Raw genomic sequence first — 144,179 nt, 5'->3', positions numbered from 1 at the left:
GGCCCTCCAAAATATTTTTAGTTTCTCATGTGGCCCCATCGAAAAAATAATTGCCCACCCCTGGTCTAGACAGAGGGACTGGGGTCCTGCATCCTGATAGGACAGTCAACGGAGAGTGAAACCTCCTCCTACAAGCTTTACCTAGGCACCGATCAGTCAGACTGTTATATACTACTGATGAGAAAAGGTACCTAGCAGTTTATATTCACGAAAATTATTGCATTTTCACGTTCTGTGTATTGTGGAAGACCAGATATAGTGAATCCAGGGTCCTGGGTTTAGTAACACTTTAAAGCCTTGTTTTTTTATTTTTTTATTTTATTATTATTATTTTATATATATATATATTTAAATAACAAACATGTCACACTTACCTGCTCTGTGCACTGGTTTTGCACAAAGTATCCCAGATCCTCCTCTTCTCGGGCCCCACGCCAGCACTCCTGGCTCCTCCTTCCTGCCGGTTGCCCCCACAGCAAGCGTCTTGCGCTAGGGGCGCACAAGCAGACACACTCTCGGCCAGTGGATCCCTGTGTCCATTCACACACAGAGCTGCAGCTCAACCTCGCCTCCTCCCCCTACTGATTGGCTCATTGACTGTGATTGGCAGCAGTGGGAGCCAGTAGCTCCCACTGCTGCAAAGAGCCAATCAGGAGTGTGAGTCCCTGGAGAGGCAAGGCTATTGTGGACATCCCTGGATTGAGAGGGGGCTCAGATAAGTATTAGGGAGAATGGGGGGGGGGGGGGCTGCTCCACACAAAAGGCTTCTTTCCATTATTGAATGCGCAAAGATAAAAAAAACTTGTGCCTTTACAATCACTTTAAACCCACAAGAGTTTTTTTTTTACCACTACCATTACTTTATCCACTTGCTTTCCAGCCTATTGTCAAAATACGTCCTGTTTTTAAAGATGGATATCTCAGTAACGGCAGCAGCTGCTGCCACAACTGAGGTATCCATCTTTAGTGCCGACGGTCCTGTACACGATAACGGCGGTCTCCGCGGCGAATTCGCCGCGAGATCGCCGTTATCGGTGGCGGGAGAGGGCCCCCCCCTCCCACCGCTGTCCCGCGCCCTCCGCCACTTACCGGAGCCGTCGGTAGCGGCGGAGGGGATCGCGACCATCCGGCAGCTGAGCGGGGACGAGACTGAAGGAAAAATCTCCTTCGCCCGTCCCCCATAGATCTGCTGGGCGGAAGTGACGTCAAAACGTCAGTCCCGCCCAGCCTCTTAAAGAGACATTTTTTTTTTTTGTCATTTGAAAAAATGACATTTCCAAATTTTTTTTTTTTTTTTTGCATTTAAGCCCAAATATGAGATCTGAGGTCTTTTTGACCCCAGATCTCATATTTAAGAGGACCTGTCATGCTTTTTTCTATTACAAGGGATGTTTACATTCCTTGTAATAGGAATAAAAGTGATAATTTTTTTATTTTTTTTATTTCAGTGTTAAAAATTGTAAAATAACTAAAAATAAATGCGAAAAGCAAAAAAAAATTTTTTTAAAGCGCCCCGTCCCGACGAGCTCGCGCGTAGAAGCGAACGTATACGCGAGTAGCGCCGACATATGAAAACGGTATTCAAACCACACAAGTGAGGTATCGCCGCGATCGTTAGAGCGAGAGCAATAATTTTAGCCTTAGGCCTACTCTGTAACTCAAAAAATGCAACCTGTAGAATTTTTTAAACGTCGCCTATCAAGATTTTTAAGGGTAAAAGTTTGACGCCATGCCACGAGCGGGCGCAATTTTTAAGCGTGACATGTTGGGTATGATTTTACTCGGCGTAACATTATCTTTCACAATATATAAAAAAATTGGGCCAAATTTATTGTTGTGTTATTTTTGAATTTAAAAAAGTGAATTTTTTCCAAAAAAAGTGCGCTTGTAAGACCGCTGCGCAAATACGGTGTGACAAAAAGTATTGCAATGACTGCCATTTTATTCTCTAGGGTGTTAGAAAAAAATATATATATAATGTTTGGGGGTTTTAAGTAATATTCTAGCAAAAAAAACTGTTTTAGTCTCGTAAACACTGAATCTGAAAAACAGGCTCAGTAACGAAGTGGTTATACTGGCTTTTAAAATTTACAAATTTACAAAATTTACAAATGCAACAATTTAGAAATTGGAGGAAACGTTTATCACTGGGAAACACTTTTTTCGAAAGATAAAAAGTGCATTTTATAACTACATAGATCAGACTAAAATGAGGGACAAATGAGGAGGAACGAGGGACAAATCAGGGACAGTCCTTCGAAACCAGGGACAGTTGGGAGCTATGGTGACTAGTAATGGCTCTTGTTTTCCCACAGGAGGAGTGAGCTGGGTGTATCCTTCTAATTAAAGAGGGACGTGTTCAGTATTGTGTTACATCACCTTTCTGATGCTTTGCTTTCTTATACACACTGCTGAAGGCAGCACATACATTCCCACACCCTAGCTGATCGGCTGCTTTTCACAACAATGTACATCACTATATTGATACTTCTGCTGAGCATTGTAATCTTTGCAAGACGAAGACGGAATCGTGTTTTTTTGGACCCTGAAGAACGAGCGGTTCTCATCACTGGCTGCGATTCAGGCTTCGGGAATCAACTCGCTCGCAGGTTACTTGATATGGGCTTCATGGTCTTTGCTACCTGCCTGTTCCCGGAAGGAGAAGGGGCTCTGTCTCTAATAAATCATTCCTCCTCTGGGAAGGTGAGGGTGGTCAGGCTGGATGTTACCAGTGACAAGGAGGTTGCTGAGGTGAAGCAGTACGTACAAGATAACCTTCCTGCTAAAGGTATTACTGTATTTGTTTGTTTTCATTTCAGTGCTTTGATCACCATTGCTGTCATCAAGAGCCACGGTCCTGAAGCGGAAAAATCCTCTTATTTTTAGGTGTAATAGTGAGAGTCCCTGTCACTATGAAAAGGGAGCAAAAATGGACACAGATTCTGCATGTCAGCAGACTGCAGAACTACACAGCATAGTTTTGAAATGGAGAAAACTGTTTTGGCAGCTTTCTCCGGGTTTTTCTAAGTTCGGATGGGGCTGTGTAGTTTGGAGATCCTGCAGAGACTTGGGTGGGATGGGATCTCCAACCCTGTGTCCAGGTCTTGTGAACAACCAATATAATGAGGGACTGGTGAGAGCAAGGTGGAGTGTGTGCAGCTGGCTGCTGGTTCAAAACACTGGCCCTGATTTAAGTAGAATTGCGCAATATTTGCGGGGGAGCAGGGCAACGATTTGCCCTGCGTTGCCCTGCGCCCCCGCAAATATTTTGCGCTGCCCTCGATTCACGGAGCAGTATCTCCGTGAATTGCGAGGGCGCGCCGGCAAATTTGCCCGGCGTAAGCGCGCGCAAGTTAAATGATCCCGCCAGGGGCGGGAATCATTTAAATTAGGCGCGCTCCCGCGCCGAGCGTACAGCGCATGCTCCGTCGGGAAACTTTCCCGACGTGCATTGCGGCAAATGACGTCGCAAGGACATCATTTGCTTCTAAGTGAACGTGAATGGCGTCCAGCGCCATTCACGTTTCACTTACGCAAACGCCGTGAAATTCAAATTTCACGGCGCCGGAAGGCCGGCTATACTTTAGCATTGGCTGTCCCTACTATTAGAAGGGGCAGGCTTGCGCTAAAAGTAGCCGTACGGAAACTCCGTACCTGGCTTGCGCGGGGCCTGCGCAAGCTTGTGAATCAGTGGTAGTATGCAATTTGCATACTACACGCTGATACACAATGGGAGCGGCCCCTGCAAGAATGCAGCCTAAAATCTGCGAGGCATAAGAGCCTTATGCCGCGCAGATTTTAGCCTGCAGTCGGTGTAACGAGGTTCCTGAATCAGGAGCACTCGTTACACCGGAGCAAGTAAGCACTTGTGCTGCGTAACCTATGGTTGCGCGGGCGCAAGTGCTTCTTGAATCTGGGCCACTGTTGGCCAGATTCAGGTAGGAGAGCCTAACGTTAGGCAGGCCTAGCGTATCTCATATACGCTACGCCGCCGTAAGTTAGAGAGGCAAGTGCTGTATTCACAAAGCACTTGCGTCCTAAGTTACGGCGGCGTAGCGTAAATGTGCCGGCGTAAGCGCGCCTAATTCAAATTGTGAAGAGGTGGGCGTGTTTTATGTAAATAAAGCATGACCCCACGTAAATGACGTTTTGAACGAACGGCGCATGCGCCGTCCGTGGACGTATCCCAGTGCGCATGCTCCAAATTACGCCGCAAAGACTCATTGGTTTCGACGTAAACGTAAATTGCGCCCAGCCCCATTCACGGACGACTTACGCAAACAACGTAAAAATTTGACGCGGTTCCGACGTCCATACTTAACATTGGCTGCGCCATCTTTTTGGTGGTTTATCTTTACGCCTGAAAACGCCTTACGTAAATGATGTATCTTTACTGCGACGGGCAAGCGTACGTTTGTGAATAGCCGTATCTCGCTGATTTACGCATTCTAGGCGTAAATCAGCGTACACACCCCTAGTGGCCAGCGCAAATAGACAGCTAAGATAAGGCGCCGGTGGTCGTATCTTAGCTACATTTAAGCGTATCTCAATTTGAGAATAGACTTAAATATACAACGGCGCAGATTCGGAGTTACGACGGCGTATCTACTGATACGCCCTCGTATCTCTTTTTGAAAAATTCTTTTTATTGATCGCCCTCGTATCTCTACGTGAATCTGGCCATGTGTGTGGAAAGCTGTCTGCCCTGGAAGACTACATCCCTGGTGTGGGGGGACTTCGTGCCTGACAGACTGGGAGGCTGGTAGACCTGAGGTGGCTAGCGAGTCTAAAGGGGGCTGAAGGAAGTCCGGAAGTCTGGGAGACAGTAGGCTGGAGAATCGTGTTGAGGCCAGGAGTGGGCCAGGTTTAGCAGGTACTGCAAGGCTAAGTAAGCCTAGGAGCCAGGAGGCTTGGCATTTTGGTTATATGAACATTACTGGAGAAGAACCCCTGCGTGGGAATCCTGTGTGTGAACTGTTATTTTGTTTCCTTTCAATAAAAATGGGCTGCCATGCCCTCAAACCTAACATCTAAATGCTGTGGACTCGCTGAAAAACGCATTTACCAATTGAGTTAAACCCCCCAATGTTTACATAGGATATATGATAGAATGAGGCGTGACTACCTTATGTTTTAGGAAAACATTACTGTGATACACACTAATTAACGGGAGGGTCTAATGTCCTACTCCATAGAAGCCATGATTACTATACACTACTTTAATGATGGCTATTTCATGTGCGACGGCCATTGGCGGCTGGTACTCAAAATTTTTGGGGGGCGTAAAAAAAAAAAAATCATCAAACGCAGCCACTGTGCCCATCAAGCACGGCCACTGTACCCATAAATTGCCGCCACTGTGCCATCAAACGCAGCTACTGTACCCATCAATTGCTGCCAGGGTGCCCATCAATTGCCACCAGCGTGCCCCATCAAGTGCTGCCAGTGTGCCCCATCAATTGCTGCCAGTGTGCCCCATCAATTGCTGCCAGTGTGCCCCATCAATTGCTGCCAGTGTGCCCCATCAATTGCTGCCAGTGTGCCCCATCAAGTGCTGCCAGTGTGCCCCATCAAGTGCTGCCAGTGTGCCCCATCAATTGCTGCCAGTATGCCCCATCAATTGGCGCAAGTGTGCCGCATCAATTTCCATTACTGTGCCCCATCAAATGCTGCCAGTGTGCATCCCCCGCTCGCCCGGCACTTACCTGTCTCAGGTCACAGCGCTGTCCTCCACGATGTCTTCTCCCGTCCTCTTCCCGTCCTCTGCTATGATTGGATGTCTGATAGGTGTCCAATCACAGTGCCTTTCGCTTCAGCCAATCAGGTGACAGGTAACCAGACCCGAGCACCAGATTGGCTAAGAGGCGGGTCTGTTTTAGGAAAGTGATTTATTTGCTTCCCTAACACTGAGTAAACAGTGAACGCACAGCATTCTGCCTACTGCTTACCAGTTTGGAAGTCTATTAGAGACTATGGCTCTAATCAGGACACCTATTAGAGCCCACGGCTCTAATCAGGCATTTTCAAAAACCACGTCGCTGTAATTCAGATGCCCGGCGCCCGATAAGGGGCTGGACACCTGAATAGAGGGCGGCAGCAGCGACAATAGATAGATTCATACATTGCATGAATCTATCTATGGTGATAGACAGGTGAAGAAGAGAGGGGGCGGCGCTCCTGCGCCCTTTATGGACGCACCACCACTGACGACGGCTGTATGCAGTTTGGAAAAAATGGGCACTAATGTTAGGCTATATTTTCACTGTACACCAGTGGTTCTGGATGTGCATCTGGTCAGTGAGGTGTAAAGCAATATTTTGCATGGATCCATTGTCATGAAATGAAGAGCAATACTCTTAGGCCTTGTACACACGACCGGACAGTCCGCTGAAAACGGTCTGCCGGACCGTTTTCATCGGACATGTCCGGTCGGAGATTTCTGTCTGATGGTTGTACACACCATCAGACAGAAATGACAGGCAATCCGCGCGGACAGACAGCGCGGTGACGTGTCCGCGCCGTCGCCGCTAAAATGACGCGGCGACGTGCGCGACGCAGGAAGGTCAATGCTTCCACGCATGCGTAAAAGTCATTCGACGCATGCAAGGGATGGCGGCCGCTCGGACATGTACGGTAGGTCTGTACAGACGACCGAACATGTCCGAGGGACAGGATTCCAGCGGGCTGTTTCTAAACAAGTTTGGAAATATTTGCCCGCTGGAAAAGGCCCGGCGGGCAAATGTATGCTGGAATCCTGTCGGCTGTACAGACGTTTGATGGTACAGACGACCGAACATGTCTGCTGAAACTGGTCCGCGGACCAGTTTCAGCAGACATGTTCGGTCGTCTGTACGGGGCCTTTACTAGGAGCTCTGTCAGAGGAGAGAAAAAGGGGGAAAATTCAGACTTTACGATACCAAGACTATTAGCCAGATTCAGAGAGGTTTACGCATTTTTGTAAATATTTTATTATATCTTTTTTATGTGATGACACTGAAGAAATTAAACTTTGCTACAATTTAAAGTAGTGAGTGTACAAAAGTTCCAAGTAAGGTTCCATACATCTAAGTGTGGCTAGCAGGGTCACTAAAGGAAACATTTTTTTTAGCTGAAATGACTGTTTACAGGGCATAGAGACATAATAGTTAACTGATTCCTTTTAAAAATGATTAAAAATTGATAAAAAACAATCATATAATGTGCCTGCAGTGTAGTTTCGTTTTTGCTGTTGTTTGCTGGTTCTCTGATGTACAGAGAGCCACTAGAGGGCAGTCAGCCAATAGAGAGCAGTGATACTTTGTCTAAAACTCCTCAGCACCAATCCAGTTTCGTTTTACACACAGTAATCACACCTCCTTGATTAGTGACCACCGTGAGAAATCTCCCAGTACTGTGGTTATCAGGAAACAGGCAACCAGGAAGTGTCCAAAACAGAGAGGATTTACAGCAACATCAAAGCAAAAACAAACAATGAGGACATGAAACCAAGACTGCAGCAAGGTAAAGGAAGCTATTTAGCTAAAAAAAATTATTCCTTTAGTGACCCTTTAAGTCCCAAATATATTTGTAAGTCCTTCACAGAAACCCAACTAGTGGCTGATAAACTAGGCAGAGAGCTCGCTAACAAGTTATTCAGAAGTTTACAGAACTCTTCAGGAATGTAATTGTCAATGGCGGTTGGTGCTCAAACTTTTTGGGGGGGCGCAAACAAAAAAAAATTGCAGCCCCACTGTGCCCATCAAATGCAGCCACTGTGCCATCAATTGTCACCACTGTGCCATGCCATCAAACGCAGCCACTGTGCCATCAATTGTCACCACTGTGCCATGCCATCAAACGCAGCCACTGTGCCATCAATTGTCACCACTGTGCCATGCCATCAAACGCAGCCACTGTGCCATCAATTATCACCACTGTGCCATGCCATCAAATGCAGTTGCTGTGCCATCAATTCGCCATGCCATCAAACGCAGTCACTGTGCCATGCCATCAAACACAGCCACTGTGCCATCAATTGTCACCACTGTGCCATGCAGTCGCTATGCCATCAATTCGCCATGCCATCAAACGCAGCCACTGTGCCATGCCATCAAACGCAGCCACTGTGCCATGCCATCAAACGCAGTCACTGTGCCATGCCATCAAACACAGCCACTGTGCCATCAATTGTCACCACTGTGCCATGCCATCAAACGCAGCCACTGTGCCCCTCAATTGTCACCACTGTGCCAATTGTCACCACTGTGCCCTTTAATTGTCGCCACTGTGCCCATTGTTGCCATTGTGCATGTCACTGTGTCCTTTAATTGTTGCCACTGTGCCCTTTGTCACCACTGTGCCCATTGTTGCCACTGTGCATGTCACTGTGCCCTTTAATTGATGCCACTGTGCCCTTTGTCGCCACTGTGCCCTTTGTCACCACTGTACCCATTGATGCCACTGTGCCCTTTGTCGCCTCTGTGCCCATTGTCGCCACTGTGCCCTGTAAAATGCACTTATCTTTCTGCTTCCACGTCCCTTGATGTCCTCTCCCACCCTCGATGACGCTTCAGCCAATCAGGTTACCGATAACCAGAATCGGTGAACCTGATTGGCTGAGACGGCCGTCAGTCTTATCCAAGGGGCGCAGCCCCCGTTCGTTCCGAGGATAAGACATCCGGGAGCCGAGGGGCTGGCTCTGATAGGCACTTCCGCACAGCCAACCATCTGCCATTATTCAGGTATCCGGCACCCTATGTCCGGCTATCTGAATAGACCAGCGGCAGCTGGCCACAATAACATACATTCATGCAATGCATGAATGTATGTTATTTGCGAGAGCCAGAGGGGGCAGCACTGCAGAGCGGCATTCTTAATGTCTTAAAGGGCCCGTTTTTTTTTTTATGACTACAGGAGGCGGGGGGAGGGGGGGCGGCGCCCGGGCGCCCCCTATGGACGGGCCGCCACTGGTAATTGTTGAAATATTAACACACTGTAATGGTCCATAAGACCCATTCAGCTCCTTGGCATGAGCGAGAGCTGTTTGTCTTTTTGCTGGCAAAAGTAAAAGGTGTGTTTTTCTTAGTCTGTTGTCCATAATAACCACTGGTTTCCCAGAATTTATAGAGCTTTTTTGCTGCAACATCTTTGGTGCATTTTGTACGGTAAACCAGGTGTGACTGCTGAGACAAGGTGGCATTCCACCATGACCCGTAGGGATTGGACGGGAGCTGGCGTCTTGGATTGTTGCGCTGTTTCAGGTGCCACTGGACCACATTCGTCTGGCAGACTGCGCTGCATTTCGTCCGTCTGCTCCAGGACAACCCTCAGCGTCTCTAACCCATACTCAAGAAACCAAACAATTGGAGCTTAAAGGGTTTGTAAAGGAAAATTTTTTATTTTTGAAAAATAACAAACATGTCATACTTACCTCCACTGTACAGCTTGTTTTGCACAGTGTGGTCCTGATCCACGTCTTCTGGGGTCCCTCGGCGGCTGTCTCTGGTCCTCCCCGCAAGAACTCTACATATTCATGCGAGAGAGCTCACATGGTGTGGAGTACTTGCGGGCGCGCTCCCGTGATACAGCCGATGGCCATAGCCGGCGACTGTATCACTCGGCCCCGCCCCCCGGTGCACCTTGCTGCTGTCTTAGTCTTTCGCTGGTACTGTCACTCATCCCATATCCCCCAAACCAAAGAGTATTAGAAGGCATAACAATAGAGAATACATAGAAGGGAGAGGAAAAGAGAGGGAGGAACAAAGAAAAAGGGAGAAAAAGGAAAAAGGGATGGGGGGAAAAAACAAGAAATCAGGATAGAGAGAGATAAAAGGAGAACAAAGAGAAAGAGTGCTACATCCGAAATGTACCATAAGGTTTTTAATACTGTACGAGTGGAAGGAACTCAGGGAGCTCTAAATGTCCGTGGGTTAGGGGCGCAAATTACTTGTCTTGCCTTGGGTGCTGACAACCTACACTACGAAAATAATTTTACTGTTGGGGGTCCCACAACTTGGCAAATTTTATCAAGGGGTCACGGCACTAGAAAGGTTGAGAGCCACTGAAATATAGGTACCAAAGCTCTGGAAAAGTGGAATGAATGAACCCATGAACCACGCTCCACAACTGCAACTGGTCAAACTCTGACAGGAAACCCAAATGAAATGGACCTTGATGCTGCTCATTTCTTTGCTGGGAATTCTGAGTAATCCAACAAAGAGGACACATTTTTCCCCTTTTGATGTACTATATGGCAGGCCCCCACCTATCATAAAAGGTATTAAAGGAGAAGTCCAGCCTGGGCTTTTTAGGCTGGGCTTCTCCTCTGTGTCACAGGAGTGACGTCGCTGCCATCAGTCGAGGCAGCGCATCATCACGACTTCCAAGTTGGGATCCGCCAGCTGCCTTGATTGACGGCAGCCTCAGCGAGGTAAGTATAACTAGCCAAAAGAAAAAAGACTATTGGCCATTCAAAAGTCTGCCGTGAGTCCGTTGGAATCCGACGGGAAGATAGAGAACAGGTTCTCTATCTAAGGTCCAACGGACTTCCGACCAAAAAAGTCTGATGGAGGCTACACATGGCCGGACTTTCTGAGAAAAAAAGCCGTCTGACTTTTTTTCTAGGAAAGTCCAACCGTGTGTAAGAGGCATAAGTATGCTTTCCTGACTCTCCTTGCTCATGGAGCCCTGTATAAGGAAGGAGGACTTATTTCATCTGGAGGGAAGAGCATTAAATATGGGACAGAAATACTGGAGCTTTTGCAGTATGGGCCCCCTCTGCAGTTGCAGTGATCCACTATAGGGGCCATCAAAAAGGAGACTCCCAAGTTTCTAGAGGAAATAGGAAAGCAGATCAAGCAGCCAGGGATACAGCATTGCCAAGGCCCCTACCACTGATAATGCCCCCCCCCCCTGTTCCCAGTGCCACTCTCTGAATGGGATCCGGTCTATACAAAGGCAGATAAAGACTGAAACTGGAAAGTGCAGGGAAGATCGGTGGTACCAACTGCAGGACGGGAGAATTGTCACCCCAGCTGCTGTAGCAACCGAAGGAGTGCAGCCATTAAAGGCCCTAGAGAGACATTTATACACCCCCCCCCCCCGCTACCTACAATGGCACAAGCTGCAGCCAGCAAAGATTTACACCAGATGGGGGGTGGTGAACTGTGAACTGTTACAGAAACTAGGGGAAAATATGCAGGACATAGGCAAATGGGTTCAGGAGAAAAATAAATAAAATCCCTATAAGTCTCAATAAGGTGGCCAAGGTGACCCCCTGGATACACCACTCCAGGGCAAAGCGAGCTGTTGACCACACAAATTCCTGGCAGAGTACAGTAGACCCTCAAAATACCTTAAAGCTACAACTGACCAGAGAAATCAGAGGGAAGAACTCCAACCCTGCCCCTGGCACATCCCTGGAACCTGTCAGGCCAATGCATGGCAGAAAAAAAGGATACATCTGAGATCTGCTAGCTCTGCACCAGTCACATCCGGAAGCTGACTGGATGCACAGCCGAAGCTTGAGGATATTCACAGATATGATGTTTACTAATATAGGGCGCCCCCTTACTTTCAGTATGGGCACTACGCTAAAGTTAGTGGGGAATGGGAGAGTTATTTTGCTCCCATTCACAATTTTCTAAATTTGGGCTGCTGTCATTCCGGAACTGTCCTGTAGGTCAGTCTGCGCTCCAGGGATGCAATCCCATCCCTGGGCGACGGTTGGCGCTAGAGGGGTTCTGGCAGAGCCGCTTTTCCCCAGCAGCCAATTAGAGGAGTTTTCCCTCGCAGGGCATGCTGGGGGAGAGTATATCTGTGGCGGACGCCATTTTGTGTGGTTCTTCGCGGGTTCCAGGTGCGGCACCCACCTTTAGGGTGTGCGCATCCAATGGACCCCGGCGATGGCCTTCCAGGCCGGGGTCACATGCTACGCGGAGCTCCATGTTCCTGATAGGGGACCCAGTGACTTACTGGGTTCCCAACTCTACTGAGGAGATCCCAGGCTGTGTGCCGTTCGATGGGGGGTTGGCTTGAGGAGAACCCGGAGGCAGGTTGTCCAACAGGGCTTGAACGAACCATCGGGGATCTGGTGACTGGGACATTGACAGGTACACTTCAACTGTCACCCGGTGACCCTAACTTAATCTACTGGGAGGATTTGCTCAATCCGTTCACCTCATTCAAGTACTAGGCCTGTGGCAGAAGCCCTAGAGCCAGGCCTGTGGCAGAGGCCTGTTCCTCCCAGCAATTTAAAGTGACACTTCGGCTGCCAGGCTTGTGGCAGAAGTCTGTCTGGAGGCACTTCACCCACTCTGGCTAGAGTGGCGACGAACTGTATCTACTACTATTGTGCTACTGAGAGCAGGATTCTCATATCCAGGCCTGATACTGCAAGGTTCTCTCTCGCTTCATCAACCTTCTTGCTCTACCTCATGTTGATGTTGGGCCTGGAAATAAAGCATTTGAAAACCTTTATTCATTGACTGGACATTCGCTCACTACTCTACTCATCAACTACACCCCTAGACTACACCCCTAGACAACCCCGGCTCCTGCGGGGGTAGCACTACACTAAAAATATTTTAATAAGATTACTGGTAGGTAGATTTCACACTGGCAAGGCCCATAAGGGGAGGGCAAATGATGTGACCCATGTATCAAAACCACTAGAGTAGGACCCATAACCTCCAGAATGTTACTTATTTAGAGTAAGATGGATACTTAAACAAAATGTTAGCTTTTTGTTCAAATGTTCTTGTAAAAGCAAGTATACACAGAAACCCAATTAGTGGTAATTGTTGAAATATGTACACGCTGTAATGGCCCATAAGACACACCCAGCTCCTTGGCATGAGCTGTGTGTCTTTTTGCTGACAAAAATAAAAGGTTTGTTTTTCTTAGTCTGTTTTTATAGTTACCACTGGTTTCCCAGAATTGATAGAGCTTTTTAGCTGCAACAACATGACAACGAGGAGGGAAAATGGTTAATTGGGACAAATGTGGACATTTTCACATCTAGGGGTATACTCACTTTTGTTGCCAGCGGTGGTTTAGACATTAATGGCTGTGTGTTGAGTTATTTTGAGGGGACAGCAAATTTACACTGTTATACAAGCTGTACACTCACTACTTTACATTGTAGCAAAGTGTAATTTCTTCAGTGTTGTCACATTAAAAAATATAATAAAATATTTACAAAAATGTGAGGGGTGTGCTCACTTTTTTGAGATACTGGGGCAGATTCATCAAGAGATACGACGGCGGATCTCCTGATCCGCCGTCGTATCTGTGAGAGCCGACGGTCGGATCTGTGAGATCCCACGGTCGGAGCTATGCGACTGATTCATAAGAATCAGTTCCGCATAGATCTCCCTTAGATCCGACTGGTGTAAGTGACTTACACCAGTCGAATCTTAGGCTGTAATCTCCCGCCGGCCGCTAGGTGTCGTCGCTTTTTTTTACACGTCGCATATGCAAATGAGGAGAACCGCCGATTCACGTCCGTACGCCCGCCCGTCGCTCTTTTTCAACGTCATTTGCGTTCGGCTTTTTCCGGCGGATAGCTACCCGAGTTTTAAGTTTTAAATTTGTTACGTCGTTTGCGTAAGTCCGTCAGGGAATACGGATGGCCATAAGTAACCTAGCCGCCGAAAACAATGACGTCCTAGCGACGTCATTTGGAGCATGCGCACTGGGCTTTTTCGCCGGCGGCGCATGCGCAGTTAAATCGGCGCGGGAACGTGCCTGATTTAAATTGTACACTCCCCCTAGCCGCGGAATTTGCATTCCGCCGGGGGGAGTTAGGATCCGACGGTGCAATTTGCGAGGTAAGTGCTTTATGAATCATGCACTAGCCTCGCTAAATTGCACCGGCGGATCGTAAAACACGTAGATCTAGCGGATCTAAAGATCCGCTGATCTACATGAATCTGGCCCCCTGTATATATGTATATGAACACTATAAATGAGTAAGTAACACATTTTATGCAAAACATACACTGCGCTGCACCCACGGGTTACCTATGCTTTGCCATAGATAACTATTGCATTGTTGGCTCTAACGAGCAGGGCCCTCTGATTCCTCCTGTATTTAATTGTATTGGAATTGGACTGTCTTTAACCTGGCTTTCTCCTGGCTATGTAGTACACACACAGCTCATTCCTGGGGATCCATTGCTCCAGGAACATGTACACTGCTGAGTGAAGATAACTCCACAGTAGGGTTGCCAACCGCCAGTAAATTTACTGACAGTTTGTAAAAATCTGTGATTTTTTTTTTTTACAACTCCCAGTTAACATCAGGGGCTGATAATTTCATGCTGTGTTGACTTTTTACGTTTATATAAAGCTAATTATTTGTTATAGGTATTTTCAGTGTTTCCATATCATGCTTATACTGTTCAAATATTCACTGTGTTAGTTTTCAATAGGGGTTCTGTAATTCCTCAGGTTGCCAGTGAAAAATGTGATCCGTCAGTAAATTTCTTATGTTTTGTCAGTAAAAATGCTGCGGAAGGTTGGCCACTCTGCTCCACAGTATCCATGATGACATCAGTGAAATCTTTACTCTAGTACGCACAGCTCTCTTTGCAGTATCCATGTCACCAGCTAGAGAGTGAGGCACGGAGCCAACTGCAAGTCAGCGTAGGGCCGGCATGACAGGGTTAACAGAACCCTGGTAGCTGGGGGGGAGGAGGAGCAGGAGCGGTGGGAGGGGAGATTATATATATCTCCCACCATCCAGTTTCCCGGGCAGACAGGCGTGGGGGAGCAAAGTTCCCACCCACCCTCCCTAGTTTTGAGGTAGAATAAATGGACTGATGGTACTTGATAATTTGGTATGTGTTTGGGTGCTGTTTTTGTGTTTGTTTCTTTACAGGTGAGGATTACATCGTCGTGGCAGTGGCGTGTGTTTTCGGACTTTGCAGGAGAAGATATTACCCCAAAGATGGACACCAGTACCCAGTGGTGGATGGTTTCTGAAGGGGTTTCTAGTTCCCAGTCTACTAATGTAGCTGGAAGGTTGGTGAATTGGGGGCACTGCGGTCAACGGTCGTCTTTGAGCCAGTTTCGGCTTGAGGCCTATGACCAGAGGTTAGGACACCGCAGTGCCAAATAAAGAGTTACAAGGTTACAAAGTTAAAGTGTGAACAAGTTTAGTGGTTACTGGGTCCTGCAAAGTCCAACACCATTTAGGAGAGGTAGTATCTCAGGAATTTTACGTGTTTGTTGTTATGTTATTGGTTATTTATTATTTAAAGAGTATTTAAAATAAAGGAGGCTGCTACGGACAGTTTTTACTCCAACATTAAGTGGTGGTCTCATTATTTATTAAGGGGTAGTGTGGGGGTATTAACTGGAAAGGGGTCTTAGCGGTCAGGGGATATTCTGGTATACCATAGTCATGGCATTTCAGCCCATATACCGTACCTAATTTTCCATTATCCATGCCATCAAAATGCCACATCTCTGTCACATGCAGTGCTCAATGCCTCTCGATCCTTCTCTGTTATAATCAAATTCATTCCATGTCTGCCTTTATTACATTTGCTTAATTACTTGAAATTATATAGATTTGTTTCTATTTTATGGAAATAAAATGATTTATTTTCTTTTAGGACTGTGGGGTATTGTTAATAATGCTGGCATAAGCAAGTGGGGACGTTTTGACTGGCACACAATTGAAGAGTATCGGCGAATTCTAGATATTAACCTACTTGGAAGCATTAGGATCACACTCGCTTTTTCACCGCTGATACAGAAAAGTAAAGGTGAGATATTGAGATATTGTTGTTTTCTTTGCTGGCAAGTATTCAGAGATATCTTTGGTTTATATTGCACATCTTCTCAGGGCTGTCTTTTCCATTGGGCACGCTGGGTAGTTGCCCGGGGGCCCCAATTGCCTGGGGGACCCCATTGGCTGCCCAGGGACCCCAGTAAAAAATGGTGGAGAGCGGCGGGTCAGAACTGTAGAACTGTATTGTGTCTACAGTCTCTGAGGAAGAGTCTGGAGAGGAGTCAAGAGTGGGAGCGCCACCAGGATGGGGGTCACGGGAGAAGTCAGGCATGAGGAAACTGTAAGATAAAACCAGAGCAGCCAAGATGGAGCCATCTGACTGAGCCTTGCATGGTGCACCTGAGAGGAGGTCAGTGATAGCGCCACCAAGCCAGTCTAAGGGGCGGGTGGTTGCTGATGTAAGGGGGGAGTGAATACAAAAATATTAGTGACCCCCCCCTTCACCTTAGTGTATTTACTCTACGGAAGGTGGTCTCTGGTCACCAGAGTGCCCCACACATCAGAGTTCCTGGTGTTCCCCTTTACATCAGAGTCTGCAGGATTCCCCCTTACAGTGCAAGGAGGAACCCAGTCTGAGGACCCTGATGTAAGTGGGAACTGATGTAAAGAGAAAGCAGTGGACTCTGATATAAGGTGGTCTCTGGTCACCAGAGCCCCCCTCCACATCAGAGTTCTCCCTTACATCATGATCTGCAGCTTTCCCCTTTACATAAGAGTTCCCTTTCACTGTAAGGGGGAATCCTGCAGACTCTGATGTAAGAGGAAACTCTGAGCAGGCTGGGTTATAGTAACCTAACCTTCATGTCAATGAGGAAATTTGTAAAACTGTAATTTTAGGTACTTTTTTGCAGTGCCGGTAAAAAAATGTGGTTCTGCCAGTAAATTTCATGATTTTTGTCAGTAAATTCTCGTGCGTGATTGTGTAGACAGGGCCCCAGTGCACTGTATTGCCCGGGGGCCTATAATGCTCTTAAGATGGCACTGCATCTTCTGGCCAGTAGCCAATGTGACAGGAGTCACTTTGGGAGGGGCTGCTGGAGGATTCCCCACCCCTCATAGCTTATCCACATAGCACTAGTTCCTCCTTACACCAGAGGCAGCAATGTTCCCCCATACATCAGAGTTCTCAGTGTTCCCCCTTAAATCAGGGTTTCCAGAGCATCCCTTATGTCAGTCCCCAGAGGTCTCCCTTACATCAGAATCTACAGAGCAAGGGAAATCTGCAAGTTCAGATGTAAAAGGGGGACTCTGTGGATTTAGATGTAAAAGGGGGACTCTTGTGATTAACTTCATATAATTAGAAATGTTGTTTAATCGCAAAGTACAGTGGGGATCGAAAGTTTGGGCCAACCAGGAAAAAATTTGTATTAATGTGCATAACGAATCCAAGGAAAGATGGAAAAATCTCCAAAAGGCATCAAATTACAGATTAGACATTCTTATAATATGTCAAAAAAGTTCGATTTTATTTCCATCATTTACACTTTCAAAATTACAGAAAACAAAAAAATGGCGTCTGCAAAAGTTTGGGCACCCTGTAGAATTTATAGCATGCACTGCCCCCTTTGCAAAGCTGAGACCTGCCAGTGTCATGGATTGTTCCCAATCATCGTCTGGGAAGACCAGGTGATGTCAACCTCAAAGGTTTTAAATGCCCAGACTCATCTGACCCTGCCCCAACAATCAGCACCATGGGTTCTTCTAAGCAGTTGTCTAGAAAACTGAAAATAGTTGACGCTCACAAAGCTGGAGAAGGCTATAAGAAGATAGCAAAGCGTTTTCAGATGTCAATATCCTCTGTTCGGAATGTAATTAAGAAATGGCAGTCATCAGGAACAGTGGAAGTTAAAGCAAGATCTGGAAGACCAAGAAAAATATCAGACAGAACAGCTCGCAGGATTGTGAGAAAAGCAATTCAAAGCCCACGTTTGACTGCACGATCCCTCCAGAAAGATCTGGCAGACACTGGAGTTGTGGTACACTATTCCACTATAAAGAGATACTTGTACAAATATGGTCTTCATGGAAGAGTCATCAGAAGAAAACCTCTTCTACGTCCTCACCACAAAAAGCAGCGTTTGAACTTTGCAAATGAACATATAGACAAGCCTGATGCATTTTGGAAACAAGTTCTGTGGACCGATGAGGTTAAAATAGAACTTTTTGGCCAGAATGAGCAAAGGTACGTTTGGAGAAGAAAGGGCACAGAATTTAATGAAAATAACCTCTGTCCAACTGTTAAGCATGGGGGTGAATCAATCATGCTTTGGGGTTGTATTGCAGCCAGTGGCACAGGGAACATTTCACGAGTAGAAGGAAAAATGGATTCAATAAAATTTCAGCAAATTTTGGATGGTAACTTAATGCCATCTGTGAAAAAGCTGAAGTTAAAGAGAGGATGGCTTCTACAAATGGATAATGGTCCTAAATACACCTCAAAATTCACAGGGGATTACATCAAGAGGCGTAAACTGAAGGTTTTGCCATGGCCTTCACAATCTCCTGACCTCAACATAATTGAAAATCTATGGATAGGCCTTAAAAGAGCAATGCGTGACAGACAGCCCAGATATCTCAAAGAACTGAAAGACTTTTGTAAGGAAGAATGAGCAAAGATACCTCAGACAAGAATTGAAAGACTCTTGGCTGGCTACAAAAAGCGTTTACAAGCTGTGATACTTGCCAAAGGGGGTAGTACAAGATATTAACTCTGCAGGGTGCCCAAACTTTTGCAGACGCCATTTTTTTGTTTTCTGTAATTTTGAAAGTGTAAATGATGTAAAGAAAATCTAACTTTTTTTGACATATTATAAGAATGTCTAATCTGTAATTTGATGCCTTTTGGAGATTTTTCCATCTTTCATTGGCTTCGTTATGCACATTAACTGGTTGCCGACCAGCCGCCGCAGTTCTACGGCGGCAGGTCGACTCTCCTGCGGAAGCGGCCAGCTGACTCCCACACGTGTGCCTGGCGGTCGCGATCACTGCCGGGCACCCGCAATTGCTCGTTACAGAGCGAGGAGCTGTGTGTGTAAACACACAGCTCCCGGTCCTGTCAGGGGAGAAATGCCTGACCGTCTGTTCATACAATGCATGAACAGCGATCAGTCATTTCCCCTAGTGAGTCCACCCCCCCTACAGTTAGAACATACCCAGGGAACATACTCAACCACTTCTTTGCCCCCTAGTGTTAACCCCTTCCCTGCCAGTGACATTTTTATAGTAATCAATGCATTTTTATAGCACTGATCGCTATAAAAATGCCAATGGTCCCAAAAATGTGTCAAAAGTGTCCGAAGTGTCCGCCATAATGTCGCAGTACTGAAAAAAAAATCGCTGATCGCCGCCATTACTAGTAAAAAAATAAAAAATAAAAATGCCATAAAACTATCCCCTATTTTGTAAACGCTATAACTTTCGAACAAACCAATCGATAAATGCTTATTGCGATTTTTTTATGAAACCTATGTAGAAGAATACGTATCGGTCTAAACTGAGGAAAAAAATAATTTTTTTATATATTTTTGGGGGATATTTATTATAGTAAAAAGTAAAAAATATTCATTTTTGTAAAAAAAAAAAAATCAAAATTGCCGCTCTATTTTTGTTTATAGCGCAAAAACTAAAAACCGCAGAGGTGATCAAATACCACCAAAAGAAAGCTCTATTTGTGGGGAAAAAAGGACGCCAATTTTGTTTGGGAGCCACGTCGCACGACCACGCAATTGTCAGTTAAAACGACGCAGTGCCGAATCGCAAAAAGTGCTCTGGTCTTTGACCAGCGATATGGTCCGGGGGTTAAAGCGGAGGTTCGCCGGTAAAATGGTGTTTTTACCCTTAGATGTATGCTCATTTAGTCTAGGGGAATCGGGTTGTTGTTTAAAAATCCGAGCATTACTTACTGTTGTAGAGAGCGATCTTCTCCGCCACTTCCGGGTATGGGCTGCGGGACTGGGCGTTCCTTCTTGATTGACAGTCTTCCGACAGGCTTCCGAAAGGCTTTCAACGGTAGCATCCATCGCGTCACGATTTTCCGAAAGTAGCCGAACGTCGGTGCGCAGGCGCAGTATAGAGCCGCACCGACGTTCGGCTTCTTTCGGCTACTCGTGACGCGATGGATGCGACCGTCGGAAGCCTTTCGGAAGACTGTCAATCAAGAAGGAACGCCCACTCCCGAAGACCCATACCCGGAAGTGGCGGAGAAGATCGCCCTCTACAACGGTAAGTAATGCTCGGATTTTTAAACAACAACCCGATTCCCCTAGACAAAATGAGCATACATCTAATGCCCCGTACACACCATCACTTTATGTGATGAAAAAAAACGACATTTTCTGTGAAGTAAAAAATGACGTTTTTGAAACTTCAATTTTCAAAGACGAAGTTGCCTACACACCATCGTTTTTCTCACAATGTTCTAGCAAAGCGAGGTTACGTTCTCACCACTTTTTCCATTGAAGCTTGCTTCATAAGTAGCTTCTGGGCATGCGCGGGTGAAAAAACGTTGTTTTAAACGACGTTTTTTACTACACACGGTCAATTTCTGTGAAGTAAAAGTTGACGTTTTGAAAAACGACACATAAAATTGAAGCATGCTTCAATTTTTTTTGGTCGTTTTTTAGAAGACATAAAACGACGTTTTCCCCCACACACGGTCAATTAAAGTGACGTTTTTAAAAACTTCATTTTTTTTCATCACATAAAGTGATGGTGTGTACGGGGCATAAGGGTAAAAGAGCAAAAACGGCCTTTATGGGTGAACTCCCGCTTTAAGTGGTTAATACACATTTTTACCTGGGGTGACACATAGGAGGGGCCATGGGAGCGGGACCAGGAGCTTCCAGTGCTCTCCAAGGTAAGCTGGGTTCCACAAGCCCCCATGTTCAAAGTGATTGTAAAGTCTCAGTTTTCCTGTCAAGTGCCGTCAAGTGCCCCCACAGAGTCACAGCTCCCTGTGTCCATTCAGACACGGAGCCTCGACCCGACCTGGCCTGGCCCCACCCCCTCTCTCTCCTGATTTGCTGACTGACTTTGATTGACAGCAGCGTGAGCCAATGGCACCACTTCTGTGTCTCAGCCAATCAGGAGGCGCATTTCAAATGGCCAAAGCACTCGTGGACAATGCTGGAGAGCGATGGTCTCAGTTAAGCATTAGGGGGTGCTGCTGCACACAGAAGGTTTTTATCTTAATGCATAGAATGCATTAAGATATAAAACCTTCTGGCTTTACAACCCCTTTAAGGTTAGCTGCCTGTTTAAAGTGATTGTAAAGTCGTTATTTTTTTACTAAAAAAAACAAAAGCATGTTCTACTTACATGCCCTCTGCAGTGGTTTTGCACAGAGCAGCCCAGATCCTCCTCTTCTTGTGTCCCCCGCTGACTCTCCTGGCCCCTCCCTCATGCAGAGTGCCCCCATAGCAAGCAGCTTGCAATAGTGGCACCCGAGCTGAGCTTCTGCTCTGTGTGTCCATTCAGACATGGAACCAGGGACTGCCCCCACCTCCTTTCTCTCCTCATTGGCTGACTGACTTTAAATGACAGCAGCGGGAGCCAATGGCGCCATGCTGGTGTCTCAGCCAATGAGCAGGGGAGTCCCAGGTAGCCAGGACACTCCTGCAACATCACTGGATCTAGATGTTGCTCAGGTAAATAATAGGGGGGGGGGGGCTGAGTGGGACTGCTGCACACAGAAGTTTTTTTTTTTATCTTAAGGCATAGAATGCCTTAAGATAAAAAACCTTCTGCCTATAAAATCACTTTAAGTGAGCAGCCTGTTTTTTCCAGTGAGGCCCCATACACACGGTCGGACAAAACTGATGAGAATGGACCGAGGTTCATTTTCATCGGTCCAAACCAACCGTGTGTATAATCCATCGGTCTGTTGTCCTTCGGTCCAAAATTTTAAAACATGCTTCAAAATCAAACCGATGGCCCGCTGCCCGATCAGTCCAAACCGATGGTTAGTACAGAAAGCATCGGTTCAAAACCCACGCATGCTCAGAATCAAGTCGACGCATGCTTGAAAGCATTGAACTTCGTTTTATTCAGCACGTCGTGTGTTTAACGTCACCGCGTTCTGACCCGATCGGTTTTTGGAACGATGGTGTGTACGCACATCAGACCATCAGGCCACTTCAGCGGTGAACCGATGGAAATGGCCCGTCGGACCATTCTCATCGGTTTGGAACAACCGTGTGTACGCGGCCTGAGTGTGCAATACAGCCATACTAGAGCATGGAAGATTTTTTACTTGGATATTCATTTGATTAACTTTTATTGGATTATCCAATTATTTATCATAACTCGCTGAACTGATAAACTTGATATTCAGCGGATATACACATAATGCGATCACTGGGCCGGATTTAGATACATTGGCGTATCTGTCCGGCCCGCGTAACGTATCTCCGATACGTTACGCCGCTCTAACTTTGGGCGCAAGTTCTTTGTTCACAAAGAACTTGCGCCCTTAGTTAGAGCGGCGTAGCGTTTGTGTTGCGGCGTAAGGCCGCGTAATTCAAATGGGGATGTAGGGGGCGTGTTTTATTTAAATTTCCCTTGACCCCGTGTTCTTTACGTTTTACTTGAACGGCGCATGCGCCGTCCGTAAAATCTCCCAGTGTGCATTGCGCTAAATGACGTCTTAAGGACGTCATTGCTTTCGTCGTGAACGTAAATTACGTCCATCCGTATTCGCGAACGATTTACGCAAACGACATAAAAATTTCAAAACTCGGCGCGGGAACGATGGCCATACTTAACATTGGCTGTGCCTCATAGACCCAGGGGTAACTATACGCCGGAAAAAGCCGAACGCAAACGACGTAAAAAAAAACGCCGGGTGGTCGTTCGTTTATGAATCGGCGTAACTCCTCATTTGCATATTCGTCGCGTAATAATACGGAAGCGCCACCTAGCGGCCGGCCTGGAATTGCAGCCTAAGATCCGACGGTGTAAGTCACTTGTCGGATCTTAGGCCTCGTACACACCACCGGATCTATCCGCTGGGATTTATCCGCAGATCAGTTCCAGCGGATAGATCCTGTGGTGTGTACGGCCCAGCGGATATTTATCCGCGGATATTTTTCGGGCCGATGGATTTCCAGCGGATATAAATTTCTTAGCATGCTAAGAAATCTATCTGCTGGAATCCTGTCCAGCGGATTGATCCGGTGGTCTGTACAGACTCACCGGATCAATCCGTCCGCTCCTCTCCCTCGCATGCGTCGTAATGATTCGACGCATGCGCGGAAGTCTTTATCTTCCAGCGTCGCGCACGTCGCCACGTCATCATCGCGGCGACGGCGCGACACATCACCGCGGATGGATTCGGCGCGGATTTCGATCTGATGGTTAGTACAACCATCAGATCCGCCAGAGGATTTATCCGCGGGAACGGTCCGGAGGACCTCTTGTGTGTACGGGGCCTTAGGGATATCTATGCGTAACCTGATTCTATGAATCAGGCGCATAGATACAACCGCCGGAACTCAGAGATACGACGGCGTATCAGGAGATACGCCGTCGTATCTCTATCTGAATCCGGCCCACTGATTTTGATTTATATTATTGAACTTTGGAAATGATTACCGTATTTATCGGCGTATACCGCGCACTTTTTTGCCCTGAAAATCAGGGCAAAATCGTGGGTGCGCGGTATACGCCGATACCCGCGCCGAGTTTTGAATACTGCGCCGACATATATCGAGCGCAGTACACTCGGGTATAGTCGGGCAGCCTCGGCTCCTTCCGCACTCACGTCCAGGACGTCAGCGCGGGTAGCCGAGCATTGCCGACAATACACGAGTGTACTGCGCTCTGTATATGTCAGCGCAGTATTCAAACTCGGCGCGGGAAACGAGCGGGGAGGACGCGAGGACGCCGGACCCGGCCGAAGAGGACACCCGACCCGCCGAAGAGGACACCCAACCCGCCGAAGACGGACGCCGGACCCGCTGAAGAGGACACCCGAAGCCGCAGAAGGACGCCGGACCCGACGAGGCCGCCGATGGACGCCGCGCAAGACACCAAAACTGTAAGTACAAAAAAAACAAAAAAACTTTTTTTTCACAGGATTGGGGGCCACTTTAGGGGTGCGCGGTATACGCGGGAGCGCGTTATACCGCAATAAATACGGTACATTTTTATCTCATTCATAATTTATGTTAATTAGACCAGTGGTCCCCAACCTTTTTGGCACCGGGGACCGGCTGCGTGGACAAAATTTTGCCAAGGCCCGGTTGGGGGGAGGTTGGGGATGGCATGCGGGGGGTAAGCGATTTTTTGCGGGCAATTTGTCAGCGCATTATTTCTATTACATTGTAGTAATAAATGAAATAGTTAAACCCACCATAATGCAGAATCAGTGGCAGCCTACCCCCCACATTACATTCCCAACCTCCACCTTAATATCCTCAGCCCCCCTCATATGACAGTTCTTGGTCACCCCAATTTAACTTCTTCAGGCCCCCCACATTACAGTCCTCAGTCCCCACACTCCAGTCTTGGTCCCCCCCCCTCCACACTCCAGTGCTCAGCTCCTCTTTAATGTCCTCAGCCCCTCCCCCCCACATCACAGCAATCCTGAGGCTCGGATTCCCCCCCCCCCCCCCCCCCACATTCAGATATTAGCGCTTTACTTCACCCCCTCACCAGTGCTGGGACTAGGTCATCCAGCGCCCAGGGCGAAGATGGCAAAGTGCGCTCCTCCGGTTCGAACTTGAGCCCCTTTCACACGGGCTTTCCGATCAGGTCTGTCTGTCAGTTTTTCAGGCGGACCTGATCGGAACCTCCATTCACTCCTATGAAGCGGCACAATTTTGTGCATGATCCTGATTGCGCGTGAACCTAGCCTTATAGCGGTTTCACACTGGTGCGCTGTGGTTTGACCACGGTGCGATTTGTATGTGTGATTTACTTGCAGTTTTAGGTGTGCTCCTGTTGAATTCTAGTGGACTGTGTGTTTTCTGATTGCACATCAAGGATGCAGCATGCAAGTCTGAGATTTGCTTTCATGAAAACGGTCTAATAGAATTGAATGGGAGTGCACCTAAAACTGTGGGTAAACTGCATATACAATCGCACTGTGGCCAGACCACAGCACACCAGTGTGAATTTACTATTGGCCCCCGTTCACATTGACTGTGGCTTTGAAATTGTGCAACCTAACCTGAAAATGGCACAATTTTAGAGCCGCATCTCAGTGTGACTTTGGGTTGCAACTTTGAAGACATCTGTGTGGCTTCATTCAGATGTCTATTGAAGTTGCACCCTAAATCGCATGTACTACTTTTTCAAATTGATGCAGCGACTCAAAGTTGGCGTTGCATTGATTTGAACACTGCCTTGCTGGCAATAGGATGTGACTTGTCAAACTGCATGACAAATTGCTTCAATGTGAGGGGGGGGGGGGGCGCTAAAAGATTAGAAAAGAGAGAATTGGTGAGGAGGTTGGGGTGGTAAAAGTATGTGCTAATGTCTTCATTAGTGACAGAATGCAGAGAATGTGCTAGGCTGCATGGTGAGTACAGGACAATGAGAGCTAAGAGCAAACTGGGATGGAAAGGGTGTAAGATCTCTGTCTGGAATGCTGAGCTGAGACTGCAGCATGATGAAGATTTATGGAGGGACAGCAGATAAAGGACCACGGAGAAGGGGAAAAAATTAACTAAGCAGGGGAGTGAGGAGGATAGGTGCCAAGTGACTTACTGTGTGATGGTGCAGATAAGGCAGAGAGAAGTGTAGACGGGGAGGAGCGGAGATGAGCTGCTGACCACAGTGAAAGTAACAGGGAAGAAGGTGAAGTGACCCGGTGATCTGACATGCTGGTTCCAGCTATCGTGGAAGTTCCAGCGCATGCGCGAACTGATGCGCTGAGATGGTTCCAGCCATCGGGAAAGTTCCTTCAAGCACTGCGCAGGTGCAAACTTGCTGACGGAAATCCCCGAACGGCGGCCGGCATCCAGGGCGACGTGGATAGTGAGGTAAGTGGCCAGTCGGCCTCACGTCCTCGCTGCGCTCGGACGGCTCGCTTCGCTCGCTCGGCCTCCTGGCTCTTTTTTTAACATCCTCCAATCCACGGGGATGTTAAAGATTGAGCCTGGATGCCGGGCGAGGTTCGGGGATTTCCGTCGGGAAGTTTGCGCCTGCGCAGTCAGTGGAGGAACTTCCCCCATAGGGGAACATTCAGGACAAGTCACCGGCAAGGAGAGCAAGTTGAGGGCGGAAGTGCAGCTTGCTTGAGGAGAGCGGTAGCAGCAGTAAACAGAGAATAGTGGAGTTGGCTGATTGGCTGCTAGGATGGACGACAGTCCTAGCAGCCAATCGCCTGTGTGATAATCTCGGGCAGCTCCACCTTCCACCCAGAATTGTTCCGCCTCCTGCTGTCGGCTCTGTGAGGATTACAGAGCGACGGCAAGAGGAAGAAAAGTGTCATGCCGCCTGCTAGCACCCGCGGCCCGGCAGCAGAAGGGCTGCGGCCCGGTAGTGGGCCGCGGACCGGGGGTTGATGACCACTGAATTAGAGTGCTACAATTTTTATGACTTTGTAAGGTTTAAGGGACTTTGTAAGGTTTAAGGTTTCAGTGTTCGCTAGCGGCTCTTTTCAGTGTGTCGACTTTCTGTTGTTTTTTACTAATAATAAAACAGCATTTAAAATGTGTATAAAACCCCTGGGCTTAGTGTGAAGTAAACAAATCCAAGCAATATTAAATGAAATGTTCATCTCAGACAAAGCAGCACTCTAAACAGTGTTTTAATACACCAAGACTCAAATTAACCTAAATATACAAAACAAAGCCGCGCCAAAAACTCTTAATTGATAAATCACATTCAAGATATGATGTTAAGTCAAGTCCATAAAGTGCAATAGTCAGCATATAGCTCCAAATACTAATAAAGTTCATGCAGGTAGAGAATCCTCGAAGCATACACCACCCAAAGTGACAGGTATTGCAACAATGAAGTGATCCCTTCACCAAGATATAAGGCCGCTTACCAGAGGGCAAGCTTGATGTGCAGTCGGCTATAGCCCAGCCGCGGCCTTTATGAACTCACAGGAGTGCAGGGGGAGACAGGTTCCCAAGGAAAAACTTCAGGCATGATTTCAAGCTCATCCGGATATGAGGATGGAAAGAAGATGCACCATAGCGTAATTCCGTATAAAAGTTTGCATGTATTAACCACTTCCATACAGGGCACTTACGTACCTTCCCGCCCAAGCCAATTTTCAGCTTTCAGCACTGTCGCACTTTGAATGGCAATTGCGCGGTCATGCTACACTGTACCCAAACAAAATTGGCGTCCTTTTTTACCCACAAATAGAGCTTTCTTTTGGTGGTATTTGATCACCTCTGGGGGTTTTTTTTGCGCAACAACTAAAAAAAGACCGAAAATTTTGAAAAAAATTACGTTTTTATTTTTTTCTGTAATTTTTTTGTAAATAAGTAGGTTTTCTCTTTCAATTACGGGCACTGATATGGTGGCACTGATGGGCACAGATGAGATGGCACTGATGGACATCGACGAGGTAGTACTGACGGGCACAGATGAGGTGGCACTGATTGGCGGCGCTGGTATGCGGCACTGATGGGCACACATAGGCGGCACTCATGGGCACACATAGGCGGCACTGATGGGCACTGATGGGCACTCATGGGCGGCACTGGGCACTCATAGGCGGCACAGATGGGCACTCATGGGCGGCACAGATGGGCACTCATGGGCGGCACAGATGGGCACTGTGGGGTGGCACTGATGGGCACTGTGGGGTGGCACTGATGGACACTGTGGGGTGGCACTGATGGACACTGTGGGGCGGCACTGATGGACACTGTGGGGCGGCACTGATTTACTTGTTGCCAGTCAGTGCCCATTTGTGGGCACTGATTGGCATCTTTTTTTTTTTCATCTTTTTTTTTCCCCAAAATTTATTTATTTTTTCAGACTTTTTTTTTTTTTTTTTTTTTTACTTTTTTTGCCCCATTTTTTTTTTTTTTTTGCCCTTCCCTGGTGGGCATCCCTGGTGGTCCATGTGGCGATCCGAGGGGGGGCTGCGCTGATAAACAATCAGCGCCAACCCCCCCTGTCAGTATAGCCGCCGATCGGCTCTCCTCTACTCGCGTCTGTCAGACGCGAGTGAGGAAGAGCCATCAACGGCTCTTCCTGTTTACATCGTGATCAGCCGTGGTTGGACACGGCTGATCACGTGGTAAAGAGCCTCCGTGAGAGACTCTTTACCGAGATCGGTGTTGCGGGGTGTCAGACTGACACCCCGCAACAACGATCGCCGCGATGCGCGCCCCCGGGGGCGCGCATCGGCTCAGAATCCTGAGGACGTCATATGACGTCCAGTCAGGATTCTACAACCACTTTGCCGACGTCAATCTGTCATTGGCGGGAGGCAAGTGGTTAAAAAGCGTAAGCGTACTTACAAACAACGATAAAAAACAGCATGTAAAACGAAAGTGCCGGCCGGCAACTGTTGGAGCCCTTCCTCCTTAGCGTGGTGACGTCACTGCACTCAAATTAACCTATAAACCTAATTAGGTGTGCTATTTCCTTTAAATGAATATACCTGTAATAAAATATGATTCAAATGTACAAATCAATGTCAATAGATAAATAAAAAAGTATAAAATAATCTATACATACATTTTCTAAAGCAATAAAGTGCAAAACTGTGAAACATGTCATACAAACACTAAGGCCTAGATTCACGTAGGGCGGCATAACGTTGTGCGGGCGTAGCGTATCTTATTTACGCTACGCCGCCGCAACTAAGAGAGGCAAGTGCTGTATTCACAAAGCACTTGCGTCCTAAGTTACGGCGGCGTAGCGTAAATCGGCCGGCGTAAGCGCGCGTATTTCAAAGTAGGCAGGTCGTAGGCGTGTTGTATTTAAATTAAGCTTGACCCCATGTAGATGCATGGCCGAACGAACATCGCATGCGCGCGCATGCTCAGTATCACGTCGTATTTACGCCCAAAGATACGCCGGCTCAATGCCTGTGACGTGAACGTAACCTACGCACAGCCCCATTCACGTACGACTTACGTAAACGACGTAAAAAGATACGCTTGTTCCGACGTCCATACCTTGCATGGGCTGCCCAACCTAGAGACCAGCTTTATCTTTACGCCGGCGTATGTCTTACGTAAACGGCGAAACTAATTGCGACGGGCGTACGTACGTTCGTGAATCGGCATATCTTGCTCATTTACATATTCGACATGCAAATCAACGGAAGCGCCACCGTAGGAGACTTGCGCCGCTCGTATCTTGGCAGAATTTATGCACAACTGATTCTATGAATCAGGCGCATAGATACGACGGCGGCCATTCGGACTTACGACGGCGTATCTGGAGATACGCCTTCGTAAGTCTTTGAGAATCTGGGCCTAAAAGCGGATCCCTGGAGGATCTGTTTTTGGACATACGCTCCGTTGATCCCCGCTGAGCCAGCGAATGACTAGTCTGTCTCTGCACACGGTGCAGAGACAGACCAGTCAGATCTCCACTCTCCTCTATGGGGGGATCAGATGAAAACAAACCATCAGTGTCCTATGTATAGAGGGCTGAGAGTTTCAAAGAGAATCGGCCATTATTAGCTCCTCACTGACACTTCAAATGCATGTATCTCGTTACAGAGCGAGAACCGGGAGCTGTGTGTGTAAACACACAGCTCCCGGTCCTGTCGGGGGGGGGGGGGGAGAGATTACCTATCGTCTGTTCATACAATGTATGAACAGCGATTTGTCATTTCCCCATGTTAGTCCACCCCCCCTTCAGTTAGAACACACCCAGGGAACATAATTAACCCCTTCCTCGCCCCCTAGTGTTAACCCCTTCACTGCCAGTGGCATTTTTATAGTAATCAATGCATTTTTATAGCACTGATCGCTAAAAAAATGCCAATGGTTCCAAAAAATGTGTCAAAAGTGTCCGAAGTGTCCGACCATAATGTCGCAGTACCGAAAAAAAATTGCTGATCGCCGCCATTACTAGTAAAAAAAAAATATTAAGAAAAATGCCATAAAACTATCCCCTATTTTGTAAACGCTATAACTTTTGCGCAAACCAATCAATAAACGCTTATTGCGATTTATTTTTTTACGAAAAATATGTAGACGAATACGTATCGGCCTAAACTGAGTAAAAAAATATTTTTTTGTATATATTTTTGGGGGATATTTATTATAGCAAAAAGTAAAAAATATAATTTTTTTTCAAAATTGACGCTCTATTTTTGTTTATAGAGCAAAAACGAAAAACCGCAGAGGTGATCAAATACCACCAAAAGAAAGCTCTATTTGTGGGGAAAAAAGGACGCCAATTTTGTTTGGGAGCCATGTCGCACGAATCGCAAAAACTGGGCAGGTCCTTTACCTGAATAATGGTCCGGGTCTTAAAGTGGAGGTTCACCCAAAAACTTAATTTTTAACATTAGATTGAGGCTCATTTTGTCAAGGGGAATCGGGTGTTTTTTTTTTTTTAATCGAAGCAGTACTTACCGTTTTAGAGAGCGATCTTCTCCGCCGCTTCCTGGTATGGGCTGCGGGACTGGGCGTTCCTATTTGATTGACAGGCTTCCGACGGTCGCATACATCGCGTCACGATTTTCTGAAAGTAGCCGAACGTCGGTGCGCAGGTGCCGTATAGAGCCGCACCGACGTTCGGCTGCTTTCGGGCTACTCGTGACGCGCTGTATGCGACCGTCGGAAGCCTGGCAATCAAATAGGAACGCCCAGTCCCGAAGACTATACCCGGAAGCGGCGGAGAAGATCTATCTCTAAAACGGTAAGTACTGCTTCGATTTAAAAAAAAACACCCGATTCCCCTTGACAAAATGAGCATCAATCTAATGTTAAAAATTGTTTTTCGGGTGAACTCCCGCTTTAAGTGGTTAAAGCTGTTTTATTATTAGCAAACTTTTTATGAACATGTCTCTCTGTTACCAAATAGGTAAAGGATTTTGCAGGCTCAAAATCTGGGTGTGACAGGAGTCACTTTGGACATGGGGGCCTGTGAAACCCAGCTTAAAGCGACGCAGTGCCGAATCGCAAAAAGTGGCCTGGTCTTTGACCAGCAATATTGTCTGGGGCTTAAGTGGTTAAATGCAACTTTTTGGAAAAAATTTACTTTCATGAATTAAAAAAAAATGAAAAGGTAAAGTTAGCACAATTTTTTTGTATAATGTGAAAGATGATGTTACGCCGAGTAAATAGATACCAAATATGTCATGCTTTATAATTGCACGCACTTGTGGAATGGCGACAAACCACGATACCTAAAAATTTCCATAGGCGATGCTTTAAACTTTTTTACGGTTACCAGGTTAAAGTTACAGAGGAGGTCTAGTGCTAGAATTATTGCTCTCGCTCTGACGATCGCGCTGATACCTCAAATGTATGATTTGAACAGCGTTTTCATACACGGGCGCAACTTCCGTATGTGTTTTCTTTGTTGCGCAAGCTCGCGGGGAGGGGGGCGCTTTAAAACATTTTTTTTCTTATTTATTTTATTTCATTTTATAATATTAAATTGTGTTTTGCTTTTTTACATTTTGATCACTTTTATTGCTGTCACAAGGAATGTAAACATCCCTTGTGACAGTAATAGGTGGTGACAGGTACTCTTTATGGAGGGATCGGGGGTATAAAAGACGGCGATTCTGAATACTGTGTACTTTTTTAAATCCGGCGCCATTGGCAGCCGAGTAACCCGGAAGTGAGGTCATGACGCCGCTTCCGTGTTTACATTGTGGAGACTAAATCGAAGCCGTTTACGGCTTCGTTTTAGTCTGCGCCTAGACACTGAAGGCGCCGGATCGCGGATCGGGTCTCCCGGTGGGTCGGGAGGCCCGGTTAGAGCGTCCCCTCCCGCTCCTCCGGCATAACAACCGAGCGGCTTTTTACCGCATCGGTTATTACGCCTGTATAGCCAATCGCCGGCTCTAAACAACGGTACTGGGATGATGCCTGTAGCTGCGGGCATCATCCCGGTATAACCCCCCGAAAGCCGAGGATGCATATATGCGTACGCTCGGCGGTAAAGGGTTAAAGCACTAAGCACTAAACTGTCTCATCAACATTAACATGTTAGTGGTAGTTAATTTGACAGCTCTGACCAATCAGAATCCATCTGGTCCATCCTGGAAGCACTGACGGAAAACATCATTTGAAATCCCTGGACCTCTGGAGTGGCTGCAGAGGTGCTGACACCCTCTCTCCCAGGTAAGTACATCCAGGACCTGGGAGAGAGGGTGTTCGGTGTTAGTTTATCTTTACATTTTTTTTCTGTAGGCGAACTAACCCTTTAACTATTTTTAATCCTTATGTTGCTAGTAGCAGATATGAAGGTATATTACAGAATATTCTCTTGTTTTAATCTTTTTTTTCTTAATTTCTCCAGTTACTTCCTGGTTTCTGGCCTAGGCCAAAATGATGTCATACATCTCAGGAGTCTTCATGGGCATGTTTTGTTCTTTCATCTGAAGGAGGGCAAGAGTGTTTTTCTCAGCCAAGCAGGAGGGCATCCATGCCTGAGCTAAGGGCAGAGGGATTCCGGGAAGTAAATGCTACATGAATCATCTGCCCTCAAAATGGCCTTGGCTATAAATGCTAGGGGTGATTTTTCTCCGTAAAATAAAGTATGGAGACATACAGTACATGGATAGGTGATTTTGCTCTGAATATTAAAATTAATTAAATAGGGGTTTCAGTTTGTAGTGCTCAGGGGTTGTTGTTTTTTGCAGCAGTGAACAAGTGTCTTTTTTAATATTTGCTTTTGCATTTGTTAGTGGTTTCTTCAAAATGAAAACTCTGTAAGTGTACAATTTCAAAAAAAGTAAAAACTACTGACAGCCAAGAAGAAAAATAAGACTAACGTATTCCTTTGTATTACTTTTCTGTATTTACAGGACGTATGGTGTTTATGTCGAGTATAAGTAGTTATTTGAGTGCGATGAATGGCATATACGCCATGTCAAAAGCTGGTATGGAGAAATTTGGTGATTCTCTGCGACTAGATATGATGCAGAATGGAGTGAAGGTAAGATCATTTTTTTTTTCATTTAGACCTGCCAACAAGCTTCAGGGCAGTGGTGTACTATGTCTGCAATCTCTGATCATCTCCTGTACTATGTCTGCAGTCTCTGACCATCTCCTGTACTATGTCTGCAGTCATTGATCATCTCCTGTAGTATGTCCACAGTCTCTGACCATCTCCTGTACTATGTCTGAAGTCTCTGACCAACTCCTGTACTATGTCTGCAGTCTCTGACCATCTCCTGTACTATGTCTGCAGTCTCTGACCATCTCCTGTACTATGTCCGCAGTCTCTGACCATCTCCTGTACTATGTCTGCAGTCTCTGACCATCTCCTGTACTATGTTCGCAGTCTCTGACCATCTCCTGTACTATGTCTGCAGTCTCTGATCATCTCCTGTACTATGTCTGCAGTCATTGATCATCTCATGTACTATGTCTGCAGTCTCTGATCATCTCCTGTACTATGTCTGCAGTCTCTGACCATCTCCTGTACTATGTCTGCAGTCATTGATCATCTCCTGTAGTATGTCCACAGTCTCTGACCATCTCCTGTACTATGTCTGCAGTGTCTGACCATCTCCTGTACTATGTCTGAAGTCTCTGACCAACTCCTGTACTATGTCTGCAGTCTCTGACCATCTCCTGTACTATGTCTGCAGTCTCTGATCATCTCCTGTACTATGTCTGCAGTCTCTGACCATCTCCTGTACTATGTCTGCAGTCTCTGACCATCTCCTGTACTATGTCCGCAGTCTCTGACCATCTCCTGTACTATGTCTGCAGTCTCTGATCATTTCCTGTACTATGTCTGCAGTCATTGATCATCTCATGTACTATGTCTGCAGTCTCTGATCATCTCCTGTACTATGTCTGCAGTCTCTGATCATCTGCTGTACTATGTCTGCAGTCATTGATCATCTCATGTACTATGTCTACAGTCTCTGATCATCTCATGTACTATGTCTGCAGTCTCTGATCATCTCCTGTACTATGTCTGCAGTCTCTGATCATCTGCTGTACTATGTCTGCAGTCATTGATCATCTCATGTACTATGTCTACAGTCTCTGATCATCTCCTGTACTATGTCTGCAGTCATTGATCATCTTCTGTGGTATGTCTGCAGTCTCTGACCATCTTCTGTGGTATGTCTGCAGTCTCTGACCATCTCCTGTTGTATGTCTGCAGTCTCTGACCATCTCCTGTGGTATGTCTGCAGTCACTGACCATCTACTGCACTATGTCTGCAGTCTCTGACCATCTCCTGGACTATGTCTGCAGTCTCTGACCATCTCCTGTGGTATGTCTGCAGTCATTGATCATCTCCTGTACTATGTCTGCAGTCTCTGACCATCTCCTGTGGTATGTCTGCAGTCACTGACCATCTACTGTACTATGTCTGCAGTCTCTGACCAGGATTCAGCACCCTGATCTCTCCAGCTTAGCTTTGGTAGAACTTTTAGGACCGACAGGCGACACTGTTCAGCCTCTCAGTGTGCGGTGCATCCTTCGATGAAGTTTCCAGGCCTTCTCCTAAGGTACCAGCCTCTTGCATGGTCCCCTCCAGGATAGGTCCTCCCCTGGCTTCCTTCATCAAGTGGCTTCCTCCCACAGGACAGGATCACCTTTTGCAAGGCAGGCCCCAGCCAGACTACTGGGCCTACAAACGAAGCCAACTTTGTCCCTAGGACACGCACCTCAGGCCAGGCAGGCCACGAGTCGCGTGGGATGACAGACCCCGACCTAATGGCGTCTGTCTCTTAGGTACCCCTCCCCGGCATGCACAGCGAGCAACCACTCCCACTGATTCGCTGCCGAGGGGAATACCCAATGCACCTTGACCTTGCTGCTGCCACCCTTGGCCTGGGGTGGTAATTACACCCCCAGGTGAACAATGGTGGATACTCCCAGCATAGTCACGGCTGGAACAGAGGCTAAATTGCCCTTAATCATTCTTGTCTGAGCCAAATAACAGCTCAGACCCCACTAAATTTAAAGCAGCGCCTGTTCAACAGGAGCAGGGCGCTACAAATACTTTCTGTCATATAATCACCATTATATGTTGCACGCAAAGGTTGGCCAGAGGGATGTTATCAGTAAAGACGTGTTGTATGGTAGACACAGAGAACATGAAAAGTATGCATGATATGAAAAACAACGTGCCCTCAGCTTTCTGCTTTGCTGAATATTCTTCCTTGTAAGAAAAAGTGCCAGATGCACATATGAACAAAAAAACATCAATAAAAGATCTGGAAGAAAACACCATTAGCCATGACATGTAGGAACCTACATAGATAGGACTCACCTGTTTTGCAGAGTCCGTACCTGCAGTGATGACGCGGGCCTGACAAACCACCTAGCGGGCCAGATGTGGCCCGTGGGCCTTAATACGGAGACCCCCGTGACTCTGTCCAATACACAGCAATGGGATTCAAACCAGGCGGCGGCGGGAGCGGCGGTGAGAGGACGATCATCCATATGTTCAGAGTGGGGAGGGGCCGCCAAAAGAGAGAAGCAGATTGGCTGCCCCTCTCCTCTGCACTGAACACTAGAGTAACAGAGGACACAACACTCGTGGTGGCGGCAGCCATTTTCGTTTTTTTTTTCCCTAAAAAAAATCCTGAATTTCTCGGAACAAAACGGGACAAAAAATAAATTCCGGGAAAACAAGCAGGACAACCACAATCCGGGACAAGGGTTCCAATTTCGGGATTGTCCCGGCAATTTCGTGACTGTTGGCAACTATGCTTCACCCGACTGAGGAAATTCTGTAGAAGGTTTCTTACCTAGACCCTCCTCTGGTTTCTTAACTGACTCATCTGGTTCTCCTCTATTCATGGTAACTTTACCTGCCTGAGCAGGGGCCTCAGACTGAATATAAAGTACCAGCTTATCCTTTCTCTTTCCTTGCCTGTAGAAGCTCACCTGCTGTAGGAGGCTTTATGCAGCATTGGAATGCAGCTTGTGTTATTCGCAAAAACTTAGCTATTGTAATTTCACCCAGGGCTCGCAGCAATTCTTTGTGGCTATAAATAGCGGTCAGGAGAATTTCTGTCTACACCTTTAAAGCAGTCTTGACAGACACATTGTTTGTTTTGTGAAGGCAGCTTCACCCAGGGGTCACAGGAATCCTTTGCAGCTATGAATATTGGGCAGAAGAGCTGTCTGTCTACCTCTTCAAGGCAGTCTTGACATACGGTTTTATTCTGTAAAGGCAACTTCACACACAGCTCAAAGGAATTTTTTGTCACAGACGATCGTTTTTTTCTATCAGTCAAAAATCCACGCATGCTCAGAATCAAGTCGACGCATGCTCGGAAGCATTGAACTTAATTTTTCTCTGCACGTCGTTGTGTTTTACGTCACCGTGTGGTTTTCATCAAACGAACCTATCGTGTGTACAGGGCATTAGTGTATCAATTCAGTTACATTTAAACGGGAGGTTCACCCTAAAAACGACTTTCTAGTATTACAATGGCCCCCCACATTACAATACAATTATGCCTATTATGTTTTTTTTTATGCTGTACATACCTTGGTACAGCTAATTCACCCGTGGCTTCCGGGTTGCGAGTCCCGCGGGAGTGGGCGTTCCTAACTTGCTGGTGATTGATGTGATGACCAAAAACGAGCTCCCCCCCGTCGCGTAAGCTGCGTCACGATTGCCGAAAGGAGCCGAACGGCGGTGCGCAGGCGCAGTATAGCATGCCTGTCTTGATTTTTTTAGCGCGGTACTCACAGTGCAATCGTACATTGAAGATTCCGACTCCCCGCGGGGAATGGGCGTTCCTATCCAGACGGAGGATGATTGACGGCCGGCTCTGGCACGTCACGCTCCCCGAAGACAGCCGGAGTAGGTCTCGGCTCTTCACGGCGCCTGCGCACAGACTATGCGCAGGCGCCGTGAAGAGCCAAGCCTATTTCGGCTATTTCCGGAGAAGCGTGACGTGCCAGAGCCGGCCGTCAATCATCCTCCGCCTGGATAGGAACACCCATTCCCCGCGGGGAGTCGGTATCTTCAATGTACGATTGCACTGTGAGTACCGCGCTAAAAAAATCAAGACAGGCATACTGTAGCTCGCGCTACTATGCCTAATTTTATGCTAGAAGAAACATTTTATTTTTTTTTGTTTTTGTTTATAGGGTGAACCCCCGCTTTAAATGGAACCCTATACGCTTGCTACGCATTTTCGCCGCTGCCGATACTTTCTGGTATACACATTTCTATTGTGGTGCAGGATCTGGGCCTTCTCTCCCTCCATCCCTCTTTCTTTCTTTCTCTCTTTCTTTCTTTCTTTCTTTCTTTCTTTCTTTCTTTCTTTCTTTCTTTCTTTCTTTCTTTCTTTCTTTCTTTCTTTCTTTCTTTCTTTCTTTCTTTCTTTCTTTCTTTCTCCCTCCATCCCTCATTCATCTCAGATTCTAACCACACCCCTCCGAGCCACGCCCATGCCAGCCACGCCCACGATTTCCAGTTAACCACGCCCATTTTTCACCACCGTAGAGGGCCCCTTAGCAGAATTTTGCTTAGGGCCCCAGGGAGGTCAGGATCGGCACTGTTAACCATATTGCTACACTTAGAGACGCCTCTCTTCTCTTTATACTCTGTAGCTCCTGCTAGACTTTTCTTCTAATCACCTTGTGGAGGCTTCCATTTGTGGATGGACATTTTATGGTTACACAACTTATCACATTGCTATAATCTTTTTATATGGACTATAAACGGAAGGACCTATAAATAAATGCTTGTGGAACGAATCATTTGAGTTTCTATTATTTCCTATGGGTAAATTTGCTTTAATATACAAGTGCTTTGGATTACAAGCATGCTTCCGGAACAAATTATGCTCGCAATCCTAGGTTTTACTGTATGTGGATGTTTATTATGCAATGATCTCATAGTGTAGGTCCGTGTTCATCAAATCCCCCCCATAGGGGAGATCTATCAGGGCGGTCCCTGCACAGTGTGCAGGGACCGCCCTGTCATCCGGCGGCTCAGCGGGGATAAACAGAGCGATCCCTGCTGAGCAAGCGGAGGTTCACGGGGTGGATCATCACGGATCGGTCCCGTGTGAAAGAGACCTTAAGCAATACAGCCTGGTCAAGAACCCAGTCCTGCTTGTTACATTATCAGGCTTGGTTCACACCTATGCATGTGGCTGCGGGTGCGGGAATCACATCTGTTCCTGCACCCGCAATCACCCGCAGCCTAATCATGCTGCTCTTTGGAGACGCACAGGGCTGCCATTCATTTTCACACTCACACATTCACACATCTCAGCACATTTGCAGGTGTGGTAAACGCAGGGAAATTGCATGTAGAGATTATACTATTTCCCTGCGGCCGTGTTTCTGAAAACTTTTTTCTGAAACTTTTTTTTTTTTTTTGCAGAAATGCAGGCACAGCAGCCCATTAATTTGAATGAGCTGCAGTGCCCATGCAAACACAGCCCACAGAGAATGCTGAAGTGTGAAATTAGGGTAATAAAGGATCAGAATCGCACTGGGCTGGCTGTATGTGATTGTACATTTAGTGATTCTTTAAGGAATATACTGTACAATTGAATAAAACGGTAGCCTGAAAATGATGGATAACTATCATGCTGACCTGCTGGATTTACTACTTTCAGTTACTGACCTGGAAAAAGTATAAAGATAAGTGCCCGGATCAACAAAGCACTTGCGCCGACGTATCTCCAGATACGCTGCGTAAGTGCAAATATACGCCGCCGTATCTATGCGCCTGACCCACAAACTAAGATACGCCTAAAAACAGGCTTTATCCCACCAACGTAACTTGTCTACGCTGGCGTAGCGTGGGCGCATATTTACGCTGGACGCATGTGGCGCTCCCATTGATTTTCTATTCAAATATGCAAATGAGGGAGATATGCGATTCACGAACGTACGTGCGCCCGGGGCAGGCTACGCGCGGTGCACCTAAGTTGTACGTCCGGCCTAAAGTTATTCTCCATAAAGGAGGTGGAACTCAGCACCAGACGTGCACAGGTCAGCTGGAGAGCAGCTGCAGCATCACCGTAACGGACGAGCTGAGCAACCACACTTGCAGGACAACACATCTGTATGCCAACATGCCAGGGGCAGCCATGGTCATAGCACTACTGCGTCCACAGGCACGGAGGAGGGCACGGGAGAGGATATACCGAACGCGCATGAACGTCTTTGGCATGGGGGAATCGGAGGTGTATTGCAATTAGCCACAGCCCTGCATGATGAAATCACCAGCCAGACAGAACGCTCACATGCAGTGGAGCCACTGGTGAAGGTACTGGCAACATTCTATTTCCTCGCCAGTGGATCTTTCCAACGTACAAGTGGAGTCGTGTCTGGGATGTCACAATCCACCATGAGCAGATGCGTGCACCAGGTTGTCCCCGCAATCCTCACACGCATGTCCCACCACATCATCAAACCCACCCATGAGCATCTGCGGCAGAAGCCAATGCAGGATTTCTACAGAATTGCTGGATTCCCACGCACCGTTGGGGCCATTGATTGCACACATGTGGCACTACGGCCCCCCCGTGCCACAGAGCACATATACCGTAATCGTAAGCAGTGGCATTCCATCAACGTACAGGTGATAGCCAATGCCCAATGCCTCATATGGCACGTCCATGCCAAACACCTCGGGGCCAGCCACGACAGCTACATATACCGTCAAAGCAACATCCCAACATAATTCAAACAAGGACATGTACAGGGACAGCTGGCTGGTTGGTGAGTGACATGGGTGTCAGGCATGACTGTCCGACCCCATGATGCATATACATCACGAGGGGCACATGCACGACTAACATCCTCCTGTCTTTTCCCTTCCAGGTGACTCTGCATATGCACTTGGGCCCCATCTCCTGACTCCATACCGGAATCCCCAAACCAGAGGCCAGAGAACATACAATGCTGCACACATACGCACCCGTGTAGTGGTGGAGCGCACATTTGGCATCCTGAAATCCCGTTTCCGATGCCTGGATAAGTCCGGGGGGACCCTGTTGTATTCCCCAAACTTTGTGTGCCAGATTATCGGTGCATGTTGCGTGCTGCACAACTACGCCATGAGAAAGGGCCTGGAGATTGACATATGTGATGACCTGACCCCCGAACCAGACAGTCCCCACCTGCCCGAGGCTACCCCGTCTGCTGAAGGAACAGCAATCATGAGTTGCCACGTGGAACGTATCTTTGCACGTTAAACACACACATTCATCATGGCACGCGGACAATGCACGCATTCACACCACTGTGGTCCCTAGCTCACACACACCACATCCACCTCACATTGGTTTAGCCCAAGTCCACTGTGCAGGACTTGGGAGCAGCAACGCCACGCCAAGGCCCCAATGATGTTGCTGTCCATTCATACCACATTCACATGGTCGTGGGGATAACCTCTCCCTGACGATCCAAGGTGACACGCCTTGCTGGCAGGAATGTCACACACACATTCACACACCAGTCACACTGTAGCAGCACCGGGCAAACCCTTCCCCTGCAAACAGGTGTCCAGGAAAAAAATCAAAATAAAATAGGGATCATGCCCTTACAGGAGGACGGCACATACCTCTGTGCACGTTGTCATGGCAAAATTGGCTGTATGCAGAGCACACCGCCATTTTGTCCTGTGCTAAGCGCACACATTTCATCTTAGTGAAATAAGCCATCTTTAAACTAAATAAGTTCACTCACCATGCATTCTCTGCCCATTCATTCAAGTCAAGAGACCATCACACCATGCTTGTTTTCATCTCGACATCCTCACCAGACTGCCTTGCCGACACCCTCACAGGCAGTTTTATTAAAGACCCAGCAGGAAGTGATGTCACAACATGTGACCTCCTCCATAGGAAGTGAGCTCACAGGGTGTGTGCTCCACCCAGCAGATGCCCATATACGGATTCGACAACACAGCATGTGATAATACATGATAACCCTTCTAACAGGGATAATTAGATACATATAATACATGAATGCAATATAATACAACGACACCACAATACAATACAATTACAACACGATACGATACAGTAATAATACTATAACCAATGAACACAGTTCCTGATGAGGGGAGCCTATATAACAGCTGTATGCTCATGCCACCACATTTATGTTGATCAGACACAGAGATGACAAAAACACACATCTGCTAAACCGATAGTGTGCCTGCAGAGTAGACGCCTCGTACAGGCAAATATCTGTGCATGACACAGGGGCCCTTTCACCGGCCGATACCCCCATTCCACAAACACCCTTCTCCAAATCAGGAAGTGTATCTCAACCAGTCTCAGACTGCCCCAGTCAGCTCTGTAGAGCGGGTTGTGGAAGTACTAAGACTGGGTGCCATTATGACAATACATATTAAATACATCTTCAAATTTACACAACAACATCCAAACAAAAAATATAAAGGGATCATGCCCTTACCGGAGGACGGCACATACTTCTGTGCACGTCCAACAAAAAATAAAGCTCATACATAAAAAAACAGAGAACAGTCATTTGCCCTCTCGTGAGCCAGGCCTGGTGCCATGGGTACGGCTCCTTAATTGTCTGGGGGGAGCCTCGGGTGGGGGGGGATGGGGCATCAGGAGGTGCATCCCCTGGGCTGTCGCTCCTGGCAGATGTTGCCTGCATGCCCTCCAACTCTACGGCAATCCGTGTTAGCACACTGTTGGCCTCAGCCTGCATCCGCAGCTGCCTGGCGTTGGCCTGGCGCTGGAGGCGCCTGTTCTGCCGACCCTCCGCCTCGATGGCAGCAGTGATGGCCTGTACAGCCACTCCCAGGCTTTCACCTCCGCCACAAGGCCTGCTGCTGTGGCCTGCAGCTCCCCAATTGCCATGGTATGACGCTCCAGGCTGGTCTGCACATCCGAGCCATGGTCCCCAGATGGTGATGGACCCCCTGCCACCATGTGGTGACGCATGGCCTCCAGGGTCTCGGATTGGTCACCCATGCATGTGACCATGGCAGCGCAGTTTGCGCTCACCTCCTGCAGGCAGTTCGAGATCGAGCTGGTATGCTCAGCCTGCTGGATGAGGCACTGCTGCATAGCGGCTGTGGTGCCCTGCACAGCCACTGTGCATTCAGCCTGGGTCTTTGCTGAGGAGGCCAGGCTGTCAGCCACACGGTGCAGGTCACAGGCTAGCTCACCCATGTGGCGTGTCTGCCTTGCCTGCTCCCTCTCCAGCCCTTCTTGGAGGGATACAGCTACACCCCTTGTCATCCTCAAAGCCTTCCTGGGGGATAGAGAGGCTTGTGTCCGTCCGGATGGGGTAGCCCTGGAGGGGGTTCCCCTGGATGGAGTAGCCCTCAAAGGAAGTTCCCCTGGATGGGGTAGCCCAGGAGGGGGTTCCCCTGGATGGGGTAGCCCGGGAGGGGGTTCCCCTGGATGGGGTAGCCCTGGAGGGGGTTCCCCTGATGGGCCGGGAGGTCTCTGAGTGTCCGGGAAAAATTGAAGCCTCCTCAAGCTAGAGGCATTACTCAAAATCAACATCCACCGGCTCCTCCACAACTACCTCTAGAGCAGAGGTGTGGGCACTCCCCTCCACCGATGGATCATGGCTTCCCAGGGGGTCAGGCTGAGGCTGAAGATGTTCCGGGTAGGGTTGTCCCGATACCACTTTTTTAGGACCGAGTACAAGTACCGATACTTTTTTTCAAGTAGTCGCCGATACCGAATACCGATACTTTTTTTAAATGTGTCCCCAAATGCAGCCATGTCCCCCCCATATGCAGCCATGTCCCCCACATATGCAGCCATGTCCCTCTAGCCATGTCCCTCACATATGCAGCCATGTCCCTCTAGCCATGTCCCTCACATATGCAGCAATGTCCCTCACATATGCAGCCATGTTCCTCTAGCCATGTCCCTCACATATGCAGCCATGTCCCTCACATATGCAGCAATGTCCCTCTAGCCATGTCACTCACATATGCAGCAATGTCCCTCTAGCCATGTCCCTTGATGTGGCGGTGCGATGCAGCGGCAGCGGCGGGGGGGAAAGGGGGGGAAAGTATTCTATTTAGGTATCGGGGGTATTTGCGCGAGTACGAGTACTCCCGCAAATACTCGGTATCGGTACCGATACCGATACTGGTATCGGTATCTGGACAACCCTAGTTCCGGGGATGGCGTGGGTCGGACACCGGCAGCAGATGGCCCAGCTCCCTCCAGCACATCTGTGTATGACACAAAAAATTCACATGTTGGTGGACCCACACACTTGTCACATGTTCCCTTGCACCCCCTCACATGCTACACACCGAATGGGGGATAAAACACACTTACCTCTCCTCAAGTCCTGGTCACTGGAGTCAAAGCCCTCCAGGCCCTCCACTGCTCCTGCTCCAGACAGCTGGCGATCACCTCCTCCTCAGCTGTCAACTTCAGAGAAGAAGCTGGTCCGTCTCCCGTGCCCCTGAGGTGCCTCCTCACCTTGGCCAGCTTCTCCCTGATCCGGCGTCTCATATCTTTTTTTTTTTTTTTATGTCTTTGGAGGTCTGTGTCTCATGCCCAAGAGCATTGATCTCCAGGGTGATTTTCTGGTAGATCTCATTATTCCTTGCCTTGCTGGTCCTGGCACTCTGTGCGCCATGGAGGTACACATCATACTGGGCTATTGCTGAGGTCAGGATAGTCCTCTCTTCAGATGAGAAATTTTTCTTCCTCCTCTCTCTGTCAGTCTCAGCATCAGACATGGCTCCACAAAAGTACTCTGCTCCAGGGGGAAGACAAGAAAGCTGGTGTACTTTTGCGCTGGACGGGCATATTTATGCGCTCGGCGTAAGACGGTGGGCCGGCGTATCTAAGGAAGTTGCGCCACCGTAGTTGTGAGCATGCGCATAGGGGTGCTGACCATACGTCCGCGTCACGGCGCATGTGCCGTTCATGATATGCCGGGCGTAAAACACTGCACCACGCTCGGACCATCATTTGCATGGGGTCACACCCACTTTCACCTACGCCGGCTTACACCTACGAAATATACGCCACGCTGGTGCAATTTTGGGAGCATTGGCTTGCTGAATTCCATGCTTGCCTGTCTGCGCTGCGTAGGCGTAGCGTAAAGGAGATACGCTACGGCGGCATTAAATATGCACAGCTGTATGTGAATCTGGGCCAAGGACTTCTAATGTCTGACTTTCTGATCTGCATGCTTAATCCAGGTAAAGTATTAAACTAGAGGCAGCCAGGAAACTGAGACAGTAATACTTTACAGATAACAATTCATATCCACACCTGCTCTTAGAGGAACGTATACAGTACTCTACTGGCCTCATGCATTCTTACATTAAAAGTTTTTTTCTTATTCTTTCTTCCATGACCACTTTATATTTAAAAAAAATGCAAACTCCATGCAGATAGGGCTTGTGGTTTAAAGTTCCAGTGCTGCAAAGCTAATCATTTGTTTCTTTTCTCTAATTTTAGGTGTGTCTGATAGAACCCGGTAATTATTCGAAAGCTACAAATATCCAGCCCCAAAAATCTGCTGATGACATCTGGAATTCACTTCCTGCAGATGCAAAGGAAGGCATTAGCAAGGAATATGTGGAGAAAACCAACAATTTAGTAAATTTATCTCTGTCTAAAGGTAGCAGTAAGGGCCATGAGGTGATAGATGCAATTGTAGATGCTCTCACCTCGGATACACCAAAGCCTCGATATTTAGTGGCCTCTATTGCAGAGAAAATATCGGTTTATCTTTACCTTTGGCTTCCAACCTCTCTGTTTGATAAAATCTTATCCCGAGCTTCTTCTTGATGAAATAAAAAAAGGCAACATTTCATGGCCAATATACTTTTTAACCACTTAACCCCCGGACCATATTGCCGGTCAAAGACCAGAGCACTTTTTGCGATTCGGCACTGCGTCGCTTTAACTGACAATTGCGCGATCTTGCGACGAGGCTCCCAAACAAAATTGGTGTCCCTTTTCCCCCACAAATAGAGCTTTCTTTTGGTGGTATTTGATCACCTCTGCGGTTTTTAGTTTTATGAATATTTTTTACTTTTTGCTATAATAAATATCCCCCAAAAATATATAAAAAACATTTTTTTTCCTCAGTTTAGGCCGATACGTATTCTTCTACATATTTTTTGTAAAAAAAAATCGCAATAAGCGTTTATTGATTGGTTTGCGCAAAAGTTATAGCGTTTATAAAATAGGGGGTATTTTTATGGCATTTTTATTAATATTTTTTTTTACTAGTATCAGCGTTTTTTGTTTTTTTTTTTGGTACTGCGACATTATGGCGGACACTTTTGACACATTTTTGGGACCATTGGCATTTTTATAGCGATCAGTGCTATAAAAATGCATTGGGATTACTATAAAAATGCCACTGGCAGTGAAGGGGTTAACACTAGGGGGCGGGGAAGGGGTTAAGTATGTTCCCTGGGTGTGTTCTAACTGTAGGGGGGCCTCACTAGGGGAAATGACCGATCTTCTGTTCATACATTGATCAGCATTTCTCTCCCTGACAGGACCGGCAGCTATGTGTTTACACACACAGCTCCCGGTCCCCGATCTGTAACGAGCGATCGCATGTGCCCGGCTACGATCGTGCCAGCCAGGCACACGCACGGGAGTCGGGGGCGAGCGGGGGGCGCATGGTGGCCTAGTGGCCTGCGCGAGAGCCGATGTATAGCTACGGGCTCTCGCGCAGGGGAGCTAACCTGCCGCTGTAAAATGACGGCCGCAGGTCGGCAAGTAGTTAAAGAGTTCTGTTATAATGTACAAAATACAAAAACATACTTGGGGGGCACACCATAGGAAATGCTTTACATCTAAGATGATGCTGTCATAATGTAGGTGTCATTATTTGTAAACTATACTTCATATTCCCATTGCACACTTTCCTGGATCCGCTCTCAGGTTTGGGTGCTCGTAGCAACAACAGCTGGATACTGGTACACGTTACAGTAGAAATATTTGCCAGCACACCATGGAACTACGTAAATAGCGTCCAAACGGATGTTTTATTGCATGATCACAACACAAAGAAAGTGCAACGTTTCGGAGCCAAGTAGGGCCCCTTCGTCAGGCATGTGATGGCATTACATTATTTGTAAACTCCCTCAAATGTTCTAAGCAAGATTTGTAAATAAATGTTACAGCAAAAATATACTTCTTCTTAAACATATGTATATTGTATAAGTGTATTCTGCTTCTGGGTGATCAAAACTGTTCTTTAGTCATGAAAATGTTATATCACACACCCTTGACTACTGATGTTCATACCCAACTTCAAACCTCACCCCCCTCAAATTTTTGATTTTTTTGGGTTATAGTCAGGTGCAGTGGCGGCTGGTGTTCAATTTAAAAAAAAAAAATGAAAAAAAAAAAACATCAATTGCAGCGACTTTGCCCATCAAACGCAGCTATTGTGCCATTAAACACAGCCTCTGTACCCATAAATTGTCACCACTGTGTCATCAAACACAGCTACTGTACCCAATAAATTGCCGCCACTGTACCATCAAATGCAGCCATGGTACCCATCAATTGCTGACACTGTGCCCATTAAATGCAACCAGTGTGCCCATCAATTGCCGCTACTGTGCCCCATTAAATGCAACCAGTGTGCCCATCAATTGCCGCTACTGTGCCCCATCAGATGCTGCCAGTGTGCCGATCAATTGCCGCAACTCTGCCCCATCAGATACTGCCACTGTACCCATAAATCGCTGCCACTGTGCCATCAAACGCAGCCACTGTACACATCAATTGCTGACACTGTGCTCATCAATTGCCGCCAGTGTGCCCCATCAAATGCTGCCAGTGTGCCCATCAATTGCTGTTACTGTGCCCTATCAGATGCTGCCAGTGTGCCTATCAATTGCCGATACTGTGCCCCATCAGATGCTGCCAGTGTGCCCATCAATTGCCGCTACTGTGCCCCATCAGATGCTGCACGGCACTTACCTGTCTCACAGCGGAGGTCTCCTGCCCGTCCTCCATGTAATCTTCTGTCCTCTCTCAGGCATCCAATCACAGCGCCTGACGTTTCAGCCAATCAGGTGACTGGTAACAGACCCGGCAACCTGATTGGCTGAGAGGTGGTTCAGTGTTAGCAAAGCGAAATTACTTTCCTTTGCTAACAAACAGCTGAGTGAACAGCGAACATCCAGCATGGCACCCTCTGTTCACATTTGTGGGCGCTTATTAGAGCCTATTGCTCTAATCAGGTGCTTCCAAATAAAAAAAAACACTGCTGTAATTCAGGTGCCTGGCGCCCAAAAAAAGGGGCTGGACACCTGAATAGGGGTTGTCAGCGGTGACCATAGATAGATTCATGCAATGCTTGAATCTATCTATGGTGATAGAGCGGTGCAGGAGCGAGGGGACGGCGCTCCTGCACCCTTTATGGATGCACCGCCACTGGTCAGGTGCCTACATGTAGGATTGTTAGAGAGCATGAGCTGCCCAGGCTAGGGAAAAGGACCCTTAGAGTGTGGGTCAATCCTACATTTAATTTCAAAGAGAGTTAAAGTGATTGTGAAATCTCGTTCTTCTATTTTTATGAACAAACATCTGTGCAGATGGTTTTGCACAGAGCAGCTCAGATACGCCTCTTCTCGGGTTCCTCTTTGCTGCTCCTGGCCCCTCCCTCCTATTAAGTACCCCCATAGCCAGAAGCTTCCTATGGGGGCACTGGAGTCGAGTCAGAATTACGTATGTACATTCAGACGCGGAGCCCTGACCCAGCCCCACCCCCTCTCTCTCCTGATTGGCTCACGGACTTTGATTGACAGCCAGGGATGGACTGGCCATTGGGACTACAGGGAGTTTCCCGGTGGGCCGGTAGCTCAGTGGGCCGGCTTCAGTGGCAGTGGACCGCCGCAACCCTCCGCTCCTCTGTCTCTCCCTTCCCGCAGCGCTTACCTCCTCTCCCTCCCCGCAGCGCTCACCTGGGGGGAACAAAGAAGCAGGGGGAGGACCAGAGGAGCAGGGGGGACGACAGAGGAGCATGGGGGAGGGGACAGCTGACTCAACAGCTATGGCCTGGAAGTTTCTCACTTCTGCCTAATCTTGTCCCATAAGGGAGGGCATCAAACTGATTCTTTGCCCCGGGTGAAATAATGTCTAGCTTCCCCTCTGGTACTGCCTATAAGAGTACCAGTACCAGCCGTTCTACTCTAATAAAGTAGTGGCTAGTGAAGGGGGAGAGGGGGCTTGGGTGGTCGGGGGGTGTGGGAGTTGTCCGGCCGCCATGGGAGAGACCTGTCAAAGTGGGCCAGTCTGGATGAAGTCCAGGGCCAAATTTGTGTCCCAGTCCAGCCCTGTTGACAGCCGTGGTAGCCAATGGCTCCGCTGCTGTGTCTCTGCCAATCAGGAGTGTCCTGTACGGCTTAGGCACTCATGGACATTGCTGGAGAGAGATGGGGCTCAGGTAAGTAATTAGGTGGTGCTGGGGAGGCTGCTACACACAGAACGTTTATTATCTTAATGCATAGAAGGCAACTCCTTAAAATGTTGTGGTGATTGTGGGGCCATTAATGAGACCTGAGAGGTAATGTTGTTTTCTGGAAAAAACTAAAGTTTTCTTTTTCTGGTATGTTTCAATGTTTACGGAGATGTGCAATGGATTTAATATCAACCAAAGAAAAAAGATCAAAAATATATCTGGATCCATTAACACACCACCAATTGAATGCATGGGGGGTCATTATAGGCAGGGATAAAAGAGGTAGTACCAAGAAACCCTGATAATGGTATGTGGGGGGAGATAAGGTTACCAAAATATTTTATTTGCTTAAGAATGTGACGCAAAGAGGCATCAGTGAATTTGGGTCTTGAGGAGGGGGGGGTTCTAAATCCAGCTGTATATGGGAAGAGGGGAGCAAGCTTCCTCCACTAAATTAGTCCAAATAGGGCAGTCATCAACAACATGGAGAAAGGCTGAGGCCTTGTACATACAAGCGAACATGTCCGATGAAAACGGTCGTTTTCATCGGACATGTCCGCTCGGATATTTTGGTCTGATGGTTGTACACACCATCAAACCAAAATCCCCGCGGAGAGACAGCGCGGTGACGTGGCGGTGACGTTGATGCCGCCACGTCCGCAAACCCGGAAGTTCAATGCTTCCACGCATGCGTCGAATCACTTCGACGCCATGCGCGGGTTCTCGGGCCAATGGATATGTCTGATGAATCGTACTGACCATCGGACATGTCCGATGGACAGGCTTCCAGCGGACATGTTTCTTAGGATGCTAAGAAACATTTGTCCGCTGGAAACCTGTCCGGTCGGCCGGAAAATTGTCCGGTCGGCCCTACACACGACCGAACATGTCTGCTGAAACTGGTCCGCGGACCAGTTTCAGCAGACATGTTCGGTCGTGTGTACGAGGCCTTAGAGAGATATTTGGGCTGCTAAGTAGTATTTTTTAAGAGATAGGACTGCTAGGCTGCCTGTGAGTCGCCTACGATATAATGTTAAAGCAGGGAGTTTATGTTCCTGTGAAGTGAGTAGAAAGGTCAAAGATTTAAATAGAGGAGGGTAATTAACTTTATACAATGAGTCAAAGGACGGAGTCTAATACCTAAATAAGGTAAAGGTTCAAGCCAGGTAAAATTCTTAGGCCCCGTACACACGATAGAATCCATCCGCAGATAAATCCCAGCAAATGGGTTTCTGCGGATAGATCCTATGGTGTGTACACGCCAGCGGATCTGTTTCCGCGGAGAAATCTCCTCTGGGATGGATTCCAGCAGATCGGATATTTGTTGTGCTGCACAACATATCCATCTGCTGGAATCCATTCCAACGGATGGATCCGCTCGTCTGTACAGACTTACCGGATCCATTCGTCCAAAGGGATTCCCCGCACGCGTCGTAATGATTTGACGCATGCGTGGAATTCCTTATATGACAGCGTCGCGCCCGTCGCCGCGTCATAATCGCGGCGACGGCGCGACACGTCATCGGCAGAGGATTTCCGCGCGGATTTCAATGCGATGGTGTGTACACTCCATCCCATCGAAATCAGCGGAAATCTTTGAGAGGATTTATCCGTGGAAACGGTCCGCTGGACCGTATCTGCGGATAAATCCTCTCGTGTGTATGGGGCCTTAGGCGTAGCCTGCATATTTCAACACAGCCGAAGGCTGGGCATAAATGGCAAAGATCCAGGAAAGGAACTGCTCATTAAAACCCAATTTACGGAAGGCCATAAGTAGTATAAAATAAGTATAGTCCCAGGAGACAGTGTTGAATGGTTTACGAATATCAAGAAATAACAACATAGTAAGATTAAAGGAGTTGTAAAGGAAAAACATTTTTTGCCTAAAATTAATGTCTGCAAGGTAGACAGACAGAATAGTGTAATGATTCTCTTAAAAAACCTATTAAATTCCTTCATCTATATCACCTCCGGCGTTCTAGTTTCTGTTCTCTCATTCACTTCCTGGTTTGCGGCGCTTGTTCATGTACGAACTACATTTCCCAGTATGCATTGCGGCACGCCCAGTAATTCACACCTCCTTGAAGTCTCTAACACGTAGAGAGCGTCCTGCCACACAGATGTAGTTCCCAGGAGGGGGTGAGCACGTCACTGACCACCGCAGTAAAGCCTCCCTTCACTGTGGTGAGTAACAATCAGACAAGCAGGAAGTGAACAGAACAGAGAAGAAATAGAGCAACTTCTGAGCAAAAACGAACAATAAGGAAGTGAAAAGAGGAATGTCTGCAGGTAAAGGATGCTTATTATGAAAAAAATAAAAATTCCTTTACAACCCCTTTAATGTGCAATTTCGCTAAATGGAATAATTGTATTGTTCTACGAACATGGTCTCCTGCACATCTATGAGGAACGAAAAAAACTCGATCTCCATGAATGAGTTCAGAACAGAATTTAGTCTAGTTGCTAGAATTTTAGACAAACGCTTTGCGTCAATGTTTAGGAGAGAGGTAGGTTTGGTAATTGGACAAAAATTGCAAATCTGTATCCGACTTTGGAATAATTACTATATTACTATATTTTCTCGTAAGGGGTCAGGTGAGAAACAATAAATTAATCAACAGAAAAATATATGTGAGCAGGTAATATAAAAGGAAGGGTGGAATGAAGGAGAGGGGAAGGAATTGAATGAAGTCAGGGGACAAGAGGGGTTGGGAGAGATATAATAATAAAAATATACAGTATATCAATTAAATGTTTAGGGATAAAAAAATATAATGTATTCCCTTCTTCCTCATTCGTTGTCCAATGAACCGATCAGTAATAGGCTATTTGATGTTAACCACTTACCCCCGGACCATATTGCTGCCCAAAGACCAGAGTACTTTTTGCGATTCGGGACTCTGTCGCTTTAACTGACAATTGCGCGGTCGTGCGACGTGGCTCCCAAACAAAATTGGCGTCCTTTTTTTCCCACAAATAGAGCTTTCTTTTGGTGGTATTTGATCACCTCTGTGGTTTTTAGTTTTTGCGCTATAAACAAAAATAGAGCGACAATTTTGAAAAAAATGAATATTTTTTACATTTTGCTATAATAAATATCCCCCAAAAATATATAAAAAAACATTTTTTTTCCTCAGTTTAGGCCGATACGTTTTCTTCTACATATTTTTCGTAAAAAAAAATCGCAATAAGCGTTTATTGATTGGTTTGCGCAAAAGTTATAGCGTTTACAAAATTTTGGGTAGTTTTATGTCATTTTTATTATATTTTTTTTACTAGTAATGGCGGCGATCAGCGATTTTTTTTTCCGGTACTGCGACATTATGGCGGACACTTTTGACACATTTTTGGGACCATTGGCATTTTTATAGCGATCAGTGCTATAAAAATGCATTGGATTACTATAAAAATGCCACTGGCAGTGAAGGGGTTAACACTAGGGGGCGGGGAAGGGGTTAAGTATGCCTGGGTGTGTTCTTACTGTGGGGGGGGGTGGCCTCACTAGGGGAAACACTGATCCTCGGTTCATACAGTGTATGAACCGAAGATCAGCATTTCCCCCGCTGACAGGACCGGGAGCTGTGTGTTTACACACACAGCTCCCGGTCCCCGCTCTGTACCGAGCGATCGCGTGTGCCCGGCGGCGATCGCGCCCGCCAGGCACACGCACGCGAGCGGGGGGCGCGCGCGCGCGCCCCTAGTGGCGGCTGGGAGAGAGGACGTCATATTACGTGCTCTCGCCCAGCAGAGCCACCTTGTGGACGTATTTCGACGGTGCGCGGTCGGCAAGTGGTTAAGCACTGCCATTCAAGAAGGAAAATGATTGGGGGTGATAGAAGAAGGCATCACAGTCAATAAGGGTGGGATGTGTCGAAGGACCAATAGAAGTGAAAAACTAAAATAAAGCTAAAATTGCTTGCACAATCAGTATTCAGTTAATCATGTAAAGAATAGACTTTTTTCCCCCTCTTTTTTTCCTTCCCTTCTAAAAACCCACCCCCCCCTTTTTTTCTTTCCCCTTCTCCTTACATTCAATCACTATCCTCTTCTCTTTGTTTCTCCTTCCTTCCTTCTCCCCCTTTCTCTTTCTTCTCATCCCTTCCTCTCCCCTTTACCCCTCCCTTTCCCCCTTCACCTTCCTTCCTCATATTCCCTCTCTCCCCCTTCTCCCTCCTTCCCTCTCCTGCTTTCCTTCCCTTCCCCCTTTTTCCTGGGTATAATAGCATTGAATGCCCGGGGTCCTAAATGTGAGTATCAATCATTGCAGCGTTGTATTTCAGTGAAAAAGATGATGAGAAACGGGACCAAATATAATGAAAATCTCAAATATTCTAGTGCAGCACCATAAACTATTTTTTTTCAAAATTGACACTTTATTTTTGTTTATAGCGCAACAAATAAAAACCACAGAGGTGATCAAATACCACCAAAAGGAAACTCTATTTGTGGGGAAAAAAGGACGTCAATTTTGTTTCGGAGCCACGTCGCACGACCGCGCAATTGCCAGTTAAAGCGACGCAGAGCCGAATCGCAAAAAGTGGCCTGGTCTTTGGCCAGCCAACTGGTCCGGGGCTGAAGTGGTTAAGGGGCGCAGATAGAACATATACTAATGCAGTAAATGAAAACCAATAATTAAATAAAGTGCATATTAAATCATGTCATCAATTCAAACGAATGTGTGTGTCAGAGTCCAAAAACAAGCCAAATTCTATTAAAATATAGCAATGTGTTAAATTGGGTCTTCTTATGTAAACTCCAACACCGTGCCTTTTAATGTGCAATGTGCTTCAAATCTTGAAAAAAGGCACAGTGTTGGAGTTTACATAAGAAAACGCGATTTAATACAATTTGTCTTGTTTTTGGACACACACATTCTATGAATTGATGACATGATACGCTACGCCGCCGTATCTTATGCCGTATCTTACTTGGCTCTAAGTCGAATCCAGGAAGATTTTGTGCCGTAAGTTACGGCGGCGTAGTGTATCTCTCGGCGCGTATTTCAAATTGGGCGGGTAGGGGGCGTGATTCCTTTAAATGAAGCGCGTCCCCCGCGCCGATTGAACTGCGCATGCTCCGTTTTAAAATTTCCCGCCGTGCTTGGCGCGAAATGACGTCGCACCGACGTCATTTTTTGAACTTCGACGTGAGTTACGTCCTTTCCTATTCACGGACGACTTACGCAAAAAAAAATTAAAATTCGACGCGGGAACGACGGCCATACTTTAACATGGCAAGTCTATCTATACTCCACATAATAGCAGCTTTAACTATACGCCAGGAAAAGCCGACTAGCGACGACCGCGCGTACCTTCGTGGATCGACGGGAAAAAGCTAATTAGCATACCCGACATGGAAAACGATGCAAACTCCACCCAGCGGGCGCTGAAGTATTGCACCTACGATCCGAAGGCGTACGAAGCCGTACGCCTGTTGGATCGAAGCCAGAAGCCGTCGTATCTTGGTTTGAGGATTCAAACTAAAGATACGACGCGGCAAATTTGAAAGTACGCCGGCGTATCAGTAGATACGCCGGCGTACTTGCTCTGAGAATCTGGCCCTATGCGCATGCCGGGATTTGATGCACAGGTGCTAAAACGCCAAAGCTGGCTGCACAAAATACAACTCCCCCATTCAACCTCCTTCAGACCCACCTTCAGCCCATGCAGTGCATGTGCTTGCCTGACTGCATACAAATTAAGTATCAAGGTTTGACCTCATATTATGTGGCCTTGGCAAATCTAAAGGGAAGTCGTATGTGGCCAACACAAGCATGCACAAGGCCTAATAAAAATTTGCTAAACCATTATCCGATTACAAACAAATGTTAGAGCTGTAGCACCCTCTAGTGTATTGGAATAGAATGTACAGTGCCTTGAAAAAGTATTCATGACCCTTGAAATGTTCCACATTTTGTGATGTTACAACCAAAAATGTAAATATATTTTATTGGGAAGTGGAAGGAAAATTATAAATGGTTTTCAACATTTTTTGCAAATAAATATCTGAAAAGTGTGGCGTGCATTTGTATTCAGCCCCCTTTACTCTGATACCCCAAACTAAAATCTAGTGGAACCAATTGCCTTCAGAAGTCACCTATTTAGTAAATAGAGTGTGTAATGTAATCTCAGTATAAATACAGCTGTTCTGTGAAGCCTTCGGAGGTTTGTGAACAAACGGCATCATGAAGGCCAAGGAACACACTAGGCAGGTCAGGGATAAAGTTGTAGAGAAGTTTAAAGCAGGTTATATAAAAATCCCAAGCTTTGAACATCTCACAGAGCACGGTTCAATCCATCATCCAAAAATGGATGTTGTATGGCACAACTTCAAACCTACCAAGACATGGCCGTCCACCTAAACTGACAGGCCAGGCAAGGAGATCATTAATCAGAGAAGCAGCCAAGAAGCCCATGGGAACTCTGGAGGAGCTGCAGAGATTCACAGCTCAGGTAGGAGAATCTGTTCACAGGACAACTATTATGCCGCGTACACACGATCGGATTTTCCGTCGGGATAAACTTCGACTGATTTTTCCGACGGAATTCCATTCAAGCTGTCTTGCATACACACTGTCGCACCAAATTCCGACCGTCAAGAACGCGGTGACGTACAACACTACGATGAGCCGAGAAAAATGAAGTTCAATGCTTCCGAGCATGCATCGACTTGATTCTGACCATGTGTGATTTTTTCTCCGTCTGAGTTCCATACAGACGAACGGAATTTCCGATAGAAATTTCTCTTTCTAAGTCCGTCGGAATTTCCGAAGGAAAAACTCAGATGGGTCATACACACTATCGGAATATCCGATGAAAAAATTCTGTCTGACTTTTTCCACCGGATCATGTGTACGCAGCATTAGTCTTGCACTCGATAAATCTGGCCATTATGGAAGAGTGGCAAGAAGAAAGCCACTGTTGAAAGAAAGCCATAAGAAGTCCTGTTTGCAGTTTGCGCGAAGCCTTGTGAGGGACTCAGCAAACATGTATAAGAAGATGCTCTGGTCAGATGAGACCAAAATTTTACTTTTTGGCCTAAAAACAAAACGCTATGTGTGGCAGAAAACTAACACTGCACATCACCCTGAACACACCATCCCCACAGTGAAACATGGTGGTGGCATCATCATGTTGTGGGGATGCTTTTATTCAGAAGGGACAGGGAAGCTGATCAGAGTGGATGGGAAGATGGATTGAGCCAAATACAGTGCAATCTTAGAGGAAAACCTGTTATGCCCAGTAAATACAATCGGAAATTCTGACAGCAAAAGTTCCATGTTAGCATTTGAACGGAAATTCCGACCGCGTGTATGCTCCATTTGACTTTTGCTGTCTGAATTTCTGCCAAAAAAAGATTGAGAGCTGGTTCTCAAATTTTCAGACGGAAAAATTCCTATTGGAAAATCCGATCGTCTGTAGCAATTCCGACGTGCAAAATTCCGACGCATGCTCGGAAAACAATTCGACGCATGCTCGGAAGCATTGAACTTAATTTTCTCGGCTCGTTTTAGTGACCGTGTGTAAGCAAGCCAAGCTTGAGCGGAATTCCATCTGAAAAAACATCAAAGATTTTTCCGACGGAAAATTTGATCGCGTGTATGCGGCATTAGAGTCTGCAAAAGACTTGAGATTGGGGAGGAGGTTCACCTTCCAGCAGGACAACAACCCTAAACATACAGCCAGAGCTACAATGGAATGGTTTAGATCAAAGCATATTTATGTGTTAGAATGGCCCAGTCAAAGTCCAGACCTAAATCCAATTGAGAATTTGTGGCAAGACTTGAAAATTGCTGTTCACAGACGCTCTCCGTCCAATCTGACAGAGCTTGAGCTATTTTGCAAAGAATAATGAGCAAAAATGTCACTCTCTAGATGTGCAAAGCTGGTAGAGACACCCCCAAAAAGACTTGCAGCTGTAATTGCAGTGAAATGTGGTTCTACAAAGTATTGACTCAGGGAGGCTGAATACAAATGTAAACAATTTGGAAAGCTTCTGTTAAAAAAATAAAATAAAATTGGAAAAACCATTTATAGTTTTCCTTCCATTTCACAATTATGTGTCACTTCCTGTTGGTCTATCACATAAAAGTCCAAGCTATGATCATATCACAGTCAACAGATCAAACAGATAAAATTCTTGTGAGTTTCAAGCAGCGATTGTGCAATTGCATCATAAATGACATCATCAGGGGTACCTGATAATCTCCTGTGTCAGTCAGCGGTGGCTGCAGGGAAGAGGAGAGAGCACTTGACAATGGCCGGTAAAGCCTGGAGCGGTGGCATCACCCATAGGTTCTAATGTCCCATCTGTTGTTGGCGCTCTCTCCTGTCCCCTGCATACACCACTGGCTCACACAGGGGATAACGTGACCTGACTGGAGCAGCCTGAAAGTAGGTGTATACATCTTTTATATATAGGTAAGACAGCCCACCCCATGCCCGAGCACAGCCAAGACCGCCCACCCCATGCCCGAGCACAGCCAAGACCGCCCACCCCATGCCCAAACCCAGCCAAGACCTCCCACACCTGAACCCAGCCAAGACCGCCCACCCCACGCCCGAAGCCAGCCAAGACCGCCCACCCCACTCTCGAGCACAGCTGAGACCGCCCACCCCGCGGCTGAACCCAGGTGAGCCAAGACCGTCCATGCCAGTAACTTTTTGCCACTATATGGGGGCACCAGTCCCTCCTTCCCCCAGCCAAGTACACCCAATAACTGGCGTCAGTCACTGCCCAGTCCGCCCCATAAGCCAACGACCACCTTGGACTGTATTTGTGCAGGAGCCAGGACTCAGGAGGGGATGGAGGTTTTTTTTTTTTTCAAACGGGGGGCCCGGCTTTCAATGAAACTGCCTGTCACATAAACCGGGCCACTGAGCCATCGGTCCACTGGGAAACTCCCGGTAGTACCGATGGCCAGTACATGCCTGGTGATATCTGTACACAAATGTCTTGCCTTTCATTTAAATTTTAAACTGAATGGGTTGTTTTACAAGGTAAGGTTTTTACATATACAATACTTTAAGAAAACATACTTGAATTTTTATTTTATTTCACCAGTTAAGTAAATGCAACACACAGTACTGAACACCAGGTGGCACTGCAACATGACAATTTATCTTTTATGTCTTTTATGATTATTATGATTTATTACCCATAAAAGGCATACATGCACATGACTGCTGTGTCTAATTTTACCTCCTATAAGACGCTCTATTTCTTATCGAAATAAAGTTGAATTTCAGATGGATGTCATAAAGAATTTAGTCGTGAATGCTCAGATGATGCAGAACAAAAACACAAAACTCCCCAAAAAAAATATTGGGTGTTGCAGAGCACTGTTAACTGAAATTGCATTGCATTCGATTTCAAGAATATTTTTTTTCTATGTGAGTGTGCTGTTTATTTTTGCAGCTTTAGCTTCCAGGTTCAGACAGACCATGTAAATGTATAGGGATGCAGCAGATGTGTGGAGACAGCCTTTTGCCCTAATTTACCAGTATGTGGATGAGCGGCCCCAAATATACTCTGTGTGTATTTGGGGCCGCTCACCAGCACGCCTGTCAAATCGTTTCTAAGTCCGGGTTCACACTGGTCCGACAAACGCTCCGACATTGGGAGCTCATGTCGCATGACGTGTGAAAATCAATGTTTCCCTATGGGAGCAGTCTTAACTGGTCCGACACATGTCGGACCGACTTTGAAAATGCTCCCTGTACAACTTTGGTCTGACTTTGATCCTACTTCAGCCCATTGAATGTAATTGAAGTTGGATCAAAGTCGGAACGCCGTCTTGCATGCTCCGACTTTGGCATGCGACTTGTGCTCTGCTGATCTTGAGGGGGAACAGATGGGACTATGACGTCATAAGAGGCAGGGTCACCGGGTGACATCACCTGGTGACCACGCCTCATGCCTATATAAGAGGGAGGAGGGAAGAAGACGACGGGGAAGACCGGACCACCGCTAGTAAAAGAGCTGGAAGAAGATATCGGAGGAGCCCGGCAGAAGGCAGAAAGCACCGGAGAGCGCAGAGAAAGCACCGGAGAGTGGGAGAAGAGGCTGGAGAGTCGGAAGAGACCCCCGAAGTTGGAAGAAGACCCCCCCGCAGCTGCCTAATAAATGACTTTAAAAACCTGTGTAGTGTGTTTTTTTTTCTTGACACTTTTCCTCCAAGTGAATGGGTAGGGGTACGATGTACCCCATACTCATTCACATAGGGTGGGGGACAATGGAAAAGAGTACCGCTCCAAGCCCTGCAACCTATGCTGTGCTCCCGCCCTGTAGTACTGACAGGTGCAGACTCCGTAGAAAAAATAAATGTTCCTGGACTGACGCACTCTGATAGGCGGTTTATTGAAACAAAATGAACAAAGGAAAAATCCAAAGCTGTATAACATCCAAAAATTCATGCAACACTGCAATCAATGGTAGAAAGTGGCGATCGCTATGACTAAGCATCTATCCATGATGTGAAACATGATAGCTTTTTTGTCCCCTATCGCCACTTTCTACCATTGATTGCAGTGTTGCATGAATTTTTGGATGTTATACAGCTTTGGATTTTATCCTTTGTTCATTTTGTTTCAATAAATTGCCTATCAGAGTGCGGCAGTCCAGGAACATTTATTTTTTCCACATAGGGTGGGGGGCCAGGATCTGGGGGCCCCTTTATTAAAGGGGGCTCACAGATTCCAATAAGCCCCCCGCCCGCAGACCCCGACAACCAACGGCCATGGTTGTCTGGAAGAGGCCCTTGTCCTCATCAACGTGGGGACAGGGTGCTTTGGGGTAGGGGGGCCCAAGGGCCTGGGGGCCTGGTATGCTCTTGGAGGGGGAACCCATGCCAGTTTTTTATTTAAAATTTGGCATGGAGTTCCCCCTCAAGATTCATACCAAACACAGTGCCTGGCATTGGCAGGGATCCAAGTCGAAACTCCCTGATCATTTAAAGTTGGACATATGTCGGTTTCAAGTCGCAGGGAAAAGTCGGATCCAAAGTAGGAAGAGTTTTGTGTCGCACAAGTGTGAACCCAGCCTCATTTCCACACATATGAATCCGTGTGACGGGCGTGTTTACAGGTGAGGCACAGGTGTTCCATGAATTCCTGTGCAGGCAGTTTCATTTATGTCAATTTATGTCAATGGGGGCCATGCACCCACACAGATGTCACATTGGGAGCAGCATCTATGCCCATACAGCCGCTACCACATCCCAATTGACAGCAATGGGACTGCCTGCACTGGCATGCATGGAACACCTGTTCATCCCCAATCAGGAAAGGGATATATAAAAACATATCCAAGGAATTGAGAATGCCAATCAACAGTGTTCAAACTCTAATCAAGAAGTGGAAAATGAGGGGTTCTGTTGAAACCAAACCACAGTCAGGTAGACCAACTAAAATTTCAGCCACAACTGCCAGAAAATTGTTCGGGATGCAAAGAAAAAATGTCAATATTTTGTGTGGCCACCATTATTTTCCAGCACTGCCTTAAAACGGAGTTCCTACTAAAAAATATAATATTAAAAGTCAGGAGCTACAAATACTGCAGCTGCTGACTTTTTTTTTTTTTTTAACAACAAGGTTGGTCTTTATTGATGCATAAATGGTACATGACACAGTACAAGTAGCAAAAACAGAGTAAATGATACACAATGTACATGAGACAGGAGAGGACCCACAGGGTGTGCCATGGAGTATACATCTATCCTAGATCCAAACCAAAAATTGCGGACAAGGAAATTAAGGTAAAGGTGGGAGAAGGGGGGGGGGGGCAGCAGTCAGCAACTACACAGAGGAAGACAACTATAGGCTCAGGGTCAAGTGGGTCAATCCAAGGGTCCCACACACGCTCATACTTCAGTGGACACCCTCTGTTCATGTATGTCAATTTGTACATAGGCAATACAGCATTAACCGAGTCCATCCGGGCCCCTACTGTAGGCGGTGCCCTGGAATTCCATTTGAACAAAATCACTTTTTTGGCATAAAAGAGCAACAATGATAATAGAAGCTTAGTATATCGTGGCCTCTGGTCATCATCCTGTATCCCCAGTAAGGCCAAAGCAGCAGAAACTGGGACATCTAAATGTAGACGGACATTAATAAAGTCGAAAATGGCAGCCCAATAGTCCGAGAGTTTGGGGCAGGCCCAAAACGGATATTGATGTGAGTGCCCTTACCCGGCATAAACCCAGTCTGATCTACTTGAACAAGGTCCTCAACCACTCTACCAAGTCTAATAGCCAAAATTTTTGCGAGGATCTTGGCAAGGAAATAGGCCTATATGAGGCACATTCCTCAGGGTTCTTACCAGGCTTGGGCACCAACACCACTACTGCCTCAGACATAGATTCCGGCAGGGAGTCTAGGTTATATAAATGCTGTAACATTAAGGTAAGCCTGGGAGCAAGAAGCTCCTGCTAGACCGAGTAGAACTCGACTGGTATCCCATCTGGCCCAGGGGTCTTCCCGGACTGCATGGAGGCTAAGGCTCGGACCCTGCACCTCTTCTAGGGAGATATCTGCATCCAACATCTTACATTTCTCTTAGGCTGCTTTCACATTGAGGCGTGCACCTGCGGTGACGGTATAGCCGCGCTATTTGTAGCGCGGCTATACTGTTGTATTTACCGCGATATTCGGGCGCTAGCGGTGAGGTTTTAACCCCTGCTAGCGTCCGAAAAAGGGTTAATACCGCCCGCGTTTCGGGCGGTATTACCGCGCTTTCCCATTGATTTCAATGGGAAGGCGCGGTATATAAGTGTCTCCAGATACGCCGCCGTAATTTCAAATCTGCGCCGGCGTATCGTTACGCCGATTCTCAAAGGCAGATACGCTAAAAAAATAGGCTTCCTCCGCCGATGTAACTTGAATGCGGCGGCGTAGAATTGTGTGCAATATTACGTTGGCCGCTAGGGGCGCTTCCGTTGTTTTCGGCGTAGAATATGCAAATTACCTAGATACGCCGATTCACAAACGTACTTACGGCCGGCGCAATTTATTTACGCCGTTTACGTTAGGCTTTTTCGGCGTAAGGTTGTTCCTGCTATTAGGATGCGCAGCCAATGTTAAGTATGGACGTCGTTCCTGCTTCGAAATGTGAATTTTTTATGTCGTTTGCGTAAGTCGTTCGCGAATAGGACTGGACGTAATTTACGTTCACGTCGAAACCAATACGTTGTTGCGGCGTACTCGGGAGCAATGCACACTGGGATATGTACACGGACGGTGCATGCGCCGTTCGTAAAACACGTCAATCACGTCAGGTCATCATACATTAGCATAAAACACGCCCCCCTTCCACATTTGAATTACGCGGGCTTACGCAGGCCCCATTTACGCTACGCCGCCGCAACTTACGGAGCAAGTGCTTTGTGAATACTGCACTTGCTCCTGTAAGTTACGGCTGCGCGGCCGTAAGAAGAAGCACAGGTACATGAATCTAGCCCAAGATTTGTTAGACCCAAAAGTGCTATTTTTTTACCACTACTATTCCTTTAGATTGGCTTTTGGAATTTACAAATGCAGCAATTTAGAAATCAGGTGAACGGTTTAGGGCTGGAAAACACTTTTTGATAGCTAAAAGGTGAATATTATATACAACTCCATAGATCAGACCAAAATGAGGGACACATAAGAAGGAATGAGGGACAGAGGGACATTGCTCCAAATCAGGGACAGTCCCTCGAAATCAGGGACAGTTGGGAGCTATAGCCAAGGGGTTGTAATTCCTGCCGCGGCTGTAAAGAAAAGCATTGTGGCGGCATTCCTCAACTACTCCCCTTTTTGCTACGGGGGTGGCCACCGCCTGGGGTGTAACATATGCCACAGCCTGTGGCATATGTTACACCCCAGGCGGTGGCTGCCCTTGTAGCAAAAAGGGGAGTAGTTGAGGAATGGTATAAACGCGGTTCAAACACGGGTTTTACCATCCCATCCCCAAATGCAAGTGTAAACAAGCCCTGAGATTTGGACTCAGAGGAGGCTGAGAACAATAGAAGGCACATTTATGAGTTAGGAATACATAGGTAGATTCAGGTACAATGGATTAACTTTAGGGCGGCGTAGCCTAGCCTGTTTAGGCTACACCGCCGTAAATTAGCTAGGCTAGTAATGATTCTCAATATACTTACCTGCTAATTTACGGTGGCGTAGCCTAAAACGAGCGGGCGTAAGGGCGCCTAATTCAAATGGGTTGGGGGGGGGGGGCGGCGTGTTTCATGTTAATGAGGCTTGACCTCGCGTTTTTGAAGTTTTTTGTCACTGCGCATGCGCCGGGCGACTACATTTCCCAGTGTGCATTGCGGCTAAGTACGCCGTACGAGCCTATTGATTTCGACGTGGACGTAAACGACATAAATCCCGATTCGCGGACGACTTACGCAAACGACGTAAAAATTTAGAATTTCGCAGCGGGAACGGCGGCCATACTTAACAATAGTTAGTCCACTAGAGCATAGCTCTAAATTTAGGCGGCCTATCCCTTACGGAAACGACGTAACTCGACGGTGTAGGCCCGGCGTACGCTCGTAAATCGTCGGGAATCGGCGTATTCCCTCATTTACATAATCTAGGCTGGCCGCAATGTAAGCGCCACCTAGCGGTAAGCCAGAACAATGCAATCTAAGATAGGACGGCGCAAGCCGTCCTATCTTAGATATGTTTAAGTGTATCTCTGTTAGAGAATACACTTAAACATAGGTCGGCTTAGATTCAGAGTTAGGTCGGTTTATCTGTAGATAAGCCGGCCTAACTCTTTCTGAATCTACCTAACAGACTTCAATAGAATGTATTATTTTCACACCAGAGAGTCACTAAACTGGTTACCAGGAGTCCATAGTCCCCTCATAAATACTATATAGGTCTGTGGTAGCTATGGAGATAGACGACAACACTGCACAGCATACAATATATATGGGGATAAGTGCAGAGTTCTTCCACTTCATAATCATTAAAGTACCGGCGTTGCTAAAACAGATTAGTGATGTCTATTGTTCTAATGGATTACAGGTTTTGAACTAAACAAGAAGGCACTGCGCCTGCGCCGGACACAGCCAGACACGCCTGCGCACACTGAGCTTTGTGCTGAAGTCAGTCCGCCGTCTGGTCTCCATGGAGACGGAACACCGCGTCCTTCTACAGTGCGCTCCCGGGAAATGAGGAGGACGGTTCGCGGGAGAGCGGACAGGTAACTCCGGCATTGTGTCTTCTATAGATGACTGGGGGGACCATCTGATGTGTGTGTGTGGGGGCTGGGATCTGTCCTATGTGTCACGTGGGTTCCCTGCATCCCCAGTATTGTGTTCATATTTCCCTATCATTGTATATATTGTTAATGATTTATAAAGTATGTAGTCACAGCCTTGCACCTTATATATCTATGGAAACCCAAGGCAAGGCGACATTGTCAGTAGTTCTTATTTGTGACACTTTTAGGGCGTCTCACCCTAGAACGCAAGCGTTTGTGCACATTTTTGCATGTTCTGGTTGTGGCATCCCGATCATTTTAATAGGTTGGCAAACGCACGGTAACACGCCAAAAGTAACTACTCTTACCAACCGCGCAGTACCATGCGATTTGGTGGCTGCAAACACACTGGGGTAGATTCAGGTAGCAATTACGCCTGCGTATCCATAGATACGCAGCGTCAGGCTCCATACGCAGCGTCAGGCTCCATTCACACCTAGGCGACAAAACGCCCGACGCTCGATACGCTGGAGGGGCGAATTTCCATTGCTGTCTATGAGATGGTTCACATCTCACGCCAAAACGCTGTACGCCTGCCGCCTGAAAACAAGTCCTGGACCCTTTTTTTCAGGCGGCATTGGCGTTCGGCCATAGACAGCAATGTTAATTCTTTGTAAAAAAAAAGTAAACGAAATCGCGGCAAAATACGCCGCGGACGCGGCGTTACAATGTGAATGCAGCCTAATGCTAAGTAGCGCCTGCGTATCGAGTTTCTGTATTCAGAAAGCTCGATACGCCGACTGCAGCCTAAGATATGACTGGCATAAGGCTCTTATGCCGTCGTATCGTAGGCTGCATTCTTACGATGGCCGATAGGTGGCGTTCCCATAGTGGTCAGCGTAGAGTATGCAAATTGCATACTCACGCCGATTCACAACCGTACGCGCGCCCGGCGTTCGCATTTTACGTTGTTTGCGTTCGTCGGTTTCTGCGTAAGGCTGCTCATGCTATTAGCAGGAGCAGCCAATGCTAAGTATACCCGTCGTTCCCGCGTCGCGATGTTTGAAAATTACGTCATTTGCGTAAATGAATCGTGAATGGCGCTGGACGCCATTTCCGTTCACGTTAAAGTAAATGACGTCCTTGCGACGTCATTTGCCGCAATGCACGTCGGGAAAGTTTCCCGACGGAGCATGCGCACTACGTTCGGCGCGGGAACGCGCCTAATTTAAATGATCCACGCCCCCTACGGGATCATTTAAATTACGCACGCTTACGCCGGCCAGTTTTACGGAGCGCCCCCGCAAATTACGGAGCTACTGCTTCGTGAATGAAGCGTAGCGCACGTAATTTACGGAGGCGTAGCGTAAAAACGGTGAGTTTGGGGGGTGAGTACCAATGAATGTCCCCCGCACACACCTCGTAAAGGGCAGAGCGTTCCTGTACGGTGCGAGAAATACGCTTTCCTGCGCTGCGTTCTAGTGTGAGCCTGTCCATATTGTACGGCGTTGTTGTGACGGAATCATACAGAACTGCTGTCATTTCAGGGATCAGGAATTGGAGGTAAATTGTTCCTCTTCCTTGTTGGGTGGTACGGGCAGGGCCCGGGACAAGGGGGGGCTGGAGGGGCGGCTGCCCTGGGCACGGTGTTATCATGTGAGGTGGGGGGCACTGTGAAGAGTTTAAGGGGGAGGGGATTTGTGTTAGGAGTTTGGAGGGGCAGCAGGAGAAAATAAATGTTCTTGGAGGGATAATTTTTAGGGGGGTGGTTCTAGGAGTGGTGATTCAGGGGGATTTGTGTTGCGAGTTAGATGGGAGAAGAGGATTTGCGCTAGGAAGGGGGATTTGGGGGGTTTGTGCTAGAAGAGGTGCTATGGCGGGGGATTTGGGGAGCATGTGCTAGAAGAGGTGCTATGGTAAAGGGGGAGGGGATTTGTACCAGGGGGTGAATTATTTTTCGTTTGGGGGTTATGTGCTAGGGGGGGGGGGATTTGTGCTAGAATGGGATTTGTGCTAGAAGAGGTGATATGGCAGGAGAGGGGATTTGGGGGTTGTGGTAGAAGAGGTGATATAGTAGAGGAGGGAGTGGATTTGTGCTAGGAGGGGGGATTTTGTGGGCTTGTGCTAGAAGAAATGCTAAGGGGTCTTGATTTGTGCTAGCAGGGGATTTTTTTTTTTTGGGGGGGGGGGGTTGTGCTAAGAGGGGGGGTTTCTGTGCTAAAAGGGGGATTTGGGGGGGTTGTGCTAGAAGAGGTGATATGGTAGAAGGGGTGGGGGATTTGTGCTAGGACAGGGGATCTGGGGGGGGGGGGGGTGTGCTAGAAGAGGTGCTATGTTAGAGGGGGGGGGTTTGTGCTAGGAAGGGGGTTTTGGGGTGTTTTTGCTAGAAGAGGTGATATGGCAGAGAGGGGGAAAGGATTTGTGCTAGGAAAGGGGATTGGGGGGGGGGTTGTGCTAGAAGAGGTGCTAAGGTAGAGGGGGGGGATTTGTGCTAGGACAGGGGATCTGGGGGGGGGGGGTGTGCTAGAAGAGGTGATATGGTAGAAGGGGTGGGGGATTTGTGCTAGGACAGGGGATCTGAGGGGAGGGGTTGTGCTAGAAGAGGTGCTATGTTAGAGGGGGGGATTTGTGCTAGGAAGGGGGTTTTGGGGGGGGGGGGGTTGTGCTAGAAGAGGTGCTATGGTAGAGGGGGGATGGAATTTGTGCTAGGAGGAGAAATCATTTTTGTTGGGGGGTGTGTGTGCTAGTAGGGATGATTGAGGGGGGGGGGTTATTTGTGCTAGAAGGGGGATTTGGAGTGGGGGAGAGAATGTGTACTCAGAGGCGAAATTTGAGGGGTGGAGGATTTGTGTGTAAGAGGGGTATTTTTTTTTTGGGGGGGGGGGGTGGTATCTGTGCTGGGATAGATGGGGCAAAGATTTGTACTGGGAGGGGAGATTTCAATTTCAGAGTGGGGGGGCTGATTTGCACTGGGAGGAGGGGGAATTTATGCTTAGGGGGTAATCATGCAGCTTGGCGACCAATTGTTTTTTAGGGGAGGGTTTTGCTGACACATAATGCTCATACATATTGGGGAGGTCATAGTTTGGCTCCTGATGACCTTGTCCCAGCACTGGCTAAGGAGCTCGTTCACATTGTGTGCGCTGAGCTGTGTTTCTTTCCTGCATTGGATAATTGCAGGTCCCCCTACGCTTCATTCACACGCCCATTCTTTTTTTTTTTTTTCTCTCATTCACACGCCCATATATTTTTTCTGATGTTATTACAGATCTAAGAGAAAAGTTCCTGCATAACAGTCAGTAAAATACTTGCATATAGATGCTTTAAAATGCGTAAAGACGTGTTTTCGGTACATAATGATAATTTATTTTTCCTCTTTGTTGCATCCACCTAGGTAAGTATGAAAAAATCCCATACTCCTCTTTTAAGGACATAATGTGCTAGTAGTATGCATTGCATACTAGCACATTATGATAGACTTACCTTTAAAAACAAAGCCCTCCAGCGGCGTGCTGTCACCACTGACAGGGCTTTCATGTTCACCCGGTCTTCCTTCCAGGTTTACGTGTTTCGGCCGAGACGTGATGATCAGTTCAAAGCACAGTGTGTATATGTAGGTTCAGGAGATATTAATTTTACCTATTTATTTATTCATTTTAGTATTTATATAAGCTGACCTGCAGCTAAGAGTAAGATAACTGAGTTTGACAAAGATGAGGTCATTTGAATCATGAAATAAAATGACAATGTCGGCTAAGAGATCGTGTATTGTAGCCGTTTGCCTGAAGTTCACCTTTACATGCAGCTTTTTCATCTTTGATTGAAGCATACATTTAGGCCCAGATTCGCGTAGGGAGCGCGTATTTGTGAGCGGGCGTAACGTATCCTATTTACGTTACGCCTCCGCAACTTTGACAGGCAAGTGCAGTATTCACAAAGCAAAGTTGCGGCGGCGTAGGGTAAATAGGCCGGCGTAAGCCCGCCTAATTCAAATGTGGAACATGTGGGCGTGTTTTATGTAAATTTATTGTGACCCTTACGCTTTTAATGAATGGCGCATGCGCCATCCGTGAAAGTATTCCAGTGCGCATGCTCCAAATTAACCCGCAAAAAGCCAATGCTTTCGACGTGAACGTAAATTACGCCCAGCCCTATTCACGAACGACTTAGGCCTCGTACACACGACCGAACATGTCTGCTGAAACTGTTCCGTGGACCAGTTTCAGCAGACATGTTCGGTCGTGTTTACGGCCGACCGGACAAATGTCCGGCGGATCGGACAGGTTTCCAGCAGACAGGTTTCCAGCGGACAAATGCTAAGAAACATGTCCGCTGGAAGCCTGTCCGTCGGACTTTTTTAGGTCGTCTGTATGACTTACCGGACATGTCCGCTGGGCCGCCATCCCTCGCATGCGTCGAAGTGATTCGACGCATGCGTGGAAGCATTGACCTTCCAGGGTCGCGCACGTCGCCGCGTCATCGTCGCGGCCACGTCGTGACACGTCACTGCGTTTGTTTTCCGCTGGGATTTTGGTCTGATGGTGTGTACAGCCATCAGACCAAAATCCGGCAGCGGACATGTCCGATGAAAACGGTCCGCGGACCGTTTTCATCGGACAGATCCGCTGGTGTGTACAAGGCCTTACGCAAACAACGTAATAGACGGAAAAATCGACGCTGGCCCAACATCCATACTTAACATTGGCTGCACCTCATATAGCAGGGGTAACCTTACGCTGGAAAAAGCCTTACGTAAACGGCGTATCTGTACTGCGACGGATGGGCGTACGTTCGTGAATAGGCGTATCTAGCTGATTTACATATTTCTAGGCGTAAATCAGCGTACACGCCCCTAGCGGACAGCGTAAATATGCAGTTAAGATACGACGGCATAGGCGACTTAAGCTGGTCGTATCTTAGCCAAATTATGGCGTATCTGATTCTTTGAATCAGGCGCCAAGATGCGACGCCTCAGACTCAGAGATACGACGGCGTATCTGGAGATACGCCGTCGTATCTCCTACGTGAATCTGGGCCTTAGTGTCCTTATTTTGTTAATGGTACTTGTGTAAGTGCCGGCTTCTGAGACATACATTTAAATTGATTGCTTAATGCTATTTTCTGTTATTGCAGCTAGAAAAGACCCGGAACGCCTGTATTAAATGGAGCCAGAGACAACTGTAGCTGATGGAAGACTGGAAACATTACAGATCTACAAAGTACTCCAGTGTGTTCGAGATCAAGACAAAGAGCAGATCCAAAAACTTACCCAACTCGGAGTCCCGAACCTCATAAATCTCACTGAGCCCCGCAATGGAGAAGGGGCGCTACACCTGGCCGCTGTGGCTAATAATGTGGACATGTGCAGTTTTCTGCTTAACATCGGAGCTTACCCTGATATACAAGACTTAAAGGGGCGCACCCCTGCCATGAAAGCAACAGAGTTAGGACATGACCTGGTACTGCAAGTTCTTGCTGAAGCCCGGGCTGACATGACAATTGTTAATAAAGAAGGAAAAGGTAATTATGACCTTCTACAGACTGACCATTATGTGGATTTATTAGCCAGCCCTTTGTTTCATATTAGAGCACCTAACGCTATGATGGAGAAAGGCAGAGTAGGTGTCTTCATGTTGTTTACTCGTTACTATAGGAATGCCGCAAAGATAGATGGAGGAAGTCTTAGGTTTAAGACGCATTGCTGTCATTCAGCTGCTAAAAACATTATGTTTTTTTTTTTTCAAATATGAATTTTATTAACCACTTAACCCCCGGACCATATTGCTGGTCAAAGACCAGAGCACTTTTTGAGATTTGGCACTGCGTTGCTTTAACTGTCAATTGCGCGGTCGTGCGACGTGGCTCCCAAACAAAATTGGCGTCCTTTTTTCCCGACAAATAGAGCTTTCTTTTGGTGGTATTTGATCACCTCTGCGGTTTTTATTTTTTGCGCTATAAACAAAAACAGAGTGACAATTTTGTAAAAAATTAATATTTTTTACTTTTTGCTATAATAAATATTCCCCAAAAATATATAAAAAAAAACATTTTATTCCTGAGTTTAGGCCGATACGTATTCTTCTACATATTTTTCGTAAAAAAAAAATCGCAATAAGCGTTTGATTGGTTTGCGCAAAAGTTATAGCGTTTACAAATAGGGGGTATTTTTTTGGCATATTTATTAATATTTTTTTTTTCTAGTAATTTTTTCGGTACTGCGACATTATGGCGGACACTTCGGACACTTTTGACACATTTTTGGGACCATTGGCATTTTTATAGCGATCAGTGCTATAAAAATGCATTGGATTACTATAAAAATGCCACTGGCAGTGAAGGGGTTAACACTAGGGGGCGGGGAAGGGGTTAAGTATGTTCCCTGGGTGTGTTCTAACTGTAGGGGGGGTGGCCTCACTAGGGGAAATGACTGATCTTCTGTTCATACATTGTATGAACAGAAGATCAGCATTGCTCTCCCTGACAGGACCGGGAGCTGTGTGTTTACACACACAGCTCCCGGTCCTCGCTCTGTAACGAGCGATCGCGTGTGCCCGGCGGCGATCGCTCCCGCCGGGCATGGGAGTCGGGGGTGAGCGTGGGGCGCGCGCGCCCCTAGTGGCCTGCGCGAGAGCCAACGTATAGCTACAGGCTCTCGCGCAGGGGAGCCGACCTGCCGCCGTATAACTGGCGGCTGGTCGGCAAGCAGTTAAACACCAAAAAAGGGCGGGGCCCCCACAGTACAAAAAAAAGAGCGTGAATATTGTCAAAGGTATAAAGCCAATGTACAGTGCTTAAGATAGCAACAAATAACATATAGTTCAGTTCACATGGTAGATTAGCACGATACATCGAGCATTCGCCTCCTAAGAGGTTTGGGTCAACAAATATCAACTTACATGGAAATGCCAGGAGGTAGAGGGCACCCCCCCCCCCCCTTGCTTTTTCACCTTTTCTTAAAAATAAAATTACAATTGGGGAACAGGAATAGAGGGGAGGGACATCAGATAAAGGGGAGAGACAGAAAAAAGAAAGGGAAAGACATGGTGGAAGTTGAAGGGAGTGATCACAAATCGAGCATGAAGAAGAAGAAGAACATTATGTTTAACCACCTCAATACCGGGCACTTGCAGCCCCTTCCTGCCCAGGCCATTTTTCAGCTTTTAGCACTGTCACACTTTGAATGGCAATTGCACGGTCATGCTACACTGTAACCATGTGATTTATTTATTTTATCATTTTCTTCACACAAATAGAGCTTTGTTTTGGTTGGTATTTAATCACTCCTATGCCCCCCCCCCCCCCAAAAAAAAACACAAACATTTAAAAAAAAAAAATAGTTTTTCTAAGTTTCTGTCAGTAAATTTTGCAAATAAGTAATTTTTCTTCTTTGCTGATGGGTGCTGGTGCTGATGAGGGCGGCACTGATAGGCTGCACTGATGAGGTGGCACTTATGGGCACTGATGAGGAGACATGAATATGCCGCACGTATGGGCACTGATAGGTGGCACTGATGGGCACAGATAGGCAGCACTGGTGGGCACAGATAGGCGGCATTGATGGGCAGCAGTGATGAGCATTAATGGGCAGCACTAAAAGCCAGCACTGACTGGCATCACTTGAGGGCACTGATTGCTGGCACTTTTTGGCACTGGTTGCTGGTACTTTTGGGCACAGATTGGTGGCAATTATGGGCACTGGTTGGCACTGATTGCTGGCAGTGGTGGGCAATCACTGCAGGCACTTAATTGTAATCAAAGGTCAGAGGGATGGTCAGATTGCGCATGCAGGACCCTAAAGGCCTTAATGTTGTTGTAAACCCTTACATATAATTATTAAAGTTACTGGCGTCACATTATAAACAGAAAAAAAACAAATCCTCCTACATAAGTTGTACCTGTCTATCTGCAATCTTCTCTTCTCTGCATCCACTCAAAGTCCAGAATTTTTTAAAGCTTGTTTGACCTTTATGAAACAAGGGGGGGGGGCTTAAGTTACACTCTTCAGAACTCAGTGAGGAGAGCTCTAAGAGCTGATTGGAAGGAAAGGACACACCCCCCACAGTGCACAGAAACAGAGCTGAGATTGTCAATCCGCTGGAGGTCCCTCCTCTGTCCCCATTTTTCTCTTGGTGTCAGGAAAATATGTCAGAAATGATTCATACTGATAGCAGAGGTAGCGTGAATGGGCCAGCGTAAGCGCGCCTAATTCAAATGAGGATGAGGGGGGCGTGTTTTATGTAAATGACTACTAGTGACCCGACGTGATTGACGTTTTTTACAAACGGCGCATGCGCCGTCCGTGGACATATCCCAGTGTGCATTGCTCCAAAGTACGCCGTTTCGACGTGAACGTAAATTACGTCCAGCCCGATTCGTGTACGACTTACGCAAACAACGTAAAAAGATAGGCCTGTTTCGACGTCCATACCTTGCATGGGCTGCACCACCTAGGGAACAGCTTTATCTTTATGCCGGCGTATCTGTAACGTAAACGGCTTAACTAATTGCGACGGGCGCACGTACGTTCGTGAATCGGCGTATCTAGTCATTTGCATATTCTACGCCGAACTCAACGGAAGCGCCACCTAGCGGCCAGCGTAAATATGCACCCTAAGATACGACGGCGTAGGAGACTTACGCCGCTCGTATCTTAGGCCCACGTACACACGAGAGGATCCATCCGCTGGAATTGATCCGCGGACCGGCTCCAGCGGATAGATCCCCTGGTCTGTACAATCCAGCGGATCTGTTTCCGCTGATTTTTATCCCCTGGGATGGATTTGCAGCGGATAAAAATTTGAAGACATGCTTTCAAATCTATCCGCTTGAATCCATCCCAACGGATTGATCCGCTGGTCTGTACAGACTCACCGGATCAATCCATCCGAATGAATCCCCCGCATGCGTCGTAATGATTCGACGCATGCGTGGAATTCCTTTATATGACAGCGTCGCGCACGTCGCCGCGTCATGATCGCGGCGACGGCGCGACACGTCATCTCGATGGGATTTCGGCGCGGATTTCGATCCGATGGTGAGTACACTCCATCGGATCAAAATCCTCGCAAATCCTCGAGAGGATTTATCCGCGGAAACGGTCCGGTGGACCGTATCCGCGGATAAATCCTCTCGTGTGTACTAGGCCTAAGCCTAATTTAAGAGTATCTGGTTTCCAGAATGCGCTTAAACTTACAACAGCGTAGATTCAGAGTTACGACGGCGTATACTGATACGCCGGCGTAAACGTACCTGAATCTGGCTATTAGCCTAATTTAAGCATATCTGGTTTCCAGAATACGCTTAAATTTACGACGGCGTAGAATTAATAGTTACGACGGCGTATCTACTGATACGCCGGCGTAAACGTACCTGAATCTGGCTAGGAATGTAACTTGGGGTCTGGTCTCAATGCTACAAATATTAATAGGAAATGGGTCTGCATATCATTTATTTTATAGATCGGTAGCATTTCTATAGCATTTACAGTTTGGTAATTCCATCTTTGTTTTATAACCTGAATTATACATTAAAAATAATCATGTTTATTTTTATTTTTCTCTAGGAGTTTTGTTCTACTGCATTTCCCCCACGAAGAGACACTTCCGCTGTCTTCAGATACTCCTGGATTGTGGCGCCGATGTTAATAACACTTCTACCAATGGAATTCCAGTGCTCCTAGTCGCTTGTGAACAGGCTCGTGAATGTAAAGAAATGTGTCTGAAACTGCTGGAAAGAGGGGCTAATCCCAATGCTTGCAATCCAGTAAGATGTTTGAATTACACTATTTATACAATGAGCCCTACTTCAGTTTGTATTTAGTATATTAGAGCGAATCTACATGATTCAAACTCAGAATCTGATGTAGTAGCGCACCCCCTATTGAGCTGCAGTTAAACTGGTACCCCCCACCCTGCACAGCCAGGCACACCAAATTTTCACAGGCACTCCAGAGAAAGAACAGTCAATTAGCCAGATTCAGGAAACTTACGACGGGCGTATCAGTAGATACGCCGTCGTAACTCCAAATCCGCGCCGTCGTAACATTAAGCGTATGCTCAAACTGAAATACGCTTAAATGTTGCTAAGATACGACCGGCGTAAGTCTCCTATGCCGTCGTATCTTAACTGCATATTTACGCTGGCCGCTAGGGGCGTGTACGCTTATTTACGCCTAGAATATGTAAATCAGCGAGATACGCCTATTCACGAACGTACGATTGCCCGTCGCAGTAAAGTTACGCCGTTTACGTAAGGCGTTTTCAGGCGTAAAGTTAGTCCAACAAATAGCTGGCCTAGCCAATGTTAAGTATGGACGTCGTTCCCGCGTCAAATTTAGAAATTTTTACGTTGTTTGCGTAAGTCGTCCGTGAATGGGGCTGGACGTAATTTACGTTCACGTCGAAACCAATAAGTCCTTGCAGCGTAATTTGGAGCATGCGCACTGGAAAAAACGTCTACGGACGGCGCATGAGCCGTTCGTTTAAAACGTCAATCACGTCGGGTCACTAGTCATTAACATAAAACACACACCCCTGTTCATCATTTGAATTAGGCGCGCTTACGCCGGCCCATTTACGCTACGCCGCCGTAACTTAGGAGGCAAGTGCTTTGTGAATACAGCACTTGCCTCTCTGACTTACGGCGGCGTAGCGTATATGCGATACGCTACGCCGCCTCAAAGTTAAGCCAGTCTTTCTGAATCTGGCTATATGACTTTGTTTTTGTTATTTATTGAGAGAAAATAACTTGGATAGGAATGGGAGGTTATGTGATGCCCACTTGACTTTAGCAAAACTTTAGGGACATTTTTCCGGTATACAGTCTCTATATACAGCTTCCTCCAGCACACATTTGCTTGCAGAACCCAACTGGATCACTGTGTGAAGATCTGACAGTCACTCGGTCAGATTAAAGGCATTGGCCCATTACAGGCAGAAACCCGCGGCCCCTTGGTTGTGCATAAAAAATATTAGTGTCCAGCTTGTAGTCAGTTTTCCTTCTGTGGCTACTGATACCAACACCACCTCTTCGGGCCCTGCCAACCCACCTGGCTGCAGCCTAACCCTTTACTAGCCTTCCAGGCTAACTTCTCCACCACAGTCCTCCATACTGACACTCACCAGCCCAACCGGCTGACTCTCCGGCTGCATTCACACCTGAGCGTTTTGTCGCCTGAAGCATGACGCTCCAAAACGCCAGAGGGGAAAAAATACATTATTCCCTATGGAGATGGTTCACATCTCCACTCCAAAACGCGAATTGGGCGGATTTGAGCGTTTTAGAACATTTATATTACCATAGAAAGTAATGGAAACACTCGATTCAAGCGTCTAGCGCGACAACGAGCGTTTCTACGGGCGTTTTGTCACTTTAATCTGTTCTGTGAAATAGAACATTTCACCCAGGCAGAAGATAAAAAAATCTACAAACATAGCAACAAGTGATGAAAGAGATGATCATTTTTCCTATTGGCTAAAATAAAAAACGTCGAAGTTCAAAAACGTCGGACAACGCTGTATGCAAAAGCACGAATACGTGTGAATACGCGCGACAAAACGTCGGAAAAAACGACCAAAAACGCTACGCTCAGGTGTGAATGCAGCCTCAGGAGATCTCCCAGTAGTGCTGACTTGCTCACTGCTGTTCTCTCTCTTGCTTCCGTGCCTCCAGGAAAATAGTTTTGAGGCACGTCTGTGATTAGTTTTTTTGTTCCCTCACAATTGAATAAACATTTTCCAAGAGTGGTGATTCCATAATTTTGCCAGGGGTTGTATTGTCCTTGTTCAGAAAATAAATCCAACCTCGCTATCAGCGTCCATTACATGGTTGTCCATCATTTGAGAATGATCTGTTTTCTGCATGAGCCATAATCGGTGGATAGGGTAGGATAGTCCACGGAGGTGGACCAAAATACGTCTGGAAAAAATTCACACGATATGCTCCTAGTAGAGTTCAGCAGGACCAACGAATGTCGTTGTCCCCAGGGTGAGGAAACAGACGAGGAGGACGTGCTTTCTCGGTGGAGGGGGGTAAGGTTTGGAATGATTTACCGTTGGTCCTAAAAAAACACCACCAATTTGCTAAGCTCCAGGAGGAGTATAAAGACCTTGCTCTTCCAAAAGTGTTATGGGGGCCTATAGGCCACTGCATCCTGGCCAGTTAAGGATCTAGACTTATGCCGCGTACACACGACAATTTTTTTTTAATGTCATTAAAAATTATTGTGTGTGGGCTCCAGAGCATTTCTCTTTCGTTCATAGACGGACACAGCCTTCATTGACCTTAGGGTTATATCCGCTTTCACTAGGAGAGTTTTTGGTAGGAAGAAGCATAACCCTAAGGTCAATGAAGGCTGTGCCCGTCTATGAACTCAGAGAAATGGATTTTACGGTGAGTACAAAAATCCTTTTTTCTCTTTCGTTCATAGACGGACACAGCCTTCATTGACCTTAGGGTTATGCTTCTTCCTACCAAAAACTCTCCTAGTGAAAGCGGATATAACCCTAAGGTCAATGAAGGCTGTGTTCGTCTATGAACTCAGAGAAATGGATTTTACGGTGAGTACAAAAATCCTTTTTTTTTCATGACGTTAAAAATGGGCATTAAAAATTTAGAACATGCTCAAAATTTTCGTGTTGTTTTTCACGTTGTCGTTTTTTAATGTCGTAAAAAATGGTCGTATGTAGGTTTTAACGACGTGAAAAAAACATGCATGCTCAGACCAAGTTATGAGACGGGAGCACTCGTTCTGGTAAAACTAGCGTTCGTAGTGGAGATAGCACATTCATCACGCGTAACAGACTAAAAAGCACGAATCGTCTCTCACCAAACTTTTACTAACACAAAATCAGCAAAAGCAGCCCTAGTGCTTGTTCATGTCTTGTAGTGCCAATGTCTGGAGTGCATGTTCCACATACCTATGCACCACTCAGCTGTGTGGTTATTTTAACTACAATTAAATTAATTACATTTTTTAAAGCAGAACTCAAGGATAACAAAATGAATAGACCTGTTAAGGCAAAAATAAATAAGCAACATTTGCTGCGATACCTTAAAGTGTTTGCAAAGTCACACTATGACTTTACTAGTATCCCCTCTGGATAATGCTGGCATTAACTATAGTGTGTGTGTGTGTGTGTGGTTTTTTTTTTCAAATGAAAAGGTTAAATACTTTTCCCCACACTGCCGCTGTGCGGTCACATGATCCCCCTCCGAACTTCTTCCTCGATCTACACATAGCAGCGGGAGGGGCTGAGATTCCCCTGTGATATCAGCTGATCAGCAGAGGGAAGTCACATGACCGCACAGCGGCAGTGTGGGAAAAGGTATTTAGCCTTTTAATAAAAAAAAACACACACACTATAGTTAATAACTGCACAATCCAGAGGAGATACAAGTATTTTTGCTGCATATTACAGCTGAATAGCGGTGGAAGGGGTGGAGGGGAGAGGACAGACTCACTGTTGAGAACAGGATGACAGAGGCATGTAACCTGACCACCGTATTATGGCTCAGCAACCATTATTATCATGGTCAGCACAGACAGGAAGACACAGGAACAGGCAGGATCAACCAGGTGTATTACAATATAGAAAGGGACAAATTACATGGCAAAAGCACTGTGCTATAGATCTTGCCTTTAAATTAACAGGATCCTTTTTTTTTTTTTTTTTTTTTTTTTTTTTAGGATTGCAACCACTATAAATCTAGAGCTGTTTCCATCAGTAATTCCTTTCCACCACTAGATGTACTTAATCTTTGAGGGTGAATAACTGCTAGCATTAATGTTTACTCAGGGCATAGTCTGCCACTGACACTCCCCTGAGGGTTCTCTGGGCTGGGCTCAAAATAATACTGCACTAAACGGCACTCACATGTCAAAACTTGCATGCTGTTCAGTGCAAGAGTAAGGATTGCTTACTGTCACTGCAACATGAGAAGAGAAAGGACCTGGGACATCACCAGACTAGCCAGAAGACACTTGCATGAGTAAAAAGTGTGTGTGTGTATATATGTAAAAATATATATTTATTATTAATATATATATATATATATATATATATATATATATATATATATATATATATATATATATATATATATATATATATATATATATATATAATGTATTTTAGCAGGGGGATAGGGGGGTTGTAAAATTTTGTATAACATAAATAAAAAATGACCTTCTATTATATCTCTAGAACACAGGTCGAACAGCTCTAATGGAAGCAGCAAGGGAAGGAGCTCTGGAGGTTGTTCGCAGTATTCTGGAGAAAGGAGGAGAAGTAAATGCTTATGACAATCAGCGGTATCATGCTGTACATTTTGCTGCCAAAGGTGGCTTCATAGGGGTAGGTTTGTTTATTTATTTATTTATTGCATTTACTCCACAAGGTTAAATTATCGCACTAACTGAACAAGTGTGCGTTTCAGTGCACCGCAGATGAATATTTTGGGAGTAGCAGAGATTCCTCATCCAGTATTTGTTCAGAGAAGACAACACTATTGAGCTTTGGCCACACTCACATTTATGAATTTGGCAACAACGGGCCAGATCCACAAAGAGCCGCCGTAACTTAAATATTCTGATTTAAGTTACACTGCCGCAAAATTTCTACCTAAGTGCCCGATCCACAAAGCACTTACCTAGAAATTTTCGGCTGTGTAACTTAAATCCGTCCGGCGCAAAGCGTTCCTATTTTCATGGGGCGAGTCCCATTTAAATTTGGCGCGCTCCCGCGCCGGACGTACTGCGCATGCTCACGACGTCATTTTCCCGACGTGCATAGCGCGGTTTTACGTTACGCCGAGTTTTGTGAATCGCGCCGGGTAAAAAAAGTTCCGTCGGGGGAAAAAAAAAGATACGGCGGAAAAAAAATAAATAATAAAAAAAAAAAATAACAGCGTCGCGGGTAAGAAGGGTCTACTTTTACAAGGTGTAAACAGTTTACACTTTGTAAAAGCAGCCCTAATTTTACACATGCTACTTGATACTTACGGAGAAAAAACGAAGCGTAAAAGCTTTGTGGATCTCCGTAAGTGCTAATTTGCATACCCGAAGCGGCATTTCGACGCAAAATGCCCCCAGCTGCGGATGCGGTACTGCATCCTAAGATCCGGCAGTGTAAGTCTCTTACACATGTCGGATCTTCTGCCTATCTTTTGGAAACTGATTCTGTGGATCAGTTCCAAAGATAGAAACAGGGATCCCTTTTGAGGATCTGGCCCAACATTCTTAAAATGGAACTTCTCCCAAAAGGGAAAGTTCCACTTCTTTGCATCCTCCCTCCCTCCTCTTTACTTATTGGAAGTTTTTGGGGGTTGGGAGGAGCAGGTACTTGGTTTTGACAGGTACCTGCTCCCACTTCACATATCACCCCCCACCCCCTTCCTACCCCAGCAGCCTTCTGGGACACATCACAGGTCCCAGAAGACTGGGGGACCAATCACAGCATGGCCCGCTCATGCGCAGTGAGAACCAGCGGTGCGACCGCAAGGCTTCACTGCCAGTTTCCCTTACTTAAGATACCGGCGCCTGGACCTGAAGCCGATTGACGAATCAGCTTGAGTGAGGGCAACGCCGGATCCATGACCAGGTACCGTATATACTCGAGTATAAGCCGAGTTTTTCAGCCCTTTTTTTAGGGCGTCAGTGCTGAAAGCTGAAAATTGGTCTGGGCAGGAAGGGGGTTTAAGTGCCCAGTAATGAAGGGGTGCCCAGAACGCACGTCAAAAAACGCAGCAAGCACCGCAAAAAGCATTGCAAAAATGCTCAAAAGCAACATGCATAGGTGTGAATCGAGCCTTAAAGGAGTTGTAAAGGTAAAAGTTTTTTTACCTTAATGCATCCTATGCATTAAGGTAAAAAAACATCTGACAGCACCGCCCCCCCCCCGAGCCCCCGTTTTACTTACCTCACCGTTCGAAAGTCCCGGGCGCGTGCTTGTCATCCTGCTCGGTTCCCAGCCTGGCCGTTGATTGGCTAGGCTGGGCGGATTGATAGCAGCGCAGCCATTGGCTGGCGCTCCTGTCAATCACAGCGGATGACGCGGCGCGCCGGGGGGCGGGGCCGAGTGATACAGTCGGCGGCTATGGCCGCTGCTGTATCACGGGAGCGCGCTCGCAAAAGCTTTCCACCATGCGAGGGAGCTCGCATGAACGTGGAAAGCTTTTGCGAGGAGGAGCCGAGACAGCCGCCGAGGGACCCCAGAAGACACGGATCCGGGTCACTCTGTGCAAAACGATCTGCACAGTGGAGGTAAGTAGAACATGTATGTTATTTAAAAAAAAAAAAATTGTACCTTTAGTGTTCCTTTAAAGAGGAAGTAAACCCTGATAGGTTTTGCTGACAATGACTGACAATGCTGCTGTCCAAAGGTGTCTCTGTTGGTCCTTCTTCCAGAGTGGAGGCCCTCTAATACAGGAGATGTGTTACTGGCCAAATCAGCAGGTGAAAACAGAGGGGGAAAAAGCCTACAAATATTTTTTGGGTTTAATACTGCTTTAATGAATATAATTTTTACTGTTTTCATATGAGAATGGCTGAACTAGTTCATCCCAAACTTATAAACCCAACTTCAGCCCAAATATATTTTATTTGAATATTAGGGGAGGTGGAGAATCGCTGTCAAGTCTTTACTGTATCTGTGTTCCTATTAAGGAAATTTTAGGAAATTATAAGAAATCTTTCCAGGATGGACACAGACTGGGCACAATTGATCATTTAACCACTTCAGGCCCGGGCCAATTCTGACACTTCGTTTTTAAATTTTCTATTTCTTGCTAGAAAATTACATAGAACCCCCAAACACTATATATGTTTTTTTAGCAGAGACCCTAGAGAATACAATGGCGGTCATTGCAACTTTTTATCTCACACGGTATTTGCGCAGCAATTTTTCAAATGCGTTAAAAAAAAAAAAAAAAAACTGTTTCTTGCTCTTAAAAAAAAAAACAGTAAAGTTAGCCCAATTTTTTTGCATAATGTGAAAGATGAAGTTACGCTGGGTGTGACGGTATCGGTATGATATCCCCGTCAAAGATTCCCTTCTTCCATAAGAACATCACCCCAATATTCCACTAGGAGGAATATTCCTGAGATCGCCCATTAAGCCACACATTAGTCCAGGCTTACTGCTAGAACAAGACAGACATTAATGTTATATCACACAGCTTATATGTCATTTCCAAAACTGTTACAATGACAAATCTCCGCCCCCCTCACACTGGGGCTTCCATACAGATGATTAGGCAGACACGACGGAGCCGATGCTGAAAACACATTTTCTTTAGACAATGACATCAAGGACGCTGATTACTAGTTGTACTAAATACATTAACTAGACAGCTCGACCCCGCATATAGAGAGATAATTACCACAATGGAGCAATCAGAATAATTAACACAAGCCACTTAAACACAGATCTCCTTCACACAACACAATAGATCAATTAACCTTTAGAAATAGTGAGGGGACATTAGCACGTCAATAACCTGTTAGCCAGGACAGAATCTCACAGGGCAAGCAGGGAGAATTAGACTGAGACATATAGGCAAATGCATCACAATGGCCCCCCTTTTTCTCCCTGCTACGGCAAACCCGGTTGGACCTTCCCTGGTCCAGTAGGGTTGACGGGTTTAGAGCTTTTAGTCCGAGGTTAACTCCGTTTGGCGTGACTGACCTCCCTTGGCAACTGCTTTAGACTCAGGTATGCCACCGGGTCGTCAGATCACACGCCGGTCAGTCCCCAAGTCTTTGTGCGATCTGCAAAGTCACCAGAAGTCAGTGTGAAGACGGCGAATGGGTCTGTGCGCCGCCGTCTAGGTGTCCCGCTATGGGAGGGGCAGGTTATGGCTCTGAAGTGACAATAACAGGAGATTCATAAAAGAAAAAGTTATATTTGTTGAAATGCTGTAGCACCGGTGCTCAGAGTCCGGGGGGGGGGGGAAATCAGGGCCCCATAGGGTCAGCCACCCTCTGCTCCCTCCGCAGCCGCCAGTTCTCCTCTTTGAGCTTCTCCAGCTCCATCTCCAGTTCATGGAGCCTGGGGGGGTCAGCCTGCTGTGACCTCAGGTGGTTGTTCTCCTCCTCCATGCGGCTTATGCACTCCTCCAGCTCTATGTACTCACGGATCAGCTCCTGCTTGCTCATGTCCTGCAGGCTCTCCACGTGGTCCTTCATCATCAGGAACTGGGTGGTGGTGTAAGGGGCCACTGGTGGGCCCTTGGCGAACATCTCGGCCCGCATCTGGGACGCCCGCTGCGACTCCCTCTCCTCCAGTCGCTTCTTCTCCTCCCAGGTCAGCTTGTTATACGGCTTCCAGGACCTCTTCTTCTTGGGGGGTAGCCGGCGGTGCCTCTTTCTGCCCAGCTCCCTCCAGGGCCCCTCCGGCTCAGGGCTGTCACCCATGACCAGCTGACAATGGTGTTCCCTGTTGTCCATAATACCAGATTGTACCATGAGGGCTTCGTAAATGGTGTCCGATGGTTCTTCCGGACCCAGCTCCTGGAGATCCCAAGCCGAGTCTACACAATGGGCTGCTGCTGGTGGGCGGTACCCAGGTTGAGACCAATTTGACCTGGTGTTGTCATTCATGGGGCAATTCTGTTTGAAGTGACCCAGCTGTTTGCACCGGAAGCAGCGTTGGTCGTTGTCCTCCTGGCGTGGATAGCGAGGGCTAGATGTCATCGGTCTGTTAGGAGGTTGGTATCTAGCGGCTGGTGGGTGTGAGGGCACCGTTGGTCGTGGAGGTTGTACCCGTGGTGTGACCTGGTTTGTCTTGCGAGTATCCGCATATTCATCTGCCAACTTCGCGGCCTCTGGTAGAGTCATGGGCCTGCGATCTCTCACCCAATCTTTGACATCCGTCTGGATGTGATTGTAAAATTGCTCCAGGAGCATTAGTTGCAAAATGTCCTCTGCGGTGGTGGCCTGGCTGCTGTTAACCCAGTTAGAGGCCGACAGGGACAACTGGCATGCCCATTCCGCGTAAGAGTCTTTCGTGGTTTTGCGTGAGTCCCTGAACTTCTGTCGGTGGGACTCTGGGGTTACTGCATAACGAGCCAGGAGCACTTCTTTAACCCTGGCGTAGCTATGGATATCCTGATCTGGCACGGTCCGGAAAGCATCAGAAGCTTTGCCTGACAGTTTGCCTGACAATATTGCAACCCACTCTCCTCTAGCTATTCGGTGCAGGTTACATTGTCGCTCAAAGTCTGCCAGGTAGTTATCAATCTCACAGTCCTTTTCATCAAAAGCTTTAAAAGCGCTAAACGGAATCTTCCTTGCGTCTGCTGTGCTGTACTCACTGTTCGGAGAAGGTGCGGCTGCTTGTTGGACTGCTGCCAGTTTTAACTGTAGTTCTGCGTTTACTAACCGGTCCATCACTTACAGCACCACATCCGGCGTTGGGTTCGGGCCGAACCACGCTAGCTTCTCTCTCATTAGCTTGTTGGCTGGCGATTCCTCCTCCTGAATCACTGGTGTCTCCATCTCTTGTACTGACGGCGTTGCTGCAATCCCGTCCTCCTGGTCTAGCTCCATTAATTCTGCTATGATGACCCGCTTGGTTTTGTTGCTAGCAATCCTTCCACGAACTTCCAGTAGTTCTTCCAGTGTCCGCTTGGAATCCGGGTGTAAAGGAGAGTAGAAGGGAAAATCCCTCTGCTGCCAACCAATTGTGACGGTATCGGTATGATATCCCCGTCAAAGATTCCCTTCTTCCATAAGAACATCACCCCAATATTCCACTAGGAGGAATATTCCTGAGATCGCCCATTAAGCCACACATTAGTCCAGGCTTACTGCTAGAACAAGACAGACTTTAATGTTATATCACACAGCTTATATGTCATTTCCAAAACTGTTACAATGACAAATCTCCGCCCCCCTCACACTGGGGCTTCCATACAGATGATTAGGCAGACACGACGGAGCCGATGCTGAAAACACATTTTCTTTAGACAATGACATCAAGGACGCTGATTACTAGTTGTACTAAATACATTAACTAGACAGCTCGACCCCGCATATAGAGAGATAATTACCACAATGGAGCAATCAGAATAATTGACACAAGCCACTTAAACACAGATCTCCTTCACACAACACAATAGATCAATTAACCTTTAGAAATAGTGAGGGGACATTAGCACGTCAATAACCTGTTAGCCAGGACAGAATCTCACAGGGCAAGCAGGGAGAATTAGACTGAGACATATAGGCAAATGCATCACACCGGGTAAATGGATACCTAACATGTCACACTTCAAAATTGCACACACTCGTGGAATGACGCCAAACTTCGGTACCTAAAAATCCCCATAGGCAACGCTTTAATTTTTTTTACTGGTTACATGTTTTGAGTTACAGAGGAGGTCTAGGGATAGAATTATTGCTCTCGCTCTAACGTTCACGGCAACACCTCACATGTGTGGTTTGAACACCGTTTTCATATGTGGGAAGGTCTTATGTATGGGTTCACTTCTGTGTGCAAGCATACGGGGACAGGGGCACTTAAAAAAATATATATATTATTGTTAATTTTACTTTTTATTTTTTTTATTTTGACACTTTTAAAAATAAATACATTTTTGATCACTTTTATTCCTATTACAAGGAATGTAAACATCCCTTGTAATAGGAATATGGCATGACAGGACCTCTTCACAGTGAGATATGAGGTCAATAAGACCTCACATCTCACCTCTAGGCTGGGAAGCCTAAAAAAAAAAAAGATCACCGCTTCACAGCCGAAGCGGCGCCGGTTGAATGCAGAGGCCGGACGTGACGTCATAACATTGGGCCCGGCCTCCGACGATCATAAAGACTTTGGTGACCATCTGGTCTACCGGAAATCTCTATGTTCAACATCCGGGGCCGGCGGATCCTGTCACTGACTCACCGATCGGTAGAAGCAGCGGAGGGCGGCGGGAGGGGGGGCATCCCTTTTCGCTGCCCGTAGGAACAATCAAGCGGCGAAACAGCCTCTATGATTGTTCCAATGGTGTAGGGAATCGCAGGCTGAAAATGACGATATCTGAATGATGCCTGTAGCTGCAGGCATCATTCAGATATAGCCCCACAAAGCCCAGAATCAAAAACTGTCTCTGGACAGCCGCACTCTGAACAAATTGTAGCCTTTATTGAAAGAAGGACAGCACTACAAGTCACAGCAAAGTAAAATAAAACCCAACCACTGACGCGTTTCACACTGAAACTAGTGCTTAGCCAGCTATGACTAAGCACTAGTTTCAGTGTGAAACGCGTCAGCAGTCGGGTTTTATTTTATTTTGCTGTGACTTGTAGTGCTGTCCTTCTTTCAATAAAGGCTACAATTTGTTCAGAGTGCGGCTGTCCAGAGACAATTTTTGTTCCTGCTTTGCTAAGTGCATTGCCTGCACCTGAGTTGTCTGCAGCAGTGGATGTTCGTCTGGGTTCCCACCTGGAGCGGCTATTCCCTTTCCCCACAAAGCCCAGGACGTCATATGACGTCCTCTGGGCCTCAAGTGGTAAAGGACCTGTGTGAATGTATGAGAACCGGATAGGTGAAACAATACTGTTTACAACATTGGATTTTTTAAAGACCTGCATTAAATGATTACATTTAATTGGAAAAAGTGCCAGAAATAGGAATTATGGTTAAAGTGTGAGTTTGTAATCATCTGCCTTGTGTTGTAGATCTTGATGGTGCTGTCCGCCTACAAGGGGGATATGGGGATTATTGCCATGGATGGCAACACAGCCCTTCACCATGCTGCTGGCGGGGGGTTTGCTGATTGCTGCAAATTTCTTGGACAAAGAGGTGGGTGATGATGTTTTAATTGTACAATATTAATTAATTCAACTATTCTGTGTTTATAGATCTCGGTATGAGTTCACAAGGGATCAATATTTTTCTAAGGCTGCTTTCACACTGAGGCGCTTTGCAATAGCGCCTGCAATGTGCCCTGAAAGAGCCGCTCCTTTCTATCCAGTGTGAAAGCCTGAGGGCTTTAACACTGGAGCATTGGGCTAGCGGGACGCTAAAAAAAGTCCTGCCAGCCGCATCTTTGAGGCGTGGTAGGAGCGGTTAAAAATACAGCTCCTATAGTGCCCCTGCCCATTGAAATCAATGGGGTAGCGCCTCCAAACCACCCGCAGAACGTTTTTGCGGGCGGGTTTAACCGTTTTTCGGCAGTTAGCGGGGGTTAAAATCTCCCCGCTAGCTCCCAGATATCGCGGCAAACACGACGGTAAAACGCTGCTAAATATAGCGACGCTTTACCCCCAGCGCATCAAGCGCTTCAGTGTGAAAGTACCCTTATGTAGATTAATATCAGACGCAAGGGTCATTTGTCCAGCGAATATACATGTATATTTGTTCTGTGCAAATTGAGCAAAAAGGGATATCCTGAGGCTATTCATTGTAATTATATATTTGCTAATTCCCCCTATAATCTCTAGAATTGTTTCTTTGTATCTGTTGTTACAAAAACATATGTATCTTTTATTAACTCAGCTTTTTATAATGGTCATGGTACTTTATGGTATTTTACTAATGCCGATAATAAAACAATATTCATTCAGAAATTTAAAGAACATTTGTTTTTTTCCCAATTTACACACAACTAGAATTCAATTGTTTTATAAATAGCCCCCTAATGTGGCACTTATGTATATCAACAGTCACCGGCCTTTTTGGTGCCAGGGACCGGTGTTCTGTCAATTTCTCCAACCCATCAGAAACTCCAACCACGTCACTTCTGGTTTATTTAAAACCCTAGTAATTTGAGATTTTTAATTGGACACAACACCGAAAACCGAATAGAGTCAGGTACAGGAAGATTGGGCTGTTTTGACAGCACAGCTGCTAACAAGGACAAAGTCGATGCCGCCTCGGAGGCAGCCATTTTGTTGTCTAGCATCGGAACAGAGTTAAACCTTGTACACACAATCGGAATTTCCGACAACAGAAGTTGCCCAAACGGTGGCGCTAAAGAGCAGAAAAACCAAGTAGTTTCTGTTTGTTAGCTGAAAAAGTTTTGCCGTCTGTATGCAGAACAAGTTCACGGCCAACACCCTTTGCACAAAATTCCACGGATTTGTCCGATAGAAATCTGATCATGTATACGAGGCTTAAGAATCTCCACTCGTGCTATCCTGCACTGGACTCTATTCGGTTGTCGTTGTTGTGTCCAACCACCAATTCGTCAAAAACGCCAATTACTGCTGGTTTAAAGAAACCGGAAGTTAAGTGGTTGGAGTTTCTGACGGGTTGGACAATTTGACAGAACACCGGTTTTGTGGCAACCAATTTTTCCATGAACGGGGGGGGGGGTTGGGTGCGAAGTCAGGGAGGGGGGCTGAGTGATATGTTTGCCACTCACTGATAGGGTTTCAACAAGAATCTCCTTAAAGTCAAACCTCTCTGCTAATGATGTGTATTTACAGATCATTAGCAGAGATCTTTGACTGCACAGAGACTGCTATGAAAACCTTATCAGTGAGTGGATTGCTGCCTAGAGCTCCACCTCAGATCACCAGGCTCCTGCATCCATTCATCTCTCCTCACCTTGCACCTGGTAGAAGTCCTGTATGTGTTTGTTGTGCCCTGGGGCATCTGAAAGAGGGGAGTCACTGATTGACAGGGGAGGAGCTTCACTTTCTGGCCCCGCCTTGCTCGCCTGCCACCGACCCCCTGCCACCCAGCCCTGCCCCCAACAGGTCATGAACTGGCACCGGTCCACAACCCAGGGCTTGATGACTCCTGATGTATATATTATATAATTATTATAACATTTGCTCATACAGAAAGTTTGGAGTATCCTATATTGGCTGACTTACTAAAGTTATTAATTGTGGGTAATACCGTACAATAGTCTACTAATATCCACTCACACATACCTAGGTAGAGAGGTTATGTGTCTTTATAGCTGGCTATGTCTTCTCAGCTCAAGTGAAGGATCACATTATAGATAATTTGAGCCTCTCCTTCTGCAGAGATCATGTGATTAAATGCCTAGGCCTAGGTTTCTTCCAGAAGCAGATATTCCCGACCAGACCAGTAACATATTTTCCAACTTTTGAGTATGGGTCTTCTGTAGCTGAATAAACAGATAGAGAGGTAAACGTATAACTAAGGCCCCTTTCACAGTGGGGCAGAATGTGCGGTGGTGGTATAGCGCTATACCGTCGGAATTGCCGTGGAACTGCGGCGGTAGCGGCCGAAAAAGGGTTAATACCGCCCGCAATGCGCCTCTGCAGAGGTGCATTGCCGGCGGTATTACTGCGGTGTCCCATTGTTTTCAATGGGAAGGAGCGGTATACACACCGCTCCTCTCACCGCTCTAAAGATGCTGCTTGCAGGAGATTTTTTTTTTTTCCCGCCAGCGCATCGCCTCAGTGTGAAAGCCCTCGAGCTTTCACATTGAGAATGCTGGGGCAGAATTATTTCAGGCGTTATGTATGCGCTATTTTTAGTGCTAAAACGCCTGAAATACGCCTCAGTGTGAAAGGGGCCTAAAGGTAAAATATATATATTTTTTGTTTAGTATAGAGTGGAGGGAGATTAGAACACATATTAGGTTTTTATTTACGCATGTGCCCCCGTTAAGAGGATTCATCCTCTCTATTTGTCCTGTTTACCATTATCATTGAAAGTGAAAGTAAAAGAAAATCCCACATTTTGGGTTGTCTCCAGAAAAGTAATAGAGGAGAAATCTTCCAATGGGGTCACAAGTTCTAGTGACTTGGAGGGGCCCAAAGGGATTCCCTGAATTTGCAGAGATTTCCTCTCGCTTCCCGTTTGGCTATTAGAAGGAAAATGGGACACAGATGATGAAAAAATATCTGACAAGGATTATAACCCTCTTTAGCCTATCCAAAATGGGAAAAAAAACAAAGTTTTGCCTATACAGTGGAACCTCGGATTGCGAGTAACGCGGTTAACGAGCATTTTGCAATACGAGCACTGTATTTTTAAAAAACCTGACTCGGTTTGTGAGTGTTGTCTCGCAAAACGAGCAGGATTCAAGCCAAAGCACTGTGCAATACCGCGTTTGGCCTGAGGAGGGGGTGTGCGCCGGAACCAAACAGCCCTGAACGGCTCAGTTCGGAAATGCTTGGAAAATCTCAGAAATACTCAGTTCTCGAGCCTGTCCTCCGGCCTTTCTGGCCACTTTCGAGGATCTCTGGCGCCCCCCACCTCTGGCTGCATGCGGTATTGCATGCCATTGAAGTCAATGCGGAACAAATTATTTTAGTTTCCATTGACTTCAATGGGGAAACTCACTTTGATATGCGAGCACTTTGGATTACGAGCATTCTCCTGGAATAGATTATGCACGTAATCCGAGGTCCCACTGTAGAGGAGAAATCTTCCAATGGGGTCACTAGTTCTGGTGACTTGGGGGGGCCCGAAGGGATTCCCTTAATTTGCTGAGATTTCCTCTTACTTCCTGTTTGGCTATGGGATGGGAAATGGGACACAGATGGTAAAAAAATATTTGACAAGGTTTATATTTCTACCACGGTTATGTAAGTTTATGTGAACCATTCCCAATTATATCAATACAAGGGTATACAGTATGAACATATTTTGTAATCCGAAAATATCACATAATTTAGGCACAGATGTAGAATATAATTTAAAGGGGTTGTAAAGGTAAAAAAATGGTTTCCCTAAATAGCTTCCTTTACCCTAGTGCAGTCCCCCTTCACTTACCTCATCCTTCCATTTTACTTTTAAATGTCCTTATTTCTTCTGAGAAATCCTCACTTCCTGTTCTTCTGTCTGTAACTCCACACAGTAATGCAAGGCTTTCTCCCTGGTGTGAAGAAAGCCTCTTGAGGTGGGAGGGGGCGAGCAGGAGTGTCGGGACGCCCACTAACACACAGCTCCTTTCTCTATCTGCAACATAGAGAGCATCCTGACTTTCCTGTAGTCCAAGGGAGGGGGTGAGCATTACACTCCACACCAGGGAGAAAGCCTCACATTACTGTGTGGAGTTACAGACAGAAGAACAGGAAGTGAGGATTTCTCATAAGAAATAAGGACATATCAAAGCAAAATGGAAGGATGAGGTAAGTGAAGGGGGACTGCACTAAGGTAAAGGAAGCTATTTAGGATTTTTTTTTACCTTTACAACCCCTTTAAAACAATCAAATAATTTTTTTCTAATCAGGTGCTGCTTTTTCATCTATGATAGCAATGATCTGGGTTTTCGTACTAAGGGTCAATCAGTTTACCTAATACATTTTACATGGCAGGTTGTGATCCCAACTGGAAAAACATAAAAGCTCTGACTCCCAAAGCTGTGGCCAAAGAAGGTAGATTCAAGGCTGCCATGAAGGAACTAAGCAAAGCAATGCGTCTCTTCAAGAAATATTCCAAGCCAGGCGTGAAAAATCCCAACCCACCTTGGGCCATAAAACTGCATGACTGGTCCTTTGAGCACCAGGCATTCCTTCGAGAATCCTTTGCTGCGTTGGATAAGGGGGATGGAATTATTTCCAAGGAGGAATTTTCGGCAGTCCTCCTAGAGAAGGGAGCCCCAGTGACCAAAGAAGAACTGGACAATGTTATTCCTCTGCATGAGAAAGGACGTGGAGGAGATGTCAATGCTGAGGAGTTCCTAAAAGGGTCAAAGTATCTACAGAAAGCCTTTCTTCTCTCCTCTTATGGACCTAAAAAGAAGAAAGGAAAGAAAGGGAAAAAGGGGAAGAAGGGGAAGAAAACACTTCTTATGCCAATATGTACAATGCCAAGTCATCTCATTTCACGTCGGGAAGATGGTGGACCTCCCAACTTTATGATTGAAACATTTCATAATGTAACTGACCTTAATCGATTTAATTGTGACCACCCACCCCAAAACCCCCTGACCGATGACACCGGGTGGTATGTGGATGAGCTGGAGAAGGTATACACAAATATAAACTTTGCCATCAGGGCTGGAGACCTGGAGTCTTTGAAAAAGGCTTTTGAAGAAGGAGTACCTGTGGATGTGAAAGACGTATTTTTTAAAACACCCTTGATTTCTGCGTGTGCTTATGGAAACATGAACATTGTCAAATTCCTTCTAGAAAAAGGGTATATACTTTATCATTATTATTTTTATCATTTTTGTGTCAATAGTAGCTGTAGAAATAACATTCAGGAATACCCATATGAAAGAAAAATATATTTCCAATATATTTATTTAAAAAATGATATACTTTAAATATATTTTAAATATATTGGCCTACGCCAATATATTTTTACATGTATTCAAAAAATGTAAATTAAAATATATTTTTAAATATATATTCCAGATATTTTTGAACATGCATTTAAACATATATTTTTAATTATACTTGTAAATGCATTCCAAAAATATAATTTAAATGTATTTTCCAAAGACATATATTGGAAAATATATTTTTTAAATATATTCTTCAGATTTTTTTAACACATAAAAAAGTAATTTCAACATATATTTTTACATTATATTTGTAAATGCATTCCAAAAAATATAATTTAAATATATTTTCCAAAGGCATATATTCAATAATATATTCACAAATATATTGAATGTGGCCAAAATTGTAGTATTTCAAATATATGTCAATATATTTGGGAAAAATATATATTTTCTTCCACGTGGGTAGTAGTAGTAGCAGTCGTAGTAGTAGTAGAACTAATACTAGTTATAGTAGTCAGATATTCAGTGGTGGTTTGAGCAAAGATGTAGTAGTATTAGTACATGTAGTAGTTATGCCGCGTACACACGATCAGAATATCCAATGAAAAAAGTCAGATGGACTTTTTTCATCGGAAATTCTGATCGTGTGTGGGCCCCATCAGACTTTTTTCCATCAGTGTTTAGAAATAGAACATGTTTTATTTTTCTCCGATGGAAAAAAAGAACGTTAGAAAATTCCTATCGTCTGTGTGCAACTCCGACGGAGAAAAAACCCACGCATGCTCAGAATCAAGTCGACGCATGCTCAGAAGCATTCTCAGCTCGTCGTAGTGTTTTATGTCACCGTGTTTTGGACGGTCGGAATTTGGTCTGACAGTGTGTATGCAAGACTGATGGAAGTCCGCTTCATCGGAATTCCGACGAAAAATTCCATCTGTTTTTCTTCCATCGGAAATTCCGATTGTGTGTACTCGGCATAAGAGTAGCAATAGCAGTCAGCACTAGTGGAATTAATATTATTAATATAATAGTATATAATATAGCTGTACAGTAGTGTTGTCCCGATACCGATACTAGTATCGGTATCGGGACCGATACTGAGCATTTGCGTGAGTACTTGTACTCGCGCAAATGCTCCCGATGCTTCACCGATCCTTCTTTTTTTTTCTTCGGAGAGCGGGTGAAGAGGGGGCGGAGAGCGGGTGGAGAGGGGGTGAAGAGCGGGCGGAGAGAGCTGCTGCCGCTGTCTAGTCTGCAAAGAGAAAGCCAAGCCGCTCCCGCCGCCGCTGTCTAGTTAATCAGCGCGGAGAACATTACAGCTTTCATTTGAATAGCTGTGTGTTCCCTGCCGCGCCTCGTCATATATAGCCCCTCCCACTTGTCCGGGCACTTTGATAGACAGATCACCCATGAATGAAATTACTGAGAAGATGATCTTTTGATGGATTGGAGTGTTTTCTTGCAATTTCTTCCACTCTGCATTCCCCAGGAATCTCACTGAAGATGGAGGTAAGGTAACTTTTACACCTACTAACAGTGGGTGTTAGTAGGTGAGGGCCTGGGCAATATATGCGGACCTTGGATTGTACTGTTGCTTGGTTTTAAGATGATATTAAAATAAGAGATGGATCTTTCTTTTATTTTAAAACTTCCATATTAGAGACTGTGACATTTAAAAGGGAATATTCAAGCGTTTCTAAACCAAAAAGCAAACATTTAATAAAGCCTTGCACCGATGCCGGTATCAGTGCCAATACTAAGCATTTGCATGAGTACTTGCAAAATGCTCTGATACCTAGAATCAATACCTTTTTCATGTGGTGCTGTGCGATTTGAGCCTATGCAAAATGTATGGGCTCAAATCGCACTGCAAACAATCGCATGTGATTTAAACAGGAATGTGGTGCGATTCCAGTCGAAATCTCAGGCAGTTTTTGCACTGCTCCTGTGTGAACCTAGGCTTGTCATATTATTATTATACAGGATTTATATATCGCCAACAGTTGTCACAGCGCTTTACAACATCAGAGAAGACAGCACAGTTACAATACAATTTAATACAGGAGGATTTGGAGGGCCCTGCTCATTAGAGCTTCAACCTGGGTTCACACAGGAGTGGTGTGGGAAACTCCATGCGATTCAGACTCAGATTCAGACTCAGATTCAGAATTACACTGCATCTCTGTTCAAATCACATGCGATTCAAGCCCATTCATTTTGTACGGGCTAGAATCGCACCACACCGCACAAAGAAAATAGGTATCAGTAATTGGTATCTGCGAGTACTTGAGAAAAAGTATTGGTGCATCCCTAATTTAATATATTGCAGCTTACCAATCCTTAAAGGGGAGCTATACCTACATTAAAAAAAATGGCGAGCATGCATGCTTATGTCTCTTCTGCAATAAAACAAACCTACCTGCCTGTTCGCAACCTTCAATTAAATGTACACTTAGCTGTGCATGCAGTTTTTTTCATTTGTATAACACCTTAAAGGGGTTGTAAACCCTTCTGACAGTGACCGCCATTCATTGTGTTGCTTTATGTTACAGTATGGCACGCTGCATTGCTAAAAAAAAGGTCACATACATTTTTGATCCATTGCGGTGCTCTGGCACTCTGACAGCCCATTCATAATAAATGTGCTGCCTTAACACAACGTACAAAGTAACATGCTTTAGCGTTCCTGCATTACCGCAGCACAGCGGAACACTAATGAGTCTTGAAATAACCCAGCAACAGATTTAGGAAAAACCTAAGCCTCCCCCCTCTGGTTGCCCACGTACAGTATGTCTTATACTAAGTTACCAACATCAGGTTTAGAAATACCGTATATACTCAAGTATAAGCCGACCCAAATGTAAGCCGAGGCACCTAATTTTGCCACAAAAACCTGGGAAAACTTATTGACTCGAGTATAAGCCTAGGGTGTCCTTCTGCATGCCTCACTGCGCCTCACTTTTCCTCACTGTGTCCATGTGCAATGCCTCACTGTGCCCATGCCTCACTCTGTCCATGCCTCACTCTGTCCATGCCTCACTGTTTCCATGCCTCACTGTGTCCATGACTATACTGATGTTTAACATGGGAGTCTATGGAAGGGGTGCCCGGCTTTGAAAAATCGGTGCTCCCTAGCCGTAGGTCCCCCAGACAACAATCTTTGCACACTTGTAAAGGAGAAATGTGGCTACATATGTGCCAAGTTCCGGATCCAGAGGACCTACGACCAGCCAGTACCGGGTCCCCAAAGTCAACAGAGAAATTTAACATTGGAGTCTATGGAAGGGGTGAAAGGGTGCCCGGATTTGAAAAATTGGTGCTCCCCGGCCGTAGGTCCCCCAGACAACAAACTTTGCAGACTTATAGAGGAAGAGTGGGGATACATGGGGTCTAGGGAACCTACGGCCGGCCAGTGCGGGGTCCCCAAAGTCCGGAAGATCAGGCGCAAAAAGGTGACTCGAGTATAAGCCGAGGGGGGCAAAAAAATTTGCTGAAAAATGTGGCTTATACTCGAGTATATACGGTAAATGTTTTCCCATCTTATTTTTCTTATGATAATGAGGCTTTTTTACTTGGACTCTATAACGTTTTTATTTTCCAGTGCTGATGTCAATGCAAGTGATAATTTCATGTGGACTCCATTGCACCATGCGTGTCATGCAGGCCAGCAAGACATAGCAGAGCTGCTGATTAAACACGGAGCGAAGATAGATGCAGTGGCCCTCAATGGATCCACACCACTGATGAGAGCTGTAGAAAGCGGCAGCTTAGACTCTGCTCAATTTCTAATTACATCTGGAGCAAAAGTGCAAATAGAGAACAAGAAAGGTAACCATTTCACGTATTCTTTCTGGTGCAACAACTTAATGTAGGTGAATTAAAAGGGATTTTTGCAAGTGAAATATAATAAACCAAAGCTCCCCAATTTAGTTTACAATGGCCCAGATTCAAGAAGCAATTGCGCCTGTGTAACCATAGGTTACACAGCGCAATTGCTTACTTGCCCTGGCGTTACGAATGCTCCTGATTCAGGAACATCGTAACGCCGACTGCAGCCTAAAATCTGCGTGGCATAAGGCTCTTATGCCACGCATATCTTAGGCTGCATTCTAGCGATGACCGCTAGGGGGCGCTCCCATTGTGCTCAGTGTATAGTATGCAAATTGCATACTAACACCGATTCACAATGTTGCGCGAGCCCTGCGTACGCAATTTACGTAGTTTGCGTACGTCGGGTTTCGCGTAAGGTTGCACATCCTAATAGCACGCGCAGCCAATGCTAAAGGATACCCGTCGTTCCCGCGTTGCGGTATTTGAAATCTACGTCGTTTGCGTAAGTGATTCGTGAATGGCGCCATTCACGTTCACTTTGAAGCAAATGACGTCCGTGCGACGTCATTTGCCGCAATGCACGTCGGGAAAGTTTCCCGACGGAGCATGTGCTCTACGCTCGGCGCGGGAGCGCGCCTAATTTAAATGATTCCCGCCCCCTACGGGATCATTTACATTAGGCGCCCTTACGCAGGGCAAGTTTACACAGCGCACACGCAATTTACGGAGCTACTGCTCCGTGAATCGCGGGTAGCGCAGTAAATTTGCGGGGGGCGCAGGGCAAAAACACTGCCCTGTGCCTCCGTAAATAAGGGGCAAATCTACCTGAATCCGGGCCAATGTGTACAATTATCTTTTAATTATATTAGCAGTTCACCTGCATGAGGAAACACTAGAAGGAGACAAGGACCTAGGTTCCTCTAAGTTTTTTTTACCCTACAATAGTACCTACTGAGATTTAAAGTGGTTGAAAAACCTTACAGACCACTTTGACCTACAGGTAAGCCTAGATTCAGGCTTACCTGTAGGTGCAAGAAATATCTCCTTAAAGGGGTTGTAAAGGTTCGTTTTTTATTTTCTAAATAGGTTCCTTTAAGCTAGTGCATTGTTGGTTCACTTACCTTTTCCTTCGATTTCCCTTCTAAATGTCTTTTTTCTTTGTCTGAATTTCAGACAAAGAAAACAAAGAAAAAAATCATCGAAAGGGAAAGGGAAACCAAAGGAAAAGGTAAGTGAACCATCAATGCACTAGCTTAAAGGAACCTATTTAGAAAATAAAAAACAAACCTTTACAACCCCTTTAACCTAAACGGTTAGGGAGATATTTGCAAAAAATATGGCACCGATGTCTACGACACATGCGCGCCGTAGACAGCGGCGCAGACGCACTGAGCGTGCCGTTAATGAATGGACTCATGCCGCCACCGCCATTGGCCGCACGCAAGAATGACGTCACAGCGCCGGAGCCGCGATACACGGAAGAGAGATGGCGGCAACGGAGGAGGGGAACGAGGAGCGCTGCGGGGGCTTCGATCTCAGGTAAGTAATTCATAATGAGCTATGCATACTAGCTCATTATGCTTTTGTCTTGCAGGGTGTATTTTTTTTCTTCAGAGGGTTTACTTCCTCCTTAAACCGAAGGGTGTTTTGGCCCATATCCACACTCAATTCATATACATCATTTTATATATATTTTCTGAACTTTTTTGGCTATACACTGGCCTCCTTGTAATTGTAAGGAGTCTGCTCTTCCTTCCTGGCGAGGACACTGAGGTTACCCCCATGGGCCCCTCAGGCTTCCTTCCCATTGGGCTTACTGTATTATCGGCATTATACAGGTTATTACAATATTTGTACAAAATTTGTGCTATCTTAAGGCCCTGATGAAGCGGGATCTCTCACGAAACGCGCAGGCCATCTGTTGCCAATTCTTTTATTCATACATGTGGATGGGGGAATCCCTCCCACAGCGCTATTGTCGGTGACAGTGGTCATTCAAGAAAAACTTGATAAGCTGGTTGTACACAAGTTGATCAATAGACCAGCTAATCCATACATGGATCTAAATTTGGCCGATGGTTGCTTAATCGGCCGAATTTCAATTTGGTTATGGCTGGAATAGATAGAAAGATAGCAATAGATAGATAGATAGAAAGACATGCACAGCTTTTGTGGCACCCAGACTGTGTTGTAATTCCACAAAAGTGGTCTTTGTCTCTGTTTCTCACTGTATTTATTTTTTTCCTTAGTACTGGCAAAAGTCTAAACCTAAAGTTGCATTCCAAAATACTTACCTAAACCCAGGAGCGTATCTATCATGGGGCAAACAAAGCATTTGCCTTGTGCAACATTTTTCAGGGGAATCATTTTTTAGAGCGGTCGGCTCTCTTGTAATAGCAATTTAATAGCAATCGGATTAGCTTACCAGCTTCCCCTTATGGCTTTGGTAGTGACATCTCTTTTCATGAGTTTCCAGGTGTGCACACCTGCCAAGGCTATTATTATGGAGGGGAGATTTGCATGTACCACCCTACTTTTTTTACTTAAAAGGGTTGTAAAGGAAAAAATTTTTTTTCATAATAAGCATCCTTTACCTGCAGACATTCCTGAACTAAAGTCAGTATATCGATATTATTGTATTAATAATCGATATTCATATTGATGAGAAAAGTTCCAAGAAAATCCGTTCCGTTCTTGTGTAAAAACTCCAAAATGTATTTAATGATAAAATAGTAAAATATCACATGAATATCATCAATTGTAGAATATAAAAATAGCATCAATAAGTTTCTTAATCTTGAAATGAAAGTTGCAAATATATATCTTTGTGTGTGTGTGGCTATGTCAGCCTTCTTCTAAATGTGAGTGAGATTGTGAGCATGTCAGCTCATTTCCAAGTGTGAGCTTGAGTGTGTGCCGCATTCAAGAGAAGAGAGAGCCCAAATATAACCTACCCCCACCCTTCTAAAAATACGTCATGTAACGGTTCATTTTTGACTTGTTCTATAAAAAACGCGCCAAATTCAAATCTTCCTTAGAAGAGAAAGAGAGGGTCAATTACTCTCAAATTCCTGAGGATAGGGCTGTAAGCTGTGAATAAGTAGCTACATTTTAACCTATATAAGACAAATGTCCTTTAACATCTAAATCAAATATACATATATATATACATACATATATATATATATACATATACATAGAAATACTGTAGTCTACAGAAAGAATTATATTCCTAACTAAAATACGTTTACATCTTACAACATGTAACCTTATATCTTCATTTGCCATGATGGGGGAAGGTAGGATGTCTATATGAAGCCAGCTAGGCTAATGACAACCATATGCCAGTTATACCATAGAAGCTTATGAGCTATATACTCAAATATATAACAAATGATATAATTCACTTTTCCAAATCCAGACACTATATGGAATATTTTAAATATATCCAAGTCCATTATTCTCAAAGACCCAACTCCATTCATTCATGTGTTAATATTGTTAATAGATGAATATTAGATATTAGATTAAAGAAAATCTTTATAACAATTCCCTCTCAAAATGATTGATTAACAATCTTTCATTTTCCATCTAATCTCATTCATAATCATTTGCTTCACATATGTATCCATTCATATAAATCTTAAGATAATTGACTTGAATATATTCTCAATTTCAATTCCACATAAGGAAAAGTGATTTCAAAAAAAACTTTTGCTTCATGTACCATAAAATATTTTTTTATACCTTATTAATTTCTTCTTCCATTTGTCATAAAATCAACCCCCTTAATATTCCTAAATTCATGAATGTAACATAGTTGTACAATACTTTGAAGTATGAATGTCACTTCAGAAATATATGTTTCATATTTTCCCTCCAAATTATGTTCAGTATATTTAACTATAATCCATACAATATTTCTAATAACCTTGTCAAAATGTAAATATAAAATATGTTCCTAACTTCAATTTGTTCATATATGTGAGATGACTTCAAAACTAAATGCATATTACAAGGTAAAGTTAATCCTATCTTGTTTATGTACCTTTAAGAAACATGTACTCTATCTTAATTAACACCAGATGTTCCTACTAACTAGACTTCATTGTAAAAAAGTTTAACCCTTTCAACTCTGAAAGTACACTACATGTGTTTTAAAAATTGGTGTGTCACAAATATCTCTTCTTGATATGAAAAACATATCTCGTCACATAAAAAGTTCATATATAAAAACTACAATATATCTGATGGATAAAATTATATCATCAGTCGTCAAAAATAAAAAGTCAATAGTTTTTAGAAATTTCCCTCTCATTAGAGGTATTGATTCTTCTTTCTTTTTCTTCCTCTTGTACTCCTGTACTGTAAAGTTGAAAAACTTTATTGAACATAAAAAGACAACAATAATTATGACAAATGAATCTCATATGTCATCTTCTCCCAGAACTATTTTCTTAAGTTTCAAAGGGCTTGTTTGCATCTGGAAGATCTTAGAAATATGACATTTCTCTTCTTTTGGTGACTCATAAGTCAGATCCTGTAAAAGAATGCAGCATCAAATTTTTTGAATGAAAAAATACATTTTATATATCCTAATATTTCATCATGACATGAAAAACATATTTTGATTATAACATTTGTAATTGCCTTACTTGACTTTATTTTTCTTAAACTAGGCCTATACTTCTTATACTATTTTCTGTGTATTTTAAATATTACAAGACGCAATTTCTCTTTTTTTTGTCATGACTCAAAACATTGTTTTAACAAACACAGAAATGTTTTCAATCAACCCAGAGGACTGAAATGAAATATATCCATTCACTTCTGCCCTACAAATTTCAGAGTAATGCGTGCTGTACTGTAATTTCTATCTTCCAATTCAGCATTTTCTGTAGAATTTTGGCTGAATGATATTTTTTGAGTAGCACATAGAATAACCTGCTGAATGAATCTTGATATCATCAACAAATACTGGCTTAAAACCTCTCTCAGCAGTTCTAAAAACATCCTTTTGTACACTTTGCTGAACATGTTCTGTTATTAAATCTACCTGTATAGATTTAGATTGTAACGTTTTAACAAATGGGCAATATCTGTCATATAATTCTCCTGAATTAATTCTCTGTAGGAGAAGTTTTAGTGATTGATCAGATGTCGGTAATATGATCTTACTAGATCTCACAATCTTTTCTGTTACTTTAACTGCAAAATAAAGACTTAACAATTGCTTATTATGTGCATCAAATGTCTTTTCCATATTTGTCAAACCTCTGGAGAAATATCCGATTATTTTCTGATTACTGTTTTTTAATTGTGACAAAGTAACTGAAATCGAATTCTCTGATAAATCAGTGTACAATCTCATAGATGGACCAATTTCAATTGTACTCAATGAATGAGCATTCCGCACATCCCATTTCAACATTTTAAAGGCATCTGTCTGGGGTTGACCCCATTTATAAAACACATCATCTTTTTGTCTCAACAAATCAAATAATGGTTTAACTTTATCATCATACTTCTGTAAAAACTCTTTGCAACACTTTATTTCGTTCAAAAATTTATGTAATGCCTTGTAAGATGTTGGAACTGGAAAAGCAGAAACTTTTCTGATTTTTTCCTGTGATAATCTTCTATGTCCATGACTAATTTGCATGTGCATGAATATTACATGACTTCTCATCAATTGAACTAGTTCAGTATTCAGTTTCAGCCCTGCTGTTTCTAATAACGAAAATAACTCTGACAAAAGAGTAATGTGCTCTTCTGTAGTTTGTGTGGTCAACAAAAACTTGTCCACATGCTGGAAAATACATTCTGGTCTAGAGAATTTAGATAATACTTCCTGCAAACTCTCATGTACTATGCCATCACTAATGTCCAATCCTGGAATTAATCTAGTGAATGCATAGGTTTCTTTATTAAAGCTGAATGCAAGTTTATATTGACAGCTTTTAGTTAATGGTACTGAAAACATACTGTTGGCTATTTCCAATACAGAAAATATTTTAGCCTTGGCATCCATGTGTGACATTAAATTTAAATCAGGAATAATAGGTGTGTCATTTGTAATGCACTTATTCAATGCTCTTACATCAACTGATAACATATACTCATCATCAGCATTCTTGATAGGCCAAATGCAATTATTTACCACAGATCGTGTTTTCTTTAATATTCCTTGCTGTAAAAATTCTTGTACAATGTCAGAAACTGGACCTATTGCTTCTTGTGGCAACTTATTTTGACTTTGAGGTTTGGGATCTTTTCCTTCAATATCAATTTCAATATCTTTAAACACACCTGTGTCACTTTTGGTCTGACTCCAAAGACTTTTATGTGTTTGAACCAATTTCTCCAATACAAGATTGGCTTTTGTATGAGGCCATTTAAAATCTGAAGACATGTCAGCGACTGCTGTAGAAATGTTCCCAACATTACTGTAAATAGACTGATCTATTAAAATTGGAGCAACATAATTTAATGTTGGAGAAGTTAAAACTTCTTTTTTCCTTGATTTAGTCAATGGAAGTAATCCATTTATCTCATTGTCAGTATTGTTTGTCTTATTGATTGAACTGTCATTAACAGTCAATGTACTGATCTGCTTGACTTCTGAGGCATAAGGCAAGTCAATCGACTTTGAACAAGGATGAACAAATTGCTCAAAATGTTCCTCCTTTCCTAATTCCAATGTTTTTTCTTTGTGTACATATCCACTTTCTTTACTCTGAAAGCAATTAGCATTTCCTGTCTGCTCAATTCTGTCTGTGACGTGAATCTCATCATATCTGGGTGTGGCCATACAAGTGGCAACTCTAATTTCTCCATCTTTTCTTTGTGTGTTTAAACTCTGTCTATCTAGACTTTCTGTACATATTGTATCTTTATTCATTACTTTAGTTTTAAACAAAACTTCAAGTTCCTGGTCATATTTTCCAATTGACCGCTTTACCGGCACAACAGACTTTTTCTTAGAATCATCACTATCATTACTGTAGCTTAACTCTGCTTTAAACATTACATTATTCTGTAATTCCAACAACTGAATATCTTTTATTTGAATTGCACTTTGCAAATCATCTATTTGTTCAGTCAAAATTGAACATTTAGTACATAGACTATTGTCCTTCCCTGTTGCACAATTATCATTCCTTTCAGGAGCTAAAATCATTGCATCAAAAACTTTAACAAGCTTCATCAAATTCCTAATCTGTTTGCTGAATTTCTTAAAAGTAAATTTTGACTTTTGGATCTCAATATTAGATTGTAAGCATTCATTGAACATGTACCTCCATAATTCATCATCTTTAACAAATTTTGACAGATTTTTGAATTCTAAATTACTCTCACTAGATAATTCATTAATAAAATCCATTACTTACCAATTTAGGACGACTTCTTTCACGCTTTCCCTCTCTTTACGGGAAATTACGTCATCAAGAAACAGGATTTTCTTACGTGTGTAAACTTTTTCACCAAATAATTCTATGTTTCCAGATCCATTCGATGATGCTGAAAGTTCATTCGTTTTTATTTCTCCTTGAAGCTTGTCTGCATGATCAATGCTTGTTTTCCCTCTCGACAAGCGATAGGAGAAATAATTCAAAAACGTTCGATATTCAAGCAAATCGATTCTGGCTAAGGCTCGCCATTGAACTAAAGTCAGTATATCGATATTATTGTATTAATAATCGATATTCATATTGATGAGAAAAGTTCCAAGAAAATCCGTTCCGTTCTTGTGTAAAAACTCCAAAATGTATTTAATGATAAAATAGTAAAATATCACATGAATATCATCAATTGTAGAATATAAAAATAGCATCAATAAGTTTCTTAATCTTGAAATGAAAGTTGCAAATATATATCTTTGTGTGTGTGTGGCTATGTCAGCCTTCTTCTAAATGTGAGTGAGATTGTGAGCATGTCAGCTCATTTCCAAGTGTGAGCTTGAGTGTGTGCCGCATTCAAGAGAAGAGAGAGCCCAAATATAACCTACCCCCACCCTTCTAAAAATACGTCATGTAACGGTTCATTTTTGACTTGTTCTATAAAAAACGCGCCAAATTCAAATCTTCCTTAGAAGAGAAAGAGAGGGTCAATTACTCTCAAATTCCTGAGGATAGGGCTGTAAGCTGTGAATAAGTAGCTACATTTTAACCTATATAAGACAAATGTCCTTTAACATCTAAATCAAATATACATATATATATACATACATATATATATATATACATATACATAGAAATACTGTAGTCTACAGAAAGAATTATATTCCTAACTAAAATACGTTTACATCTTACAACATGTAACCTTATATCTTCATTTGCCATGATGGGGGAAGGTAGGATGTCTATATGAAGCCAGCTAGGCTAATGACAACCATATGCCAGTTATACCATAGAAGCTTATGAGCTATATACTCAAATATATAACAAATGATATAATTCACTTTTCCAAATCCAGACACTATATGGAATATTTTAAATATATCCAAGTCCATTATTCTCAAAGACCCAACTCCATTCATTCATGTGTTAATATTGTTAATAGATGAATATTAGATATTAGATTAAAGAAAATCTTTATAACAATTCCTCTTTTCACTTCCTCATTGTTAGTTTTTGCTCAGAAGTTGCTCTATTTCTTCTCTGTTCTGTTTACTTCCTGCTTGTCTGATTCTACTGACCACCGTGATGGGAGGCTTTACTGCGGTGGACAGTAACGTGCTCGCCCCCTCCTGGGAACTATATCTGTGCTCTCTACGTGTTAGAGACTTCAAGGAGGTGTGAATTACTGGGTGTGACGAGACCCATGCTCACTCGATTCTGCTCTCCCGACACTCCTCTGCTTCTATTGGATCAGCTTGCAGATTGCAACGTCTGATGGTCCAGTCATCCAAGGTTCCGGGATCCAAACTACAGCTATGTGCCGTTCAGACCCATTAAGAACACACACCAGGCAGGCTGTATGTATGTTCAAGCAGGACTCTTTATTTTCAAGTACACAGCACACTTTTATACAGAATTTGGAACATCCTACCCCCAACAACCGCTTTCCTATTGGTCAATTGTAAAGTATTGCATGGTCCTCCTGGACCATGCAAATGAGGACTTGAAATAGTCAACAGGGATTGGTCCAATAGCTTGGATAGAAAGACTTGTGTATTGAGACAGAAGCCCCAGGGGGTAATCAATGTACACAATAACCCGGTCTACTTAATTACTACCTCTGAGAGGTTACATTCCGTTTAGACAATAGAATGCTAATTCAATGCTCCTGACAGGAGACTTCTGACCTTTAGAACAATACAAAGTCTTTTAGCGTAAACACATACATCTTCAAACTCACATAATAGATTCAATTAACCTTCAATCCACAGTTTTTAGCCAGACGGACTGTCTCTACTAACAGAAGATATTTACCTCTGATAATCAAAAAGGCTTTAAACAGGCTTATCACATGTTGGAAATGTCTCAGTATAGCTCAGTAACCACTCCAGTACTCCAAGGTCCATGACATTACTTCCCCTGGGAAACAGTCCAACAGCCGCAGTGGGACCCAAACGGGTCAACTCGAGGATGTTGGAAAAGTAGTCTTAAGGTTCCAGGACTGTCTGCTGGGATGACCCATCTGCCTTCCTGTTTTGAGGCCCTGGCCCATGATCGGACGGCAAGAGGCTTGCATTCAGTCCTCTCCAAAAGCCCCTGTCCCGGCTAGGCCTGTCACACATCTCCCCCTTTGGCAGGAGACTAACACTGGGAGAGACCCCAATTCCAGTACCCACCCAGTACCCCAGATACCTTGTCCCAAACAGAGCATTACTCACCCCGCCATCCTCTGCCTCTCTCAGAGAACACACCTGCCGCTGGGGAGAGGTCTGGACTGGCCCTTCTCCCTGGAGTCCTTTCAGCCGCTGGAGAGAAGACAGGGTGGCTGGGCTCAGTCCATCATGCTGTTGGGTATCTGGGCCAACTGGCCACCATTCCTGGGGTATACCAGTGGAGGCTGAAGCCCCATCCACTGGTGCTAGGTGAAAATCCCCTGGTGCTTGCAAAGCCGACATCCTCCTGTCTCAGTGCTGCACCATTTTCTGGGGTTGTGTCAGTGGAGATGGGAGTCCCATCCACTACCACAGGAACCCCCTCTTCTCTTAGTTGAGAGCAGAGGCCCGGGGGAATCTCCGCTCTGTTGCCAGCTCTTCCGCTGGGTTGCTGTGAGTGGGGACCACAGTCCCATCCATCGATATCCGCTCAAGCTGTAGTTGTGTGCAGCAGCCAGTAGCATCCTGTCCTGCTGCCAGTGATTCAGCTGGGAGTACAAGCTTTACCACCTCAGCTTGTTGCTGGGGAGGGGGGCCAACCGCCCCGGCTCCCTGGAACTCCACAGTTGGTCCCGGTGTTGGGCAGAAATGGCTAGCACTCTGCCCTGTTGCCAGCACTTCTGCTGGGGGTGCATAATCCATAACATCCTCTGCACACTCCATACATTCTGTAATCTGTGGCTGGGGAGTGATCACCATCTTCTCAACCTGAGCCTCCGGAACTGCCACAGGGGTGGGGCAGAGGTCTTGATCCCTCTGTCCGGTGACCAGCGCCTTCAGCTGGGTAAGTTCCTTGTAACTCCACAAATACTGCCCTTGGTGCTGGGCAGAGCACAGTGAAGTTTGGACCTGATACCAGCTCTTCTGCTGGAGGCTCCCCAGGTTGTTCTTCCTCAGCAGAAAAGTCTATCAAATCCCCTGTCTCTACAACTGGTGCCTGGGGATAGAGGTTCATCATCTCCTGTCCATGGAACCCAGAAGATGCTATAGGTACTGAGCAGAGGTTAGCAGAGCTCAGCCCTGCAGTCAGCACTTCAGCTTTGGGAATGACAAGCTCCCGATTCTCCACTGCTGATTCATCAGCCAGGATTTCATCACTGTCAGCTGATATTTCCTCATAGTCCCAGGTAAAGGGAGCCCCACCCTGCTGCTGAGCGGAGTCTAGCAGCTGTTTGTAGGTGATTTCCAGCTCATGTTGCCGCTCTCGTTCTCTCTGTTGCCACTCTCGTTCGCTCTGTTCCTGCAGCTGGAGGTCTCTAATGGTATTCTGTATGGCCGTCTCTGATGGGTTAGCACCATATAATGCCAACCGTTGTTGAACTCGCTGCTGGAACAAGTCTTCAACTGACCGGGGTCCTGCATCACCATCCCTCTGATCCATCTCGGCTAGCGCAATGATCAGGGTGGCCTTGTTCTTCCCACCGGTCCCTCCACGGCTCTCAAGCAAGTCTTTTAGCATGGTTCTCCTCCAGGCTGCACAGCTGGTCATTCATGGTGGTGGTTTGGAGTTGTCCCAGTAACTGGAGAGCAAATCCCACCGCTGCCAACCAATGTGACGAGACCTTTTGCTCGCCCGGTTCTGCTCTCCCGACACTCCCCTGCTACCAGTGAGTCAGCTTGCAGATTGCAACGTCTGATGGTCCAGTCATCCAAGGTTCCGGGATCCGAATTACAGCTATGTGCCATTCGGACCCATTAAGAACACACACCAGGCAGGCTGTATGTATGTTCAAGCAGGACTCTCTATTTTCAAGTACACAGCACACTTTTATACAGAATTTGGAACATCCTACCCCCAACAACCGCTTTCCTATTGGTCAATTGTAAAGTATATGCAGTCTTCACTGGACCATGCAAACGAGGACTTGAAATAGTCAACAGGGATTGGTCCAATAGCTTGGATAGAAAGACTTGTGTATTGAGACAGGAGCCCCAGGGGGTAATCAATGTACACAATAACCCGGTCTACTTAATTACTACCTCTGAGAGGTTACATTCCTTTAGACAATAGAATGCTAATTCAATGCTCCTGACAGGAGACTTCTGACCTTTAGAACAATACAAAGTCTTTTAGCGTAAACACATACATCTTCAAACACACATAATAGATTCAATTAACCTTCAATCCACAGTTTTTAGCCAGACGGACTGTCTCTACTAACAGAAGATATTTACCTCTGATAATCAAAAAGGCTTTAAACAGGCTTATCACATATTGGAAAGGTCTCAGTATAGCTCAGTAACCACTCCAGTACTCCAAGGTCCATGACACTGGGCGTGCCACAATTCATAATGGGAAATGTAGTTCTTACATGAACGAGCGATGCAAACCAGGAAGTGAATGAGAGAAGAGAAACTAGAACGCCGGAGGTGATATAGATGAAGGAATATAATAGGTATTTACTCGTTTTTTAACAGAATCATTACACTATTCTGTCTGTCTACCTTGCAGACATTAATTTTAGGCAAAAAATGTTTTTCCTTTACAACTCCTTTAATCTGTATTAAGGAGAATGCAGACAAAGGAGGACAGGTACACATACAACTATACGGAGCTATACAGTACTTACAAGGTGTCTTGTTTTTATGCTACTGTCTTCTTTTTTGTGTAGAAAAATGTATTGTTCTTCCTCATGTTTACATCAGTTTTTGTGGCGGCTCCTTATACTATCCAGCTCGCTATGGAGTCACCACAGCCTGCACACCCTCCTAATTCTACTATTGAGCTATGTATTAGGGGAGAAGGGACCAATAGAAATGCTTTGATTGCTACTTGCGCATGCATATTTGAATACTGTGCAATGTAGTTCTGATGTTGTACACAGGAAAATAACTGTGTCCACACACCTAGCTAGAAGTGATGGGGAAGCACAGGTACAGAGGAGTTAGTGGTGCCTGCTGATGATATTTGGAATGTCTGTGTACAAACATTCTATTTGATAAAGAAATACGCAATGACTATATTGCTCACATTCAAATACAGAGGTTGGCCCGGATTCACGTAGAGCGGCGTACATTTGTGCGGGCGTAGCACATCTCATATGCGCTACGCCGACGTAACATAGAGAGGCAAATACAGTATTCACAAAGCACTTTCTCCCTACGTTGCGCCGGCGTAGAGTAAATTGGTCGGCGTAAGCCCGCCTGATTCAAAGTAGGAAGGAAGTGGGCGTGATCCATTTAAATGAAGCGTGACCCCATGCAAATGAAGGGCCGAACGAACGGCGCATGCGCGCGTATGCTCAGAACCACGTCGAATATACTCCCTAAGATACGATGGCTCAATGCCTACGACGTGAACGTAACCTACGCCCAGCCCCATTCACGTACGACTTGCGTAAACGACGTAAAATACGATGGCCGTTCCGTCGTCCATACCTTTGCATGGGATGCGCCTCTTATAGGTGGAATAACTTTATGCCGGACATACGCCTTACGTAAACGGCGTTTACTACTGCGACGGGCGCAAGTACGTTCGTGAATCGGCGTATCTCGGTCATTTGCATATTCGACGCGTAAATCAATGGAAGCGCCCCTTGCGGCCAGCGTAAATATGTGCCCAGGCTCCGACGGTGTAGGAAACTTATGTCGGTCGGATGAAGACACATTTCAGGCGTATCTAGCATTAAGAATCAGGCGCATAGATACGACGGCGCATCTGTGCACTTACCCGGCGTATATAAAGATACGTCGGCGTAAGTGCTTTAAGAATCCGGGCCATTGTATTTATTTGGAGTGTTTAATACTAGTTTAGGCCCAACTCCAACCAAGGATTTGTTTTAGGTTTTGGACAAAGTAGGAAACATGCATTGCAGTAAATCTGGATTGTGTTCATAACCTAGAAATTGTTTGTACATTGAGTACATTTTAAAGTGATAATACATTTATAATCTCCCATCTCTTTCATAGGACAAAATGTGCTTGATGTTGCAAAAGCCTATGCAGACTACAGATTGATTGAGCTGATTCAAGCCAAACTGGAAAGTTTACCAAAACCAAAAGAGAAAAAGAGCATCAAGGGGAAAGGCAAAATGGAGGGAAAATCAAAAGCGGTGTCCAAACCCCAGCCCCCTGTAATTTTAGTGCCTCCAACTGTTAAGCAAGAGGTATGATAACTATTTTTGTTAAAGTTTTAAATGAAAAAAAATATTTAGGGCTTGTTGCAGAGGCCGCGGCTGCGACAGTCATTATACCTCCTTTCAATTTCAGTGGGTGTAGCGCCCGCCAATAAATCTCTATACTTGCTACAGAATCCACATTACAGCTTATTTCTGAAAACTAAAGGATTAGTTCACCTTTACAGAAAAAATGTAATGGTGAACTAACCCCCGGGCACCTTTCCCAACCCCCCCAGTCCCCACCATACTTACTTCCAGATTGCTAAACTGTCAGCATCCAGTGGTTTGGGGGTGTGAAATCCCCACTCTTCTCTCTCTTCTTCACCAGCACTTCCAGGGCGGACCAGATGGATTCTGGTTGGCCAGCGCCATCCATTGTTAGTTTACCTTAAAAACAAATTCTGTAAAGGCAAACAAACACTTTAAAGTGGTTGTTACCACAACAATAGAATTCACTGTCAGCCCCTCTTATATCTAGGCATACCACACTGTATAAGTGTACGGCCAAGATCTCCCTCTGACGTCAGTCAGGAAGGTCACGTGGCCGCCAAGCTAGCTGCTCAGCCCCTCGCGCTGTAGCCCTGGCGTAGGAGACCGGCCAGAAGTCACGTGACCGGCCTCAAGATAGCTGTAAAAAGGTATTTACAAGCTGCGTTTTTATACAGTGTGGTATGCCTAGATATAATAGAGGGGCTGGCAGTGACAATTTGTAAAAGGAGGAGAGGAGGGGCAGAGACACAGACATGGAGCTGAAAGGCAGGGAGGGTGGGGGTGAGGGAGACAGAGGAGAGCTGCGGATGATGGAGGGATGTTAACTGACCACAGTGATCAGGGCTCAGCAGCCATGATTATCGTGGTCAGAACACAGAGGGGGGACACAGGAACTGGCAGGATCAGCCAGTTTTTTTACAGCTTAGAGAGGGGCAGGTTAGACAGCACAAGCACTGTGCTGTTTTTTCTGCTATAAGGGAACAGGATCTCCTTTTTTTTTTTTTTTCATACATGAGGACCATTTCACACATGCGACTATCAGTTTTTCATGCGTACCTGAATGGACGCTCCATGCACCTTTATGGAGCGACAGATGTCAGCGGTGACATGTCCCCTGACATCCAATCTGATCCGTTCCGCTAAATCCAGAAGGATGGAGACCCTATTTTCCATCCGTCTATCTGATCGGATGAAAACAGACAGGCGGATCCGTTTTCATCCGATCCCCCATAGAGGAGAGTGGGGCTCTGACAGGTCCATCTCTGCACAGTGAGCAGAGATGGACTTGTTATCCACTGGCTCAGCAGGGGTCAACGGAGCGATCCATGCTAAACAAGCGGAGTCTGTGAAAACAGACAAGCATGTGTGAAAGAGCCCAAAGGGATGTAAAAAAGGGAGTTCAAGAAAAAAATCAACTGCTTTTTCCACAGAGTACTGGCAGTAACTTAGCATGAAGCATTGTTTATCTATAAATGATACAATTTATGTACCGTATACAGGCCACCCAAGCAGCTCCTTTTTTTGTGTGCTACTTTTTGAATATATTAGTCTTACAGTTTTATTGCTAGATTTTATACAGTTGAGCACTTTGGGGTAGATTCAGGTAGATTGGTGCATCTTTATACCGGCGTAGCGCATCTCATTTGCGATACGCCGACCTAACTCAGAGAGGCAAGTACAGTATTCACAAAGCACTTGCTCCCAACGTTGCGCCGGCGTAACGTAAAACCGTTGGCGTAAGCCGGCGTAATTCAAAGTAGGAAGGAAATGGGCGTGATCCATTTAAATGAATCATGACCCCATGCAAATGAAGGGCCGAACGAACGGCGCATGCGCCGTGAAGTGGTCGTATGTCCCGCACTCCCCCTGCGCCTGCTCACAACTACGCCCGGCGTAACCCCTGAGATACGCCGGCCCACCGCCTACGCCCAGTGTACACAAGCATTTTTTTATTTTTATTTTATAATGAGTTTATTTATTTTTGAAAAGTATGCACACGGTCAGGAGTGCAGGCTACAGTGTGACTGGTGTGTGGATGTGGTGTGTGTGAGGTAGGGACCCCAGATGGCAAGCCCCCTTTTTTTAAATTTTAGAGAAAATATAAAAAATAATGGATATTTTATAATTTCTTTTTTTAATCTTTTTAGTTCCTTTTTTAAAATATATTTTTATTTAGTTCGTCTTGCTAAAGCTGTGTAAGGGGCTCCATAATTCCTGATGGCGGCCCTGCCTGGCATGTTGGCATACAGATGTGTTGTCCAGCAAGTGTGGTTGCTCAGCTTGTCCGTTACGGTGCTGCTGAAGCTGCTCTCCAGCTGACCTGCGCGTGTCTGGTGCAAAGTTACCCCTGCTTTATGAGGGGTAACTTTAGGCCGGACGTACAGCTTACGCGCAACACGCGTAGCCTGCGCCGGCCAAACGTACATTTCTGAATCGGCGTATCTCCCTCATTTGCATATTTGAATAGGAAATCAATGGGAGCGCCAGATGCGTCCAGTGTAAATATGCGCCCACGATATGCCGGCGTAGGAAAGTTACGTTGGTCGGAAGAAGCCTATTTTCAGGCGTATCTGATTCTGTGGGTACGGTGCATAGATACGACGGCGCAAATTTACACTTACGCCACGCATCTCGAGATACGCCAGCGTAAGTGCTTTCTGAATCTGGACCTATATGTTGTACTTTATATTAGCAGCAGTGGCATATCTAAAAACTAAAAGCACCATGTACAGTTCTTTAAAGTGGAGGTTCACCCAAAAACTTAATTTTTAACATTAGATTGAGGCTCATTTTGTCAAGGGGAATCGGGTGTTTTTTTTTTAATCGAAGTACTTACCGTTTTAGAGATAGATCTTCTCCTCCGCTTCCGGGTATGGGCTGCGGGACTGGGCGTTCCTATTTGATTGACAGGCTTCTGACAGGCTTCCGACAGTCGCATACATCGCGTCATGATTTTCCGAAAGTAGCCGAACGTCGGTGCGCAGGCGCCGTATAGAGCCGCACCGACTTTCGGCTACTCGTGACGAGATGTATGCGACCGTCGGAAGCCTGTCAATCAAATAGGAACGCCCAGTCCCAAAGACCATACCCGGAAGCGGCGAAGAAGATCTATCTCTAAAACGGTAAGTACTGCTTCGATTTAAAAAAAAACACCCGATTCCCCTTGACAAAATGAGCCTCAATCTAATGTTAAAAATTGTTTTTCGGGTGAACTCCCACTTTAATATGTTTTTATGTTTTCCAGATATCAAAGCCCATAGAAATGGCTCAATCTGAAAGGGAGAAGAGTACAATCGTCCAATTGAACCAACAAATATCAATGGGAGAAACAAAGAAAGTCGACATCACATTTGTGCCTAAAACGGTAAGAGATATCTAAGGGCATTATTCCATCATTCGGGGACTAATAATCACTGATCAATGTCTACAAAGATTGGAAATCTGCCTACACCCAAATCCAGTCTTATTACTGGACTTTAGTGGCTGACATTCTTCCCTGCTCTGCACAGAGAGGACCCTGTAGAGTTTTAGTCAGTGTATGAAGAAAATACATCTGCAGCGCTAAGGGTGATGCCTGTAGGCTCCAGGCAGTTGTTGTTTCCTCAGTACTGACGTACTATGCTTTGTTCTGCACTGTGTTGAGGTGGGCATCTTAACAGGGGAGCAGGGCTTTGCAGCCTCATATCAGAGCTGCCCATTGATGACTGGTGGGGTAATCGCCAAAAGACAGCAGGAGATGCATAGAAAAAGCACATCCACATAATGAATGAAGCAAAAGCAGAGAGATCCTTGTACTGCAGGTCCTCATGTACAGCTTTTTCTCCAGCAAGGAGAACAGTGATCAGCACAGTAGTGAAATCACCAGTTCTCACTCCAGATTTGGTGAGACTAGCAGTCAGAGGCAATAGTGCAGGGGTGTCAAACTCAATTTCATCATTGGCCGTATCAGCATTATGATTGCCCTCAAAAGGGCCGATTGTATCTGTAAGATTAGATGTCCAGCACATCCCCTCCCCTTACATTAGATGTCAAGAGCCACCACACCATCAGAAGTTGAGTCCCCCACTCTCCCTTACATCACAGTGCACCCCCCTTTCCTTATGTTGTTGCTGGGCAGCTGCAGGAGAGGTGCGAGGGCCACATGAAATGGCCTGGAGGGCCTGATTCGGCCCACGGGCCTTGTGTTTGACACATGTGCAATAGTGCCTTAGATGGTCTCACTGCAGATATACAGTTATAAAGCTGAAAAAAATCAGTACCTAGGCACAATCACATGTCACTAAATGTAATGCTATTTATTCTAGAGGCAGTCAAGACAAAATATACATTTTTCAGGGTACTGCTGAGTCAAAATTAACCTTTTATGTACAGTGGGTATATAAATGAATCACGGTCCTTTTTAAAATAATCACATTTTGTTGCTTTGCAGCCTAAATCCAGCTGCATTTACTTGTGCAACTTATAACATCCAAGTGAAAGATATAAAACCACAATGGCAGAAAAAAAATGTAAATCAGAACCACTGAATTGGAAAAAGGATCACCCCTCCTAAAAATGACTTGTAAACTCATTTAGGTGTAGCTAATCACCTTCTCAATAGCACACAAAGCCATTTGACATTCAACTTTAGCTGTGGTCATTTTGATTTGCCCAGCATGGAAAGAGCTTTCCCAGGGCATTTCAGTCTCGGTAGTTCAACTGAAGCAATCAACTATGGGTGGCAAGGCACTGTCAGAAGATCTTCAGGATAAAGTTGTGGACAGGCACAAGTCAAGAGATGGATAAAAAAAAATCAAAGGCTTTATCAATGCCTAGAAGCACAGTGAAGTCAATTATTAAGAAGTGGATGGTATTTGGTACAACCCAGACCTTCCCTGGATCAGGACGTCGCTCCAAACTGGATGAAATAGCCAGGAGGAAACTGGTCAGACAGGCTACCAAGAGGCCAGGAATTTATGAGAAAGAGTGGTCATTGTATGCATGTGACAACAAAATCACAAATTCTCCACAAATGTGGCTTGTATTGGAGGGTTGCAAGAAAAAAGCCACTCCTCAAGAAAGGCCACATGCAGTCACAACTAAGCTTTGCCAAAAAACGCACCTTGAAGATTCTGAGGTCATGTAGAAAAAGGTGTAATGGTCAGATGAGACAGAAATTTAATTATTTGGCCTCAACACCAAACGATATGTCTGGTGGAAATCCAATACAGTTCACCATACACATAACACCATTCCTACATGGAGGTGGTAATATACTGTTATGGGGGTGTTTCTCTGCAGCAGTGACTAAAGCATTTGTCAGGATAGGAGGAATATGGATGGGGCAAAATACCATCAAATTCATAAGGAAAAACTGCTGCCCTCTGTCAGAAAACTATCAATGGGAAGAAGGTTTACCTTCCTACATGACAATGACCCACCGATCCACCTGTTCTGGGGTCCCACTGTGGCTCTCTCTGCTCCTCCCCGCAATAGATAACCCCCTCTGGGAAGCTCTCTCCCGAGGGGGTTACCTTGCAGACGCGCTCCCGTGTCATACACTCGGCGGCCATAGCCGCCAAGTGTATGACTCGGCCCAGCTTTCCGGCAGGCCGCGTCATTGGATATGATTGACAGCAGCGGGAGCCAATGGCTGCACTGCTATCAATCTATCCAATAAAGAGCCGAAAAGCCATAAAGAGAGCGATGTGGGATCACGCTCACGGAAATTTGGGGTTCAGGTAAGTAAAACGGGGGGGGGGGGGGGGCTGGTGGGCTGGACACTGCAAGGTGTTTTTTCACTTTAATGCATAGGATGCATTAAGGTGAAAAAACACGAAGGTGTACAACCCATTTAAACCCCATAAAAAATCAGTGGAATGACTTAAAGCGGGGGTTCACCCTTAGAGGGCACTTTTCCCCCTTCGCTTCCTGCTCGTTATTACTAGGGGAATCGGCAATTTATTTTAAAATATGTGCAGTACTTACCCGTTTACGAGACGCATCCTCTCCGTCGCTTCCGGGTATGGGCTTCGGGAATGGGCGGTCCTTCTTGATTGACAGGTTTCCGAGAGGCTTCCGACGGTCGCATCCATCGCGTCACGATTTTCCGAAAGAAGCCGAACGTCGGTGCGCAGGCGCAGTATAGAGCCGCACCGACGTTCGGCTTCTTTCGGCTACGAGTGACGCGATGGATGCGACCGTCGGAAGCCTCTCGGAAGAATGTCAATCAAGAAGGAACGCCCGCTCCCGAAGACCCATACCCGGAAGCGACGGAAGAAGATGCAGCTCGAAAACGGGTAAGTACTGCACCTATTTTAATATAAATAGCCGATTCCCCTAGACCGAACGAGCAGGAAGCTAAGGGGAGATTTTTTTTTTTTTTTTAAATGGGTGAACTCCCGCTTTAAAGACTGCAGTCTACAAACGGTCAACCTCAAATTGAACTGAGCAGTTCTGCCAAGAAGAGTGGGCAAATATTGCAATGTCTAGAGTTAGTGCCAAGTTAGTAGAGACATATCCCAACAGACTACAGGCTGTAATTAAAGCAAAAGGGGTTCAACAAAATCCTGACACAAGGGGGTGATCCTTTTTTCAACTTAGTGATTCTGTTTTTAAATGTTTTATTTATTTTTTTATGACATGTTGGTTGTATATGTTTCACTTGGATGTTTTAAGCTGCACTAGTAATTACAGCTGGATAAAACCAAAACCGTGTCTGTCTTCATCTCAGGCTGCAAAGCAACACATTTTGATTCTTTAAAAGGGGGGTGATTTATTTCTGTACCCATTGTATTTCTTATAGAATAGCAAATTTTGAATTTAGTTTCACTTCAAGTTTAACTTCTAAATTTAGTAAATCAACTTTGAATAGATAGGATTGGCTAAATCACCTGCTGGTCTCCTATATCTATATGGGAATAGGAACTTTGGCAATGAGTTCCCAGTTTTACTCCCAACCATAACTATTATGATACCAAACAAACCCTTTTCTAAGAGCCCCTTCACACTGCCAGCACCCGAAAAACACTGGTAAAGCGCTGTTAAAACTAGCGGCGCTTTACCAGCATTTTTCGAGCGCTAGTGGGGAGCTTTTAACCCCCACTAGTGGCCAAATAAAGGGTTAAAAGCACCCACAAAGCGCCGCTGCCAAAGTGCTTTGCAGGCGCTTTTTTTAGCACTAAAGCACCTGAAAAACACCTCAGTGTGAAAGGGGTCTTACTCCTAAGAATATATCATGAAAATAAATTGAAAATCCCCTGTGAAGGTGGACAGAGCTCAAATGATGTTCTGAGATCTTTTTGTAGATCAATCAAATCCCCTTGATCACTAAGGGCCACATCCACAGCCAGCCGCCGTAACTTAAATATTCCCATTTAAGTTACACTGCCGCAAAATTTCTACCTAAGTGCCCGATCCACCAAGCACTTACCTAGAAATTTTCGGCTGTGTAACTTAAATCCGGCCGGCGCAAGGCATTCCTATTCAAATGGGGCGAGTCCCGTTTAAATTAGGCGCGCTCCTGCGCCGGACGTACTGCGCATGCTCACGACGTCATTTTCCCGACGTGCTTTGCGCGGTTTTACGTTGCGCCGGGTTTTGAGAATCGCGACGGGCGTAAAAAAAAAATACGAGTTGCGGCGGGAAAAAAAAAAATTTGAAAAAAAAAAGACGGGATAGAAGGGTCTACTTTTACAAGGCCTAAACAGTTTAGGCCTTGTAAAAGCAGCCCTAATTTTGCGTTTGCAAACTAATACTTACGGAGAAAAAACGAAGCGTAAAAGCTTTGTGGATCTCCGTAAGTGCTAATTTGCATACCCAAAGCGGCATTTCGACGAGAAATGCCCCCAGCGGCGGCCGAGGTACTGCATCCTAAGATCCGACAGTGTAAGTCCCTTAAACATGTCGGATCTTCTCCCTATCTATTGGAAACTGATTCTGTGGATCAGTTCCAAAGATAGAAACAGGGATACGACGGCGTATCAGTAGATACGCCGTCGTATCCCTTTTGTGGATCTGGCCCTAAGAGACTATCATTTTTGTTGTACTGATCCTTCAAACACTCGTTCTAAACTGTATCTTTTTTTATTTTACAAGGTTTGGGTCTCAGAGCCCAGCACTGCGGACCTCATAAGAAAAAGAGAACGCCTACGTGAACGTTTCACATATGAAGTAGATTTTGAAAACTTCAAGATGCCATTTAATAAGAATCTGGTGGAGAAATCCTTGGCATTGGTATCTACTTAGCTTTGTGACTTCAGTAAAGCAGAAGCATTGGCAAAAACATCAAGTCGCCAAAGTGTGTCTTACTAAATACATTTATTTTCATCGGTTACACTTAGAAATTACGCACATCATTATCAGGTACTGAACAGGTTCCAGGGACTTCAGTGCAGTTCTGCACATACCTTTCCACTCTGTGGTAACCTACTTGGCTGCTTCAAATCCTGTGATGATTTAACAAGCAATCCTGGCTGGCTTGTGAAGCTGTCATTCTAGAGATAGCTCAATAGAAAGTGTCAAAACTTGCTTTCTATAGCACCCTGGGATTTTGTGCAACTTTAGTGCTGAATAAGGATGAGCTCAGGTGTGTTCGCAAACTGCACGTACAGAGCCCCTCAGGAAGTTGGCACTACACAGCGCTAATCACAAGCAGTGAGACATTGAGGGTTATTTACGAAAGGCAAATCCACTTTGCACTGCAAGTGCACTTGGAAGTGCAGTCGCTGTCGATCTTCGGGGAAGATCTGAAATAAGGGGAAGCACTGCTGATTTTATCATCCAGTCATGTGCAAGCTAAAATTATGTTTTTTAGTTTCCTTGCATGTCCCCCTCAGATCTAGAGCAACTGCACTTCCAAGTGCACTTGTAGTGCAAAGTGGCTTTGCCTTTCGTAAATAACCCCCTTTGTCCCGATACGCTGCTGCAGAGATAGGGAAATGTTTCACTGCTTGTGATTAGCGCTGTGTAGTGCCGACTTCCTGGCGGGCTCTGCATGTGCAGTTTGCAAACACGCCTGAGCTCATCCTTAGTGCTGAAGAAAGCATTCAAAGGTATGTGTACTGAAATTCTGAAACCTGTTCATGAAGAAATCTCACTTCAATTTGTATTAATGTTTTCTATTCCCCAGGGGACGAAGTACATGTAGTAGTTTGTCCGATCTTTCTAGGTTTTGTCTAAGGCCCCTTTCACACAGGCAGGCTGATCGGGTCCATGTGTTAGTTTTTCAGGCAAACCCGATTGGATCCTCCAATCTCGTCTATTTAGCGGCGGGTGTCAATGGACATGTGTCCGTTGACCCTCATTGACATCCATTCTAATCCTATCCGCTAAAAACAGACAGATGAGGATCCGTTCTCAATCCGTCAGATTGGATGTCAGTCCATTTACATCTGACCACACATAGAGGAAAGCAAACTGTGGCTGTGTAGCAGAGCGGACACGGACCAGCCATCTGCCTGCTCAGAGGGGATCGGCAGACAGATTCCCCACTGAGCAGGCAGACTCCAATAAAGCTTCTGTGTAAGTGGCATTAGACTAACTGTGAGGTTCGACAGGGCGTCACCCTACCCTATGGCTGTCCGACCACACAGATAGCAAGGAGACTGCTTTGACAGATGGCACTTTTCTCCATCCCCAAGCACTTCTGCTGGCTGATGCGTTTCGAAGGATTACCTTCTTCCTCAGAGGCGCTTTTTTTTTTTTTTTTCTTTTTTGACTGCTAAGTTACCCCTATCCTGGAGGGCATATATTGTATGTGTGTGTGTGTATACAGTACTGTGTGGCCCCATAATCTATTGCCTGGAGGCCCCATACTCTCCTATTGCCCGAGGGCCCCATGAGTTGTCAGTCCGCCCCTGCTTTCAAGTGAGGAAAGAAGAAGCGTTTGGTGTTTACAAAGGCCTGATTGACCTTTCTTCTGCCCTTGGACTCATGTAGAGGAAAATCTAACACCAAGAAAAGGAGGCTTGAAAAACAGAGAGTATGGATGACGTGATATAGGATTTAAAACTACTCATCAGGGTGCCAGGAATACAGAACTCCTGAAAATGTGAGTTTCTGAAGATTCAGCTTGCAATATCTGTTCACTGATACAGACATTGGTGACACGGCAATGGGAAAGATAACTCCTGTAAGATCTCTACAGGGACAGCTTTATTTTAGACATAGATCGGCCAGATGGTACTACTGGGGAGTCAGATTAACACTCAGGTCTCCTGCCTCTGAACAGGAACTATGGCGGGACTTCTCATTTATGCAATGCATAGTATCTTATAGATGTCAATGTTAGCAATAGGTGATTTGTCATAAAGACATGAAATGTAAAACTTGCTGTATGATGCAGAAATAAATCTGCAAGACATATTGATGACTCGTTGGATACTTCAGCTTCCTATGAAGAGTTCCTGAGTTATATTTCATGCTAATAGATTGTATACTGAAATTAAATAGTGCCTTCACTTCAGTATTTAGTTAATATGGTTTATAGGAACAATTCTGCAAGCATCAGCAAGATATGTTTAACCATTTTTTGGCCATCAAGCTGTTGGTTAGATGCCAGCACACTCTCTTTCCTATCCTCTAGAACAGGGGTAGGCAACCTTAAAGATGTGGAGATCTGAACAACATGAGAGAAGTCAAAGATCACCAGTCACAATGTTGCCCAGTGTTGCCTCCTCGCACCTTATTTAAACCTCTAGTTGTCGTACTACCGTGTGGCAATCGCGTGCATTGCATGGCAATCATGGGTTTAACTCAGGTGGTGAGGAGGCAACATTTTTCCTCCTCACCACGTGTCAAACACACTCAGATCGCTTTCACTTTTCTTTCCTGCTTCTGGCACCACTCTGGAGACCACTAGCTGGTATAAGAGGTGTAGTGCAGTTGGTATCACTCAGAGGATTTCGATTTTCCAAAATCATATAATATGAGGTCATACCTAAACAACTTCAATTTATATGCAACCAGGGAGGCCCTTGCAGTACATACTGCCTCACTTTGCCTCATCGTGTCCATGTGCATGCCTCACTTTGCCTCACTGTGTCCGTGCCTCACTGTGTCCATGCCTCACTGTGCCCATGCCTCACTGTGCCCATGCCTCACTGTGCCCATGCCTCACTGTGCCTCAAGTACGGTACCTTGATCGGCGTTATCTCCTGGCGCTGTGCCCATCTTCAGTCTTGTTATCTCCCGGCGCTGTGCCCATCTTTAATCTTATTATATCCCAGGGATTTATTTAAAATGCTTATTGAGAGCGCAGTGTTTACCCAAAGGCCTCGATGCGCTCATAGAACCAACATATCCATATACAGAAAAAGATCTCTCATTCTAGTAGAGAGTAACAATCATAAAACCACACAACACAATTTAAAAAGACTTAAAAACAATACTAATGTCTGACCCTAAATAGGGCCATACGCTTGAAAAAATAAAAACTTTTTAAAAACTTCCTAAACTTTAATAGATCATTCTCAAGTCTCATATATAGAGGTAAGGAATTCCAAAACGTTGATCCTTGTACATCCAACGTCCTCCCTCCGCATTTTGTTTTTTTGAATTTAGGGACAATCAAATTAGCCTGATTAGCAGATCTCAATAATCTGCTAGGAGCGTAGTAGGTGAATTTCTCCTGCAGGTCCCATGGATGGCTTTATGCACAATACAACCCACTTTAAACAAAACCCGTTCAGCAACGGGTAGCCAGTGCAGGGCTTTCAAAGATGATGTAATGTGGTCCCCGCGACCCACACCCGTTAATAACCTAGCTACGAAGTTTTGAATCAGCTGGAGTTTGTGCAAGAGGGTTTTTGGAAGCCCCATATACAAAGCATTACAATAGTCCAGCCGGCTGCCAATAAAAGCATTGACCATGGGGACTTTATCCGCTCCGTCAATGAAATGGAATGTGGAACGCAGAAGTTTCAGTTGGTAGTAACACAAACTTACCACCTGATTTACCTGCGCCTTCAGTGTCAATTTGGAAATCCAAAATGATTCCCAAGTCCCGAACCTGGGTGGCCGGAGACGGAGATGGAATAAACAAGACCGGCCAAGAGGGAAAGTCAGTCAAGCTGGTTTTGCTCTGATTGCTAATGATGATACATTCCGTTTTGGAGCCGTTTAGTTTTAAATAATTGGCTCCTATCCAGGACTGTAACCAGGACTGTAACCAAGTGCCACCTCCTCCTCCGTGAAGGAACACTGACTCGGTTTCCCAGCAGTGAGTCAGCCTATCACGGACGAGGAGGAGGCAGCGCTTGGTTACACTACACGGTTTACACTGAATGTATCACAGCGTCGGGACATGATAAGAATAAAGATGGGCACAGCCCCCGGGAGATAATAAGACTGAAGATGGGCACAGTGCCTGGAGATAATAAGACTGAAGATGGGCACAGCGCTGGGAGATACAAGACTGAAGATGTATCACAGCGCCGGGGGATTAGGCTGCAGGTGGGTACAGCGCCGGGAGAGACTCGAGTATAAGCCGTGGGGGGCATTTTCAGCACCAAAATATTTGCTGAAAAACTTGGCTTATACTCGAGTATATACTGTATATTAAATTTTGACAATAAAACCTAGAAGATGATTGGTTACTTATGCACAGCTGCACCAGATTCTGAGTGCTCCAGTTTTAGTAAATCCACCTTATGGGTCTTTAGACAAAAACTACATATAAAATGTTTGTTGTGCGGATGTGACAAACATCTTCACATTTAAAACAAAAATTGCCATACTTTCTCTAATATATGTAGGGCCAAATCCTCAAAAGAGATACGACGGAGTAACTGCTGTTACTCCGTCGTATCCCTGGTCCTAACTATGGAACTGATCCACAGAATCAGTTTCCCATAGTTAGGACGAAGATCCGGCATGTGTAATTGAATTACACTGTCGGATCTTAGGATGCAGTACCGCATCCGCCGCTGGGGGCATTTCGCGTCGAAATGCCGCCTCGGGTATGCAAATTAGGACTTACGGAGATCCACAAAGCTTAGTTTTTTCTCCGTAAGTTTTATTTTGCAAACGCAAAATTAGGGCTGCTTTTACAAGGTGTAAACTGTTTACACCTTGTAAAAACAGACCTTTCTTGCTCGCGCCGCGATTTTTTAAAAAAAATTTTTTTGGCGCCGTATCTTTTTTTTTACCCGACGCAACTTTATTGTCCCGTCGCAATCCACAAAGCCCGACATAACGTAATTTCGCGCTATGCACGTCGGGAAAATGACGTCACGAGCATGCGCAGTACGGCCGACGCGGGAGCGCGCCTCATTTAAATGGTAATCGCCCCCTGGAGAAGAGGAACGCCTTGCGCCGGCCAGATTTAAGTTACACCGCTCAAAATTTCTAGGTAAGTGCTTTGTGGATCGGGCACTTAGTTAGAGATTTTGCGGCGGTGTAACTTAAATGGAAAAAGTTACGTTGCGCCAGGTTTTTGAGGATTAGGCCCACAGTTCCTATATTGTCAGCACCTCCTAGTGACCATAATGCATTTTTTTAAATAAATAACTCAATCAGGGAAAAAAAATGCATTATGGTCACTAGGTGCATTACATCTATTCGAGAAAGTACATTAATTTTCATTTGAAATGACGCATGTGACAAATGAACATTTTATACTTGGACCCCCTAAATGTGTATAGAATGTGCAAACTGTTGGCACAGTTAAAATGGTTGTATACCCAAATTTTACACTTTTACCTACAGGTAAGACCAGGGCTTTTTCTCTGCAGGAACGCGGGGGAACGCAGTTCTGGCACCTCCAGCTCTGAATGTATATATTGGTGCTCGCAGGTGGCTAGGGGGTGGAACCAAGGAATGGTGCTCAGAGGTGGGTAAGGAGTGGAACCAAGGAATGGTGCTCGGAGGTGGGTAGGGGGTGAAACCAATGAATGGTGCTTGGAGGTGGGTAGGGGGTGAAACCAATGAATGGTGCTTGGAGGTGGGTAGGGGGTGGACACAAGAGGTGACTCAGAAGGAGGGAGTTCCTGCACCTACTTTCCGAGAAATAAATCCCTGGGTAAAACTATAATAAGGCTGTACGGTTTAGGAGATATTCCCTATGCATGCAGACGCTGACCTCAGCGGCACATGCGCTCTGAATGCCCCAGCTGAAGGTGCGGCAGCGTTGCCACACCTTGCCTGGAGCCACGAACCTGGAAGACACGCCAAGGGCAAGATGTCAGCTCCCACGGCGTGGACCAGGCTCAGACACAGGGGCTTTGTTCTTATGTAAGTATTTCATAATGAGCTAGTATGCGCTGCATACTAGCTCATTATGCCTTTGCCTTGCAGGGTTTTTTTCCCCCCTTTTTTTTATTTTTTTAATGTCCAGGTTTACTACCGCTTTAAAAAGAAACAACATGCATTTATGAAATTTAGAATGGTTGAAGTGGAATGGTAAAATATAAATATAAAATGTCTTGATAACAAATATATATACTTTTTAAATAAATCAATTGTTTTAGTTTTTTTTTAACAAATGTGGAATTTTTCTGTATCATAGTAAATATGACAAATCTACTACAGGTATGCAATGGATTTTTTTATCGTATCAATTCCTAAAACTTAAATGTGAAAAGTACATTTCTTATATGAGATACGTTATCTTAAAATAGAAGTATAATTTAATTGTATATTAGTGATATGATCTTATCTTTTGTCTTCAGTAATTGTTTTTGAATTTTGATCTGATTTCCTTTAAAAACAGAACATATTTAAAATCCAGATATTTTGTCGTTTACATTAAATACACAGTGATAGTTATTTACTACTGCAGAGAGCAATGTACAAATTGCCGAAACCCATACCAATTAATGAGCTATCACTTTTCATTGTTTGAGCAGATGAAACATAACATTGATGATTAGTTGTTGTGACTTTTTTTGCTCTATAATTCATCATTTTTAACCACTTTCATATCGGGCCTATTCTGGCACTCCTCTCCTTCATGTAAAAATCTTTTTTTTTTACAAGAAAATTACTCAGAACCCCCAAACATTATATATGTTTTTTTTAGCAGACCCCCTAGGGAATAAAATGGCGGTTATTGCAACTTTTTATATCGCACGGTATTTGTGCAATCATTTTTCAAACGCCTTTTTTTGGGGAAAGAAAACAGTAACATGATTTTAAAAATAACAAAACAGTAAAGTTATCCCAATTTTTTTGTATAATGTGAAAGATGATGTTACGCTGAGTAAATAGATACCTAACATGTCACACTTTAAAACTGCGCAAACTCATGGAATGGCACCAAACTTCAGTACTTAAAAATCTCCATAGGCGAACGCTTACATCTTTTTTTTACAGGTTACCAGGTTAGAGTTACAGAGGAGGTCTAGTCCTAGAATTGTTGCACACGCTCTAATGCATGTGGCAATACCTTACATGTGTGGTTTGAACAGTGTTTACATATGTGGGGGCGGGACTTACATGCATGTTCGCTTCTGAGCGCGTTTGAAATTTGTATTTTCTAAATTTTATTTTAAATTTTACTTAATTTTTTTACATTTTTTTTTTTATCACTTTTATTTCTATTACAAGGAATGTAAACATCCCTTGTAATAGTAATCTATTGTGACAGGTACTCTTTATGGAGAGATGCAGGATCAATAAGACCCCACATCTCTCCCCCAGGCTGGAAAGCATGAGAGGAGAGAAAAAAAATCACCGATCTCATGCTCACAGCATCATGTTTACATCCAGGAACCCGGGCGTGACATCATATAGTCACACCCGCGCCTCTGACGGTCATAGAGATAACCGGTAACCATCTGGTTACCAGAAAGCTCTATCGTCGTCATCCTGCGCTGGATGATTCTTTCTCCGGGCCCCCCGATGGCACCGGATGGTGGTGGGAGGGAGTCGCCTATAAGGACGATCAAGTGGCGAAACTGCCGCTGTGATCATTCTTATCGTGCAGAGAATCGCCGGCTGCAAAGAATGATATCTGAATGATGCCTGTAGCTATAGCTGCAGGCATCATTCAGATATCCCTGCACAAAGTCAGTGATGTCATACGACGGCGTGCGGTAGGGAAGTGGTTAACTTGGGTGCTCAACCTGTGGCCCTCCGGCTGTTTTGCAGAACTACAATTCCTATTAGGCATTGCAAGTCGCTGAGAGTTACAAGCATGGGTACCAAAGGCAGAGGAATGATGGGTCTTGTAGTTGTGCAACAGCTGGAGGGACACAGATTGAGCACCCGTGCAAGTTTAAATGATCCCGTAGTGAACTCCACATTTTAAGATACTTAACCTCCCTGGCGGTATGATTCTGTCAGAAAAAAGGTGCTGAAAGCGGTACCATTATTTGCAAGGAAATTTGGCGTTTTATATTGTAGGTCTGTCATTTTTAGAAATAACTCACTTAAATCTGACCAAACAAGATTCTAATAGGCATCCCGGGTATGACATTTTTTTAAAAACAAAATTATAAATTATAATATAATAAATAATTATAAATAATTATAACAAATAATAATATAATTATAATAAAAATTATTCAATAATGTAATCAAATTAAAATCACTGAAATTTGCTCAGTTGCAGAATTGTTGCTGTCATTATTTTTTTTTTTTTATGACGAATTTCCCCACAAATCGCTATCGCACAATTCTGCAAGTGATTATAATTTATTATCGCTGTTTTTTAGCTGATCTAAAACTATTTTTGACATAAAGGGACACTTTTGGTTGCTATGGACAATCTACAGTTTGCAGGGAGAAAGAAACGTTTTTATTATATAAAATGACATGCATGACACAGGACAGACCACTAGGGACAAGGGGGGTGTGTTTTTTTTACATACAGTACTGTAATCTATAAGATTACAGTATACTGTATGTATAGTGTTTGTTTACTTTTTTGAATTTGGCGCCGTTCTCCGTCCCCGTGCGTCGTAACGTTGCAGGGAACGGAGATCGGCGTCACACGGAAGCACTATGTGAATCGAGCGAGGTCCCGCTCGCTCACACAGCGCGGTGGCATCGCTGGATCCAGGGACAAGGTAAGTAAAAAGTGCCTGTGGATCTAGCGAGGCAAGCCCGTGACTGACACGGGGTTACCGATAGTAGCAAGAAAATCTAACCCCGTGTCAGTCTCGGGAAGACCGCCAGGGAGGTTAAGGTAGAGTTCCACCCACTTTTGAGAGGTGGTCTTAAATGATGACCACCACTCCACCCCTCGTTTTTGGATGGTAAAAACATAACATTTTTCTTCTAACATACCTTTTTATGAAGTACAGTCTGTACTTCTGATCCATCCGGTCCGCCGCGCAGGGTGTCATATCCTCTTCTTCGGCAAGCCCCCCTGCTTTCTTCTGGGACCTGTGTGTGTGCTGGATACTTTGTGGCATTTGCGTAGTAATGGCTTTCTTTTTTTTTTTTTTTTTTTAAAACCGTGTCAAAATAAATAAAATCTAGTAAAATTAGTAATAATAATAAAAAAATTACGTGCTTGTGAGCAGAAGCGAACGCATACGTGAGTAGTGCCCGCATATGAAAACAGTGTTCAAACCACACATGTGAGGTATCGCCGCGATCATTAGAGCGAGAGCAATAATTCTAGCCCTACATCTCCTCTATAACTTAAAACATGCAACCTGTAGAATTTTTTAAACGTTGCCTATGGAGATTTTTAAGGGTAAAAGTTTGACGCCATTCCACGAGCGGGCGCAATTTTGAAGCGTGACACGTTGGGTATGATTTTACCCGGCGTAACATTATCTTTCACAATATAAAAAAAATTAGGCTAACGTTACTGTTGTCTTATTTTTTAATTAAAAAAAGTGAACTTTTTATATAAAACAAGTGCGCTTGTAAGACCCCTGCACAAATACAGTGTGAAAAAAAAGTATTGCAATGACTGACATTTTATTCTCTGGGGTGTTAGAAAAAAAAGATGTATAATGTTTGGGGGTTCTGAGTAATTTTCCAGTAAAAAAAAAAATGTTTTAACTTGTAAACACTGAGTCTGAAAAACAGGCCTGGGGCTAAGTGGTTGAAGATGTTAAAAATAATTTTATTGCCAACCATGTAATATTTGACACTGGTGCTTTTATCTGTTTACAAAAACCTCTTGGAATGTTTAGTAATTTATATGAATAGCATATAACAGTAACCATAGTTGTAAATCATAGGTATTTACTAAATAATAAAAAAAATGAAACAAAATTGTGTTAAACGTGCTTTATTCATTTAAAGCTGTGGAAACTGCGTTTGGATACATGTTTTAGAAAGATGGGTCTTTGCGTTTTTTATTTTCTTAGAAAAACCCTTGGTGTTGCCTGGAGGAGATTGAGTAGGGAAATGCAGGGAAAACTAGATGGTGGGAATGGGATTAAATGATAAAAAATACTATATATTATGAAGGATAGTGATACGATATAAATCAGTATCATTGTGAGGTAGGTTATTAGTGATGATAAAGTATTCGGCCCCCTTGAACTTTGCGACCTTTTGCTACATTTCAGGCTTCAAACATAAAGATCTAAAACTGTATTTTTTTTGAAGAATTAACAACAAGTGGGACACAATCGTGAAGTGGAACGAAATTTATTGGATATTTCAAACTTTTTTAACAAATAAAAAACTGCAAAATTATTCAGCCCCTTTACTTTCAGTGCAGCAAACTCTCTTCAGAAGTTTAGTGCGGATCTCTGAATGATCCAATGTTGACCTAAATGACTAATGATGATAAATAGAATCCACCTGGGTGTAATCAAGTCTCCGTATTAATGCACCTGCACTGTGATAGTCTCAGAGGTTCGTTTAAAGCGCAGAGAGCATCATGAAGAACAAGGAACACACCAGGCAGGTCTGAGATACTGTTGTGGAGAAGTTTAAAGCCGGATTTGGATACAAAAAGATTTCCCAAGCTTTAAACATCCCAAGGAGCACTGTGCAAGCGATAATATTGAAATGGAAGGAGTATCAGACCACTGCAAATCTACGAAGACCTGGCCGTCCCTCTAAACTTTCAGCTCATACAAGGAGAAGACTGATCAGAAATTTCAGTCTCTCGATGTGCAAAACGGAGAGACATACCCCAAGCGACTTACAGCTGTAATCGCAGCGAAAGGTGGCGCTACAAAGTATTAACTTAAGGGGGCTGAATAATTTTGCACGCCCAATTTTTCAGTTTTTTATTTGTTAAAAAAGTTTGAAATATCCAATAAATTTCGTTCCACTTCATGATTGTGTCCCACTTGTTGTTGTTTCTTCAAAAAAAATTACAGTTTTATATCTTTATGTTTGAAGCCTGAAAAGTGTTCAAGGGGGCCGAATACTTTCGCAAGGCACTGTAGTTGTGAATAAAGCACCTGGACCAGATGACTTATGAGTTCTCAAAGAGTTAAAGAGGCTGTCTCTGCATCAAAAATCTGACAGCCACATTTACAAGAAATCCAGGTACCACCATGGAACGCACCCATCTCCATTTCAACTTACCAACAGTCCTGAAGAAGGGGGTGCAATTCCTCTGAAACACATTGGCTTGATTGTTAAATTTTTTATGTTCAATAAAAAATTGTGTTTAAACCATCAAGTGTGGCATTACTTTGGACACCGGCGCATGATCCAAGGGGTAAAAAATCCTTCGTGATCCCCCGAGAAACAATCAGATTTTCCCTGGATCAACTTTACCTATAAATGTTAGGATCTGCTTATATTATGTACCGTATATACTCGAGTATAAGCCGACCCGAATATAAGCTGAGGCACCTAATTTTACCACAAAAAAATGGGCAAACTTATTGACTTGAGTATAAGCCTAGGGTGTCCATCTGCATGCCTCCCTGTGCCCATGCCTCACTGTGTCCATGGCTAGACTTACGTTTAACATGGGAGTATATAAAAGGGGTGCCCGGCTTTGAAAAATTGGTGCTCCCCCGGCCTAGGTCCCCCAGACAGCAAACTTTGCACACTTGTAGAGAAGAACTGGGACTACATGTGTGCCAAGTTTTAGGTCCGGCCAGTACTGGGTCCCCAAATTTACCGGAGAAATTACCGTTTAACATAGGAGTCTATGGAAGGGGTGCCCGATTTTGAAAAATCGGTGCTCCCCGGCCGTAAATCCCCTGGACAACAGATTTTTCACACTTGTAGAGGAAGAGTGTGACTATATGTGTGCCGGTACAGGTTCCCCAAAGTCCGGAAGATCAGGCGCAAAAAGGTGACTCAACTTATACTTGAGTATATACGGTACATTTCGGAAAGAATCCAGGGTTTATTTAAAGCAATCTACTGAGCTGACCAGAACTACCTCTTGAGGGAATCTATTCCACATTTTCACAGCTCTTATGCCGCATACACAGGATTGGAATTTCTGACAAGAAAAGTTCAATGTTAGCATTTGGTCGGAAATTCCGACCGTGTGTAGCCCTCATCTGACTTAATTTCCGACAGCAAAAATTTGAGAGCTGGTTCTCAAATTTTCAGACGGGAAAAGTTCTTGTCGGAAATTCCGGTTGTTTGTATGGAATTCCGACGCACAAAAAAACATGCATGCTTGGAATCAAGTTGACGCATTTGTGTAACGGCTACCCAAGTAGTGAGAGGGTATCAGCCGTTGGAGACGTCCTTTTCCCTGGCAAGTTGCTGTATGCAAGTAAAACCAGTATCATCCCATCCACAGGATCCAGAGAGAGAGACAGGCTCCGCTGTGAAAGGAGCAGATTAATAGTCCCATAGAGTCCCCTTTCAAGAACGAGACGGGGCTGCATTTGAAGCGTTAAAATAGACTGAATTTAATGGTACATGCTGCTGGTTTATATGTGGTTACAAGCTGTTACAGGAACAATGACAATCTCCGCCCCTCCTCACACAGTGGGGGGGCTTCAATACAGATACTTTGAAATAATGACATCCCCTAAGCTAATCACTTAATCAGTGTCTAGACACTTCGGCTCCCGGGCTATGTTTAACATGACCTGCCCAGACACATTCCTTCATCAATAGAATTCAATTAACCTTTAGAACAATACACACTCACAGATAATCCCATCAGCATACACCTGGCAGGAGACTGCTTAACTGGTAATACACAAAAGAGTCAATTAGCATTTAGCAGTGAAAGAGTTCCTTATACAATTAACCCTTTGTAGGCCTCACTGTAGGATGATTATAGATGTCAAGGCAGAGAATACATAGTTCCGTTACACTATGCTCAAAATCATTGAACTTCATTTTTCTTGGTTCGTCGTAGTGTTGTACATCACCGCGTTCTTGACGGTCTGAATTTTGTGTGACTGTGTGAATGCAACTTAAGGTGTGAGACAAAATTCAGTCGGAAAAAAATCCACGGTTTTCTTGTGTTTGCGGCATTACTGTGAAGAAACGTTTCCATCATTTGGAGATTGAAACTCTTTTCCCCCAGCCGTAAAGAGTGCCCCCTTGTCTTCTGTAAAGACCTTAAAGTGAATAACAACACCAAGTTCACTATATGGACCACTTATGTATTTGTACATGTTGATCAAATCCCACCTTGATCTCCTCTTCTCAAGAGGGAATCAATTCAGTTTCTCTAATCGTTCCTCATGCCTCTTATCAGTTTGGTTGCCCTTCTCTGCACTTTCTCCAGTTCCCCAATTTCCTGTTTGTGAACTGGTGCCCAAAACTGAACTGCACTTTTTAGAGACTCTTTAAAGCCAAAAATCTAAACAGATGATAAAAGACAAATGAATGCAGCTCTGTAGATGTATGAGTTTGACCTGGTAGTATCAACAGACTCTGTCAAGTTGTTATATTTTGGAGGTAAAACACGGAGAACTGTGAGCCAAAGTACAGAAGACAACCCCCCCCCCCCCTTATGTGTCACTTGTAAACTCACAGGTGGCGAAGTAGGTTTGGGAAAAGCTTTTTAAGCTGAAAAGGAAAATTATCTAAACTGCAGCTTGGTAGCTGATGACACAAGAATATTTATTGTGCTGTCGCTTTGATCATCTTCTTCCCACACACCAAGTTATCTCACTCCAATTATCGCTTACTATTTCTTATGCAGACACTCTGTAGGATGGGAGACTTACAAGCGCTGTATTTTAACCCCTTGACTACGAGTGGAGTTTTAAGGAGTCTGTGATGCTTTTGAAAATATAGTAAAACCTTTGATTGCAAGCATAATTCGTTCCAGAAGCATGCTTGTAATCCAAAGCATTTGTATATCAAAGCAAATTTCCCCATAAGAAATAATGGAAACTCAAATGATTCGTTCCACAACCCTTTACACTTTAATGATAGATAGATAGATAGATAGATAGATAGATAGATAGATAGATAGATAGATAGATAGGTGATCTACAGTTGAATGAATGCTTTCCACATATAAGTATACACTGAGCTGGATGAAGAAAAGCATTCTTATCCACCTATTTTATCCACCTATTTTATTCTATTTGATTCTGATTTTATATGATGTCTTTTTTATACGACATCAGTAATTATATGACTTTATGGAATAAATTTTTTCATAATGTTCTTTTTCCATGATGATTTTTTTTTTAGTGTATACATAGAAATCAAATCCGTATGTTGTCGACCTGAAGAATTATGTAATTGCTTACACATTGTTATTCATTCTTTTTTTTTATTATAATGGTGTTTATTGTAAAATAGCCTTGCATGCAGAAGTAATGGGGCCACTAGGGAGATATCACTATGGAGGGACAAGTGGACAATTTTCCAATTCCTGCCATTCAAGTCTTTTAAAATACCTTTCAAGATATAGACTCGCCACAGAATGGTGAATGTGCATTCACGGGGGAAATAAATACACTGAATAGTACAGTAAGTGCTATTTCCCATTGAAAAATAGATGTTAATGAATGTCAGTGAGAGTTGCTTGATGTGCGAATGTGCTAGGTAATGCATTGAATGTTCACAGCGTATTCATTTTATAAATGTAAATGTGTAGTAAATGTCACATGCATTGCTTTATAAGTATTCCAACCATACTTCAAATTTAATATAGGCGCTCGTTCACAGTATGGGGTTGATTTACTAAAGGCAAATAGACTGTGCAGTTTGCAAAGTTCAGTTGTTCTAGAGCTTAGTAAATGTGCAGAAGCAATGCTGACTTCCAACCTCTAATTATGTGCAAGCAAAAATGTTTTTTTTTTTTTACTTGCACGTTGAGGTGGCAGTTTTGGTAGTATGCAGAGCACACCGCCATCCTGCCTTGTGCTATAAGCAGACACTTCATCTTGGTGAAATAATCCATCTTTAAGCTAAAAGGTTCACTCACCATGCATTGGGTCTGCCATTCATTCAAATAACCAAACATCAACCATCTTGTTCTGCCATCACAGCCATCATTGTCTTTTCAAGCTCCTCACGGCTCCTTTTATTCGCACAAACAGGAAGTGATCACTCCACCAGTTAATCAGCTCCCCCATGGGAGTGGTCATCATGGGGTCATCAGGATGTCCTCTCCACACAGCAAGCACCATGTAAGGACATCCCTTTAACAGGATTGTCCTATACAATAAATACAATAAATACAATACATGAATAGAATACATACAATGAATACAATGCTGTCTAAAGTCTTATGGGTGTGTCTGGGCAGGAAATGCATCCATGCCTTGTAGTAGGCAAAGCCGTATTGCTTTTAAAACATGGACGACCTCCACCAATCCAAAAACGCTCACAAGCTCCCATATTATCGCTGATAGAATCCTTATTTTGCGCCATTCCATAGAATAACGCATATTCAGATTATACCATTATTGTAGGTGGAATGGAGGCTATCTACAGGCGTGCTCTACAAACCCCGACCATGCTGATCAGACACAGCAGAGACAAGAGCGCACATCCCTCTATAACCACTAATGTCCATGCGGAGTGAGCGTATCCCCTCCTCAACGATCGTCCGGGCTAATGCACAGAGGGCCCCTCGCTGGCGGACATATGCCTACGCCGCAAACATCACACTCCAACCTCGAGACATTTTCTACTACCAGACGAGATTCAACCAGTCTCAGACTGCCCCAGTCAGCTCTTTTAGAGTGCGGGAGTACTAAACACTGGGTGACACTATCTGTAGGAGTTGAATTACGAAAGGCAAATAGACTGTGCATTTTGCAAGAGCAGTTGCTCCAGAGCTTAGTAAACGAGGCAAAGGTTCACTTTGCAAGGAATACCCAATCACATGCAAGAAAAATAAAATAAAAAATGAATTTTTCCTTGCACATGATTGGAGGTTGGAAGTCGGCATTGCTCCTGCTGATTTACTGAGAAAAGCTGGGACTGGCCCCTGTGAAAGGGGCCATAGGTCAGTGTCGACTCTATTGGGTAATCCAGCACTGCAAGCATTTTCCACAAGAGTTGTCAAGCTTTGGTAAGAGGGACCTTTTGAACCCTCGAAAGGAATTGGCTTTTACTGAGTGGGATTTCTGATATAAACAACTTCCTAGACTTTATATACTTGTTTTCTAGCTCTTTTCTCCTTATACTCCAGTTTTTAATGCTTGCTATCCAGTGGCGTCACTAGGGTTGGTGTCACCCGGTGCGGTAAAACATGGTGTCACCCCCCCCTCTGTCTAGGCTGCCCAGCACCAAGCAGGCAGCGCACGGGCACGGGGCGCACCCCAAACCAGCCCCTGTAAATGATAGTATAGGGCAGTATAGTGGCAGGTTAGGGTAGTATAGAGTGGTATAGTGTCAGGTTGGTGTAGTGGGGTGGTATAGGACAGGTTAAGGTGGTATAGGGCATGTTGGGGTGATATAGGGTAGTTTGGGGTGGTATAGGGCAAGTTAGGGTTGCATAGGGCAGGTTGGGGTGGTATAGGGCAAGTTAGGGTGGTACAGGGCAGGTTGGGGTGGTATAGTGCAAGTTAGGGTGGCATAGGGCAAGTTGGGGTGGCATGGGAAAGTTTGGGGTGGTACAGGGCAGGCTGGGGTGGTACAGGGCAGGCTGTGGTGGCACAGGGCAGGCTGGGTGGTACAGGGCAGGCTGGGGTGGTACATGGCAGGCTGGGGTGGTACAGGGCTGTTTGGGGGGGTACAGGGCAGGCTGGGGTGGTATAGGGTTGTTTGTGGTGGCACAGGGCAGGCTGGGTGGTACAGGGCAGTATGGGGTGGTACAGGGCAGGCTGGGGTGGTACAGGGCTGTTTGGGGGGGGGTACAGGGCAGGCTGGGGTGGTATAGGGCTGTTTGGGGTGGTACAGGGCAGGCTGGGGTGGTACAGGGCAGGCTGTGGTGGCACAGGGCAGGCTGGGTGGTACAGGGCAGGCTGGGGTGGTACAGGGCAGGCTGGGGTGGTACAGGGCTCTTTGGGGGGGTACAGGGCAGGCTGGGGTGGTATAGGGCTGTTTGTGGTGGCACAGGGCAGGCTGGGTGGTACAGGGCAGACTGGGGTGGTACAGGGCAGGCTGGGGGGGGTACAGGGCAGGCTGGGGTGGTAAAGGGCTGTTTGGGGTGGTACAGGGCAGGCTGGGGTGGTACAGGGCAGGCTGGGGTGGTACAGGGCAGGCTGGGTGATACAGGGCAGACTGGGGGGGTACAGGGCAGGCTGGGGTGCCACAGAGCAGGCTGGGGTGGTACAGGGCAGGCTGGGATTGCACAGGGCAGGCTGGGCATGTCAGCTAAAATGAAAAAAAACAGGATGGTGTCACCCCTCTAGCAGGTGTCACCCGGTGCGGACGGCACCCCCTGCACCCCCCTAGCAACGCCTCTGTTGCTATCACACCAATCCTACCCTGCATCAGTCCCAGAATGAAATATGTAAGTGATCCAGCACTCTACACTCCTTTCTTTGGCCTGTCTGAAAAAAAAAATTGCCTGACTTCTTCTTTCCACCTAAAACTTTAAAGAATGATCAAATCATTTTCAGAGCATTGGACATGTAGTGAATGTATGTGTCGGAAAGTGGGCACATCTGGTTTTAGCATTCTTCATTTGGGCAAAGAATTGATTTTATGGTAAATGATAATCATGAGAGTTACCAAAACCTAGACTTCCCCCTGGGAATTCCACATGTGCAGCAAACATGACTTGATCGGAATAAATCACGAACAGCGACTGTGTCTTGTGAATATCTACAGCGAGTGACCCTGAGCAATGAATGGGCAGCAAATGAGTGGTGAGTGACCAGTGAACTGATCCTTCCCTGCTTATTAAATATGTACTTGTGCATCTATTACATGCCCGTAGCATGCTTTCTTCAGTCACAAGCCTAGTCTCTCAAGGGGCCAGCATAATGTGTGTAGAAAGCTTCTGATGTAATCTCACAATAAGAAGGCTATTACAGCACTACTGTAATTACTTACATCTCAGGCACATTACACACCACAGGCCGGCTAGGAGGATAATGTACAATAATAGTATTTAAAGGGAAACAACACCATTGGAAACCATTTAAGTAAAAATTTGCTGAAGTAAGATGTACTTCTGTTTGTCAGGATTCCTTTCATGGGCAAACTTGTGGTCTTTTTAATGTATTGCAGAGGATCTTGACTCAGCTATTTATTTTGATAGTACTTCTCACTCATAGTACTTCTCACCAGGGCTTTTTTTCAGGGGGAACTTGGGGGAACTCAGTTCCACCACCTTTGGCTCAGACCCTTTGGTGCCTGCTCACCACAATCACTTGTAAACACAGACGTCTGGTTTCTGTGTTTACAAGAGACAGCTCTGCACTCTGTGAAACCCCCCTGAACTCTGCACTCTGTATGTAATGCAATCCTGGTATTTAATGCACCTCTAAGACCCTTCTACTGTTTGTGAAATCTGAACGGGGTCGTGGTTGAGTTCCTGCACCTATTTTCTGAGAAAAAAAGCTCTGCTTCTCACTCATAGTAAGTATTGTTTATGTAGAAATTGTAGCTCCCATTCACCGGAAACATGATCTGCGTGTGAGCTTGCAGGACTAGTACGCCATATAGCAAATTTCTCTCCAGGTAAAATTGTGTGCACAATAGACACGATGGTGTCCAATCTGCAGCCCCTTGGAACATTTTATGTGGCCCTTTGGTCACCTGCAGACACTAAAATGTGTTTACCTATTGTCCTGTTATAGTAGAGATTTCTATTAGTCTCATGTAATATGTCTCCTGTCTATTTCTATTTCCTAAAGCATGTTCCCAGACTCCAACAATTCCTATAGCATGTTTACCGTCTCTGACCATCTCCTGTACCATGTCCACAGCCTCTGACCAATCCGGTGTGTCATGTCCACAGTCTCTGACCATCTCCTGTATCATGTCCACAGCCTCTGACCAATCCGGTGTGTCATGTCCACAGTCTCTGACCATCTCCTGTACCATGTCAACAGCATCTGACCATCCGGTGTGTCATGTCCACAGTTTCGGACCATGTCTTGTATCCTGTTCGCAGTCTCTTACCATTTTCTGTATTATGTCCACAGCCTCTGACCATCTCGTGTGTCATGTCAACATTCTCTGACAATCTCCTGTACCATGTCCACAGCCTCTGACTATCTTTTGTATTCTGTTCGCAGTCTCTGACCATCTTCTGTATTATGTCCACAGTCTCTGACTATCTTTTGTATCCTGTTCACAGTCTCTGACTATCATCTATATTATGTCCACAGGCTCTGACCATCTCTTGTATCATGTCCATAGTCTCTGATGATCTCCTGTACCATGTCCACAGTCTCTGACCATCTCGTGTATCATGTCCATAGTCTCTGACAATCTCCTGTAACATATCCATAGTCTCTGATCATCTCATGTATCATGTCCACAGTCTCTGACAATCTATTATATCATGTCCATAGTCTCTGACAATTTCCCCATAGTCTCTGACCTTTTTGTGTATCATGTCCATGGTCTCTGACCATCTCCTGTACCATGTCCACAGGCTCTGACCATCTCTTGAATCCTGTTTGCAGTTTCTGACTATCTTCCATATTATGTCGACAGTCTCTGACCATCTCTTGTCTCATACCCATAGTCTTTGACTATATCCTGTAGTGTTGTCTCCGATATAGAATAATTACTGAATTTTATGTGCTTCCTTTTAATGATGTTGGGAGCCTAACTTGAGGCCCAACATATTTAGAAAGTTGACCGGCACTGCTCTACTCAGTTTTGCTTAGTTTACCAAAGTTGAGAATATTACCACAATAAAAGAATATGTGAATATTCACTCCAATTATTTGATCATGTACAAATAAAATAGACATACAGGAATTTGCTGTTCACATGACTTAGTTATGTGATAATTCACACAAATTGTGTTAAGATTCGCGGGTGCATTAGTAAATGAGCATTAGTATATCTGGAAGGAGTTATAGCTCAGCATGTAAGGTTGCACGGTAGTAAAAATAAGGAGTCGCGCTATTTAAATGTGATACGAACAAAAACACCAATGATTGTGAAATACAAAATATAAGTGACTGTTAGGATAGCATGAATATGTCCACAGTAGTAAATTATTACAACACAAATGGAATATGAGCAAGCCGAGAGGTTTGAAGGAGTCCAAAGGTATAGTGATGAGAAAAATCTCAGATGTCAGTGATTGCAACCACGCTGTGATCAGGACAAACAGGAGACCTCCACCACAGATATTACTGACTCTTACCGCAACTCAGTAAAATAACAGCAAAAAGATAACAGATCCACAGCACCAGCCCAAATGATCAATCATCCAATAACGGTGTCTTTAACATAGGACCTTCCCATTCAATGGCAACCAGCATTCAGCTCCAAAGACATGTAAAGAAACACCAGGGAACATACATAGCGTAATACTGCTCAGATTTTATTTGAAAGGAAAGTAGCCAATTGCTTACTTACATTTCAGACTTTAAAAACGGGCTTCAAGCGAACATAAAAACAGTATATAAAACACAGCCGGCCGGCCTGTGTATGGGTGTGCGTTCGGAGTATCCGGATCCTCACACGTGTAAACGCGGTGACGTCAAGGCGTCTCCTCCCGACGTTTCGTCACGATAGGGACTTGTTCACGGGGGTTGCACGTTGCACTAAGGTTGCACGGTAGTTAACCTCCCTGGCGGTATGATTCTGTCTGGAATTACGTACCAAAAGCAGTACAATTATTTTGCAAGGAAATTGGTGTTTTATACTTGGGAAAGTCGAACAGTGGCGGGACTATAACGGTGCAAGCAGAAACCCATAAAGAAAAATAGAACAAATACTATAAATTTTAATAGTTTATTTAAAAAAATAGCGTCAGGTTGTAGGACATATCATAGACTCTAACGGAGCCCAATTCATAAATCAAAACAACCTGAACAAGTATAACAAAATTAAAAGGTTTCCATAACAGACATAAATACTGTAGCAGAGATCACAACCCGGTTGGTAAACCCTATATATTTCGCCTGGTTAGGCTTCTTCAGGGGTGGTTGAGATCAGAGTTTGGATTCTGATAATAACATACAGAAAAAAGAAAGAAAATTAATGATTTATACACAGATATATTAAATATACATAAACAATAAATAGAGTATATGAAGTCGCTCTGTCAGTGTATATCAACATAATGCCCACCTGCTGGTCCGTAGTGGATGTAAACAAACAACAGGGTGTATAATACCCTGATACCATCACCTGCCTGAAAAATCAGGCCAGATGGACACAAGTTGACAGCCAAAAGGATAACCTAGGCAGGAAAAAATGAGAAACCGCTGCAGATGGGATTCACACAGTCCCCAACCATCGGAGAGGCAGGGGGCGGCACCCAGAAGCAAAGTGGCCAACTGTGGAGAAGAGTAGTAATGTCAATATCTATTGTAGAGTACATAAAGAAATATTTATTTAATAAAGAGTAAAGATAGAGTGTACACTCACAGTGCTCAGGTATACAGGTATAGCATCTGTGGAGGCTTATGCCTAGCTTGAGACCGGAGGCTGGTCAGATTTGTGACAAGCTGATCCAAATGTTGTGTCAAACAAAAAAAAAATATAAAAAAATAGTATAAAAAAGAGAACAGTTAGAGATCAAGCAGGAAAAATAAATAAATAAAAAGAAAAAATGGAATAAAATAGAAGAAAAACAAACAGTTTGCTTATATATTATATTTAAAATAAATATAGTGATCATCAGCAAGAAGACTGTTCCATAGTAAAGAAAATCCAGAAAAAGAAGAACAAAGAAAAAATAGTCGAGAAAAATAACAAGCCAAAAGACTTGGACACGCAAAGGAAACAAATTTGTATAGTAAGCAGCTGGTAAGCATAGTAGGGAGAGTACCTGGTTCGTCTGTCTTAGCAGCACAAGTTAGCTCCACAGGAGTGCACAACACACTGACGCTCCACAGCCAGACACAGTCCAAGATATACCCCTTGGCCCCTCCCACACGTCCGTGCGTCATAGGAGGCGCGGTCGGGCGTGAGCGGACACAGAGTGCCAGTGCACAGACACCCAAGCTGGTGCTGGACCGGAGGCCTACAATCCCCAGCAACCCCTGGGTTGGAAGGCGTGGACGGTCGAATAATCGGCCAATCAACACGCGCCGGGGGAGGGGCACCGCCGTACAACGGAGCGGCTCGTAGACAAGGAGAGGAACCCAAGTCCAGGAGCCGGGAGTGGCCAAATAACCGATGGAAGGGGAGGGGAATCAACAAACAGGAGGGGGAAAGAAAGCACTGGCAAAAACGGGCTCACAAAGTGAAGCCCTTGGGTGTCCAGATGGAAGGGGACAAAAGGCGAAAAGACAAACGCAGCAGCATCATAAATCCTGCAGATGATATAGGATTGTCCAATAGGCAAAGAAATTGCAACTCGGTAAATAAAAAGGATATGTCAAGGCCCGTACCTTAAAGGTGCAGGGTCATTGAAAAAAACCAACATGGATATAGGCAGGGTGGCAAGAGCACATATACAATAGCAGAGCGATTTACAACAAAGTTCATATAAATGGACAGTACTCATAAAGCAAAAAAAATAATATAATTAAGGTCAAACATTTCTGGGGCAATCATATATATAAATAGAATCCCATGCATATATATACATTTAGCAAAATGCCAAAAATAGCGGGGATAGTGGAAAGGGAGAAAAGGAAGAGAGGGGGGGAAAAAGGGAGAGAGGGGGGGGGAGGAAAAACTGGAGGCAAAATGAGGGTGGAAAAGTAGGAGTTGGAACCAAATATCAAAGGGAAGGGGATGTGAAACAAAACAGACAGAGGATGCAGAATGACAAGCATCATATATTCCATGCTGGAACAACCCAGGCAGTCGCCCGATGAAGGCATGGCAAGCCCAAAGATGGAGCACAAGAAAAATGGGATTGGGACATGCAGACTAGGTAGCCCTTACAGGAAAGATTTAAAGCTGATATATTCATTCAGTCCTGGGTAATGGGTGGCGTTTAAAGTTTGTATCCATTTAGTTTCAAGTTGCAGAAGACTACGATCAATACCCCCACCCCTAACGTGTGTGGGCACATGTTCCAGGGCAGTGAATTTAACCATATTAGGCTCAAAATTGTGCTCATGTCCCACATGCCTACTGATGGCAGTGGTGGACAGTTTTTTCCGTATGGGTGCAATATGATCCGATATCCGTTTGTGGAAAGGTCTCTTCGTCTTGCCTACGTAGAAGCACCCACACATACATTTGGCCAGGTACACCACGCCGACAGTCTGGCATGTGACCCGATGCCGAATGGTGTGGGTACGTCCACCAGGCAACACGACTGTAGATCCACTCAAAATAAAAGGACACATGTGGCATCCCTTACATGAGAAGGTGCCATGAATTGTGTGTGAAGAGTTTTCTAAGGGATTATAATGACTCTGAACAAGTTTGTCCCGCAGAGATGGTGCTCTGCGGTAGGTAACTTCAGGTCGATCCTTGATAAATTTGTTGACGGTGTTATCCGCCAATAATAATGGCCAATACCTATCCAAAATTTCCCTAAACTGTGTATGGCATACAGAATATTGAGTAAGCAGACGTATTGGTTGCAGGGAGTTAACCCTTCCGGGGGGAAAAATCAAATCCCTGCGGTCAATGCTCGCAGCTCGATTGTAAGCCTTCTTCAGGATATTGTGACTGTAACCCCTATCCTTCAAACGACAGTATAGGTTTCTAGCAGCTATTTCATAATCATTCTTGAGGACACAATTCCTCTTTAGTCTAATGTATTGGCTGTAGGGTATACTTTTTACAAGCGACTGCGGGTGGCCACTAGAGGCATGCAGAATAGTATTACCTGCAGAAGGCTTACGAAAGAGAGAGGAGTAGACAGTTCCATCAGATCCAATGAAAATGGTAAGATCGAGAAAATTGATCGATTTAAGACTGCATTCCATGGTGAACTTAAGATTAAAGGTATTTTTGGCCAGTCTCTTCATAAATAAGTCAAGTTCCGCTCTGCCACCAGACCACAATAGCAGAACGTCATCGATGTATCTGTACCACGAAATGACGTGGCACAGATACATCGAGGATTCTTCATCAGAAAAAAGTTCCTTCTCCCACCCCCCCAGGTACAGGTTGGCATACGATGGGGCACATTTAGTCCCCATCGCAACCCCCTGCACCTGGAGGAAGTGGGAGAGTCCAAACATGAACACATTTCTGGTGAGAATGAACTTTAATATATCCAAAATAAATACGTTATAAGGCTCTGCCTGATCGCCTCTATCCTTGAGGATTTTACCCACAACTTCAATGCCCCTATCGTGTGGGATTGCGTTATAAAGGCTTTCAATATCGATAGCAACCAGCCAGGTATTGGGTGGGACTGATATGCCATCGATAGTTTGCAAAAGGTCAATCGTGTCCTTGATGTACGAGGACAGGGCGGTAACATGCGGGCGAAGGTAATTGTCAACCAGGGAGCTGGCATTCTCTGTTAGTCCTGCACAGCCCGATACTATGGGTCTCCCTGGTGGGCATTTTAAAGATTTGTGAATCTTTGGTAGGGCGTACATTGTAGGAACCTTAGGTTCCTGAGTGTTCAAAAAGTTCCACGTATCCTTATCAATCAGGCCCTGATGATAGGCCTGAGTGATAAGGGCGTAGTATTCATTATTAAAGCTTAGAATTACCGACTGAGGTATTGGGCGGTACCAATCCTCGTTTTTAAGGATCTTTAAACACATGCGTTCGTAGTCCTTTATGTTCATGACTACTACGTTGCCCCCTTTGTCAGAGGGTTTAATTATTATGGAGCGATTGTCCTGAAGATTTCTGAGAGCTTGTCGTTGATTGAAAGTGAGGTTTGAAGAGTTATTAGAGAGGTCAATTTTCTCGACTTCTCTTGTGGTCTGCTGGACAAATGACCATATACTGGCATTTTTGTTCAGGAGAGGAAAGTTTAACGATTTGGGTTTGAAGGACATAGGTGGAGGAAAAGTGACCTCTGAGGCACAAATTCCCAAGGTGGGTGGTACCAAGGGGGAATCGTCATCCACATGTCCCTCCTCCCATAGTTCCATCAGAGTCTCGATGGCCTGTATCTCATCGGCATCATTTTTAAGTTGTTCAAAGTTTCTATTATCTGACTCAGTAGATGGTTTGTCATAGATAACCTTGAACATTAATTTCCGGGCAAAGAGATGAATGTCTTTAATCATTTGAAATTTATCCCCCCCGATGGATGGACAGAAGGTAAGTCCAAGCTTGAGGACATCAATCTCATGTCCACTCAATGAAGTGGATGATAGATTGATGACCTCAAGATCCAAAGAGGGCGTACTCACTTCGTCGAGGGTATCGGGGTGGATGATAGTTCCATCTGTTTGCCTAAAAAAATTGGTGCAATTTTGGGATCTATACTTGCCGAGCTTTGGGGAAAGAGTGAAGATACATGTGAGGATACATTGGGTTCGCTTACCCGTCTCGTCGGGGTGGTGTGAGGTGTCATTAACAGAGGCGACGTAAGTGCCGGAGCTCGCGGAGGGTGCGCTAATGAAGCATTCGTCACCTGTGGGGTATCAGGATGCAAGATTCGTGATAAGGAAGATGGACGAAAGTTATCTAGAATGGAAGAGTTAGTTGGTAAACGCTTAGTGGTGTTGAGACCGGTTTGTGATAAAGATTCTGAGGATGTAGATTTTCGGTCATTTTTACGTTTCCGTGGGAAACGATCATGAGACATCTCTCGGTAAACGGTTGACTGACTTGATGCTGTAGAGGAAGCAGAGGTGACATTTGGTATGTTAGTCAGATTAGCAGGTACATTGCGTGTAGACGGATGGGCTGTGGGTTTGTTGAAAGTTGGTTGATTCCATTTATAAGCATACTTATTGTCATATGCAGCCTTATCTCTAAGGTATTTGCCCTCCTTAAAATTAATTAGGTCAGTGGTATACTCTTCCAAATGTTCTTTAAGGGATTTCTCCCTCTCAATGAACAGCGGATTCGATATCGACAATACCAATTCAATGTACCAGGCATTAACCTGAACATCAAGATCCTCAATTTCAGCTTCGTATTGGTTGCATAAGATGTTCATCATTTCGAACGAACAAGACTGTAAGTTCTGTTCCCATCTAAGTTTAAGGGCGTCATCTACCTTTTTGAGATTGGGGAATATTTGTATCCTCAGGCCCCATGGGGTGATCTGATTTTCAACATATTTGATAAAGTATTGTTTGTGCCAAAATATTCTGACCTTTTTTTCCAAAAGACGTTGTAATCTAGAAAATGCTCGATCAAGCTCAGGAATAGTTATATCGGCATTATTTGTATTGGACTGGATTTTGAACATAAAGCCTTCCCATGCAGCGCCACGAAAGTCTGCCATGCTAGCAGCAAAAGACGGCCTGAGAAGAAAAAGCCAGCAGAGAAAAATAAACAGATAATACAAACAAAAAACAGTGCAACATACACCGGGTGTCCTGTAGCAGGTGAGGTGGGAGCCTGCACCGCACACGGCAACCAGGTGGGGGTGACAGTGATGCACACTCAAGGTGCTGGAGACACTGTCAGTGGGGAAGAACTAGAGAAGGGGCTAAGAAGGGGATCCAGGAGGGATATTGAAAAAGAGGGAGGGGGGACTAGATGGCAAAATGATGGAAACTAAGTCCTAAACAGATATTAACATATAAATATACATATATATACACCACAATCAAAATGTCATGGGTTCATAAATAGAGCCAGAAACATCATATTTTAGTTAGAGATTGCTAGGCCACTCAGATCCAGATATGATGTATTAAAACATCCAAGAAAATATTTGGAAAAAGAGGGATAGGATCTGGCTGGTCTAGACTGAAAAATAGTATCATTAACAAGAGCACCTCATCCCAAATTTATATATGGGAAAGTCGAACAGTGGCGGGACTATAACGGTGCAAGCAGAAACCCATAAAGAAAAATAGAACAAATACTATAAATTTTAATAGTTTATTTAAAAAAATAGCGTCAGGTTGTAGGACATATCATAGACTCTAACGGAGCCCAATTCATAAATCAAAACAACCTGAACAAGTATAACAAAATTAAAAGGTTTCCATAACAGACATAAATACTGTAGCAGAGATCACAACCCGGTTGGTAAACCCTATATATTTCGCCTGGTTAGGCTTCTTCAGGGGTGGTTGAGATCAGAGTTTGGATTCTGATAATAACATACAGAAAAAAGAAAGAAAATTAATGATTTATACACAGATATATTAAATATACATAAACAATAAATAGAGTATATGAAGTCGCTCTGTCAGTGTATATCAACATAATGCCCACCTGCTGGTCCGTAGTGGATGTAAACAAACAACAGGGTGTATAATACCCTGATACCATCACCTGCCTGAAAAATCAGGCCAGATGGACACAAGTTGACAGCCAAAAGGATAACCTAGGCAGGAAAAAATGAGAAACCGCTGCAGATGGGATTCACACAGTCCCCAACCATCGGAGAGGCAGGGGGCGG

At 44.9% G+C, this 144,179-nt stretch overlaps 2 protein-coding genes and 3 long non-coding RNA genes across 5 annotated transcripts in view; 2 read left to right on the top strand and 3 right to left on the bottom strand.

The window, feature by feature from the left end:
- Positions 1–2,370: 2,370 nt before the first annotated feature.
- Positions 2,371–44,677, top strand: LOC120937814 (D-beta-hydroxybutyrate dehydrogenase, mitochondrial-like). The gene is made up of 4 exons (XM_040351312.1): positions 2,371–2,788; positions 15,600–15,752; positions 32,697–32,827; positions 44,272–44,677. The coding sequence occupies exons 1-4, from the start codon at positions 2,467–2,469 to the stop codon at positions 44,602–44,604; spliced, it is 939 nt and encodes a 312-aa protein (XP_040207246.1). The 5' UTR covers positions 2,371–2,466; the 3' UTR covers positions 44,605–44,677.
- Positions 44,678–63,234: 18,557 nt separating this feature from the next.
- On the top strand, positions 63,235–116,650 carry ANKEF1 (ankyrin repeat and EF-hand domain containing 1). The gene is made up of 10 exons (XM_040351311.1): positions 63,235–63,448; positions 68,582–68,968; positions 73,011–73,210; positions 77,653–77,802; positions 85,131–85,254; positions 89,700–90,522; positions 94,215–94,441; positions 108,186–108,382; positions 111,630–111,749; positions 116,462–116,650. Exons 2-10 carry the CDS (start codon positions 68,611–68,613, stop codon positions 116,609–116,611), a joined length of 2,349 nt encoding a protein of 782 aa, XP_040207245.1. The 5' UTR covers positions 63,235–63,448; positions 68,582–68,610; the 3' UTR covers positions 116,612–116,650.
- Positions 97,136–103,046, bottom strand: LOC120937813. Its single transcript, XR_005748758.1, has 2 exons — positions 101,836–103,046; positions 97,136–98,984 (listed from the first exon to the last, which is right to left on the bottom strand). It is a non-coding gene; the product is annotated as an uncharacterized LOC120937813 (long non-coding RNA).
- A 20,857-nt stretch (positions 116,651–137,507) lies between the features above and the next one.
- On the bottom strand, positions 137,508–138,601 carry LOC120937811. Its single transcript, XR_005748757.1, has 4 exons — positions 138,543–138,601; positions 138,140–138,219; positions 137,840–138,048; positions 137,508–137,714 (listed from the first exon to the last, which is right to left on the bottom strand). It is a non-coding gene; the product is annotated as an uncharacterized LOC120937811 (long non-coding RNA).
- A 5,059-nt stretch (positions 138,602–143,660) lies between these two features.
- The window catches only part of LOC120935450, a 1,096-nt gene continuing 577 nt past the window's right edge, over positions 143,661–144,179 (bottom strand). The window contains exons 3-4 of the long non-coding RNA XR_005748494.1: positions 143,993–144,179; positions 143,661–143,867 (exon numbers count right to left, since the gene is read on the bottom strand). The exon at positions 143,993–144,179 is cut by the window's right edge and continues 22 nt beyond it. This is a non-coding gene — a long non-coding RNA (uncharacterized LOC120935450). The remainder of the gene's footprint in view (positions 143,868–143,992) is intronic.

The sequence above is a fragment of the Rana temporaria genome, chromosome 4 (assembly GCF_905171775.1).
Source record: "Rana temporaria chromosome 4, aRanTem1.1, whole genome shotgun sequence".
In the NCBI taxonomy this organism is placed as follows: Eukaryota; Metazoa; Chordata; class Amphibia; order Anura; family Ranidae; genus Rana; species Rana temporaria.
The sequence above is the reverse complement of the archived record's forward strand: the minus strand, read 5'-3'. Positions and strand labels throughout refer to the sequence as shown.

What these genes read in the sequence shown, in the direction of transcription:
- LOC120937814 (XM_040351312.1), top strand. Translation starts at nt 2,467, where the DNA reads ATGTACATCACTATATTGATACTTCTGCTGAGCATTGTAATCTTTGCA. An exon ending in AGATAACCTTCCTGCTAAAG is followed by an intron (nt 2,789 to 15,599) that starts GTATTACTGTAT and finishes ATTTTCTTTTAG; the next exon opens with GACTGTGGGGTATTGTTAAT. An exon ending in GCTGATACAGAAAAGTAAAG is followed by an intron (nt 15,753 to 32,696) that starts GTGAGATATTGA and finishes CTGTATTTACAG; the next exon opens with GACGTATGGTGTTTATGTCG.
- ANKEF1 (XM_040351311.1), top strand. Translation starts at nt 68,611, where the DNA reads ATGGAGCCAGAGACAACTGTAGCTGATGGAAGACTGGAAACATTACAG. An exon ending in CAAATTTCTTGGACAAAGAG is followed by an intron (nt 85,255 to 89,699) that starts GTGGGTGATGAT and finishes TTTACATGGCAG; the next exon opens with GTTGTGATCCCAACTGGAAA. An exon ending in GCAAATAGAGAACAAGAAAG is followed by an intron (nt 94,442 to 108,185) that starts GTAACCATTTCA and finishes TCTCTTTCATAG; the next exon opens with GACAAAATGTGCTTGATGTT.